The sequence below is a fragment of the Malus sylvestris genome, chromosome 6 (assembly GCF_916048215.2).
Source record: "Malus sylvestris chromosome 6, drMalSylv7.2, whole genome shotgun sequence".
Lineage (NCBI taxonomy): Eukaryota > Viridiplantae > Streptophyta > Magnoliopsida > Rosales > Rosaceae > Malus > Malus sylvestris.
This window is the reverse complement of record NC_062265.1, coordinates 34,188,682-34,310,577: the sequence shown is the minus strand read 5'-3', so window position 1 is coordinate 34,310,577 and position 121,896 is coordinate 34,188,682. Positions and strand designations below refer to the sequence as shown.

At 37.5% G+C, this 121,896-nt stretch overlaps 10 protein-coding genes and 1 long non-coding RNA gene across 19 annotated transcripts in view; 6 read left to right on the top strand and 5 right to left on the bottom strand.

Annotated features, from left to right (window-relative positions):
* Window positions 1-1,320: 1,320 nt before the first annotated feature.
* Window positions 1,321-6,493, bottom strand: LOC126625806 (transcription repressor KAN1-like). Of its 2 annotated transcripts, XM_050294890.1 has the most exons (5): window positions 4,869-6,478; window positions 4,566-4,642; window positions 3,691-3,736; window positions 3,111-3,273; window positions 1,321-1,670 (listed from the first exon to the last, which is right to left on the bottom strand). In XM_050294890.1, the coding sequence occupies exons 1-5, from the start codon at window positions 5,830-5,832 to the stop codon at window positions 1,661-1,663; spliced, it is 1,260 nt and encodes a 419-aa protein (XP_050150847.1). In that variant the 5' UTR covers window positions 5,833-6,478; the 3' UTR covers window positions 1,321-1,660. The 2 variants fall into 2 exon arrangements, with proteins under 2 accessions (XP_050150847.1, XP_050150848.1); XM_050294891.1 differs by lacking the exon at window positions 3,111-3,273 and having other exon boundaries at window positions 4,869-6,493.
* A 13,145-nt stretch (window positions 6,494-19,638) lies between these two features.
* Window positions 19,639-21,460, bottom strand: LOC126625810 (DNA-directed RNA polymerase II subunit 4-like). Of its 2 annotated transcripts, none has more exons than XM_050294896.1 (6): window positions 21,320-21,460; window positions 20,745-20,853; window positions 20,510-20,587; window positions 20,241-20,274; window positions 20,096-20,164; window positions 19,639-19,850 (listed from the first exon to the last, which is right to left on the bottom strand). In XM_050294896.1, exons 1-6 carry the CDS (start codon window positions 21,366-21,368, stop codon window positions 19,773-19,775), a joined length of 417 nt encoding a protein of 138 aa, XP_050150853.1. In that variant the 5' UTR covers window positions 21,369-21,460; the 3' UTR covers window positions 19,639-19,772. The 2 variants fall into 2 exon arrangements, with proteins under 2 accessions (XP_050150853.1, XP_050150854.1); XM_050294897.1 differs by having other exon boundaries at window positions 20,745-20,924; window positions 21,320-21,446.
* Window positions 21,461-23,475: 2,015 nt separating this feature from the next.
* LOC126625808 (purple acid phosphatase 17-like) lies at window positions 23,476-30,211 on the top strand. 3 transcript variants are annotated; one of them, XM_050294893.1, is made up of 3 exons: window positions 23,476-23,806; window positions 23,925-24,081; window positions 24,196-24,877. In XM_050294893.1, the coding sequence occupies exons 1-3, from the start codon at window positions 23,612-23,614 to the stop codon at window positions 24,354-24,356; spliced, it is 513 nt and encodes a 170-aa protein (XP_050150850.1). In that variant the 5' UTR covers window positions 23,476-23,611; the 3' UTR covers window positions 24,357-24,877. The 3 variants fall into 3 exon arrangements, with proteins under 3 accessions (XP_050150850.1, XP_050150851.1, XP_050150852.1); XM_050294894.1 differs by lacking the exon at window positions 24,196-24,877 and adding an exon at window positions 29,787-30,211 and having other exon boundaries at window positions 23,479-23,806; XM_050294895.1 differs by lacking the exon at window positions 24,196-24,877 and adding an exon at window positions 29,782-30,211 and having other exon boundaries at window positions 23,486-23,806.
* Window positions 30,212-30,321: 110 nt separating this feature from the next.
* On the top strand, window positions 30,322-32,708 carry LOC126625807 (purple acid phosphatase 8-like). The gene is made up of 6 exons (XM_050294892.1): window positions 30,322-30,601; window positions 31,142-31,298; window positions 31,509-31,744; window positions 31,979-32,107; window positions 32,223-32,290; window positions 32,368-32,708. Exons 1-6 carry the CDS (start codon window positions 30,410-30,412, stop codon window positions 32,585-32,587), a joined length of 1,002 nt encoding a protein of 333 aa, XP_050150849.1. The 5' UTR covers window positions 30,322-30,409; the 3' UTR covers window positions 32,588-32,708.
* LOC126625805 (UV-B-induced protein At3g17800, chloroplastic-like) lies at window positions 32,701-35,075 on the bottom strand. 2 transcript variants are annotated; one of them, XM_050294889.1, is made up of 3 exons: window positions 34,689-35,075; window positions 34,069-34,373; window positions 32,701-33,737 (listed from the first exon to the last, which is right to left on the bottom strand). In XM_050294889.1, exons 1-3 carry the CDS (start codon window positions 34,830-34,832, stop codon window positions 32,900-32,902), a joined length of 1,287 nt encoding a protein of 428 aa, XP_050150846.1. In that variant the 5' UTR covers window positions 34,833-35,075; the 3' UTR covers window positions 32,701-32,899. The 2 variants fall into 2 exon arrangements, with proteins under 2 accessions (XP_050150846.1, XP_050150845.1); XM_050294888.1 differs by having other exon boundaries at window positions 34,069-34,376; window positions 34,689-35,074.
* Window positions 35,076-50,231: 15,156 nt separating this feature from the next.
* On the bottom strand, window positions 50,232-59,208 carry LOC126626905 (uncharacterized). 3 transcript variants are annotated; one of them, XR_007624811.1, is made up of 4 exons: window positions 58,372-59,208; window positions 58,172-58,318; window positions 57,919-57,998; window positions 50,232-50,496 (listed from the first exon to the last, which is right to left on the bottom strand). It is a non-coding gene; the product is annotated as an uncharacterized LOC126626905 (long non-coding RNA). The 3 variants fall into 3 exon arrangements; XR_007624812.1 differs by having other exon boundaries at window positions 58,212-58,318; XR_007624813.1 differs by having other exon boundaries at window positions 58,252-59,208.
* A 3,365-nt stretch (window positions 59,209-62,573) lies between these two features.
* LOC126626054 (uncharacterized) lies at window positions 62,574-65,336 on the top strand. Its single transcript, XM_050295242.1, has 4 exons — window positions 62,574-62,897; window positions 63,355-63,503; window positions 64,599-64,717; window positions 64,805-65,336. Exons 1-4 carry the CDS (start codon window positions 62,683-62,685, stop codon window positions 64,904-64,906), a joined length of 585 nt encoding a protein of 194 aa, XP_050151199.1. The 5' UTR covers window positions 62,574-62,682; the 3' UTR covers window positions 64,907-65,336.
* Window positions 65,337-65,468: 132 nt separating this feature from the next.
* On the top strand, window positions 65,469-78,171 carry LOC126626053 (extra-large guanine nucleotide-binding protein 3-like). Of its 2 annotated transcripts, none has more exons than XM_050295241.1 (8): window positions 65,469-66,810; window positions 66,898-67,035; window positions 67,377-67,481; window positions 67,600-67,785; window positions 68,638-68,815; window positions 76,356-76,588; window positions 76,909-77,078; window positions 77,166-78,171. In XM_050295241.1, exons 1-8 carry the CDS (start codon window positions 65,764-65,766, stop codon window positions 77,743-77,745), a joined length of 2,637 nt encoding a protein of 878 aa, XP_050151198.1. In that variant the 5' UTR covers window positions 65,469-65,763; the 3' UTR covers window positions 77,746-78,171. The 2 variants fall into 2 exon arrangements, with proteins under 2 accessions (XP_050151198.1, XP_050151197.1); XM_050295240.1 differs by having other exon boundaries at window positions 76,353-76,588.
* Window positions 78,172-81,022: 2,851 nt separating this feature from the next.
* On the top strand, window positions 81,023-82,669 carry LOC126625202 (U-box domain-containing protein 21-like). Its single transcript, XM_050294291.1, has one exon. The coding sequence runs from the start codon at window positions 81,164-81,166 to the stop codon at window positions 82,496-82,498; it is 1,335 nt and encodes a 444-aa protein (XP_050150248.1). The 5' UTR covers window positions 81,023-81,163; the 3' UTR covers window positions 82,499-82,669.
* Window positions 82,670-85,596: 2,927 nt separating this feature from the next.
* Window positions 85,597-87,571, bottom strand: LOC126627313 (uncharacterized). The gene is made up of 4 exons (XM_050296769.1): window positions 87,302-87,571; window positions 86,972-87,054; window positions 86,083-86,138; window positions 85,597-85,942 (listed from the first exon to the last, which is right to left on the bottom strand). Exons 1-4 carry the CDS (start codon window positions 87,471-87,473, stop codon window positions 85,864-85,866), a joined length of 390 nt encoding a protein of 129 aa, XP_050152726.1. The 5' UTR covers window positions 87,474-87,571; the 3' UTR covers window positions 85,597-85,863.
* A 34,087-nt stretch (window positions 87,572-121,658) lies between these two features.
* LOC126625649 (uncharacterized) overlaps window positions 121,659-121,896 on the top strand; it is a 969-nt gene continuing 731 nt past the window's right edge. The window contains exon 1 of the mRNA XM_050294678.1: window positions 121,659-121,896. This exon is cut by the window's right edge and continues 731 nt beyond it. Within this exon, the coding sequence (XP_050150635.1) occupies window positions 121,659-121,896 (238 nt within the window).

Genomic DNA, 121,896 nt, shown 5'->3' with positions numbered 1-121,896 from the left:
TAGTAATAAAGGGGAATTTCAGCAGTTTACTGTAGATTTTTATGTAGTTTGGTGAAATATAGGGTGGAAGAGAGTCAGATGGAAAGGTAAGATTGAAAGCTATAGGGGTGCAAGTTGGAATGAAGTTTTCCACTCCACTGTTAAGTTTTTCATACGAACCCGAAAATTTTCAAATTCGAATAGTTTTGAAAAATTGGAATGAAAATTGGAATGCATTTATGTCTTTTGAAGAATTTTGAATTTCCAATCTGAATTTTTTCAAAATGTTATGAATTTATTGGATAAAAAAATTTCTGATTTTTAATAGTTATTTACGATCAAACGGAGGATAGGGTGCTTGAAGTTATTTATTAAACTTATGTATTTTGTAATTACCTTTTGTATAAGTTATTGTTAGTTTTGGTCATTTTGGACACATTTTTTTCATTGTTTTTGTACATAAAGCCAGCACCCTAAAATGGTGAAGTTTTATATCCATAAAATTCCCATCCTTACTTTCAATCCTTGGAAAAACTCGGAGCAGTTGCTACAGACTTATTTTTCTTTTCTGATTTATACTACAAAATTAATTGGATAATACTTGTGTCCCCCGATTAATGAACCCTTACTGTTCGACATCATAATTGATAAAATTGTTTATTCTCTTTATCATCATCAAAAGACCATATATGCAAAAAAAAATATTTAATTTGGATATCTTTTAGTTATTCATATGCAGAAAATAAATAGACGGTTCATCATGAGGATGATACTTATTACCCAAACCGTTGATTGGTTTAACACGTATTAATAACTAAACGGTCTCTAAATTGAATGAATTTTCAGATATGATTTTTAGATTATGATAAAGTGAATGAATGGTTCCAATTATGTTGTTCGGATTGTAAAGGTTTGATAATCGTTATACATAACCATTTACCAAATAGTAAGAACTAACAATAAATTGCATGTACGAAAAAGTTTGAGAATATTTAAAAACTTGTAAAATATATGTATTCCCAAATTATATTATGAGATTTCTGATATTACTCTGATTTCGAAAATTATGAAAATTCTAATTTGAAAACTGTGATCATATTCGATTCTAAAAATCTTTGGAATAAAAATTAGAAACCTTATTTCCCTTATCCGTCGTCCGAAAGTAACCCAAAAATGTAATGGATCCAGATTGTGGGCTTATTTTTTAATACTCACTAGTTCGATAATGAATCATTAATTATGTGTGTAACTACAAGCTTGTAGGACATAATTAATTTTATGAGCAACTCTAATTAATTACTAGTTTTTAATGTAAGTAGAGACATATATATGATAGCTCGATTACTAAAATCCCTAGCCCATTCAATCAAAAGAAGCAATCTCTCTGCATCCACGTAATTTAAAAGATATGTTTCGTGCAAGACTTGGTAATTAGTAAACCCTAGCTAATTGCAGGTAATTGGTTTCCAGTAGTAATTCTATGTTGAGAAAGCATTTCTGCTCTAAGCACATTTAGATCCCTTGAACTGGCTTGCAGCCAGTGCTCCTCTACTGCAACCATGCTTGCATATATTTCCTTAAAATATAAGTGCCAGCAATTCTTTACATCTTCTGCTGGTTCCAAAATCCTAATCAGCTTCTACGATACGTACTTAAACTTGATGCAAATCACAAGTGAAGATCATATATACCTGCAACATTGGAAAATAGAATAGACCAAGTAAAAGGTGAGGTACATGCAGAAGTAAGATTTATGTAATAATTAATCTGAATAGAAAGGCCAAATAATTATAAATCAAATCAATTCCCTTAAGTATCATGCGGGGAAATTAAAGAATTAATAAACTTCATCTCGCAAGACTTTCAGGTGAACATTCATGAATTGTATACAACAAAAGAGGATTAATCTGCTGGCCTTGATCATTACTTCATCATAATGCATGAAATGAACATCAGAGAAGAAAAATATTGATTAAAAGATAGTGATCATCATACATATGTTGTATTCTCATTCATGATTTGTGGTTTTGGTACCCAGTTATCTATGACATGATATGGTGCAGTAAACAAGCATAACATTGGATTAGTTATATAGATTCATAAGATCTTTTTTATAATATGAAATTACTTGGATATCTTACTACATATCACAGCTGTATAAATTAATGTACTACACCTTAATCTATATCACCTTTTCATGATCAAGTTGGATAATCTATTTGACAATTTATTTTTGTTTCGAATGATAAATTTAGCATATTCTTACTCATCACTTTAAATATGTCACCCCTGAGATAACCCAAGTGACTTTTTGTCAATTTTTTTTTTTATTATGTCTTCGGTCGTACCCAGTGCACAAGGCTCCCGCTTTACGCAGGGTCTGGGAGAGGTGAATGTCGGCTAGCCTTACCCCCATTTATGGAGAGGCTGCTCCCAAGTCTCGAACCCGAGACCTACCGCTCATGGGCGAAGGCACTTGCCATCGCACCAAGTGCGACCTCTTTTTTTTTATTATGTCTTCGTGTATAAAAAAATTAAAAGTAAAGAGTAGCTAAAGGCTATCACGATTAATGTGGCATGAAGGTCAGAGAGAGTGAGTAGGTGATTTCATCGTCAAGAAAGAGAGGCTATCTCTCAAGCATAAAAGGCATGTTTTCATTTTTTTTTTCTAAGTAAAGAGCCTAAATTATAATTGGAAAATCAAATACAAAAAGTTGGAATGTACTATTAGCTGTAAGCTATTGTATTGCATTCTCTTTGATCTTATTCTTTCAGACATGTATATTTAACTTATCATGCTCTCAAGTTTCGAGATTTTAGTTTTGGTAAACATTTGCAAGAAAGATTGGTGATGCAAGAACGACGCCACCGCATAGATTATTAGAAAGAAAACATAAAAAGAAAACAAATGGAAAGCAAAAGCTGTAAAAAGAACTACTTTTTAGTTTCAGAAAAGGAAGGACGCGGATTCTGATTTCTCGAGCAAAAGCAACCCATAACCATGCATTTATAGGAGAAGAAAGACAAAGCAATCACTCGAAAAGTACAACTTTAACCAATGATAATAACACAAAATCAATATATTAATGAAGGGTTATTGATTCATAAAGAGAGAGTTAAATATTAAGCACCTGGAGGAGTTGCCCCACAGATTGTTAAAAGGGCGGTGTTCCATATGATCGTGCTCTAAGTTTAAAGTTGCATTTGAGGCTCCTCTTTGGTTAAGTAAACCATTTGAATTTGAATTATGATGATGGTTCGTTATAGACAAAAGATCTTCATCCCCAGATCCATCTGTTACATATATCAAGCTAACCAGATGTTCATATCAATGTTCATGACACGAGAACAAAAAATGGCCGTAGACGACGTAACTTGTCAATGTTGTTTTCTCTTTTTACATTATATAGGTAATAAAATCAAGTTTAATCTTTCTTTTATTTTTGGTCATATACATTACAAGTTATAACATGCCAAAAATCTAAAGAACAGTAAAAAAAAAAAGATACACTTTTGTTTCATGCATGCTTAGTCTGAATTATGTGTATGAATACAATAGTATTATATATGTGGGGTTGTAGGTAGCTAGTGCAGAGGAATGGTTGTAAGAATTTCAAACTTCAAAAGGGTACGTACGTGGTAGCGAAATATTCATGGGAATAATTAGCAATAATAATTAGGGAAGTACCAGTAAAGAAAAATATGAATTACCTGAGGAAGCTAGAGGTTTGTCAGTGTTCTTAACAGTTCTATACATCTGCAAATCCAAAAAGAAGATATTTAATAAGAGAATGAGATAAATAACTGATTAATATGTAAAATCTCACTCGGTCAAAAAAGCAAAATAAAATAAAATAAAATAAACAAAACAAAATCAAAGGAGATGCTACATAATTCACTTTGTGGGATTTTTTTTGGTTTGTTTAATAACCACGAGGTTGATGTTTGGTGAGGTCAGTAAAAGCTTTGTATTATTGAGAAATGATGGCTTGGCTACTTTCTTCCTTTCTCCATCTCTAAAAGTAGAACTTGTCCTGTGTATATCAGTTATCACAAGAACAGAAACGGACTCAACTATTCATTCATCCATTTATTCATGGATCAGTAATTCATCACAGTATCAGTACTAGTTCTGCTGCATCTGCTGCGTCGTCCCTTGGCTGTCGTGCCACTTGGATGGCCAAAGTCTTCAGTCTCCAGTCTTCCCCCAACACACAAACAAACACATACACACTCAAGACAACCCACAGAAAAAATCGTGCGTAGTGAAAGTCGACAGAAAAAATAAGAGGGAGAGAGAGAGAGAGAGAGAGAGAGAGAGAGAGATTGAGAAAAAAAATATAGGGTTTGAATCCGAAATCCGAATGTGGTCGATATATCAAACATTTCAGAGTGCTAACTTTTTTTAATTTCTTTCAATAAAAACATAACAAAAAAGGTCACTGGTTTAGCCTAGGGGTGAGGTGGGTAGAGTGATGGTTAAGAACTTAAGAGTAGCGTTGGTCCAGGCTTTGAAACTCTCCAATTTAATTGAAGAAATAAAAAACACAACAAAAAATCAGGTGATGAGATGAAGCTAGCTGTACCTGCAAATGGCTCTTAACATGAGCAAGTGTGAGATCCTTGACGTCCATGAGCTCCAACACTGACTTTGGAGTAGCCCCTATATATATAGACAAAAATTACCAAAGAATTCCCCAAAAAAATTATGAAAAAACTAAAAGACTATTCAATTCAAACTAATTAAAGAAGGAAAAAAAAGAAATTAATAATTTGAAACAAGCTAGGGTGAGAAGTGGCGAGATTTTTCCGGCGGCTGGACGGGCAGCTGCCCACACTTTCCCTAATGTGCGTCCGCCCCTGAAGGTGTGAGAGAGAGAGGGACTTACTTTCATGACCACCAAGGAGCTCGACAGCATGAACAAAACGAGCATGAAGAGAAGTAGTCCATCTCATCCTGGGAGCTCTCATGTTCCTCTTATTAATATTTTGCCCTATGAGCTTCGGCGGCGTAAATTTCGATCTCATGGTGAAACCATTCGACGACAAGTCGGCGTTGTAATTTCCACCTCCTCCAACACAGTGATGCTGCTGCAGCTGCTGAGGATAATAAGGATTCAAATTATACGACGGAAAATGGTGTTGTCGTTGACGCTGCTGCTGTTGTTGTTGCACTCCTCCTACTCCTAGGCTTAGACTGTCCATCGTTATCCCGTTAAACCCTCCCAATCCCATTCCCATTCCCCTGCCACTGCAATTCCGAGCAGGTGCTGCCGGTCCGAAGGAATTAGACAGATAAGGCGCCGTTTGGTACACAGGATTAGGGGAAAACGAAGGAGGAAACGAGCAATTAGTACTACTGGTACTGTAAACGGGAATCCCTTTGATGGGTTTGAGTCTCTCAAGCATCGAAATCCCATTACTACTAGTTACACTATTACCACTATTCTTCGCTTCGTCATTGTAACCGTCTCCACCGCCGAAATAGTTCTTCTTCCAGGCGCTTTCGGCCTCTAAGGCCGAGGGATTCGCGAGGGAAAGCTCAGTGTCGGCGCCAGCAGCTGCTGGGGAAGAACTGGTGTAGCTGGCCCTAATACAGCTGTCGCTGTGGGATTTGTTGGATAGGGCGCCGCAGTTGGTGCAATCCTCGTCGGTGTCTCTTCGCCATATGTCGAAGCAGCTGCTGGAGTCGTGATCGGGCGTTACTTGGTCGGTGCAAATGGAGGAGGGAGCACTGTTTGTGTTTGTGTTTGGAGGGCTTATGTGGAGTGAAAGATCAGGAATCGGATTCAAAGCTAAGCAGCTTCTACCGCCTGCAGCTGCTTCTGATGAAAGCCCTTTTTCGCGAAGCATTTTTGAAACCCTTTTATATATATTCCCAGATTCTATCTATGGCTACAAACCCAGCAGTTTTGGGTTCTGAAAACAAAGAGCAAAAAAAGCACACTACTCCTCTCCTGACAGATTTCAGAAACTAAATCACACACTCATAGTAATATACAGATGTGATTGTGAGATGTTGGTTTTTCTCTAATTTCATCCATCTTCTTGCTGCAAAAATAAAATCACTTCACATATATAGAGAGAATATATATAGATATATATAATATAATTTAGTAGAGAAATAGTACTGGTGATTTTTCAGCCTAGGAGGAGTATGGAAGACAAATTAAGAAAGTAAAGCCTTTCAAAAGAAAATTGGAAAAGGGAGAGAGAAAGAAAGAAAGTGAGAGTGTGCTGTAAAGAAAGTAAGAAAGGCTGAATGAAAAAAAAAAGCAAGACTTTTCTCTTGCTCAAGAAACAGACATCCTCATCAGGAGAGAGAGAGAGGTTTGGTATTTTGCTTAATATGTAATAATTAGTAGTAGAAAATAAAAAAAATAAAAAGGAAAATGGGGAAGGGATATTGGGAAGGAGAAAGAAGATGTGGGTCTGAGTTTCTAATGCCTCGAGAGTATATATAGGAAAATGACGCTCCAACAAAGCCTGTCCCTCTCACTCGGCTTTAGTCAATATATAAACTCAGCACGCAAAAATGCAGCAAAGTTGTTTGCACATTTTTTTAAAATTTGTTTCTATAAATCTTTGGTATTTTTATCTTCACCGGAGACGACGGGATAAAAGTTTAGAGGACAGGGTGTGTGTGAGAGAGAGAGAGAGAGAGAGAGAGAGTGACCGACAAACAATCTAGAATTCCTTTTCCCCCACCCTCTTCGCTATAAACCCTCCCTTCCTAGTTCCTGTAGTCCTTTAACTCTTGCATCTCTCTCGGCATTCATAAATTGACACTCAGTGTACGTATACTACACATCTATATGCTTTTTGTTTTTCTTAATGCCATCTAAGTGATCAGTTTTAGTATAAATATCTCAATTAGTTTCCTTTCACCTTATAGTAAGGTATCTTAATTTCCTTCTACCTTTTTCTGGTGCAATGGCAAATGTCTTTGGCTCTCAATATCTAATCCTAAACCCTATCGTGATCAGTTTTGTGTGTAAATTCTCTTCCCTCTACCTCATTATTGTTTAGACTAGCTAGTAAGAAGCAGTGTACTCGTCGAAAGGAGTTGAGGTTTTACCGATAAACTAATTGGCAATACGACCATTTTTTTTATAAACGTATAAAAAATTTGGTAAATTTCCAATGTAAGACATTTCTTCATCCTCACACCCACACCCTTAGATACAAGTTCAAATCCTTATCGTTTTACATTTAAGTTGTTTAATTCGAATATCATTTTGTAAAAAAAAAAAACATCGCTTGTACATATAAAACAAAAGAACTACATATGTATTTGTGCAAACAAATATTTTTCAATGTTTAGAACTTTGAAGTAAAGATGACAAATATGATGTGTTTACACGCATGCTTATCTTAATTAGAGTTCCAAAATCATTCAGTTGGTGGGTTCGTTACTACAACATATGTAGAAAGCTAAATGATGATTAGGCCCCAAATTAAGATCATTACAAAAATCCATGGTTTTAAGGTTATATAAAAAGACAGAAGCTCTTTCGATTGTTTCTCCTTTCGTGGAAGAAAAATTGCATCCAACCAAAAGAGAGCTGCAAAACAGCATAAAACAAGCCCAAAGAGAGCTGCAGAAAGTAACTGAACATGCACAAATTCTGTGGTGTATGGTATATATCCTATCATCATGTGTACATTTATCCACGATCTGACCCTTTCTCAATAATTCCCTTTCATTTCATTTATCACTTTAAAACGTGTTGTGATTTTTGTTAGGCCATCCATGTGATACGTGTCGATGAGATATCACAAGAATTGAAGTTCCAATAATGCTATATAGGGTCATTTTTGTACTAAGAGATAAGTTTTTTATACAAGTATTTGCATCACTTGTCACGTGATTTATTTATTTATTTATTTATATGTTACAATACATGAATAGATAATAGAGTCGATATATTTTAAATTTAAACATGTACTATAATAATAGAAAAGCAAATACATATTTTATAATTAGAACGAAATTATAACATCAGTATGATATTCTGAATTTAGAGAAAATCTTGATAATCTTGATCTCATAGCGTATATTGGCAAATGAATGATGGAACATGGAGAAAATTTTGATAATCTAGATCTCATAGCGTATATTGGCAAATGAATGATGGAACAGGGTGATCGTTGTAATAGTCAAGAAATATTGATTAACTAGGTGGACCCTTTGACCTTAAAATTTTTATTTCGCGGACCCTCTAAAGTGTTGTTTGTTTGCTTTCATATGGTTGTTATCGTAAACCCTAATTCCACATACCTTTGTTAGATTTCTTATATTCCTTTTCATCCTCCAAAATATTCCTTTCTAATCCTCCAACAACTCCGTCTAGCATTTTGCGTGTGATATGTCATCCCCACATGACCTTCAAGCCTTCACCACACCCTACCCTCATTGACTCGTACAAATCTTAATCAATTCCAAAAACCTAGGCCAAATCAACTTATTAACCATATAAAAAAAAAGTAATCAAATCAATTCTCCCTACTAATTCATTTTTCTTTCGGGTAATGCTAGATAAACCAAATTTTTTAAGCTAAATTTGCAAACTAAATGATGTGGTTATTAATAATTGAATTATTAATTAAGTGTCGATTAACGTGCTTGTTTCTTAATGAAGACACATTATTTAGTTTGCAATTTGATTTAAAAAATTTGATCTTCCTAACATTACTTTTTTCTTTTTTCTACTGCTCATCTCTTTAATGCATTCACCAGATGTAGATTTAAACATGTCCTCGACTGCTTGACTAACGAGTTACAAGGCCCTATATATGCCCCTATGTCTTAATTAATTTAACTAATTAATTAATTAGTAATTAAACTAGTTCAGCCGAGGCAAGTGTATTACATTGAAAAGGTGAAAGATTTAATGCATTTAATGCTTCAAAATATTTTAGTTAAATTTACTTATTTCCATAATGCATAAGTAGATTTAAAAATTTGAGTCATGCATCCTTTGTTTCCGATGCAAATTAAGATATAGAGAAATGGTAAAGAAGACTCTTTTAATGTAGGATTTTTATGGACTTTTTGTCACTTTACATGTCAATTTTTGTGTCAATATTATAAAATATTATGCAAAAAAATGAGATGACAGAGAGTCCATAAAAAAGTCTCACTTTAAGAGTCTTGACATTTTATACATAACACCTTAGACCATCTCAAATCCTTGAAGTAAAACCTAAAATTTTTAGCCCAGAAAATTTAGGTTTTAACCCAAAACAACATTTCTGCTCCAACCCTTATAGTCTAAATTTTTTACCCCAAGGTTATTAAAGAATAAATTTAGGCTTTTTTTTAAGTAATTTTTTTTAAAAAATATATGTAAACTATCATAATTTAATTTTATGAACATTTGAACCTAAAAATATTTAGATTCCAATAAATATTGAAAAATCATTAAATTTGGGTGAATTTTGAGTTAAATAATTTCTTTTAATTATTTTAGCTATTGGATTTAAATTTGAGTTGTTAGATCTTTTTTTATATTGTTGGATTTGATCATATTAGGTATCAACCATTGGATTCAATAAAATTATAAATATAAAACAAAAACATTAACTAAATTAAATGTGGACCATTGGATAACCAATGACCCGTTTGAATTTCAGTCGTTGATCATCCAAAAGAGTCGTTGGCTCACTTTTCTTGCCCGACATTTGCTGGACACACCCACGTGGGTGGGGCTACCCTTTGCAACAATGATAAATGCTAGGACGCGTCCTTCATGTGGCGCGAGTGGTTTTGGGCGCTTGTCGTCCAACTCCCTCTCTTCCACTCGCACAAGTGGGCTCCTCCACTAACCAGCCCTCTTTTCTGGCCGGTATTTGGCCCAATTTTAGCTTCTAACTCAAAATCCCAAATTGGCCCAAGGGTTGGAAGGAGATGAGGGGGAATAGATGGTAAATTTTAGGACTTACTCCAAAGGTTGAAGTTGATCTTATAGGTGGAATATAATATGCTTTGTTGCTCAGCCACTCAGTACTCATCGGCATTCTTAAACCACATACTTATCCCCTACTTTGTGCTTACAAGTATGTTTTTCCTTTTCTTATTCCAAATGAGTATTCTCATCCATCGTTTCTAATCATAACATTAAGCAATAGTATTTGGCATTATTCCATTGACATGTAATAATGTAAGCCTTCCATTCGAGACAATTTATTGTCTCACCGAGTTATTTCTCTAATTGTACGACAGATTTTCTTCATCCGTTTACAACCAACAAAATTTTTAACTCAACAATATGAAATTTTAATCGCTCCAGACAGGGGCGGAGCCACCAAGGGACTAGGGTAGTCCCCGGCCTATCCTGACTTCATCTGAGGTGTGAACCTCATGGAAGAAGATGAAGCAAACGACGTCGTTAAGCTGTTTTGATTTTAAATCTTTTCGGCTATCTAATGAAATGATAAATTTGGCAGGGGAGTTTTAAAAGAGATGTGCAATTTTAAATGGAAAAAGCAACCCCACTTCTGGTTCGATTCTCTCACCTAACAGTAATAACCCTATAATTTTCTAAAGCAACCCACCTTCTTTATTTGCAGACCTCTCCCCCTTTTCCTTCTTTTTCTACTTCTTTGTATTTTCTTTAGCCTTCCACAACCTATCTCTTACTTGGTTGTCTGGGTTTTTACATTTTTTTCTTCTTAGTATTGAATTTAAGAGAATTTTTTCAATTTTGTGAGGATTACATAAATTGCATATGTCAACATGTTATGGATTCAACTTTTTACACACACTCATATATATATATATATATATATATATATATATATATATATATATATAAATATTTGTGAAAGGCCCCTCCTCATTCAGAATTCTGGCTTCGCCACTGGCTCCAGAGAAACTAACGGGTTAGATCCATTTTGCATGGAAATTGAAATAACCCGAAGTATGAAATTGATATTATTCCCAACTTATTAATTACCACATGCACAGCCAACAATACCGATATTGTCCCCAACCTGTTAATTACCACCTAAACAATTCGGCCAACAATACTGATGTTGTTCTCAACTTGTTAATTATCACATCACAGTTTGACATGTATGAAGTTTTATCACAATAAATTTCGATATTAGTTAAAGTGGAGTTAATATATTTAAACTCTTTTTTTTCTTTGTCTCTACCTGATATGGGATATTTCAACAAAATAGAATATTTGACAGTTGCTACTACTATAATTCTTAATCTTCTTATTGTTCGGGGATATATAATTCATTACCGTCTGCCCATGCAGTGAGAGGGTAGAGTCAAATTATTCATGCTTACCCAATTTTGTAATTGCAAATTTCTTCTTCTTCTTTATCTGTTCCGCTCAAATCCAACCCTTTTCGTTTTCTCCAATTTTGGTTTTGGCTGGATGACAAAAATTATGAACAATTTCGTTGAATGATATTAAAATTTTACTTCTTTATTCCTATCTATTTGTCCAATCCAATTCCCTCTGCAACATTTAGAGAACTGTAATTGAGTGGGGGACCTGGGGGTGGAGCTGAACTTCTGGAATTGCACTCCATGTTTGCTGCTCTCACTGGCTTGGTGTGCTCCTCAACAATTCTCTCGCAATTGAGTTTCGTTTGGTTGGATTGAAATTTGGGTTTTGCTAAAAAAAAAAAACGAAATTAACTGTTTTAATTTTGTTGATTTTGTAATCTGTGATGTTTAGCAACGTTTTCATTAAGGGAAATTTTATTTAAACTCATTTAACCTCTTTTAACCTCTTTTTACACGTAACTTAAATTTCAAATGTTAATTGTCAATTTTATCCTATTGTATAATTACTATTAAGTACAAAATGAAATTAATAATAAAACTCAAATTTATCAATAAACTCAAACACTATAATTAAACCATACGATCACTCTTTGTTTCCTGTGTTCGTTACGGCTAAAACACTAATAGCTCTCATAGAGAAAAATAATTTTTTTTATTGATGGATGGTGATTTTGAAGTTTTGAATCCTCTAACCAAGGTATGACTCAATTTATGAATTTTTTGTTCGTTTGATTTCAATTTTTTAGAGTGTAGAAGTTACTTTACTGTAATTTTTTTCAACAAATACAACGAAAGCATCCTACCTTCCGGCTAAAACAAACAACAATGAAAGCAGACTTCGTGTGCATATTAACAGGATTTGTCTAATTAAGTTGTCCTTGTGAAATGATTTTCTTGTTGCATATTAATACTTTCTTGTTTGTGGCTGCTCGTTTAGACCCCTTTTGAATATCTGGAACCTGTGCTAAGGGAAGATATACAGAAGGTAATTTTTTCTTCAACTCTATGTTGCTTTTATACTTTATTCCTTTTCCCATACATCTCTAAGTATTGTAAATTCTGCAGATATGGGATGGAGTACCGAAGCCCCAAGCCCATAAAAGTACCCCCTTGAGCGAATTTTTTACCGTGAGATCTCTTATATTCTTCTCTACTCTTTGGTCATGTTTGCTTTGTATAATGTTCTTATTAGTCAAAGCCTTTTGTCTTTGGTACTTCATTTTTTAATATGAAGGTAGAAGTAGTTGCATTGTTCAATTACAAAAAGAAAAGGAGGAGAAGTTTATGGAGGAGGTAATCCCTTTACCATCAGAAGTCAAGTGGCATAGTGGCAACTTCTGAGTTAAAAATTCAATGGGTGTAAAAATAAATTCACATGTTGAATTGGGTTTATGGGGGTATATAAGGTATTAAATTTGGGTTTAAAGAGATATTAATAGTTTAGTTAAAAATCAAATGGGTGAAAAGAGTAAGTTGGGTGTATAAATAAGTTAGATAGGTTTAAATAAAATTTCCCTTTCATTAATCATCAATTATAGTTTCAAGTTCTATTATCCAGCACATTATCAACACACAGTATAAATAATACGGTTATTAGTCCGATATTGTACCAAACGTTCGACTAATTTAATCAATACTATCTGACGACTATTTATCATATCCGACTAAAATAGTCAATATTGTCCGAACTGCCAATCGATGCCTAAGCAGTTACCTAGTTTTAATCTTTCGGTTGTTACATCCTATCAAGTAAACAGTACATGTCTTTAAAAACAAACATGTATGTCGTAACCATGTCGGCAAGCAGTGGATCTAATACTAGATTAACATGATGAGTTTGTACTCTTTCACTTTTTTGGATGGAATAAATGTTTAATATTTTTTTAATAGAGCAAAGTGAATTAAATAGTTAGTTGTTCAGATGAAGGGAATCGGTGAGAATCCAACCCACACAATAATTCATAGACAAGATTGATTTCGCCATTGCAATAAAGGGCATACATTTGCTTTCATATCACCTTTTAGTTGCTTTACAATTGTCAATGCAGATGTAAATTTATGGGTTATTTTTTTTTAATAAAATTATAATAAGATGGTAAATTCCGGGATTTGTTACCCAAATGGTCACATATAATGTTAAACTTATAAACTTTTTCCTCAATGCATCACAATTCACACAATTTTAGGTAAAGAAAAACAAATACGGTTGTAGAGGACTCTGCTTTTTCATATAATAACAAAAATTGACTAATTAAATATCCTTTAACATAACAGAAATCAAGGAGATTTGATTATCGGCATCCATATTTTGCAAATGGAATGATTAGCTAGCTTCTATTTCTACCTGCTGAGTTAATACGCATTCACTTTCCCAAAACCAATATACAGACAATGAACCTTGTATATTAGGCCAACACTAGTGATCAGGTTGGTCACTCAAAACCCAATCCTACAGATTAATTTGTTTTTATAAATTAATTACATGATCATTTGTTCTTCAAAATTAGTAATTAATCTTCAATTATCCCCTATTATTTTCTACCCCTTCATTTTGCTCTTGAGGAAATAAAGAGAAAATCACAGATAAAGAGTGTCACTGTCTAGTTCTTAATTAATATACAGAAAAGGGCATCTCTAGCTAAAAGGATGGCCGGTCGAGGATATCTAAGCACTGAAATGAAGTCTGGTGGGACATTTTACATAATTGATCGACTAGCAATAGATCGCCATTCCATATGCATTGAACAGCTCAAGCTACTCATGTAATTAAACACTTTAATGAAAATCATACTTACAGATTATTTTCAAAGTGTAGATCTTTAATATAAACTTGGAAAACTATACCAACTCACGTGCACCGAATCCCCGTGAGGTCTCTCAAGCAGTACTGATTCGTCTTCAGGTCCTTGTGGCTTATGATTGGTAGCAAGGTACTTCATCTTCAAGTCATTGCTCATGACAATGGCAGCAGCAGGAGGAAAGCCGGTGTTGGAAATTACGTGCTGAGACCTCACTGAATATTGCCCTGCTTCTTACAATCTTACCTTTCTTAGAAGCACCCTCAGCCACCCTTTCTTAGGTAACAGGTCCACCATCTGATGATAATCAGATAGCTAGACATGGACCCTTTCAGCAAAACAACAGGCCGGCCGGATATGTAATTTCAATTTTAATCGAGGGTATGTTCCGACGAGAGACGTTCAAAGTCCTAAGGAATTTTAGACCTTTTCTTTTGGGCAAAAAAAAAAAAAGAAAGACTACCATGGAATACTAAAGCTACTAACAAATACGCTAGACAAATGGCTTTCAAAATGACGCATTTTAAAGACTCATGTAAAAGTCCTCTCAAATGTATTGTATGAAAACATTTTGCAAGTCCCTCATCTATATCAAGGTCGATCATATGTATGTTCAAATTGAAGCATATATGTATATTGTCCGTAACTTTGTATATAAAGCATGATTGTTGCAGAGGATTGTCTTGGATATAATTATTCACTATAGTGACATACATTTTGAAGGAAGAAATGGATGCTGTTAGTATCATATTATATTGGGCCTCGTTACTTGGGCTTCCAGACATTGAGCCCATGATCTATGTAAAAGAGGAGCCCTTAGTCTATAAAAGGGACTCCTCACATCACAATCCTCAAACCTGACATCCCCAAACAGAGGCTCTCATATTCAGAGCAAAGCTCTCTCAAACTCTCTCTTTCTCTAGGGGACTCCCCCTCACACTTGTAATTCATACATACAGTTACAGAGAAATACAATCAACATCAGTGTGGACGTAGCCCAAACATTGGGGTGAACCACGATACATCTTGTGTTCTTTACTTTTTTGCAGATTCACGGTCGGATTTACGTTGTTCTAAAACCCCTCTGGTTTGCGCATCAACAGATGACATCTTCCATATTTTGTCAAGGGTAAAGGTTACTCATGTAGAAAAAAAAAATATCCCTACTAATCCCACAAAATGGTAAGAATTAAAGAGACAACTTTCTTCATGAGTAACGTTCAACTTGAAAAATAAGCATCCACTTCTTCCAGTAAAATGCCTTAACACATGAATAATTCTATCTAAGACAATCTTCTCTGACAAACGAAGGCATCATCAATTATTTTAAAAAAAAAAATTGTGCATATGCTAAGCTCTCTCTACCTCACTTTTCTCTCTCATCCATTAATGTAGGTAGGATTTGATTGAACCGCAGAAATTCTGTGCTCTTTGAGTTTGTTTTATGTGTTCAAATTGATCTTGGTTTATGCAAGTTCACGTTTTCGCTGAAAACTCAAGACATACACAGAAAATACAATCTACAACTACTCCACATCGAATATTTAGTTTCAACACTTTAATTTTAGGCTTCATTAATTTGTTTCTCTTTATCACGCGATATTTTAAATCTTTAATTTATAAGAAGAGTATTTAAATTCAGATAAAAAAGAGAACACAATGCCTAAGTAAAATTTAACTGGAGGCTAGCAATTGTTCTTATATATATATGTATGTATGTATGTATGTAAATGTCCATTGAGATCGATCAGATATTTATTTCTACTAGGAATACTTTTACACAAACTTGTTCAATTATGCAGTACTGTTAAAGTTATTGCGATTGCAGCTCTCCACTCAAAATCCCAGTAGACTATCTTTTCTTTATAAGTGTTTCCTATGGTTATATTTAGAAGTTTAGTAGATGCACGTACACTCAAAAATATTCTTCATATACTATATAACAATGTAGATAAATGTTCTCTTTGGCCACTTAGTGATAAAAATGTCCGGTCACTCACTTATAATTTTATATCAAAAGTTGAGATTAAAACGTTAAAAGATTCACATTCATGTATTTTTCACCCCTAATATCAAATCTAAGCGCAATCAGGGCCAGCTTGAGAATTTGGGGGCCCTAGGCGAGTCTTTGAATTGGGGCCCTAGAGTTATTTGACCTACGACCCTTTATAAATTGATATGTATAATAAAAAAATTCACCAAATACATGAAAAAGTCTGATTTTATATCAAATATCATTAAAAATTAATATCAAAAGAAGAAAGATATACAAAAATAAATTAAATATTACCTAGTATACCAAATTCCAATCATTTTTCTATTATTACAATGTTACTTATTATGTTCAATAAATGAATGAATGGTTGCATAGGGATTACATTTGACTTCTAGGAAAAATACTAAAATGAAGAGGATAATAATTTTCGTATATGTGAAACTATAGTTACATGTGGGTGAGAAAAAAAAATTTGTGCAATTTTATATTATTGCCTATGATTTTATTTTATTTTATATTAATTCAGTATTGTGCTACAAAGGCAAGTCTAAACTGACTCGAGTCAAGTGGGTGGGGTGGATACTGGAGCTAGTGCAAGTAGTGGCCAATTAGTTTATTTATTTACAGGGACTGGAGACTAAAATTTGTAATTTTCGGAAGTAGAAGGGAAAAAGTACGTAGGACGTCAGTATCAAGGAAAACAGTAGTTGAGTTGAGTAAGTGGGTACAGGAAACAAAAGAAAAGAAAAGATGCATGAGAAATGATTTTGCACTCGATTGCTTTATGATTGATGGAGAGGAGAGAGAAACCACGCACAGACACACACTTTATTCAGCAATTCCAACGCCTTTTTGACAACAAAAAAGAAGGGCTACTTATTACGTATATCTTAGCTTGGACTCCAATGAATTATGTCTGTCGTTCCTTATGGTGAAATTATGAAAATTAGGGTTTTCCCTCTGCCCCCTCCCCCTTTGAATTTGTTTGGGATTTGAGTTCTTTTGACTTTTTCTTGTTTCTCTTTCTTTCTTCTGCTTCTTATTATTCATACACAGCCCCCCAGGCAAATATTGAAATCAACCACCGCCTCATTGGGTTGGTGGTCATAAATCAAGAAGAGAGAGAGAGAGAGAGAGAGAGAGAGAGAGAGGAGATTGATAGCAGCATAAACTGGATGTCACTGAGCTTTCACATCGCATGGAATACCGAGAAGAGATGTAGACGTTCCTCTGCATGGCTTTATAACAAGTTATACACACACACACACACACACACACACACACACACATACGGACTTGGGACCTGGCTTTCTCTCTTTCTTGCCTGCCTTCTCCTCCTCCTTCAGTCCTGCAATTTCCCTCAGTTTCTCCAGCTGACACCGTGAAATTAACTCCTTGTATTCTTGTAACTCACATAATAATATTACAATATAGTTAGCCCACCACTTAGGGCTGGTTTAGTATTGTGTACTTTGAAAAAAAGCTATTTATGCTGTGCTGTGAGAATAAGCAGCTGTAAAATAAAGCAGCAGAGTGTTTGGTAAAATTTTTTGTAAAAGTGCTTTTGAAAAAAAGAAGCAGTATTATAATGTTTGGTAAACTTTTATGTAAAACAAATGTGAAAAAGTCGGTTTTTCAAAGCTGAGTTTTGCAGCTTCTTGTTTTTGGCTTTTTTCACCCAAAACTGTGAACAAAAGCTGAAGCTAAATGTTTACCAAACACAAAAACAGCTCCCAGTTTTTTTTGATACCAGTTTTTTTTAGAATCACCTCAGTACCAAATCAGGCCTTAATAACCAAACTACCCTTTAATCTGGTCATGCATAGCATTCTACTTTGATAGTGCAATGTATTATAACATCCACAACGTAAAAATCAAACTTGTTACGGTATTCACAATGTCATGTTACGCCATGAATTATACTTTGTTACTATTGCATTGCTTTAGGGAGTAAACTTTGACATATTTATGACTTGATTTTACCTTTTATTGTAATTCAGATTGAATACGTGAAAGTAAGGAGCTCAAATATGAATAACAATAACGGGTAATTTTTCATGGCATGCACAAATAATATCCTACGCATACTATACCAAGATGTAACAACCAACATTAATAATGTTATAAATAAGGGTAGTGCTATCAACACACTTATTTTTATTTCTTGCACACTCTTTTTAATTTCCAGCTGTCGAATCGAATGAATTGAAGAAAATGATTGAATCAAAATTAACAAAAGTGTGTGAAGCAAAAATGAATGTGCAAATAACACTTTCCATAAACAATACCATTTTTAAGCTCACCATAGTTATGTAACATTGGAAATCTATACCCATTTCTTTAGAAAGTACAGTGGAATTTCCCTTATAAAAGAAAATTAATTAAATTATTGTTAATAATTATCCTCTCTAGTACTACTTCTAATTGTTCTTGGACAGAGTGAACTAAAATTTTCTTTATTATACAACAATAGGCATATATAATATTGTTAAGAGGTGTCAGTCTATCAGGTCAGGTTTGAATTGAGGAGTAACAATCGGGAGAGTGGATGGAACCACCAGGTCCTCCCTTTTCCTTCCACAGGCCATACAGGACGGGACCGATACACCTACACACATAATTACTACATAGACCCATCACATATTCACTTTCACACCCATATTGAATTGCATCGTGTTGTTTATTTATGAAGGTTGCTTCCTTGGGGTCCAGATTCTCTTCGGTTTTCTCTCTCCAAATTCTTTACAAAACTCAATTCTTAGCCGTCCACAAAGATCATGTTGCGTGTAGGGTGAAAAAGAAGAAATTGAAAATTATTCGTGGCCTAACAATTTGCGTGAACGATCAGAATTAGAGTTTCGAAAATGATCTAGAAGGGAAGATCCGGAGAGGGGATCTAAGTCTTTGTTGTACACTCTGATAAGGCATGACTTAAAAGTCATAAATAGTGTAGAGTTGGGTTATATGCTCAACTTGATTATTGCTGCTAAATTTAATTCATGTATATAGTGAAGAATATAAGTATATATGGTTGGACAAGACATTAGATATGCATGTTGAATTCTTCTGCAATATAATTACAAAAAGTTTCTTTCTTGTATTATTAATTAATATCAAGAGACAGGTACTGATTAAAGAAAAAATTCTAAGAAGAATAGGAGTTCTAGATTCCATGAGTGTATGTTAAGCCATTAGAAAATTTTAACATGTTTCGAATAAAAAACAATAAAAAGAAGAAGAAGAAGAAGAAGCATCGATAAGATCAACCCGTAATAAGATAGAGCCTGGAGTGTATAGGTTGAGAAGTTATGGCATACATATGCATATAGGTAGAAAAGGTCTTCATGTGTTCATATGCCAGAACTTCTCGTACAGGCCAAAGTCGGACCAAATTCTAATGGACAAATAAGAATGGACCAGATGCTAAGCCTGCCTAAGACCGAAGGGATAGACAGGTCCATTTAATTAGGTCAGGTGCTTAAACGCTAATTAATGTGTCTTATATCTCGAATGCTCGCCTAACTAACAAAAAATTGTTGACTGGTAGCCTAGGTTAATTATCCAAGTTTGTGCATTTTGAAGAGAGAAATTAACTACTTATTGTGGATCGATTTGAACTTGAAGTAGAAATAAGCATAGTATTCACCAAGAGATGAGAAAATCAAATCACCAAAACAGTGAAGCATAATATTCACTCAAACTTTTTAATCATCATTAGGTCATTCAACAGTCTGTCAATGGCTTCATCGTCGTGCCCACGTCCTTTCGTCTGCAGTTTGATCAGGCAGGAGATTCATCACAATTTAGTTTTTGCAGACATACATACACCAAATTGACATAATAAGAAGTAAAGTAAAGATATACAAAGTTGCCATATTACGCCAAATACTGAAAACTAATTAAAAACCTAAAGATTATCAAACAGGCATGAAGTGGTGCGATGCTGAGATATAAATGTTTGCCTTGTTGTAACCTGAGATATGTAGACATGAATTATGACATTTACAACATTACCTTGAGAGAAGGCACAACTGCCTTGGCTTCCTCCACAGTTTCAGGACAAAGATTTCCAATCACAGCAAGCTGCAGTGTAGAGAATATATGAGGGCTATTATCTAAAACAAAGAGTAGTTTGTTCCTTTGATTATTTGTACATTACCTCGAATTCAGCCAACTGGTATCTACTGAGAACTCTGAATATTTACTTAAGGATTAAACGTGTATAAATGATGTATAGTGAAAAGAAGAATACAATAATTAGATTATGAAGTGCAATTGGATAACCTATATCAATAGTAAGTTACTCCATTATATTGGCATTGCATGCTTGTATTGAACCAACATGAATCCTAAAGATTTCACCAGACCATACATAAACTAATTCATCGGTGTGACGATATCTGAAATTATATCAACAACGAAGGATACTCTCGAACTTGCTTCACAGAGCCCTGATTCGTGAAGCGACTAAAGCGCTTAACATACTGCAGTGATTTCTCCAACACTCTGGCCATGAAAATAACATGTGATCAGTAAGTTAATAAGCCTGGACAAGAAAAAGTTAATAAGCACCTTTTCTATCAACCAGCTAACTATATGTTAACTGATAATCCATAATTTTGTACAAGATTTTGATGTCAAGAGTACTAGAATTAAATCTTACTGGGGAAGTTGGTGCATTGATTCGCCGGACATATGCTTCATCTGATCACATCTATGCTCAAGAAGAATGGCAACCTCACTATTCATTAGACACTTTGCCTTCAAAAAATCTGACAACCCCAACCTCATCGTTACTAATCAATTATTCCCAACGCAAATCAAATCACGACCGGATATTACCCTAAGATTGAATCAAACTAGGTTTACAATTAATTATGGTGGTAAGTTAGAGAAATTGAGTGCTTGAAGATACAAAAAGTTATGCCCTAGCATGCTTTCTTAAAACAACGATAATGATTTCACGGAGTAATGTTCATCTTTACACAAATTCAATTAAAGTGCATAAATCCAAGAAAAAAATATATATATATTCCATATCCTTCGTCTCACATCTTAAATTATTATATCTTTGAATTATGAACGCAAATTATTGTACAATATCACGTTTACAGTGCCATTGGTCTTGTGCCTTTTTGAGTTTTGATACACAAAAGTTTATGCCTAGGTCATGACTGAAAATCGCAATCGCATCCAGTTAAGAAGTTTGAAAGAAATTGATAATAATTTATCAGTTACCGTCTCCAAGTTTGAGTTCTGAAGCGTCTTCATCTTCTGCTCTTAGCATTTTTAAGAGAGCTATCAATCTGACCCCAATTAGATATGCTCTCTTGAACGTAAGCAAATCCCTAATGAGGAATTGAATTCTGGCTTTCTGGCTTTCTGGCTTTCAGCTAATATATAAATGCCCTCAAGTATCCGAACGGACCTCAGGTTTTGGGCCGACTAAAAAAATAATTCGGATTTTGGGTTTTAATGGCTGAAATTTATAAGGCCTACTTTAGGTCAAATATTAGATTTTGGGCCAACCCAAAATACTAACCCTTTGGCTATGACAACTTCACAACCCTAGTTTTGGTTTTAGGTTAATAATCGAATTGTGCATTTTAGGTTATGTCAGTTGATTAGAACAACGTGTCTCTTACATCCAAGTTTGTGCACCTATCTTTCAAATTAAATTGTTTTTTATTTTTATTACAAGCGATATTCTTACTCAAAGCTAAATTAAGGGGAGAGAAAAGGTTTCAACAAAGAATACAATGAGTTGAAGAAGAATACTCTATGAACCAGTTACACATAAATTAGAGTAATTTAAAATATTGTTTAATTGAAAAGAGTTAACGGGATTCTTATTGGGGTCTTTTGATATGGGTTCAATTGGACTAAAAATTGGATTTATTTCAAAAGTAAAAAATCATTAAAAATTGAACATATTTCAAAAGATGGGTTATAAAATTGGACCTCTTTCAAATTTTCTCATTCTTATTTAATGACATAAAGGTATACGCCAAAATTACCAAACCACGTGTTCTTATTTTTTTTTTTCTTTTCAGTTTTCACAATCTTCAAAGTGTGAAAAAACTATAAAAACAAAACGTGATACGTTAATATGAGATTCTTGTTGCTGTGATCGAGGCAATTCATATTGGGTGGGATAAGGCATCATATTTGGTTAAAGACATATTCTATTCATGTCATCCACCTTCTATCAGCTTGTTCCATAGATGTTCCATTGTTTCTCAAAGTTTCTTGGGTGAATTTGTTATGGTATATTGCTCGCTTGTGCTTTTCACGTATTTTTAGTGAAAGAAATTGTTTGGCGGATGAATTTTCTAATTTTGGTGCAATGAATAATAATTTTACGTTGTGGGACTTGATACTTGATTTTGCTGAGACACCTTATAGAAGAGATTACGTTGGGCTTCCATTCTTGCATTCGAGGTCATGAGGAGAAAATTGATGATGAGGAGGTGGGTATTGCTAGCTAAAATATGAGTAGCAGAATTATGAAAATCCAATTTCAAGTGATTCAAGCTCAAGAATTTTTAAAACAGAACATTTCAATTTTGTTAATTGTTTATAGTGTGTTGTGGCCTAATCTCTCCGCTTGTTTCATTTTTCACTAGCCTTTTCTCTTTCGGAAGACGGTGTCTCGCACAAGACTTTAAAAGATATTATAAAAGGAAAAAAACTACATGGCCTTGAACTAAAAATAAAATAAAAGATAAAGAGTCTCTGACTGGTCCCGTCCAATCCAACATACGAAGGTTGAAAGAGACCATTTTGGCTAAATCTTATTTGGAGACGATGGCATCTGCCATGCCATATTACGAGTCGGGAGGCAAAGTGGTTGTTACTTGTTACCGACCTTGGATTTGGATCCTCCGAATATTCTAACGGTTCCAACATATATGCCCGCGCATATTCGCATCTCGTCATCGTGTATGCAAACCCTAACATTTTCTGCCAACCATTTTATAATCCATGAAACTAATACTCCCACCTTCTCCCTGCCAAACCCAATCATATCCAACCAATATTTTATACACAAAGAATCTAAAAAACTTACAAATTTTACTGATTAACTAATATTTACGGGACAAATTACAAGTCCTGATATTGAAAAATGTTTCAAGTTCAAAAGTACAACAGCTAGATAATTGTGTCCACCAACTCACACGTCGATGAGGATATCTGTGGATATACTCAATTCCTCGCATACCTTGTTCTAATTTCTTGGTTATAACTTAAGATTTTTCTCTTATTAGTATTTATCTTGTCGTTGCGTAACAGACTAGCATTTCAAAATTGATTGGTAACTAATCCCAACCCTTTTGCATCATCACCATAATAATTACAATTAAGCATCTCCTACTTAATTATCAACCTTGTTATATATAAAGGCTATCAACCTTGTTATATATAAAGGCAGTGGACCGTGACACTTTGAACAAGGAAGAAGCTTACCTCCAAATAGTCATCAAGTCTATACCTTTTGCCTCGGTTCATATATTTTCTCCAAAGCCATCCATGGCTATTCCTTGTAAAAATTCCAGGACCTCTATGTTTTTCTTGATCCTCAGTTTTGGCCTGTGTCTGGTAATTACATCTGCGGAGCTTCATAGATTCGACCACCCCACCAAACAAGATGGATCACTCAGTTTCTTGGTGGTTGGGGACTGGGGAAGAAGAGGAGATTTCAACCAATCTCAAGTTGCCCTTCAGGTTTCTTCCAAACCTTCTTCTCATTCATATAAAATTCTTCTTATGATTTTGACAGAAGTAACATTTTTGGAGTGCTAGTAACATTTCGCTCTGGCATGCACAACTACTTTTGTTGCAGATGGGAAGGATTGGAGAGAAACTTGACATAGATTTCGTGGTGTCAACGGGAGATAACTTTTACGACAATAGACTCACCAGCGAGCATGACACAGCATTTGAAGAGTCGTTTACCAAAATCTATACAGAAAAGAGCCTGCAAAAGCAGTGGTATAACGGTAAGTTTCTTCTGCGAGGATGTGGAGAGTTGTCTCACCTTCGAAAGTTAATGAAAATGTATATTTTATTTATTATATTTGTTTGGGTTGAAACTTAAACTTTGGGCTTAGAAGGGAGTTGGCCCAAAAAGAGAAGGAAAAGTCCGAAGCTCAGCCCAGACCTAGAAAGCAGAAATGGCATTTCCCGACTAGGTGCAGATCATTTGCACCACTTGCTTACCTACCCAAGGGCCAAGTGGTATAGACCGGCCAAGTGGTATAGACCAGCCAACTAATCAGCCCAAAAGTACTTTATGATGGCAGTACAAGTAAATAGCTGATGAGTCACTATCCTTCAAACTGCATTCGGGCAAGATTATTGCTACAGGAGGCCAAGCCAAGGTGGCTATAAAAGGAGAAAGAGAAGTTAGAATCAAGGACACTCAAACAAACAAACAAAAGCACAAACTCTGCTCAAAGCCAGATTTACCTTCAAAACGAAGCTGTAATCAACCCAAGCCTTCATCTCTTTCGGGACAAACCCTTTGTAATAGCTCTGCTACCCTGTTCAACGCCTGCTGTAGTATCGATTTTCTTTCTACAAACTCACCTCCCAACCCCTTTTCTAAATTTTCAAACCTTCTGTTAACCCACAAAGATAGGAAGTTGCAAGACGATCCGCCTTACCCGACAAGGTTAAACCTTGCCCGACCTTCTTTGTTTTTTGTCTTTTCATTCATTAGCCTAGCAATATGTTGTATACTTCAAGTTGTATCCAAGTTATTTCTAGTAATATGGCTATTAAAAGACTCTCTCAGCGCTTGAATCCGATTTGAATATGTCTTCACAGTTCAAGCCAGATCTAAGTTCTAAGCCCTCGGGCATATAAGATTTGATCACCCTAAAAAGTCCTTGGCCTCAAGGCATAAAAAAGAACCTGATGTGGACTTAACCCATCCACGACAAGCTTTGATAAACAAGAAGTCCCAAGTTACTTGGGGCGCAAGTAATCGACCTGCCACGTAGTTTGATTTCTGTTATATTATGATGACTATATAACGTTCGAGTACGGGATAAATTCTGATGGGAAGCCTCAAGGCCTATTCAAGGCCCCACAAAGGCACCTATTTGGATTCATCCTATTTCTCGGGCAAGAACATTGAGTACAGAAGGGGTTCTTATGGGAAGCCTTAAGGCCTATTCAAGGCCCCACAAAGGCACCTATTTGGATTCATTCTGCTATTTGAGCTTAGGTAATCAGAAGTATAATGGTTATAAGACCCATATAACCAACAAAAGGAACCTTATGTGTTTGAGTACTAAGTTAGTTATTTATGGGAAGCCTCAAGGCCTACACCTAAGGCCCCACAAAGGCACCTGTCAATAACTAACATAGTCTCTCGAATATATATAATTGTAACTCAAACATCCGTTCTACATATGCCATGCTGAAGATGGTAGTGGCACGCCTGAGCAATTCAAAGTTAATCTTGATCTTGAGCCTCAAGGCTTACACCTAAAGCCTCACAAAGGCACATTTCAAAGTTAACTCTGTCCTTCTCTTTCAGCCTTACCCGACAGGCTTTGCCCGACAAGCCCGCCAGTAAAGCAGAAGCCCGACAGAAAGCATCAACCGGCGCCAACCTCTCGGGGAACTGTGTGCTCGTCGGCCAGGAAGCATTCCCCACGGAAATTCCCGCCACGAACATAGTTTTGGCACGCCCGGTGGGATTCTTTGATCAAAGCAATATGTCAAAAGGATCAGAAGATTTCCAAACTGCTTTGTTGCACATACTACAAAGACTGGAGAACGCTTCTGCAGGCTCCAGAAAAGAAGATGACCTGGTTCTAAGACCACCTATCCCTATGTCTTTACCTCATATTGGGGAGAAAGATGATAGGGAGAAGATGGGGCTTAAAACCAATCAATTAGAAGAAGCTGCGATGACGGATAAACATACGGATCCCTTCTCAGAGGCCCCTATAAATATGATCAGTATGGCATGGGCAGAGAAGGGAAAAGAGAAGGTCACAAGAGAAGAAGAAAGAAGACTGGTTGACAAACCCATAAAGGGGGGGGTTAACTTGCTTAAATATCCAAAAGCTGCCATATTCAAAGGAATGGTGCTGTGCAGTAAGTGCCAATGCGAGTGTGAACTCGATATATTGCCCGCGGGAGCCCTCATAGATCATGAATTGATCAGGAGAAATGAAGAACAAAAGAGAAAAGAGGCACAAGAGAAAGCTCGGCGGACTGCAGGAAGGGATACCTCTCGAAGTGTCTTTCAGCGGCTAGGAGACGATTCCCAACCAAAGGCTTTATCAGAAATTTCGTAACCATGAAGTTTCTGAGGAGGCAGAGGATAAAGATGCCAAGAAGCCAAAAGAGACAAGTGTAGGGCATTCTCAGTACGGCCATATGGGAAGAGAGGTCAGGAGGAATGACAGGATAACAAACCCCGTCACAAAAGATAATCCTGCCCGCCTTGGGCGAAAATGGTATGTGGTCAGGAAGAATGGACAGCCTGTTAAACAAATGGGTGCCTCCATGGTCAGAAGGGTTCAGAGGCAACACAAAGCCTACATGAATTCCTTGAAAACACCAGCGACGTCGGAAGCTTCCAAAAATCAAAAGTTAGAGAAAACGTCATCTGGGGGGAGCAGTCAGCTCCACTGGAGAAGTAAGAAGGAGGTGGAAAAGGCTAACAGCAAGATTGAAGGTGAAGGAAATCATGTGCCATAAAGCCTACACCCTGGGAAATATAGAATCTTGAGGAGAGCTCAAGAAGATATAGTTATGGCGCCGACTCCCGGATGGAAGGCAAAGCAGCCTATTTGCTTTGGAACTGTCTCCCCTGAGAAAGAATAACCTTCTCTATCATTAGAGGATCCCTTCGGGGAAGTTCCAAAACAAACACCATGTTCAGGTGTGAATCAGCTAGAGGGGGCACCAGAACCATTGCTTCCACCAGATGCTATGGCGTGGTTGGATGAGTTCATGGACCAGATTGGGAGCAAAAAAGAGGAACTGCCAGAGCCTATCAACTTTCATATAAACATGGCGTATGTGTTATCTGTTATGTTTGTTGCCCAACCTAATCAGCCCGCCACCATGGAAGGAGATTATGTAACAATTGAGCCAATGATGGCTCATGTTAATGTGGAGATAGCAGAAGAAGGAGAGTCGGGGAAGGTTGCATCATCTGAAGCATCCAAAGAGGGTCCTTTAAGGATCTACACAGATGCTATGGTATGCTATGACGTGGTTGAATGAGTTCATGGACCAGATTGGGAGCAAAAAAGAGGAACTGCCAGAGCCTATCAACTTTCATATAAACATGGCGTATGTGTTATCTGCTATGTTTGTTGCCCAACCTAATCAGCCCGCCACCATGGAATGAGATTATGTAACAACTGAGCCAATGATGGCTCATGTTAATGTGGAGATAGCAGAAGAAGGAGAGTCGGGGAAGGTTGCATCATCTGAAGCATCCAAAGAGGGTCCTTTAAGGATCTACACAGACAAAATGGTGTTCAGTCGCCCGAACATTTCACTTGCCAATCATCTAAAGCCCATATATGTAACAGCTCATTTGGAGGGAGTGCTCTTCAAAAGGATTTTGATTGATGGAGGGGCAGCTGTTAATGTATTACCAGCCAAGCAAATGAAAAAGTTGGGGAGAGGCACAGAGAATCTTATTCCTACAGACCTCACAGTTTCTAGTTTCTCGGGCGCTATCACCAAGACTCTTGGGATATTGCCTTTGGAAGTAGATCTGGGGTCTAAACAGATCATGCTGGCGTTCTTTGTGGTGGACTGCACCTCCACCTATGGAGCCTTACTTGGAAGAGATTGGATCCACCAAAGTCTTGCTATACCCTCCACCCTACATCAACAAGTGGCTATGTATCATGAGGCAAGCGCATAAGGGTCAGGCTTTTGGGAGATGGTAGAGGCCGAATCACGGCCATTTCTTCCCACAACCAATATAGCGGAAGCAAGTTTTTACAATCCCAACATAGGAATCTTGAAGTGTTTGGGAGCAGATGAGAACGGCCGCCCTACCAAGGTGACGGCCCAAAAGCTCCTAGAACAAGGGATGCTCCTTACTAGAGAGGAGTGGGGCAGACCTTATATCATCCCAACACACCTACACCATCAATGATAGAACAAAAAAGGGAAGATCAGGTAATGGTAGTCAGATCCCTGATTAAACGACTGTTGGTGTATGGGAACGGAAAAAGACAAGAAAATGAGCTCTTAGACAGAGAAGAGCAGGAATGGCAGGGGGAGCTTCAACCAACCAGGGTGAAAGTAACGAGGAATCTTGTCAAGAAGAATTGGAAAGGGCCATTCAAATGGCCGAGTGTATATATGACCTAGAACACGTTAGTGACTTAGAGAGGTAAGTTTAATTTAGGTAATCCTTTTCAATTTTCATGGTGTTGCTTAAAATTGGAAGGCCTTGTTTGGTACCTTGGATTGGAAAACTCACTAGATTTGGAAGTTAACATTCATTTCTTGCTTCAACACATTGAATCTGGTGGTGATTATCCCATTCGATCCAATCCTAGGCACCAAACGTGAGTCTTGCCGAAAAAGTTTAATTTGTATGTGACGCCATATGATGGTGATGCTGATTGAAACTCGAATGTAAATGCAGCCCGATACAATTTCTAACAAGCGGAGCAGGGTCTAAAGCATGGAGGGGAGATGTTAAGGGGCTGAACAAAGAAGGGCTCAACTTCTTTTATGATGGTCAAGGCTTCATGTCTGTGAAGTTGAATCCCACAGATGCAGAGATTGCATTTTATGATGTTTATGGCAAGGTTTTACATAGACTGAATGCTTCCAAGCAGCTTCACCCCTCCATATAAATCAAGCTTCGTAGCTAGATCCTATGGGGAACGTATTATATATAGATTGTTGTTGCAAGAACAAAAATTGTAGTTGGATTCAATTCCCAAATTGTTCTTATTCTTAAAATGTACCTCGTTCGGCTAAATTGATTCTTATCAAATTGGTCGATTCTTATTTTTAACATGACGATATTCTAAATTACTTTGATGTACGACAAGAAGGATCGAACTGCAGAGCAAGGAGGCAAAGTACACTGCCTTACACACATGCAATTAGTCGATTTCTTTCGATCACCACAATTTTATTGCTCAATATAATATTTTAAACGAACCCAAATTCTAGCTACTTGGCAAATATGTTCTGAGCCGGAAACATTCCCTCATGTATGAAACTAAATAACCTATAATATATAAATAAGAGGTTTCTTGGACAAGAATCAAGATGAGGTAAACCTAAATAAGGACGTTTAGCGTAGCTCTCTTTCAACATATCCTAGGTGATGAGACACTAGAACACAAAATTAAGCCATCATTTCAGTTCTTCCTAGCACCTTGTACAAAATATACTAAGATACCATTTTAATGTTTACCAAGATATATATTGTTGGAGTTTGTACAGCTCGGTATAAGTCATCGGTGTGGATCAACTTCGGCGCTGAAGTTTGTCCCAAATTATTAAGTTGAAAACTATATCAGTGTTGGATCGAATGTAGAGCAAGTTCATATGAATTTGTTGCATGACTTGTATATTATTAAAAGAGTTGTTCTATCATCAAAAGACCTAATGATTTGTAGAAAAACTTACGCAACATGCTTCATTCCTTTCTGTATATATTTGGAATTGAGCTAGCAAGTGATCAGTGCAGGACCATCACTCAATGAAGTAGGATTCTCTCCTCTCTGTCGATCACTCAATTGCCAGAGTACGATCCCAAAACCTGAAAGTGAAAGAGAAAAACAAGATGCAGGAAATTGCTAGGAAATTGGGAAGGAAAGCAACCCTGGGACCTAGACCCATCGATGGGACCCAGCATGATCATATTTTGCACTGCAGATACCAACTGGAATAATTTAAGGGATTTTAATGAAATTTTTTTGATACTATTCATTTTAACGAAAAATTATATTTTTATATTAAAAAGTTAATCTTAATACTATTTATTTTATCATTTATTTTGTCATTATTATTAAAATTTAAGGTTTCCAAACCATTTTCATTAGTTTTCTTTTTAACTTCAAACGGATGAGTCTACGTAGCATTTACTTTCCCTTGTATGTTTATGCCTACATTTTCCTAATTCAAAATCTAATTACATTATTACATGGCCCTCACAACAATAATTCATATTAACTAAAGCACTTTCCCTTTTATATATAATATAATATAATATAATACACTCAACGTTGTACTTTCTTCTAGTTCCAACTTCCAACCACCTCTCTCTCTCTCTCTCTCTCACAGAGACAGAAACATAATATTGGCTACCTGATGTCCATGGCCATGGGGTTACTGTGGGTGGTTGTTTGCATGAATATTGTTCTGTTGAGCTTTGTTTCTGTGTCGACGGCAGAGCTTCAGCGATTTGAACACCCTGTGAAACCTGATGGCTCACTCAGCTTTTTGGCGGTTGGTGACTGGGGTAGAAGGGGTGGTTACAATCAATCTCAAGTTGCTTTTCAGGTTAACTTTGTTAACTATATTTCTTTACTTTGTTGTTCTTTTTATTTTTATTTTTATTTTTATGCGAGTTACGGAGGGGGAACACATTGTTCTCATCAGCTTTGCTACACCAGGATTTGTTTTACTTTGTTTATCATCGACATAGAGTTGGAGACAGTTTGCTTTACTTTCATATATGACATATATTGAAAGTGCTTTTGATTAACTCATAAAGCACATTTAACTTTTTCAATGGAATGTTGCTAAAAATGCTTTTGATGAAAATGATCCTCGTCGGATTTTTTTTTGTGAATCTCGGAATTCCGTAATCATAAATGTTCATCGTATATCGTGCGGTCAGAAATTATTTTAAATTTAATATGAATATTATCTAATGAAAACTGACCATAAGATATACAATAAACGGTCACAATTACAGAATTCCCGGAATCCTCAAGAAAAGGAATTGGCGAAGATCCATTTCCTTCCTAAAAGTAATGAGTGGCTGTTCTTTTCCTCTATGTACAAGTACAATTGCATTTTGTAAATACTTAATTGCAGATGGGGAAGATTGGAGCCAAATTAAACGTAGACTTCGTCATCTCCACGGGTGACAACTTTTACAACAGGGGATTGACCAGCGTCAACGACCCTGCATTTCTAAAGTCGTTTACTGAAATCTACACTGCTCAGAGCCTGCAAAAGCAATGGTATCTTGGTGAGTTCGTTGCTTCGTACATTTTTAAGTCAGCTCAGATTCACCCGTTAAATTCTCGTTGATTCTTCAATGCACATTCAATTGTTAAATTCAGCAATATATGTTATACATGGATGTCCTCTGATTTTCGTAACAATAGTGGCAATTGAATTGGGATGGAGCTCAGCTGACTTTGTTTCTATGTTGGCGGGAAAATCTGGTCGATTTCAGTTCTCGGCAACCATGACTACCGGGGAAACGCTTTGGCCCAGTTGAGTCCGGTCCTTAGGAAGATGGACAGCCGGTGGCTTTGCCTCAGGTCCTTTCTTGTCAACACACAAGTTGCAGATTTCTTCTTCATTGACACCAACCCTTTCGTGGACAAGTACTTTTTGAGGCAAAAGTACTACAAGCATGACTGGAGAGGTGTTCTTCCTAGGAAGGAGTACATCTCCAACCTCCTGAAGGTACTCCTCCCGTTCCCCATCAGCTTGAGAACGAAACAGGGATTTCGCTTGACAGTATCTCAAATCAATCACAAACTGCTCTATGAGAAATTTAAAACTCATGCGGTGTGTTATTGACTTGAGAGTTGAGATACCGCGATAGTGGCATTCCTAATTTTCTCCCATCATGTGGGAATTTACAACAATGGATTTTCCTGCCAGTAAACATAATACATTTGTTTATGTTGGGAACAGGATCTAGATTTTGCATTAAGGAATTCTTCTGCAAAGTGGAAAGTAGTCGTTGGACATCACACAATCAGAAGCATAGGGTCTCATGGAGACACCAAAGAAGTAGTAGACCAAATTCTGCCCATTCTTGAGGTAACTTCTTGTGCTGCTATGCATGAGAGAGAGAGAGAGAGAGAGAGAGAGAGAGAGAGAGAGAGAGAGAGACGTTGAATAACGTGTTTCGATCTCTCGTATGATTTTGATGCAGGCAAACAACGTTGATGCGTACATAAACGGACATGATCACTGCTTGGAACACTTAAGTGACACCAACAGGTAAAGATGAACAAACAGTTTTTACGTTATGTTTATGGATGAACAGAATCTGTTAAAAATCACCAATTTGTGTGCAGCCAAATGCAATTCTTGACCAGCGGTGGTGGGTCGAAGGCATGGAAAGGCGATATCAAAGCGAAACGAAATGGATTCAAGTTCTACTATGACGGGCAAGGCTTCTTATCTGCACAACTTACAGAAACTGATGCGGAATTTGCATTCTATGATATGTTCGGTACAGTTTTGCATCGTCTGAATCTATCCAAGCCTAACAAAATTCTTTACAATTCCATGTAGAAGTGCAACAAAAGAAAGGATGTCTCATAAATGTATTGATCAAATGTTGTTCTTGTAACCCATTGCATCGATGCGAAATAGTTGCCACGCAAATAAATCAAAATTACACAAAGTTTGACAATCCTACAAAGCCTTTTATTACATGAACAAAAGCAAATCTTCAACTGTTTATATACAGCAATTAGCACCAAATAATTGGTATTCTTCACTAAGTTTACAGTCAATTATCCCATTTGAGAAGGGCAGTTATGCCTGCCTCCACATGCACCACCGTGTTTTACTATGGCAGGACCGAACTGAACTTGACATAACTCAGTTTGCAACAAAATGATACCTGGAATCCACATAGCTCTCGACGTCCCAAAGAAAAGAGCCAAAAGTCACAGCTTCCAAAACAAGTCTCCTCAAACCACCAAAGCTAATTTTGATGTGATCATCCTTGGAGGAATCAACAGTCCCCTGAGGTGTGATGACAATATCGGGTCGCCCAAACAATGCCTCGGTGTGCTTTTCAATGATGCTAACGGCCTCCCTCGATCTAATTGTTGCATACCTATGAAGGGTCTCTCCATCAAACGACATCACATAAGTACGCAAACGGGAAGGCTTGATCGCATTACCAAAACCCCCAGAACTAATGCCTCCAGCCCAGGAAGAGACTTCAGGATGCGAAGAAGCCCCTGCTTGCAAAGTATCCTCTCCACCGCCAGGCCTCATGTCCTGCCCCACGGATGTCTGAATATCACTGTCTTCGGGACCCATTGCACTTGGAAGGATCTTCATTGTCTTCTCAAGCTGAAACCTCTGGTCAACCCGTTTGAGGAAGTACCCATACATGACAGAGGCTGCATAAACCTGGCCGACTCTGAGTTTGCTAATCTGAGCTAAGGAGGTCGAGTCACCCAACCGATTTCCTAGGATGAGAGACAGGTGGTTCTGAATCATCTCGTACGCTTCGGGAGAGTGAAGCTGCTCGAGCTTCTCATTTTGACTTGGCCATGAATCAACTTGGCCAGAAGGGTATGAAGCAGTGGGGGTAATGGCAGGTACTAAAGAAACATTAGCGTCCATGAATTTCTGCACCACCAAAGTATACAAAATCTCTTCAAGGGCCTTTCTCCTTTCAGTAGCCTTAACCTCGGCGATCCTCCTGATAATGCAGAAGAAGTTAGTAAAAGACCAATATCTCCCTCCAAAACTGCAATTCTCCATTTAGACACACATAACAAATGATGACAAAAAGGGAAACTTAAAACAACATAAAGAACGAATATTCTTTTTCTTTTCATTCTTTTCGATTATTTTCGTCCCATGTCTTGTCTTCTGGACAATTACACGAAAATTTCAAACTTGCTTCCTTTATTCTGATTTTCATAAGGAAAACAGCATCAAACTTAAGGTTCATTCTGCAGCTTAACTTGATTTAATTGAAAACATCAGTGGCTATTAGCTTAGCACTCAATCTCGAGATCGCAACTAACCTGTACAAAACGATGTCGGTACCAGAAGCAGAAGGCTCTTCCTTCTTTTCCTCAGCATCACGGTCGGTTAGAAGCAGGTCAAGCTGCTGGTCCACTGCACTAGGCACGAGGTGCGGGTGGCTTATCATTATCTGTGAGAGGAACTGCCCAATTGGAGACTCCAGCTTAAGTGGGGCAATTGGAGAATCAGAACCAGCTGAGTCCGGAGACGAAGATGCAGCTGCCGCCCTAACTACCAAGCCTCTCCTGATTCCATATCCCATTCTCCTATGCCCCACCTTCGGTTGACAGATTGAAAACTGATGCTGCTAAACAAGGAATCAGATCAAATATTACTCAAGTACATCTCCATTTTCTATCGTAGATAGAAATATTCCAAAATAATCAGATGAGGCTCAGAAATTGATTTTTGGCATAGACAGTAAATCATATGCTATAAACAACACAATTGAACTGCATCAACTAAAAGCGCTAAAATCCTAATCAAAGATTGAACATTTATGAATTTAACAGAAACCCTAGAATTCTCATCAATTATCAGGGGAACCGATTACTCACAAACCATTCGGGATCATGCAAAATTGAAAAGCAACAGGAAACCTAGAATTCTCATCAATTACCTTGCTTGGCGAGTGAGCTTTGGGACCCAAACGCAGAAATCCGGGGCCATGGGCCGTCAAAATCCCCGACCGACCAATCGAATTGGAAGGCCTGGATGCGGCGATTGATGATTGGAAAACACTCGATGTGGCTGCTGCTTCCATCTTTCAGCTCCCGAACCCAAAACCCTATAATTTAAGATTAGAACTGAGAAATTTCCCACAATACAAATGAAATTCTGATTCTTTTTCGATTTACAATGAAATCCCTAATTGGAAAAATGGGAATCGAATTGAGCAGATTGACTTGTGCAATTCGTACCAAAGAGACAAATTTATAGAGAGAGAGAGAGAGAGAGAGAGAGAGAGAGAGAGAGCGAGAGCGTGTGTTATCTGTGTGTTGCGTAAAGGGGTACGTTGGCGTCTTACGATTCAGAGTTTTTGTGGCCGCAGGTCAAATTTGCCTTCTTTCTATTTTTTGTGATTCTCGTTTATGCTTTTTTCTGTGGAAATAACGGGCAGCCTTGTATTGTATGTCCCATTTCCATTATTTTTTTTCTATATAAATGAGATATTTAAATTACAAGGGTGAAAAAAAAATATATTGATACAAATGATAATGTTTATGCTTTACACTTTATATTGTGAACTAAATTTCTGTAGAGTTGTCTACTTACGATCGTTTTCAAGTTACGTGATTGAAGTATAGTGTCGAATGACTAAATTTGCATATCAAATAATGTGGTCGTTGATGATTGAATTATTATTTAAGTCGTGATTAACGTATTTATTTTCTACCAATAACACATTATTTGATTTGTAAATTTAATTTAAAATTTTAAACTCCTTAACATTACCCCACATACAAAAGATTTCAAAATATAAATAGCGTGATGTGATCTAGGACATCTTTACTCAAGTATTTCTTGGTTATTGTTTGTAGTAAATCAATATATTTTCTTTTTGGTTCTCCCCAAATTTCAGTCATAATAAGTTAATGACTATTTGGTTGGTTCCAGTTAAAATAAAATAAAATTCATATTTCATTGTCATAATAAGTTAATGAGCTATATATTGTGAAGAATGTTGTGGCCTATATTTTACAGAGATGTGCGGCAAAGAGAAGAAGAGAGATTGGAGAATAGACTTGAGGAATTGTGTGTTAATTCTACAGTCCTTGTGCCTTTATTTATAGTAATTAGGAGGAGAGAAACTTGTTTTCTAAGTAATACAAAGTATATTAGGGAAGATCTTCTAGATCCCAAAGGATTCCTACTTTATCTCTACTTAGGATTTACACAATCACATATTGATAAGAACATATGTCATAACACTCCCCCTTGAGTGTGCAAATACTCAAGTAGATGGCGCATCAGATCTTCAGGCAAATGTAGAAGTAGTGGATGAAATCGTCTCGTTTAGTCGGCACAAGTAGCGAATGCGAGTCTCAAAACAAACGGAAGAATGCAGGAGTGGTAAAACTCACAAAACCTTGCTATGGCAAAACCCAAGGTGGGAGAAAAACCCATAGGCTAAGGAGAAAAGTGAGAAGTTGCATTAAGTCAAAACTATACGTCTTCTGGACGCAAGTAGAAGAGCTTACAAGGGTATGATCAGCCCAGGATGGGTGCCTCGTTAAAACCTAGTTAGGTAGCAAAAACCCAGTGGGAAAAATGCTCATAATCGTAGGGAAAAAGAGTACATTAAGATCAAGTGAGTATACTTCTAGATACTCCCCCTGAGTTTGACAAAACTTCGAAATGAAACTACAAGCATCGCAAATGAGAAAGTTACGCATACCAATTCCTTGGACAAGCTTCTGAAATTTAGACTTCAGTAGTGACTCCGTGTAGATGTCAGCAAGGTTATCTGGGATTGGACTGCTTGACTTCAATCTTCTGATGCTCATGCTGATGTAGACACAATATGCTTGGTGTTGACTTGTTGGATGTATCATGATTTGGTCGATACATACAACGTTGTATTCATGGATCGTTGTTGGGACTCAACGATGGATGAAAAACGCAGGGATTTTGAATATGCTCAACAAGAATTCTCAACCATATCTCTCACGTGATGAGACATAGTGAGTCTTGGAACGATTCAAAGGTTTCGCAACAAAAGGTCTATCTAGTTAACCTCCAAGATATTGCGGTGTTCCTTAATGGTAAAGACATAACCATGCGGGAACGTACCTTGTGTGATCAGATAGACGGTCTGATTCAGCGAATCCCACAAGGTAGGCATCATTCCGAAAATCAAGGGGGTGTGATCTATTCTGAGATGTATAGGGAATAAGCCCAAATCCGTAGTACGGAAAAAAATGTCTTTAACACCAAATTTGGTGGCGGAGTGTTAGGCGCAGTGCTGCTTTATGCCAAAAGATTATCAGCACATAAGATGTCTGATCTAGTGCATTTGAGCTAAGTACAACAAACGCCAATGGTACTTAGATATGGCTGCCTCACGTTCCAATATGGAACCTTATGCTTCATACCCTCCGTTAAAGGTCTCATTTGCATCTAGCATACATATGATCGGGATATACTCATACGTAACACCTTCTGGGTCTAGTTTGAGTGGTGGACCAGAATACCATCAAAACTAGCTCGAAACTTCAGGTCGAGGTAATGTCAAGTTCTCCCAAGATCATTCACCTTATAGTCCGACATGCGAGTTAATTTGCTCAACTCTAGCAATTTTGGATTTTATACACGCAAGGGCATATATCCCTAATTGATCAAATATTCACTTAGACGGGTATACCACATCCGCCCAGATAGTTCTGCATCCGTAAAGTGAAGGCTTCTTGGGAATCAAGAGGATGTTCTTGTGGTCTAGAACTATTTGAATCAGTACATGTAAGTCATTTGAAAACTCCATGTAGGTTCATATCACGATCCCAGAGATACTACAACCACGTTTGTAATGCTGCAATCAATCAAATGGCGTATGAGAGAAACATTGCGCCACAAGGCGCCATATTGCACTATTTCATTCATCTCATTCGTCATAGATTAATTCTTTTAGTTGACCAATCAGTTCTACGTTGATATTAATCAACGGAACGCGGTTCGTTATCATCCCTTTTCATTTATGTCGGTACCATATAAATGAAACATCATTTATGATAATCTCATTCCAATTTCATATCTCATCCAAACTAGTATACTGGACCAAGAACTTTAGGTCTCGGGAGTAATCCGGATTTAATCTCATGAGATGAAAAGGTCTGAGACAGCGATCAAGGGGCGGATTCATTCGTGCCACGTTCCTCCTCTTTTGGGGAGGTGAATCCTCGAACCGAGTTATCTACCATGCTTCTGGCATAAGATAGATTGATTGGCTAGTCGCCAATGTACGAGGGTCGACCACAATTGTGGTTTTCCTACTTTCAGGACAAAGGTCTGAAGTACATTTGGTACACATCTTTGCAGGCACATTTGCAGCTGGTATATGTGATCTCGTCACTTTTTCTAGATCAGAGGAAGTGTCTGGTTAAACTCTGACGATCTAGACTGGGATCGATATGAGACATAGTGGGGATGTCCACGATAATTTGCGTCGTTCTTTAGGAATGGTGACATTCTTATCTCCCCCTAACGACGGGAAGACTGGCTCATAAAAGTGACAATCCGCAAAACGAGCGGTAAAGAGATCGCCTGTCAAAGGTTATTTAGTAACAATTATTAGAAGAAGAATCATAATCGACATAGATTTCCATCCTTCCCTGAGGACCCTTTTGTTCTTGTGTACGTAAGGGCGGCGCAAATGGCACATAGACCGCACAACCAAAGACGCGCAGATGCGATATGTCGGGTTCGTATCTGGTAACCAACTGACACGCGCTTTATAAGGTTGGGTCGTGACGGGCCTCAGGCGGACCAACATGGTTGCTTGCAATATTGCATGGCCCCAAGCAGAGGTCGGGAACTGTGGTACGTATGACCAGTCGACCACGCAATCATTTGAAGGCGTTTAATGAATACTTCTGCTGGGTCGTTCTGGGTATGAACATGGGACTGGATGTTCAACTTCAAAAAAACCTAATCGACATGCAATATCCATCGAGATTTAAAGTGTTCGATGTAAATGCCGATGTAAATTCTCCAACTTATCCAATCAAATAAAGTTGATCAGATAATCAGGGTGGTGAGCCCTGAGCTTGTTAATCTGAGCTACCAGTGTGGAGAATGCAACTTGTGGACAACAACCACACGTGTGACAAACGTGTAGAAGCATCAACCAATACTATAGAATATTTAAATGGTCCGTAGGGTGGTTGAATCTATCCACAAATGTCCCATTTGAATCCTTTGTAAAGAGATTGATGGTGCTAAGGTATAATACGTGTCCAGGTATGATTTCTTTACTTCTGGTAAAATGATGCCCAAAACGGCGCATCACGAATCATCCTAGATATCCCAAACGTACATCCATAGCGAAAATTCCTTAGGAATCGCGGGCTTCTGGCCGGCCATATAATGGGGCTGAATGGATGTAATCCATTCGTTAAGCGTTCCATCTTCTCTAGAATATGCATTTAACTATATCCGTAGGAAGTGCAAAAATGGTGATATGCCAAGGAATTTTTACTCCATTTTCTACATTGGTTTCGATATGGTAATAATACTCTCGAATATCCTTAAAGCTCAAAAGGGTGTTCTTCCGGAACGAAGTGAGTATAAGGTTTCCCTTTATGGTAAAGTTAATACCATTGGACAATATAGGGCAGTGTCATGCCCCACAATCAGGTTGGATAAGCCTGAAAGGTTGTCAGGGGATGATTAGGTATGAAGTTAGCATAGAACCAGACAACTAACTTCCCCACAAAACATACCTAAGCATGAGTTAATTGTAGTCACATGTGGTAATCTTCGTTAATTAACTCTTTTACATCCAAACACTAATCTTAAATCCGAGAACAAAATAAATTATTCACAAAATAAACCAAAAAAAAAAAAAAACAATGGGGTTCGGCCAATAGGCCGTCCATGTCAAATTTCGCTCTTCCAAATGTATTAGGTGGAGCAAAATGAGTCTTCACAAATGGACTACGAGAATTGTACCTATTCATGGACGTAACAGTTTCAATCATGTTTTGCTTCAGGCAAAAATTCATCTTTGCATGATTTGAAACAGTCCATAATGGATTTGAAGAGTCATGGAGTCCTCAGCAGGGAGGTACTTCCATTGGATATGCTTCAGGCATAATTCTTTGAATAAGGATCATGGCAGATGCTTATTCACGTCTTGTATCCACATAAAGTAGTTTACTATTCGAAACTTCCAAGTCAGTGAAATCGAACTTGTTACGGTTCGACAATACGCTGAATGGAGGAAACAAGAATGTGAGTGGTGTTTTAGGAAATAAAATTGCCATAAACAACAAATTTAGAACATTCAGGTTCTAAGACATGGTTTGGTTTAAACGGATTTAAGCATGGAGAACTTTGGGTCTCAACATGAGTGTTGCGCATTAAGAAACTTCAGGTTCATATGACACTTTTCCGAAACTTCGGGTTCGGAAGTATGAACTTTTAAGTTCATAATACCTGTAGACAAACACAAATATATATGCAAGCAAATATACAACAAGGATATATAAAGATATAACTTCAGGTTTATAATTATAATTGAATTAATTTATTTGGACTTCGGGCCAAATTAAAATGTGGGTGAAAAAAAAATATAAAACCCATTGGGCCTAAAAATAATTAGGCAGATAAAATGTGGGGCCCAATAGAAAAATTAAGTCCACAGGGTGGCGTAAACAAATGGGTGTCGTGTGACCTAGGCCCAAAATGGGGCTAGGGTGTCTCGGGTGGGACTGCAGGCCCACGGGGACAGTATGGGGTTGGGCTGCTGCGGGCAGCCCCCTTAAATTTTTTTTTTTCACACAAAGGGCTGCATCAAGCACACCCAAAAGAAAAAAAAAATCCCTTTTTTCGGGCTGGGCCACTGCAAGCGAGCCCAGAAACAAACAAATTTTTTTTTCTTATTTTTTCGCACGGGTTGGCCCGTGACATCTCAAAACAGCAGCAGGCCCAAAGGCGCTGATGCAGGCCAAGGGACAAGAGCCCACTAGGGCTCGGGTTTTGGGATCCAAGACACCCCAGCGGCGCTGCGTGTCGGAATCGAACCGGGGGGATGCCGGCGTCGCTTCGAGCGACTGTCCTCGGGGGTTTAAGGCATGGTGAAACATGTGGGTTCAACTGGGAATCGTAGTTGTAGACAGCGACCTTTGGTTTCGACGTCGGGGGATCCGAGAACCATCGGGGTTCAAAGAACCCGGCGGTGTTCATTGAGCTTTCTGAAAAAAAAACCCATCGTCTTCGACGATGGCTATGTCCCAATCACAACTGCAGGTGTGAGTACCCAGTAATAACGGTGAAGCCGTGGCCGACTTCGGGTGGCACCGTGGGTTAGGGTTTGATGCCAAAGGCATCTTTCAGATTGGAGCAAGGGTTTTGCGCCGGTGCTTCGCATCCTATTGTGGGCTCGCGTGAGCCCAGTGATGTCGGGGTCACGGGGAAGAAACCCTAGGTTTCTTGAAAAATTCTAATAGAATTTAATTCAATTATATGCATATGAAATTCAATATATATTTCAATGAATCACATATTTACGTTGATGCATATGCAAATAATAGTTTCAATGCATGTACATATGTACGATTCAATTCATGGCAAATATCAAATTCACATAATTGCAGCAATTTTGGTTATGAGGCATACACAATTTATGTAGAATCTAAAATACGTTAAACGTAAAGTTGGGTCATGTATCATGGTGAATGTTCATGCTATCAGGGCTTCAAAAATATCGAGTTAAAAGCCGTTGTTTTGGAAGAACCTGATTGCGTGATTATATGAATGAACTGGTTTGATGCAGAAAAATTATTTCTTCAATTTCGGCTTTCATCTTCAAGCTTGTATCACGTTCAACATAAGAAGAAAAATAAATTGAATCAATAACAATATATGAATTCAATAAAATCAAGATTTAATCAATTAAAAATAATTGAAACGTAATACTCCCCTGATTCTAGACGATTAAATTCTCTTTAAATTCTTCTAAGCACAACGTGAAGAGCGTGCTGATAACGTGTTGTGGCCTATATTTTACAGAGATGTGCGGCAAAGAGAAGAAGAGAGATTGGAGAATAGACTTGAGGAATTGTGTGTTAATTCCTCAGTCCTTGTGCCTTTATTTATAGTAATTAAGAGGAGAGAAACTTGCTTTCCAAGTAATACAAAGTATATTAGGAAAGATCTTCTAGATCCCAAAGGATTCCTACTTTATCTCTACTTAGGATTTACACAATCACATATTGATAAGAACATATGTCACAACAAAGAAGAGTTTTTCGTCTTACTGAATAAAGTTTGATAATTATTTAAGGAATAATGGATATTAATTTTTAAATCAAATTTGCAGACCAAATGATATATCACCAATAAGAAACAAGCACGTTAATCGACACTTGGTTAATAATCCAAGAGTAATGCTAGAGAGACCGAAATTGTAAATCAATTTTTTTGCAAACCAAATTATGTCTCATCAATAAGAAATAAACACGTTAATCAACGTTTAAGTAATAATCTAATCATCAACAACCACATCATTTAGTTTGCAAATTTGGTTTAAATTTTTTTGTCTCCCTAACATTATCCATTATCCAATAATCTACAACCACATCGTTTGATTTGCAAATTTGGTTTAAAAAATTTGGTCTCATTAGGATTACCCATATTTCAAAGTCAGAAGCTGAAGGTATTTCCTAAATTTCATATTTTAGTTAATATATTTTACATTTTGAGGTGTGAAATTCAAATCCAAGTGTTTAATCAACATTTCGAGATGTGAGATTCAAACTCGAGTATTGTAGCATAGAAGTATAGCAGCAGTCCACATGAAACCACGTAAGTGCACACTCGACCGAATTTTGAACCTTTTTCTGATTGGCCGGAATTTCGCGAGATATTTTCGGTCGGAGCTCCACATGATTACGACTGCGCCGCGACCAAATCCAGAAGTTGTTGGACGACGTAGTATTATTTCTTTCTAGTTCTGGATGTATCCAGAGAAGTATGGGGGATTACCATTTGTTTTTTGGTGGGGCATCGACCTCCATTCGTCCATTGCGCCCCGACAAAAGACATGAACTTGCATGGACTTGGACGTCCTATTATTACAACCACCAATTTTCTAATTTAACCCATAATTTCATTCCTCCAAAATATTTCCATCAAGCGTCCAACTTTCACTGGAGATCTTCTTTTGGCCGGGCACATCTGATGAGTGAAAGAAAAATCTTACCCATACTTTGCACATTGAATATTTTTTTCTTGTTGTGAGTTTGAATAGTTTAAAATATAAATAACAAATGATGAGTTTTATTCTTATGCATGACATGATGTAATTGGTGTTATTAATGTAAGGATAATAATATTTACATATTCGTTTTTACCTCTCACACACTCTTGTTAAATTTTTATCATCAATCTTCTTCAACTGTTTGATTCGACGGCTAAAAATTGAGATGATAATGTGAGAAGTAAAAATAAGCATGTGGATAACATTACCCTTAATGTAATTAAACTTGACATTTATACTCATGTAGTATGAAAATCTATTTTTCTTAGATCTTAAGTATATTCCTCTGAATAAATTGCCAGGGAACTCGTCCCAAACCGAGTCTGAAAGGACTCTTCGCCCACGAAATACTCCTTCATTTGATCATGCTAGTAATTATGGGTCCCACTATCAATTTAAATTATGGAACCCGTAATTAGCATTAACGTTCGAAGTACTATTACATGAAAGGAGAGTTCTTCCACACTCGCTTGGGGCGAGTTCCTTAGCATTTCCCTTTCTTTTGTCGTTGTGAGGGAGATTTTTCAGTGTAATCGGCATACGAGATGGTGCACTACGTGTCATTATACAAATTGTGGGATATGTGTGTTAAAATGTTAATAACTTAAAAAATAAAATTTATTACCACTTACATAAAAACATGTGATTTACCACTCGTCTTCCCGTCACATCTAAAAATTTCTCACGATGAGGTGGCTCACCGACTTGCCAGGTTTGTTCTAAACATCAATCACAATAATTTGAAAGGAGTTTCTTTCTGACATCATTCAGGACGTTCTTCTCCAAAATTCTAAGTTGTTGTCATTTTTCTATCGATTCTCTTTAAAAAAAAATAATGCAAAAGCATGTAACTATTTTGAGATTTTATGACTTACTCGCGCATATGATGCTTGTGTAAACTGTTGGAAACTATTAGTATTAGGTTTACTTTAATATTTGGTTTTTTGGGCTTAACCTGTTAGCTTTAGGGTTTTGGTTTTTTACCTTTTAAGATTAGAGTTAGTTTATTATAAATAACATGTTTGTTATTCAATCGATAATAAGTTAATTACAATGTAACTTCTTCGATTCATGTAGCATTTTTGGCAATACTATCTAAAATTTTATATTCAATTAGTTCGTTGCATACTCTGATATTCAACTTGGTATTAGAGCAAGTTAAATCCTTCGGGAATTAATTTGTTTTGGGGTTGATATCGATTTGTTTGTTTGTTCAGTATCAGTTTTGTATTAGTTAGTTTTTTTTTTTTTTTTTTTTAAAACAAAAGAAAAAAAGTTGAATCTATTTACTTGGGAGGCATACCGCGCAAAACCCAGAACCCAAAATCGTTGCGACTTTTCGCAGTTTGTTATCTGCCAGAACCCAAACCTGTACCGGAGCTGCCGTTTGCACTCATTCACATTTCGTCAAATTTTCTATAGTCACCACGACACTGTCGCACCTAAAACCTCGCACGCCTTCTGTCCTCGATGCCCTGAACCACCACTGTTGTTGAACCGCTGCTGCTCAGACCCGTTCGAATCCTTCATGAGTTCGAGACCACCGCCACACCCGATCGATTCCACTTATACCCAAGATCGGCATCACCATCGCATAACCAGAACTACCCTTGTTGTCGTCGCAACCGCCTCACATCTCTGTTTGAACCATCGCAACCAGACCCTTACATCCACCAGTCTGATCCGCTTGCCTTGACCTGTAACTAGAAGTCCAAAAATTCTCGCCGATCCTACCCGCTGCCATTGACCAAGGTTCTAAAAGGCGCTAGGCGTAGTCAGGCTGCGGGATGAGGCCTAGTGCCTAGGCGACTAGGCGGGCGCCTAGGCGGACTAGGCGTATTTAAGTAAATCTATTATATTTCGTTTAAATAAGTGTCTGCTTATACTTAAGACATATATAATTTCATCACAAACTACAATATAGAATGACATATCTAATGAAGTATTGGAACATAATGAAAACATGAGGACAAACATATAATGTGTGTTCATTTAAGTATGTAACAAGTCTTTTACAATTTATTGAAAAAAATAAAATGCAAAATGAAAGTTACGTATTTTCTGTCTAAGTAAGTCACAATCTAGGTGAGTGCCTATACGGTTTCAAACGGGCTAGGTGAGTGTTTAGGCGGCCACCTTAATAGGTTTAGGCGCAATTTCTTAATCTTCAAAAGCCTAGGCATTAATCGGGGCAATGACTAACTGCCTAACGCCTAGACGGGATCTAAACGGAGATTTTTAGAATAGAACCATTTACTGAACCACGATTGTTGCATTCCATGGTTTGCATGATCGGGGAGAAGACCCCCACCAATAAAAAAAGGGAAAAAAATAGGAAAAAGAAAAATGAAAAGAGAAGGAAAAAAAAAAAGAGGTTTCTTTATGAGATAGGCCCACACGGGCAAGGAGAAAAATTGTTAGTTTTTGAGTTTCTAAGAGGCCCACACAGGCAACGTGGCCTGTTGTTGAAATCTTCCGTTGTTGGTGTTGGTTTGTTTGGGATTTTTTTATAACTGTCACTTGAGTGATTGGACCTGTGACCATTCGAGTGATAGTATTTTGTTTTAGTTTGTTCATGCACTTGGGATATGGAAATCTCTTCCGTTTAGTGACAGAAGCACTTATATGCTTATTCCGCCAGTTTGCCAATCAAGTTCGTCAGTTCGCCTAACAGAGCCAGTCCGCCCAATGGAGCCAGTCTGCATCTACTTGTTTAAAACTCGAACAAGCTAGTATTTTTTTATAGTTATAACCCGCCTGAAACCAACCAAATTTCAACTCGTTCATTGATTGAGTTTAGTTAGACTGATCATTTACTCGTCCATCCCAACCCAACCCAACTCGATTAACCAAATCATATCTAACCAGATTGTAACTTATATCAATTAATTCTCATACTACACCCAAGTTGGCTAAGTCCAAAAGCCAACGCCATTTTCTAATATTTGTTTAAATTACCCTTTATAATTACTTAATCTTTTAGGAAATAAGAGGCTTTAATTAGTCAGCCCATATTTGTAGTCTCTAAATCCTAAAGCTTTATAGTAGATTGTTAATCTCCAAAACCTAATTTTGGTGTGTCTCAAAGCAGTTGCTCAACAACTTTGATTGATTCATGAAATTAAAGTTAACTAGCTTTGATGCCACTTAGCTTAATTTTTTTAGGAATTCTTGGTAACTAAGTTGTTACAGGATTAAGCTCAAAAAAGTTAGGCAACCTGAACCCAACCTAAGTAAACCCGAAACCAATTAAATCCGAGCTCAAATGAACCCGAATGAAACCCAACCCAAACCCAAGCCCGAATTATAAGGGTTGGGTTAGGATTGGATTGGATTGACCTTCCAACCAGCCCAAGTTGCACCCTTAATACCGTCTAATAAAATTTTATATTCAATTAGTTTGTTGCTTAATCTGATATTCAACAACATGTCAAATCCATTCTCAACTATTTGTTTTTCTTTTTGGAAAATTGAAAATATTCATTACCACGACAAAAGCCAAAGATTACATAGAAACCCAAAGAAAGGCTGACAAACAAACACACAGACAAACAAGAACAGAGAATTCTAGAAGACGTTGTCGTTGCTAACCCAGACGTCTAGTTGGAAATATTCTCAACTGGTCGTTAAAGTCAACATATTTCCTAGAAGGATAATGCTAGGGAGACTAAATTTTTTAAACTAAATGATGTGTCACCAATAAGAAACAATCATGTTAATCGACACTTAATTAATAATCCAAATCATCTACAACCACATCATTTAGTTTGCAAATTTGGTTAAAAATTTTAATCTCTCTAGTATTACTCTTCCTAGAAATTGAACTCCATAATATCCAATACATGCTCGAAAATAAATAATAAAAACTTTCAAGATCTAACTTACAAACATCACATGATCATGAGGATAATGGAAGACTAGACAATGTGTAGACATCCAAATCGTCGGAGCGAGGGTTTTTACCGCCGAGGCATAAATCAAAATTTTCGTTAATCATTGTATAGAGGCGACTTTGCAAGTGAAAGAGTCGGCATCGCGTGATTCGGTTGCTGCCGTCGGGAGTTCCAACTCTCTCAACCTTGAATAATGTGCACTTCCAATCGTCTCCATTTTCATTTCGGTCGATAGCCGCGGCTAGGATTGGCCTGTTTTGGTCCACCCTTCTAAAGTAGTTGCCTCTGTAGGAGCATTTGATATGCACATAATTCTGGTCAGCGTAGTCCTTATTGTTTGGCTTCTCGGTGGTGAACTTTATGAACCGGCTGTCAGAATTTTCTTCAGAAAAGCGGAGAATCCCATCAGTGCCGCTTTCTACATCAGATTGGTAGCGCAAATATTTGTTGTTGGTGTTTGCTTTCAGAACAAAGGAGCTTAGTGAATTTTCCTCTGTCACTACGCCGAGGCACGATTCGAACTTTCCTTCAGTAATTGGCCTTACATAGAGCCCGCTTTGCACGTGGACTAATCGGACTTTGTCGTTGTCGTGGTATTCTTTTCCGGAAGGCACAAGCTTGAACAATGTGCACGTCGGTTCGTTTCTGTCTTCAACTGGTTGCTCGGCCGCGGCCAGGATCCATGGCGTTCCTTTCTCCGGCGCCTTTATCAAGTATTTGCGGTTGGAAGAACATTTGATATGCACGTACTCCGGATTGGTGTTTGACATCTCCACCAGGAACCTTGCGTCCTCGCCGTTCTGATCATTTCTGGAGAACTGGAGAATCCCATGAAGATTTTCGATAGGTTCAGGTATGTGCCTCAAGTACAAGCTGCTCTCGTTTGATTTCAGCGCATAAAATTCCATCCTCTAAACTCCAATGATCTCTCTCTCAAATTTTGACGTGATTTTCTAGCTTGCTAATGCTTGCTCCTTAGCTCCAACTTAACCTGGTATATATCATATTTTAGAGCCAGTACAATCCCCCATGCGATGCAACCGTCTATTTCTCTTGCTATTTTTTATTGATAGTTGCGTTTTAACAATTCAACTATTCAATAATTTTTATATATTTAATGACTCATTAAAAGTATGACTTGTTCACCGACATTTCAACTTGTATTATGTTTTTTTTATCAACTAGAATTATGTTAAAATTTCTTAATTTAACTTGTTATTTTTTAGAATATGAATGTTACGTAAAAATAAACTAAAAAAAATCATGCGTGCGCTTTATAAAAAGTTAGCCTCTTCATATTTTTAGTATAAAATGTATACATTGTTCGAAATCTCACGTCAGGAGTTTGACAAAACCGTTTACAACTTATAATTACATAGTACCGTTCATAAATACGCACTCATGCTGGACAAGTAAGTAAATATATAATTAAGTTGGGAATATTATTAGTGTAAGATTGATCGCCAATCCCTGATTCTGCAAAACCTCCATTAGACCAATGTCCAGAAGTTAATGACGTATAAAATTGTGACGTAGCTAACATGCAGTCGATAGTATAAAATTGTGACGTAGCTAACATGCAGTCGATAGCTGAGTCATTGTATAAACTTTCAACATTACAATTGGAAGCTGTCAAGTTTGATTGACTCTGAGGCACATCTAAAAGTATCCTCTTAGCTATTCTCTCACAACATTTCCTCAATTATCTAGCAACTTGCAAATAATTAATCATGTGCAAACACACACACACATATATAAATGTGTACTTTTAATGTCTGGCATGCACTTAGGAATTAATTAAGGAAGAAAGAAAACACTAAGAAAAGACTAATGAGTTCTATAAAAAAAAGACTAATGGGTTCAAGCACAGAACGAAAACATTAAGAAAAGACTATTGAGTTCTAAAAAGAGAGACTAACTGTAAAGGTATTCAATCAATATTTTAAAGTGATTATTTGAAATTCAACGTGTCACATCCCGGTCCGGGGCCTCATCACATTCTGAGCTCGACTCCATCGTAGCACGATATTGTTCGTTTAGAGTCAGTACAAACCCCCATGCGATGCAACCGTCTATTTCTCTTGCTATTTTTTTATTGGTAGTTACGTTTTAACAATTCAATAATTTTTATATTTTAATGACTCATTAAAAGTATGACTTGTTCATTGACATTTCAACTCGTATTATGTTTTTTTATCAACTAGAATTATGTTCAAATTTCTTAATTTAACTCGTTATTTTTGAGAGTATGAATGTTACGTAAAAAATAAATAAAAAAATCATGTGTGTGCTTTATAAAAAGTTAGCCTCTTCATATTTTTAGTATAAAATGCATACATTGTTTGAAATCTCACGTCCGGAGTTTGACAAAACCGTTTACAACTTCTAATTACATAGTACCGTTCATAAATACGCACTCATGCTGGACAAGTAAGTAAATATATAATTAAGTTGGAAATAATATTAGTGTAAAATTGATCACCAATCCCTGATTCTGCAAAACCTCCATTAGACCAATTTCCAGAAGGTTAATGATGTATAAAATTGTGACGTAGCTAACATGCAGTCGATAGCTGAGTCATTGTATAAACTTTCAATATTACAATTGGAAGCTGTCAAGTTTGATTGACTCTGAGGCACATCTAAAAGTATCCTCTTAGCTGTTCTCTCACAACATTTCCTCAATTATCTAGCAACTTGCAAATAATTAATCATGTGCAAACACACACATATATAAATGTGTACTTTTAATGTCTGGCATGCACTTAGGAATTAATTAAGGAAGAAAGAAAACATTAAGAAAAGACTAATGAGTTCTATAAAAAAAAGACTAATGGGTTCAAGCAGAAAGAAAACATTAAGAAAAGACTATTGAGTTCTAAAAAAAAAAAAGACTAACTGTACAGGTATTCAATCAATATTTTATAGTGATTATTTGAAATTCGACGTGTCACATTTCGGCCCCGGGCCCCATCACATCCCAGACTCGACTTCATCGTAGCACGATATTGTCCGCTTTGGGCCCCGACCACGCCCTAACGGTTTTGTTTCTGGGAACTCACACGAAAACTTCTCAGTGGGTCACCTGATAGGTGCATATTTATGCAACTTAGTTATCTTGTTTCTTGTCATTTACTTAGTTTAATTCTAGTTATTTTAGTACTTTAAGCTATTTTCGTGTGTTTGTAGGTTCAAATAACAAAGTTGGCAACAAAGTGCTATTTGGAGCATTTTTGGGCCAAGATTGGATAGTGCAAGCCTGAAGACATGAGGATGGACGTTTTTGAAGATTTGAAGGCTAGAAATCAGCATGTGTGTGTGCAAGTGTGTTGACCTACAACTCCAAACATCCATTCACTACACCCATTACATCCACTCATTACCAAACATCCATCCACTACACCCATTACATCCACTCATTACCAAACACCCATCCACTACACCCATTACATCCACTCATTACCAAACATCTACCCATTACACCCATTACATCCACTCATTACCAAACATCCATCCACTACACCCATTACATTCAGTCATTACCAAACATCCACCCACTACACCCATTACATCCACTCATTACCAAACACTCATCCACTACACCCATTACATCCACTCATTACCAAACATTCATCCACTACACCCATTACATTCACTTATTACCAAACATCCATCCACTACACCCATTACTTCCACTCATTACCACAACATACACCACTACCATCTTAATTAGATGGTGGTCCTCTCCCTAGCCTATAAATACATCCACCATTCACCATAACAAGGAGGAGAAAAAGATCCATCAAAAGACACTACATTCACATCTCACAACTCCATACACTTACACTTTCATTCCTTGGCCGAGATAGGACAATCCACCCATCCACCATTCACCATAACTCACCTATATCCATTCACCACCATAATTTACCACTCATCCATCAAACCACACTTTGTGCCGCAACAAAGAGAAGAATGAGGACCCTTGGACGTGCTTGCCATTCAAGTTGGATTGTTGGAGCGTTTTTAGGTGTTTTCATTCTTTTGTTTTCAATGTCTAAATTTGTTTATTTTTGCTTTGTGAGTATGAGGAAATAAACCCCCCTTAGCTAGGGGGAATTCGAAACCATGTTCATGCTTGCAATATGATTTGATTACCTTCAGTTGTGATTTCATAAGTTGTGAATTCAATTTGTTTAACTGCTTGATTGATAACTTATTCGTGTATGTTTATTACGAGTCACACTTAGTTTGCATGCATGAATATGATGCTAGAGTATAAGGGAGTTTCACCTAATAGTTACAAACTTATATTCACAAGTAGTGGATGTCGCTTATAAACGATCGCGTTAAATAAATTTTTGGCAAGAGTTTCATGCTCATCATAGTAACGAATGCCTCGTCAATACTTATAGTTTTCATAATGCTTAATGATCTTTGATTGTATCTTTATTGTGCTGTTCACGTAAAGAATTTTTGAAGAATACTTGAATTGTTGTATGCGTTTTCCCATCCAATTCAATAACTTAAGAAGAACTTGAAGGTTAATTTAAGCGGACTTAATTAACCTGGGGTGTTGAGTTTCATGATTGATCGAAAGAACAACTGAAAATTGGTTTATGTGCAAGTATGTCATGTGTGGAGAAGAACCTCCTAGCTAGCCTTCCATCCATTCAATTTACTCAAATTTGTGCAGATTTTATTAGTTCTTTAATTTACTTGTTTTGTTTTCAAATTTGTCAAAACCAAAACCCCCTTTACTTTAAAGTGTTTTATTAGTCAAAATCTGTTTTGATTTGTGTTTTTAGGTGTCCCAAAAGTGTGTTAGAGTCCAAATTTGCCCAGTTTGTGTTTTTAGGCAGATTTGAGCGTTTTTAGCTTGTTTTGACTCATTTGAGTTTGTTTTAAGTTCTTTGAGTCTAGTTTAGTGTTTTTAACTTTGTTTATATGTTTTTAAGTCAGTTTAGAGGTTTTAGCAAGCCCTCCTAATCCCCGGTTTAGAACGATCCCTACTTGCATTTATACTACAATTTGACAATAAGAGGGTTTAATTTGTGTGTTAAGTTAATTTTCGCATCAAATTTTTGGCGCCGTTGCCGAGGATTAGCAACTTTGCTAATCCCCCGTTGTTTCTTTTTCATGTTTTTTGTTTTAGTTACTGACTTTGTTTCTGTGTCTTTTATTTTTACTTGTGATATTTGATTTAGTTTTGTTTCCTTGATTTTAGGGACTAGAGAAGTAAGACATGGATTTTGCTACCATTCAAGTTCAATTGGCGAAACTTACTTCTCAATTGTCACAATATGCCGAAAGGACCACAATGCAAAGTGTCCCTACATGTGGTGTGTCCTATGGGCAAGGATATCCAACTCATCAATGTTCTCAATTCACTGCAAATGAAGATGCATGGGGTTATCAAAGCCATAGCCAATCATGGGACAACATGTTTTCCAACGCTTACAATTCGGATTGGAGAGATTATTCAGATTACATGTGTGGAGAACCGCAACAATTCCAACAAGATGGATATTGGCAGCAAGAAGATGAGTTCTATCACTGGCCATATGAACCATCACAACCACCACAACAATCTGCCCAATTCAATTTAGGTACATCTTTAGATAATGATATGTTTAATAAGTTACTCACTTCTTTGAACCAGGATGTAGAAAACCGAAACAAAGAGGTGCAAAATCAAGCCAAGAAGACGAGCGAATTGGAAAAGCAATTTGGGCAGATTATGGAGTTCACGGCACAAATTCAAGAGCAAAGTGAATTCTCCAACTCAACTGTTGAAAATTTAAAGGAAGATTTTGAAATTCATGATGCTATGACTTTGGGAAGTGCTATGGAGGTTGGAGGTGAACCCAAGGCATCCAAACCAAGCCAAAACATGGATGAACAACTGTTGCTTGAAGAAGAGGAGAATAACAAGGCCACGGCAAGGGAAGAACCACCCTTGCCGCAGCCCCATATGCCATCTATGTCGTTCACTACAACCAAGGTAAGCCTAAATTCAATTTGTCCTGACCCCGTTTCACCAAATGTCCTTATTCCTTGCAGGATCATGCAATCCAAGAAAGAAAAGGGTGAGAAAGGCATCTTCGAAACCTTTCCAACGAATCAAGAGCAAAAAGTGGATGGGGAATGTCTAGAATTCATCAAAGAAGATACACTTGAGACGAAAATTCTCAAAGAAGTTGGATTTTATGACACGGGACAAGTCATAACTCTCAAAACACCAAATCTGGACAAGTCCCATATCCCTGCAACCTTTAAAGATGTGGTGTTTGTAATTGAGTTTGTGTTGGAGCAAGCAAGTAAGCCATCTTCTCCAACTTCGATTTTATTATATACTAACTTGCTGATTTTGATGATTCAGGCACCTACACTAGAATTTAAATCATTGCCGGATCACGTCAAGTATCACCTTCCATTCAAGGATCAACTCCATGCCGTAGGCCCTATCCAAGTTTAGAAGGAAGTATCGTCCGGCTGGAAGACGTTAAAACAAGCGCTTCTTGGGAGGCAACCCATGTATTCAAATAAGGAAGATTTTTGAATTGCTCCACAATCATTTTTGCGTTTCTAAAAACCTTCCCTTATCTGTAGTTTTATTTTGCCATGATTGTCATTTTTATTTGTTACTTGTTTAATTGTTTTTGGTGTGGGTTTATTTTTGAAACATTGACAGTTATGCAAGGTATTTTTACATTCATAAAAAAGAAAGGAACATTAAGTAGATAAATACAAGAGGGAGCCTTCACAAAGGCTGCTTAGGAGAAGTCTCAGTAGTCGGCGGAGCCTCAGCAGTCAGCAGAGCCCCAGAAGGAGGAGGCATCGACGGTTGATCATTTGGAGCTTCATTACGCGATATAGCCCCAGAAGACGAAGGCAAATGCTGTTGGAACAAACCCACAAACCTCTGATGATCAAGTAAAATCTGACCATCAGATTCCTGCATCTGGTCAATTTTCCTCTTCATGTTTGTAGCATAGTTATGTGTGAGCCTGTGCAACTGTTTATTCTTATGCTTAAGCCCTCTAATCTCATGCTTGAGACTCATCACTTCAGCCGCCAATGATTCAACTTGACGGGTTCGGGCAAATAGGCGGTGGGCCATATTAGACACGGAACATGTGCACTGCACACTAAGAGCCAGAGAATCCTTAATAGCCAACTCATCAGACCGTTTGGCAAGTAGTCTGTTATCTTTGGGAGTGACAAGGTTCCTGGCCACCACTGCAGCTGTCATATCATTCTTCATCACCGAATCCCCAACGGTAAGGGGACCAGTAGGGGATATGAAGGATGGGCGCATATGTTGTCTGAAGAAGGCGGGATTGCCTCTTCACCAAGGTTCAAATCAAAACGACGGTCGGAGGGGCCATACATTTTCAGAGGTGTTAAAGAAAGAAGAGGTCGGACAAGTCAAGATCGTAGAAGTGCAAGAAGGGAGTTTTTACAGGCAAAAATTCAAGTGTGATTTGAACGTCCTGCGTACTTCTATAAAAATCAGCACGCGATGGGATTTTAGAGATCGAAGAGGCGAGCTCAGAAATCGAAGAGGCCAACTCAAAAATCAAAGAGGCGCTAGCTTTCTTAAAAGCTGGGCTTGCTAAAAAACCACGGCCAATCTTCTTTTCCAGATTTGTCCGCACTTGTCACATGCAACCTCTGCACTCGACGGAATTTCAGAGATTGAAGAGGCAATTCCAGATATCGGAGAGGCATCTGCTTTTCCAGACATGTCAGGATCTGCCACATGCAGAGTAAGCTTTGCGGAAATCACAGGCAGTTTGTCGAAGCGTTTTTCCATACGTGTCAACATCTGTCACATGCAGAGTCAGCTTTGCGGAAATCACGAGCAGTTTGTCGAAGTGCCGATTCCAGATATCGAAGAGGCACTTACTTTTCCAGACGTGTCAACGCCTGTCACATGCAAACTCAGCCTTGCGAAAATTACGGACAATCTGTCGAAGATCTCTTGTGAAGTAGATAGCACGTGAAGTTCACTATTAAATCATCCAACGGTTGCTGACAAAAGTGAAAGAATAGTAATGGTTATTAATTCATATAAATGTCACCCTTCACCCTTCATTGCAAGGCAGACATACATAACCCTTCTTCTTCTCCGATAATGCCTTTCCAACAAACCCTTTCGAGTCACTCAGTGTTCCTTATTTCTTGGGGTACCTTTGCAAACAACTCATCCAAAGCAAAAGTATTTCATATCATGAAGGTTGAAAGCAAGAGTATCTCATATCATGCTTTCTCCCTATCCTTCTCCTTGTCGTTGTTTTCATCTGCGGAACAAGGAGAAAGAGAGCAATCAGCCAGCACTTGGTATCAATCTTTCAATCTGGAATCGACTGCCTGGAACCCCTTCCTGATTGCTTACCTAGCCCTGCTCTCGAGTACTCATCTTCAACATCTTATGTTTCCTCTTCGTTTCCTCTTCGTCTACCACATCTGCCTGGGGAACAGATAAGGGAAGTGAAAATGATACCTCGAAGCATGTGGAGACAATGTGCTAATTCATCCTCAGCTAGGGAAAAGGAGAAAGAAAGCAAGAGGTGGGCACTTGGAAATATTGAAGAAAGAAACAGATTATCACCTCTACCTCGTGCCTGCTTGCCGTGCAGAAGAAACAAGCAGATAAGAATACAGACTACACAATCAAATCAACCCAGCAGAATGAGTATGATTTGAAACCAAGGAACTCTCCTCAGAATTTCGAACCAGTTCGAGATCAAAGCTGTGGAAAGACAACAAGATCATCTATCTCCAAAACCAGATTTGCGTTCTTAAACTCTAATCTGTTTGGTTTTTACTTTTCCATACTTGTAATGTTTATTCGTTGTTTGTTTAATTGTTTGCTTGTGTTTGTGTGAGTTTATGCTTGAAACATTGAGGACAATGTTCGATTTAAGTGTGGGGAGGTAACCAAGTTGTTTTGCATGAAATTCGTGGGAGTTTATCACCCATTACTTCTAGTGTTATTCCTTGCTGTTTTTAAGTGTTTTTATGCTGTTTTGGAGTGTTTTGACATGAAAATCTGAAAATTTCATAAAAATTTGAAAAATTGTTTTGAAAACCCCAAAAAAGTTGTTTTGTGTGTTTGTTTGTATCTTAGGGTATCTTCCAACACAATGATGAGGATTTGGTTTTTAATTACATGACTGTTAAAGAGAGTTATAAACATGGATGAAAATTTGATTTACTCTTTGGTGTATGCTTGGTTGTGGTTATAATTTATGTATTCACGTGCAATCATAAAGGAAAAATCAGTTTTTGTAACATGCTTGAAAGAATGAACTCAAATGAACGCTACAACCTTGTGAGACTTGAGCCTAAACGTTTATTTGGAGAGTTAAGAATCTGTGAATCATTGTTTTCTAAAGTTGTTGCATGATCTCATTATTCTTTGCTTGGTTGCTACTTAGAAGGCGTTTCATCATTTAGTTCCAAATGCTAGAACTTATGCCTATTTCTTTCAAAGCATGCTATTGATTTGCATAACACATATTCAAAGTGAAGTTGTGTAGTGACCACCAAAGCCAAATTGCCGTGCCCCTATTTCATTATGTGTTTAAGTTTAACCCCGTTGAGCCTTGTTAAGCCTATGTTCTTTGTTAACCCACACTATCCTTACCTAGCCTAGTGTTAGGACCATTCATACCTTTGTTCTTGAAGCATAGTAAAGCATGACTTAAAATGAATTCCTTTTGATCAATGTATTGCAGAAAACAAGTGTGGGGGAAGTGGTTCTTGTGTGTGTGTGCCAAAGTCTTTAATAAGGCACGGGTAGAAATGAAAAAGAAAAAAAAAATTCGTGAAGAAAAGAAAGAAAAAAAAAAGAAAAGTGTGAAAAGTATGAAAAAAGAGCTCTAAAGTGTTGTTTGTTAAAAAAGGGGTCCAAAACATTGAATTCGGCCCTAAGTGTTGCATGAATCTTCCCTTTGTATGTAAAAGTTGATTCTGCATTCTAAGGTGAATTCCAAGTGTCTATTTCATTGCTTTGCTTGCGATCACTTTAAGAACGTTTGTTATTCCTATCCTTTCTTTGTTAGCCATTACCTCCAAGCCCTGTTACAACCATTGACTTCAATCTTGAGTGTTATGTGTTTCAATATGTGGAGTTTGGAATTTGTATGAGCATATGGTGTCACTGATTCTCGCATCTAAGTAGTAGCGTTCCATTCATGAGATCATATCTAAACATACTTAATAACTCTAGAAAATTGCTTCATTTGTTATAACATATGTGAGTCCCAGTCTCTAGTGTAAGGTGTGTAGTCAGAAAATGTGTGTGAAAATAGAGAGTATCTTGTAAGGAATTGAGCAAATTCTCTAAGGCATGTTACTACATTCAAAACATTGTTTTAATTGGTTAATTGTGAACTAGTAAGTAGTGATTGTGATTAAGTTTGTGCTCACGTGTGAAGATAACCAAACTCTGTGGGAATGATGATTTTTAACATGTCATGTGCATTGGAAATCCCTGAGGCGAATGTTGGAAGGTTAGGTTGTGTTTTGTTTGTTTTGTTTTGTTTTGTTTCTTTTATTGTGCTCGAGGACTAGCAAAAGCTAAGTGTGGGGGAATTTGATAGGTGCATATTTATGCAACTTAGTTATCTTGTTTCTTGTCATTTACTTAATTTAATTCTAGTTATTTTAGTACTTTAAGCTATTTTCGTGTGTTTGTAGGTTCAAATAACAAAGTTGGCAACAAAGTGCTATTTTGAGCATTTTGGAGCATTTTTGGGCCAAGATTGGATAGTGCAAGCATGGAGACATGAGGATGGACGTTTTTGAAGATTTGAAGGCTAGAAATCAGCATGTGTGTGTGCAAGTGTGTTGCCTACAACTCCAAACATCCATCCACTACACCCATTACATCCACTCATTACCAAATATCCATCCACTACATCCATTACATCCACCATTACCAAACATCTACCCACTACACCCATTACATCCACCCATTACCAAACATCCATCCACTACACCCATTACATCCACCCATTACATCCACTCATTACCAAACATCCACCCACTACACCCATTACATCCACTCATTACCAAACATTCATCCACTACACCCATTACATCCACTCATTACCAAACAACCATCCACTACACCCATTACATCCACTCATTATCAAACATCCACCCACTACACCCATTACATCCACTCATTTCCAAACATCCATCCACTACACCCATTACATCCACTCATTACCAAACATCCATCCACTACACCCATTACATCCACTCATTACCAAACATCCATCCACTACACCCATTACATCCACTCATTACCAAACATCCATCCACTACACCCATTACATCCACTCATTACCAAACATCCACCCACTACACCCATTACATCCACTCATTACCAAACACTCATCCACTACACCCATTACATCCACTCATTACCAAACATCCATCCACTACACCCATTACATTCACTTATTACCAAACATCCATCCACTACACCCATTACTTCCACTCATTACCACAACATACACCACTACCATCTTAATTAGATGGTGGTCCTCTCCCTAGCCTATAAATACATCCACCCTTCACCATAACAAGGAGAAGAAAAAGATCCATCAAAAGACACTACATTCACATCTCACAACTCCATACACTTACACTTTCATTCCTTGGCCGAGATAGGACAATCCACCCATCCACCCTTCACCATAACTCACCTATATTCATCCACCACCATAATTTACCACTCATCCATCAAACCACACTTTGTGCCGCAACAAAGAGAAGAATGAGGACCCTTGGACGTGCTTGCCATTCAAGTTGGATTGTTGGAGCGTTTTTAGATGTTTTCATTCTTTTGTTTTCAATGTCTAAATTTGTTTATTTTTGCTTTGTGTGTATGAGGAACTAAACCCCCCTTAGCTAGGGGGAATTCGAAACCATGTTCATGCTTGCAATATGATTTGATTACCTTCAGTTGTGATTTCATAAGTTGTGAATTCAATTTGTTTAACTGCTTGATTGATAACTTATTCGTGTATGTTTATTAAGAGTGCACACTTAGTTTGCATGCATGAATATGATGCTAGAGTATAAGGGAGTTTCACCTAATAGTTACAAACTTATATTCACAAGTAGTGGATGTCGCTTATAAACGATCGCGTTAAATAAATTCTTGGCAGGAGTTTCATGCTCATCATAGTAACGAATGCCTCGTCAATACTTATAGTTTTCATAATGCTTAATGATCTTTGATTGTATCTTTATTGTACTGTTCACGTAAAGAACTTTTGAAGAATGCTTGAATTGTTGTATGCACTTTCCCATCCAATTCAATAACTTAAGGAAAACTTGAAGGTTAATTTAAGCGGACTTAATTAACATGGGGTGTTGAGTTTCATGATTGATCGAAAGAACAACTGAAAATTGGTTTATGTGCAAGTATGTCATGTATGGAGAAGAACCTCCTAGCTAGCATTCCATCCATTCAATTTACTCAAATTCGTGCAGATTTCATTAGTTCTTTAATTTATTTGTTTTGTTTTCAAATTCGTCAAAACCAAAACCCTCTTTACTTTAAAGTGTTTTATTAGTCAAAATCTGTTTTGATTTGTGTTTTTAGGTGTCCCAAAATTGTGTTAGAGTCCAAATCTGCCCAGTTTGTGTTTTTAGGCAGATTTGAGCGTTTTTAGCTTGTTTTGAGTCATTTGAGTTTGTTTTAAGTTCTTTGAGTCTAGTTTAGTGTTTTTAACTTTGTTTATATGTTTTTAAGTCAGTTTAGAGGTTTTAGCAAGCCCTCATAATCCCCGGTTTAGAACGATCCCTACTTGCATTTATACTACAATTTGACAACAAGAGGGTTTAATTTGTGTGTTAAGTTAATTTTCGCATCATCACCCATCTTGGGATTGCTCTCGCGCGAACTCACTTAACTTCAGAGTTCCGATGGAACCCGAAGCCAATGAGCTCCCAAAAGACCTCGTGCTAGGTAGAGATGAGAATATACATATAAGGCTTACATGATCCACTCCCTTGGGTGATGTGGGATGTTACAATCCACCCCCCTTAGGGGCCTGACGTCCTCATCGGCATACTTCCTGCCAGGGATTGGTTCTGATACCAAATTTTCACATTATGGCCCGAACCCCCACCACATCCCGGGCTCGACTCCACCATAGCACGATATTGTCCGCTTTGAGCCCTGACCACGCCCTCACGGTTTTGTTTCTGGGAACTCACACGAAAATTTCTCAGTGGGTCACCCATCCTGGGATTGCTCTCGCGCAAACTTGCTTAATTTCGGTGTTCCGATGGAACTCGAAGCCAATGAGCTTCTAAAATACCTTGTTCTATGTAGATATGAGAATATACATATAAGGCTTACATGATCCACTCCCTTAGGCGATGTGGGATGTTGCACAATGTGTATTCAATTAGAATTTAAGATAATTTATTAAAATATTTAAAAATGCGGGTCTATTCAATAAAAACTTTAAATAACTTTATAACACTCCACGTGTATTCAATTAATAATTTATTTGAAAGAATTTAAAAAGTTGAGGAATTTGAGAAAATTTGAGAGATTTCATATCATTCACATTCACAAATCTCAACTCCCTTCTGAGATTTCGAGGGAATTGAATCAAAATTTCACATAGAATCTCTACTAATAAATTAAATTCTATCAAAATCCATAGATTTTATAAATCCATTAAAATCTTTCAAAATCTCAATTGAATACACACCCCTAATGATGGACAAGTTGTTTGTCAACTTTACTAAATTAAGAACATTTTAAATGGGTATTCAATTGGGGTTTTGAGAGATTTTAACTCTTTTTACAAATTCAAGGGTATTCAATCAGAATTTTAGTGATTATTTGAAAGTCTAGGTGTATTCAATCATGATTTTAAATGAGTTTTTAACATCCTAGGTCGATTTAATTAGAAACTAATTTTTTAAAATTTTTAAAAATTGGGGAATTCGACAGAATTTAAGAGATTTCGTAATATATTTTAAGCATTCTCAAATTTGATATCTCTCTCCTGGGAATTTGAGGAATCAAAATCTATATATTTATAAATCTATTAAAATCTCTCAAAATTTTAATTCAATATATGCCCCTAAAGTAGTAATATTATTTGTAAGAAAAAAAAATATTTGAACTCATAACTTTTATCTCTATACCCAACATAGTATTTACACCCATATTTAAATTGACTTATTTATCAATATCTTTCTACACCCGTGGTGGGTTCCTAAACCACCGACGCTTGAATTTCCTCGTCTAAACGAGTCACTCCCAAAAGTAAAAAAGAAAAATAAAATGATAACTTGGGATAAACAACTGAAACCCTGCCCACCCCATGACGTATTTTGATCAAGTTTAGGTGCTAGTTGGGCGATGGATTAAGACCTAAAGTTTAGGTGGTTAGATAGGATCTAGGCAAATTAAGCCGATTTAAGTATCATATAAATTAGAGCTTATTTATATTTAAAAAACACATAATTATTTTGGGAGACATAAATTACAAAATAAAATTACATATAAATTATAAAGTATTAAAACATATTGAAAACATAGAAAACAAGCATATAATGAGTGTTCACACTCGAGTACTCAACAAGTTTCTTACATTTTATTGAAAAAATAAATGCAAAATGAAATTTATTTATTTTTTGTAACAGTGTGAGCCGCGACTTAAACGGGTTCCTAGGCGGGTCTAGGATGCATCCTTTCTTATTTTTAAACACCTAAAGATTAATTGGGACGGTTGCCAGACGGGGGATTCTTAGTATTTATCAAATATAGCAAAAATTTAACCTTTAATTTCAAAAATGTCACTTTTTATAAAATCTTTCAAATATATCTAAAATTCCACCTAAATAGATACAAATACCCTCAAATTTAACAATCACATAAATTAAAGGCCTTTTAGCCAAACTGATTCATGACATTTACATAACTCCTTAATCTGGTCCTTAACAATTAATGATAATCAATAGTAGTGTTCTTGAATTTGTCTATCGTGAATCATTTTAGTCTTTCTTTAAATTTGCCCATCGTGATTATTTTAGTTATTTCATGAAAAATCTGTCAATTGCTCTGTTAATGTAATGATATGGCACCACGTGGGTCTCACAAATACAATCATATAACGACATGTGGATTAACTGAAAAACTGTTTTGATATTTAAAACTAAAAATGATATTAGGAAGAAAAAAGGCGTTGAAGGCATGATTGAAATTCTACTGCTCCCACTTGCAGTAACCGCGACTATGCTCAATGTTGGTGGTGAAGGGGGAAAGGGTTGTGGTGGTGGAGTGTAGCAGTGAAGGTGAAGTTGGATTAGAGCTTGAGGCGACAATAGCTAAAAGGCCTTTAATTTATTTAATGGAACTTTAACAAAAAGCTTCCGGTACTGTTCACTTTAATGAAAAACCACATTTTTATATTAAAAAGTCAATTCTAGTACTATTCACTTTACCTTTTATTTTGTTATTTTCATTAAAACTCAAAGTTTTCAAGTCATTTTAATTAATTTTCCTTTTATTTAATTGTTAAATTTGAGGGTATTTGTGTCTATTTAAATAAATTTTGGATATATTTAAAAGTTTTTATAAAAAATGACATTTTTGAAATTAAGAGTAAATTTTGGCTACATTCGATGAATTATTTATAGAACAGTGATTGTGATTTGTGAAAAAGACAGACAGTTAAATTCTGTTGGCCATGAAGTTCCGGCACGCCATGGTGTGTTCGTTGAACCAGAACCGGAGCATGGAGGCTCACTCACTCCTCAAGCGACAAGGCTTCTACGTCGCTTCGTACGGCACCAGAGCCCATGTCAAGCTCCTTGGTCCCTCCCTCAGAGGACCCAACATCTACGACTTTGGCACTCCTTACAAGCAGATGTTCGACGATCTCCGGCGAAAAGACCCCGAACTGTATCCTCCTCTAAACTTGTTCTTCTTTCGATTTTATTCAATTGGGTTTTATGGAATTCTGGGTTTGGGGACTTTGATATTTTAGTGATGAAATAAATTCCTATAAATATTGTAGGAGCAAATTGGTTAACAGAATAGAAAAAGAAGAACTTTGAGACTCTGTGTTGAAATGTGCAACTGGGATTGTAGGCTCAAAGCTTCAACCTTTGGAAATTAAGTGGGCAGTCTGATAGATTTTGTGTGATGAACTTACCCTTGTGGCGTTTATGCGTAAATTCGATATTTGTGGATTCTACGTGTTTATCGAGTAGTTTAGTTGATTACAACTATTGATTGGTAGGTCTGAGTAGCAATGCTCGAGTTTTGTAGGGTGTATGAATTGAAATTTATGCGCGTACTTCGCATTCTGAACTGTGTTTTCTATTTAACCAAAGTGAAACCTTGACGACAATTACAGGTACAAGCGTAATGGTATCTTGCCTATGCTTAAAAGAAACTCGGGAGTCAAACTGGCACCTCAGCGGTGGCAGGACAATGCTGCCGACAGTTCCTTTGATGTGGTGGTAACATTCGAAGAAAAGTTTTTGACATGGCTGTTGAAGGTTGGTTCTAACTCCCATCTCCAAGTTTTGGTTGGTATCTTTTGGATTTCAATAATTAATAGTCACAGTAATTCAAAAATCAATTGATTAAATGCTCTTCTTTGTGTTGGTAATTTTGTTTCTTGGCATTCTCTTTCTATCGAGACGTTGGAATATGAATTGCTGGTAGAGTTGTTTTTAGTTACCTTCATAATATCAGTCTACATGTTATTAGTCTAGCGATGTAGATGAGCTGATCAATTGCCAAGTTAACCTTGAGCTCTTAAGTCATACGCATACGATTCCTCTCAGCTTAACGTAATCACTGGAGATGGTAACGAAAGCAGGGCAATGATTGATATTTTGAAATGGATTATTTTCCAAGGGGGAATTGTAAGAAAGTAAGAAACTTGGAGTCTATAGGTTCCCAGGATTATTGGAAGTTATCATACAACAGAGTTGCTGGTTTTAGAATCTTATGCTTAAATGAATCTCAAGGAAACGTAAGTTTTAAACCTGGATAGAGTTTTTGATAAAAATCTTATCGGATGGTTGAAATTATCTGTTTCTTTAGTTGAGCTTGTGGCAGAATTTGTTTTGAACCGGATTTTGAACTTGTAGGATAGTGTTAAACCAGAGCTGGACAGTTGGGGGGAAAGTTGAAATTTGTTGGCTTGAGACTGCCTGCTTCAAACTTGATGCAAGAAGGCCGTCGGTGTGAGGGACTACTCTTCTTACGATTAAAAGATGACAATTTAATAACTTAATGAGACTGGATTTGATCAGAGTTCTCTACGAATTTGATTTCATTAATCTTTCGCTTGAAAGACCTCACAAAACCAAATCTTTCCATGTTTAGTCTTCTACTTTTGGTAAATAATCTAACTGTTAACGGTTCTTTAATTTAAATTGATCAAAGCTGTTGTTTTAGGAGTTGCTTTTAGGTTAGTTAGAAATGAATCATATGGAACTTTGAACTTGTGTCCCTAAATCTAATGGAAGCTTCAAGAGTTGTGGTACCGTTTGCTTTTGTGTTATCTTTTAGTTTATGAAGTTAATCTGTAACTCGAGGATGCTATCCTTGTTTGCTTGTCTGACCCGTGTGCAACACAATGTATAGATCTCAACAACCGGGACCATGTTCTTAGGAAGTGTGTACTGATAATCAACTTGGAGGTAAAAGATAACCACGAGGAGGCGGCTGTAGGAGCTCGTCTTGCTTTCGATCTTTGCCAGGAGGTCTGTATTTATGGTTGCATCGACTCCCAATAATCTGTAATGCAAAATAGTAATGCTGAAGGGTACATTGTCGTTGAATTTTTCCAGATTGAAGCAGCTGAATCGTGGGAGGAAGCAATTGATGACATTGTGTCCGGTTTTGAGAAGCAGCAACGGCAGAAGTTAATGTATAGCATCTCATTTTATTGAAACTGCACTAAAAGTATGTTAGGGAGATTTCCATCAACGAAGTCCAATTGTTGGTGATAACTTGGATTGATCGTATTCTGGGCCGGAGCCATGAACCTGTGACGAGGCCATGAACCTGTGACGATCTCTCCAAACAAGCGCAGGCGTATCGACATGATGAGAGGACCAAGGCTAGATGATCGTGTCATTCTTTCTTACGTGATTAACCACCAACTGTTCTCCCTTACATTAGCGTCGATAAGAAGGTAGTTATACTAATATGGAGTACAATGATTGAGAAAAAAGAAAATGAAAGACTCGTGCTATTGTGAGAAGTACCGTACGGCTACTAGTGACGTGTCGACCAACTAAAAGAGTAGTAACTCAATGTATAAACTTAGTGTTCGTTTGAATGTGCTTTTAAAATGGCTGAAAACGCTTTTACAGAAAATGTTTTTGAGTTCCAAAAGCATTCGAAGTGTTTTCGGCAAGAAACACCAGTTACGTACTTCTTTCATAAAGTATTTTTAAGTGTTTTTTTCAAAATTTACTGTACTCTCTAGGTCTCTACGCTACCTCGCCGTCTCGTGCCAAGTTTTTCCTGGTGTCAGCTGTCGAGGGATATTATCTGTCAAATTATCTCTCTCTTCAAAAAATGATATTTTATTTGTAAACAACCAAAAACACCAATTTGAAATCTGAAAAATTGTCGTCGTTATCGTTGACATCTCTCTACTCTTCTGTTAGTAACGGAAACGGAATCCCTCCATCCTCCACCGCCCTCCCTCTACCAACTTCCCCCCAACTGCTCTGCACAGCAAAGCAATCACCTTTCGTTTCATTCTCCCGAGCTTTTTTTCTCGGGAACCAAGCACCCCATGGCTTCCGAACCGGAGGACGAGAAGAGCTGGGAGGGCCTCCTCAGAAAGATGCTGCCTGCCGGCGCACCATTGCCCGACGAAGAGCACCTCGATTACTCCATCGCCATCGAGTACGAAGGTCCCCCGCTGCCCTACGACCTCCCTGAGGTTGATCCCGTTAACATCGACTCTCTCAATCTTCACTCTTCTTCCGTGGCCGCCGGTTCGGTTGAAGCCCCGTCTTCGATTCCGGTGGCTTCCCCGGTTGGTCAGAAGGTCTCGCGGTTCAATCGGGCGAGGAACGGCGGCGTTGTGAAGGAGACAAGTAGAACGGTGTCGTTTCCGACTCCGAGGACGCAACCGGAGCTGCGGAACAGCAGGGAAGGATCGGAATTTGAAGGAGCGGAGGAAGGTTTCATCTCTGAGTTGCCGGTTCAAGACTCGAACTTGGAGCAAAAACCGATCGGCGGCGCCACCGGAGGAAAGAGGGCGGCTGTCGTGACTTTCAATGAACCAAGAGATTTGGAGAACGAGGACGACCCCGAAAACGATAACGACGGCGGTAGGTCGTCGTCGCCGCAATCGAGCGCCGCCACCGAACAGGTGGGGTCGCCGGTTGCATGGGCCTCTTCGCCCGGGAGGCGATCGAGTAAGAGAGGAATTTGCAGCAGGTGCGGGAAAGGGAACAGATTGAAGGAGAGAGAATGGTGTTTGGTGTGCGACGCCAAGTACTGCAGTAATTGCCTTCTGAAGGCGATGGGGTCGATGCCGGAGGGGAGGAAATGTGTGAGCTGCATTGGGCAGCCGATAGACGAGTCGAAAAGGTCGAGCTTGGGCAAGTGTTCGAGGATTCTGTCGAGGGTTTGCAGCCCTTTGGAGATTGGGCAGATAATGAGGGCCGAGAAGGAGTGCCCCGCCAATCAGCTCCGGCCGGAGCAGTTGGTTGTGAATGGGAGGCAGCTGAGGGAAGAAGAACTAGCTGAGATTTTGGGATGTGAATTGCCTCCTCAGAAGTTGAAGCCGGGGAGGTATTGGTACGATAAGGATTCTGGTCTTTGGGGAAAGGTGAGGTTTTTTTTGCTAATGGATGAGCATTTTGCAGTAGGGTTTTGTGTGTTTTGTATGTTTATAGTTCTGTGTGTTTGATTTCAGGAAGGTGAGAAGCCGGGTAGGATCATTAGCTCGAAACTCAATGTTGGGGGTAAGCTTAGGTCCGATGCTAGCAATGGGAACACCAAAGTGTTCATGAATGGTCGAGAGATCACAAAGATTGAGCGTAGGATGTTGAAGGTATGCTAATGATTACCTAAAATTCCATAATGAATGTGTCTGTCTGTAGTACACCTTTGTATTCAATACAAGCAAATGCGAAGCTAATTTGGAAATCTAAAACCAAAAACTCTAGTATGAAATAGTGAATCCGTCAACCCGACGGTTAGGATGTGTTTGTATTGAAAGTGAATTCGTACTACAGGATTTTCCCATAATAAATAAGTCTGTAAGATGATCATGTGTTTAGTCGAAAGTCTTCTCACGAAAGTTAACAATAAGATGACGATTCTTGGAATTTTGTGGCGACTACACAAATCATTTGATTACAATACGACAAAGCTTATGATTTTCTATTTCAGCTGGCCAACGTGCAGTGCCCTCCGGATACTCATTTCTGGGTGTATGATGACGGCTCTTATGAGGAGGAAGGTCAAAATAACATTAAAGGGAATATATGGGGAAAGGTTCTTTCGTTACCTTGAATGTTGGTTATTTGTTGTTTGGTGCACGTTTGAAATTGTGTGTGACAGATGATTTTGAGTTGAATTTTTATACAGTTGCAGTTTGGTTTTTGGTAGGCAGGCATCCACTCGTTTCATTTGTTCATTATTCTCATTGCCCGTACCATCTGGTAATCAAAGTGGGGCAAAAGAAGATCCTACGACACCTTCAAGCAGGTCAGTCCCCGAATACTTGGAACAGGGAAGAGTTCAGAAACTTCTGTTATTTGGCTTGGAGGGATCTGGAACTAGCACAATCTTCAAGCAGGTATTAGTCTTTTATTTTCGAGTCCCCTCCTCTTCGGGGTGTCTGCATGGCACATTTCTTTTTGAGATTATGTGTTTTGTAGTTTCTGCTCCAGTCAACCTAGACTTTGGAATAGACTTGCTCTTCATGGTTGCTTGTTGGTTTACAGTTGTCCAACTATCAAGTATTTAAAACTTTCTTCACTAAATGCAAAGATGTTAATAGTTGCGTTTGCCTTCTATTCTTCTTGACTCGTGATATATTTCATCAATTGACATTAAAATGTGTTTCCTTTACCGTGATAATGAACTTACCTTATCTTCCCATATTGTCATTACATAGTTTGCAATCTTTCCTTGAAACCATTGGCTGTTTTTGACTGAACAACCTTAACTAGGAATTTAGAATGTATGGTAAAACCATAGAAGTAGCCAAGATGCTGCATGTTTGAATGCATTGAGATTATTATTAGAATCTGGGGAAGTCCAATTAACTGAATCGTTGATATTTGCAAGTATGGTAAGCTTGGGCATTCACCTTGGAGAGCATTAATTTGTACATCTAACATAGATGTGCTGACGTATAGCTTCGTCGGTCATTGGTTTTGTGTGAACGGTTTAGATTCAAAACCAAGGGAGAACAAGGATATTAAAAAAGGACTGGAGTCCATTTAATGTACTAACTTACCTTTTGTGGATAATCAAACTGCATGATACCTTGAAGACCGGTTAGCGAAAAGCCCCTAGGGCTCAGTGCTTTTGTTTTTGTTGTATATTATTTCATTCACTTTTTTTTGGTATCAGAAGCTTTATTTCTTGGATAGTATAACATCTTAAAAATGCTTATGTTATCCTTCTTTTTCCCATGGAACAGGCTAAGTTATTATATGGGAACAAGTTCACTTCCGAAGAGCTACAAAACATCAGACTCATGATTCAAAGCAATATGTATAAGTATCTAAGTATATTACTTGAGGGCCGAGAACGTTTTGAAGAGGAGGCATTGACAGAGAATAGGATATCTTTGTCAGCTGCTCATGATTCCCCTTCAGGTCTCTATTAATGAACATGGATTTTCTCCTTTTTCTGATTACAAAATTGATAAAGTAGAAGTTTAGCTAGGTGACTGCATGCTATCTTCATGTCCATCTTTTGCTACAAAACTCTAGATCCATGATTCTTGTAGTTGTTTGTAACAAAGTTACATTGCAATATCTACTGACATTTTTGGATACTTGAGATTACTGGATGGATGGTGGTCATGTCAATAGGAATATCTTCTTATAAAGCTTAAATTAGGGACCGGGCCCAAATTGTGAAATATGTTATATCTACTATCTTCATGTTTGTGCAGGGTGATGTTCGTGACATAACACCCACTCTATGGTTTAAGTATCATTGGGATTCTGGGATCCAGCATGTTTTTAAGTTATTGTTGAAGCTTGGACTATGGGGATGTAAGTGACAAATGCTGCGAGACGTCCAAGTGAAGAAGATTCAGGTTGTGGAGCTGCTTCTTTGTTCTCAAACAATGGAGGTGGATACACGGCAATACTTACGAGATATTTCTAGATGATGGCTTTGATGATGTTCTAGAGAAAGAAGGAAGATGAGCTACAGACATTTATCCAGGGATTTTAAAGTTGAGCACAAGGTTTTCATTTTAGAGATTGAAGAGAAGTCTTTTGGCGAAAGGATTCGGGTAACAGAGAGAACGAGAACTAGAGGATATCAGATATCTTTTGATCTGGGTTGTGCAGCGTGGATCATTGAGCAGTTAAAGGCGGTCATCGACACAGGTGGTTTGAACTTCTTCAGAAAATACAAAGGTCACAACTATCAGTTTTGGGTTGAAGGATTTCAGAACAGAAATGGGGAGTTCCTTGTCCTTTCCAAAACCGAAAAGGATGGTTTTGTCAGAAATATCTTCGTTCCAAAAGGTTTTAAAGGTATAGGATGGAGAAATCTGGAGGAGCTGATGTACGAAATACTGCAAGGGGGAAAGAAAACGGGGACTACAATGAGGAAGATGAATCGGGGTGGAACTGAGCCTAGAAGGAATATGTCGGGATCCGGTACTCAAGGTTCTTATAGGGATGCAGTCACTGGAGGAAGGCAGACGACAAAGGAGGAATACAATCGGAGAGCCAGAGAGGAACTTTGGAAAGAATTCACTTGGAATCAGAGGAAAAGCTCTAAAGAATCTTACAGTTGGGGAAGTGTTGTAGTATGTGAGAGAAAGGTGGTGCATCAATCATGGAGGGAGGTGGAAGCATCCCTTCGAAATCTTCTGGGAACGGAAATCAGACTCTCGCCATTTCAATGCAACAAAGCACTGTTTGTTTGCCAGAACGAGGAGGAAGCAAAAAAAATAGCACTACTTGGAGCAATAGGCATGAAGGAGTACCCCGAGGTGAAACTGGCGGGGTGGTGGGAGAGTTTGAACACAAATCAAAGACTGGCGGTCAGTTACGGAGGTTGGGTGGCACTGGAAGGTTTACCACCGCATCTTTGGACCAATAAATTCTTCCAGGATATTGGCGAGGCTTGTGGCGGTCTGGCGGATATCGATCAAGCAACATCTGGATTCGGATTCTTGCTCGAAGCAAAGATAAAACTTAAAACCAACATAACTGGTTTCATCCCTGAGGTAGTAGAAGTGGCTGACGGAGACTTAGTCTTCAGGGTCAGGATCCGGCAACTTTCTCCAGCGATGAGACCCATGACTCCGGCTGAAGATCGGGGTAGACCAGAAGCTTTAGTTGGGTCTCTGAAAAAGGAACAACAATTACAACGGACTTCTGGAATATTTCATCCGGCGACGGCCGAGCTCGGGGAGCCAACCCACGCGACGGGGAAATGTGCCAGCTTTCGAATCGGCGCCATCGACTGCCCAGTCACTACCGGTGGTGACAGAATGCTTGGTCACGACGGGACTGAGACTGCGGACGCGAGTTACGAGATGCCGGCAAACCAACTCTCTGACATTATTGTCTCTGAAAAAGAGTATGGGACGTCACCTCAAACACAGGGCGGGAATGATGGCGGAAGTTCAAGTACAGAGGGGGCACAGATCTCATCAAGCAGGGAGTACTTTAATGGAACAAGCGTGGAGATATGCACTAGAAATGTTGCATATGTTTCTCTGGGTAAAAGCAAAAGGCTGGAATTAGATGGGAAAGAGAGCGCTGGCTCAAGTACAGAGGGGGCACAGATTTCATCAAGAAGGGAGTTTTTTAATGGAACAAGAGTGAAGATATGCATTAGAAATGTTGTAGAGGTTTACGAAGGGAGGGGGCCCAATAAAAACAATTTCATTCCAATTAAACTGGATGGAGTGGTGGGCTCTGATACTCAAAGCCCAAATATTGAAGATAACATGGCGGTCACCGGGCTTTTGGGTGTTAAAAATTTATTCTCAACTTTAAACGGTAAATCGATGGGCTGTAAATCTCATTGGGATGGGTCAGGTCGAGGTCCACTTATTCAAACAATTTACGGGATGAGACATCGGTTTCAATCCGAATTGGAATTTTTGTATAAGTCTCAAACGTCGTCGAATCCTTTGGAGGATCTAAGGTTGCTGACTCTAAGGCACCCCGTTGGAGGATATTTGGCTTTGGGCGATACCCAGCAACCACGGGCAACGGAGTATTATACAGCAGGCAGTCCAAGTAGATCTTCGTCGAGCACATGCTCGAGTTTCCTCGGGAGATTTGGTCAACCTGACAGGGGCAGATTGCGGTTAAAGAGTCTATCCCCACAAGATTTTGGCTCTGGTCAGAACCAACTAGAAGAGCCTATTTCGATGAAAGGCTGGCCTGCTAATCTCACATTCACTGATTCAGATAGTGAATTAGAGGAAGTTCTGGTGAGCGAGGCCGATGAGGACCATGCTGAATCACCGAGCGGGTCGATTGAGAAGAATCCAGCAGATCAATGGTGGAGAAGGATGGAGGCTCTAGGCATGGATTCGGCTCAATTGTTTGGCAGCGACGACGAAGATTTCTCCGCCCAATCTTCTGTTGCTGACGGGGAGACGGAGGCCTACGCACAAGAGGAAAAAGAAACATCTGAAGATTTCGAATTATCCTGTGATGTCCTCCACAACCTATTCAAGGATTTAAATTTGGAAGAAGTGACAACGTTGAAGGAGGCATCTAATCACGAGGAGAAGTCTGATACTAAGGCAACAGGAAGCAACAAGGAAATACTAAAGTACAGAAGAAGGAAAAAACTGGCAGGCCAATTAGCTAACAGTGAGCCACAACATCTAAATTCCAAATTTCTGTCTAAAATGAAGATTTCCTTGTTTCCGTTGAAGAGGTCTCTGTTAAAAGAAGCGAAGAAAGGGAAAGTCAGAAGAGGCAAGAAAGAGGATGGTTTTAAGGGAGACAGTAAACTTCACAGGGGCAATACCAGTTTTAATGAAGATAATTAGCTGGAATGTTAGAGGATTGGGAAGTAGACGGAAGAGGCTAACTTTGAAAAAGCAATTCCAACGGCTACAGCCCGACATCATCATACTACAAGAAACTAAGAAAGCTATGATTGACAGAAGCCTTGTGGCTAGTGTGTGGGGAAGCAGATATAAAGACTGGATTTATGCCCCTGCACAAGGAAGTTCAGGGGGCATAGCTGTAATCTGGAATACAAAACACTTGTCAGTAACCGAATCTTTGATCGGTGTTTTCTCTGCATCAATAAAAATTATGGCTCCCAATGGGATGGAGTGGTGGCTTTCGGGAGTCTATGGTCCATGTAAAAATAGAGACCGAAGGGAGTTTTGGGAAGAATTGGCGGGACTTTATGGCATGTGCGGACCAAGATGGTGTGTAGGAGGAGATTTTAACGTGGTTAGATTCATAAATGAGAAATCAAACGGAGGGAGGTTGACTAAAAGCATGAGGGATTTTAATGATTTCATTAGAGAGACAGAACTCAAGGATCTGGAGCTGCTCAATGCACAATTTACTTGGTCAAACCTCAGAGAAGAACCTGTGTGTCGGAGATTAGACAGATTCTTATGCTCTACAGGCTGCGAAGATATCTTCCCTGAGGCTAGACAAACGGCCTTGGCTAGGGTCATTTCTGATCATTGCCCAGTCCAGCTAGACACCAACAAAGTGAAATGGGGGCCATGCCCTTTCAGATTTGAAAACATGTGGCTTCAAGATCCAGAATTCAGGAATAAATTCAAGGAATGGTGGCAATCGGAACAAGTGGAGGGGTGGGAGGGTTATAAATTTATGATCAAGTTAAAAGCCATGAAAAGAAAGGTGCAAAGCTGGAGTAAGGAGAGCTTCGGCGAAATTGAAAAAGTCTTGAAAGAAGTGGAAGCAAACATAGAGGAGTTGGACAGGAGAGAGGGGTTGGAAGGCTTAGATTTTGAAGCTAGAAGTAAAAGGGAAGAACTCCAAACCATTGTAGGAGACTTGGCTTTTAAAGAAGAAGTGAAATGGAGGCAGAGAAGCAAAGTGGAATGGGCAAAGGAAGGGGATGGTAATACAAAATTCTTCCATCGAGTTGCAAATGGGAGAAGGAAGAGAAACTATATTGAGAGGTTAGAGTCGGTGGGAGGGGGAATAATAGAGGAAGCTAAAGAGATCGAAGAGCATATTGTCAACTTTTTCAAATCCTTATTCAGCAGTAACGACGAGGCATGTTGGGGATTGGAAGGGATAAATTGGGCTCCAATAAGCGCCCTTCAGGCAGTTTGGCTTGAGAGGCCTTTTGAGGAAATAGAAGTTCAAAGAGCAGTTTTCGATTGTGGAAAGGATAAATCACCAGGTCCAGATGGCTTCTCTATGCAAATGTTTCAACATTGCTGGGAGATTTTGAAGAAGGATATAATGAAGATCATGGAGGAATTCTTTGAGAAAGGGATAATAAATGCAGTGACGAACGAGACTTTTATTTGCCTTATCCCGAAGAAATCAGATTCTTTAAAAGTGACGGACTATAGGCCCATAAGTTTAGTAACTGGATTGTATAAAATTATAGCCAAAACACTGGCTTCAAGATTGAAGGAGGTTTTGGATACCACTGTCTCTCCGAATCAGGGGGCGTTCGTCAAAGATAGACAAATTTTGGATGCTGTCCTCATTGCAAATGAAGTGGTAGAAGAGGTGAGGCAGAAAAAAGAGAAGGGATTGGTGCTTAAGATCGACTTTGAAAAAGCGTATGATCATGTGGAATGGAGATTTCTGGAAGAAGTACTACAAAGAAAAGGTTTTGGCAATAGATGGAGGAAATGGATGCAAGGATGTTTAAGCTCTGCAAATTTCTCCGTTTTGATCAATGGAAGGCCAAGGGGAAAATTTCAAGCTTCAAGAGGTTTGAGACAAGGCGATCCACTGTCACCATTTCTTTTCACCTTAGTAGTCGATGTTCTGAGCAGGTTAATGGAGAAGGCACAAGAAACTGATCTCATCAAAGGCTTGTGTATCGGCCAAGAAAAGGTGGAGATATCTCATCTCCAATTTGCCGACGACACCATTTTCTTCTTGACAGAAGACGAGGAAGTTTGGAACAACCTAATCCAAGTGCTTAATTTATTTTGTTCGGTCTCAGGATTGAAAATCAACAAAGCTAAGTGCTTTTTGGCTGGGATAAATTCAGACAATGAGAAACTAAACAGGCTGGCAGTTTCTTGGGGGTGCGAGGTAGGGTGCTGGCCGATAAAGTATTTGGGGCTTCCCCTCGGAGGAAGGCCAAGAGCAATAAAATTTTGGGATCCAGTGGTAGAAACAATGGAAAGAAGACTTCAAAGTTGGAAGAAGGCTTTCCTATCCAGAGGGGGTAAATTAACTCTAATTCAATCAGTCCTGGGAAGCATGCCGATTTACTATATGTCCTTGTTCAAAATTCCATGCGGGGTAAGAGGACGTATAGAAAGATTAATGAAGGGGTTTCTATGGGAAGGCATGGAGGAAGGTAAGAAAACACACTTGGCCAAGTGGGAGTTAGTCACTAAAAACAAAGAGGAAGGAGGTCTAGGGGTGGGGAACTTGAGGAATCAGAACGAAGCATTATTGGCTAAGTGGTTGTGGAGATTCCCAAGGGAGTCACAGTCTCTGTGGCACAAGGTGATAAAAAGTAAGTATGGGCTACAAGCTAATGGATGGGAAGCACTTCCTCATGGGAGGGTTTCAAGTCGAAGCCCATGGAAAGACATTTCGAGTGGTTCTCAACAGTTTCTTAGATGCTGCACGTTTGAGGTGGGCAACGGTGAGAGGGTGAGGTTTTGGGAGGATGGATGGGTAACAGGGGGACCGTTGAAGGAGCAATTCCCCAGACTATTCCTTCTATCGAGGAAGCATAATCAAAACATCTCGAGCTTCGTGGAAGTTTCAGCAAATCCTTTGTGTTGGAACTTTGATTTTAGGAGAAACTTGAATGAGATGGAGATAGTAGAGGTGGCCACATTATTACAGAAATTGGAAGAGGTTCGATTGTCTCCATTAAAGAGGGATATCAGAAGGTGGAACCTGGAAGCTTCAGGTTTGTTCTCATGCAAATCCTATCGTTCATTACGGAGCAACGATGGGAGTGTGCACTATTTTCCACCCTACCCACAGATTTGGAAATCAAAGGTTCCTCCGAAGGTTAAAATACTTGTATGGCTTGCGGCCAATGGGAATCTAAACACATGTGACAGAATTCAAAGGAGAAACCCTCTTATGTGCTTATCACCACATTGGTGTAGCCTGTGCAAAGCCAAGGAGGAGAGTGTAAATCACATATTTCTTCATTGCTCCTACTCGATCCAACTGTGGTGGAAATTGTTTCAGGAGGTTAAAGCAAGTTGGGTCATTCCTAAAGGGTGTTTCGAGCTACTAAGCACAAATTTTAAGGCACTTGGAAAAAGGAAAAAATCCAAAGTTTTGTGGGGTTGCTTGGTATCGGCAATTTTCTGGAATATATGGCTGGAACGTAACAAGAGGATTTTCGAAGACTATACTGGAGTGGGGGCAGAAGAACTTTGGGGGAGAGTAAAATATTGGGCAGCTTTTTGGGCTTCGGTAACTAAAGAGTTTAAGAATGTTTCTCTATCTCAAATACTATGGGATGTGTTAGCTGCAGTTAAGTGAACGAGGTCTAGAAATGGCTGCTGTAGCCAAATCCTAATGGGTTTTTCTTTGTTGTCAGTTAGTGGACTCTTATCCACTTCTGTGTTGTTCTTTATTCTTTTAATAAAATTGTTTCTTCTCAAAAAAAAAAAAAAAAAATGTCAATAGGAATTGTCTGCTTTTATTGATAGAAGGGTCAACCTTTCTCTTAGTCTGTTGATTTGCTGGTGCTGCTGGTCAACTTTGTCTGTCCGAAAGGATATAATACTGCCCTTTTTGTAGTTTTTTTTTACCCAAGGGAATGGAGTAAGTGTTATTGGTTTCATCTTATGTCTAACATAACTTAAACTCATAATTGTCCCGTTGTCATTAATATTGAAAAAATATGTTCTACTGGTTGAAGAGGAAAATGTTTACATCTTGAGAGAGAGATTATTTTGCTTATTTGGTTCTCTGCTTCTAGGCATGAATGAACCTTAGTCAGTGGTTGACTGCGAAATGAATTTGTGTGAAACAGTAGTTGATGAAAGTGAGCAATGCATCTATGCAATCAACCAAAGGTTCAAGCACTTTTCTGACTGGTTACTGGATATCATGGCAACCGGAGACTTGGATGCATTCTTTCCTGCTGCCACACGTGAGTATGCTCCTATTGTGTATGAAGTGTGGAGAGATCCTGCCATCCAGGAAACATACAAAAGGAGGGAGGAATTACACTGTTTTCCTGAAGTTGCCAAATATTTCTTAGATAGGGTTAGTCATTACTCGTTTTGGCCTTTACATCTTTCGGCTCCAAATTGCATGTCTGTCAACACTTTATTTGGATGATCAAATTTGTTAATCACAGAATTGGTAGTATTCCTCTAATGGTATTTTCATATTTAGTTGATTATCTTTCACATTTACTTTGAATTAATATTAGGTATGTTTGGAATAAATGTGGTTTAATTGGTTGATATATACATGGTGACATTTCAAGCAGGCTTGGATTGCATTGCTTTGTCGCTAGCTAAACTGAATTTCCGATCTTCATGTTTTATTCTTATGTACGTTCGTTGTTTCATTTCTAACAGGCTATAGAAATATCAAGTAACGAGTATGAGCCTTCTGAGAAGGACATTTTATATGCTGAGGGTGTTACTCAGAGCAATGGACTTGCCTCTATGGAATTTTCATTTGATGACAGAAGTGCCATGTCTGAGCTATACAATGAAACTTATGAATACCCCCTTGCCTTGACTAAGTAAAATCTTCATCCTTTCATACTCAATCGAGCTTCCTATCTTCTGCTCTTACTTTTTCTTTTGCTCACTGGGTTTCCTTGTCACAGGTATCAACTAATTCGCATCAATTCCAAGGGACTGAGTGAAGGTTTCAAATGGCTCGAAATGTTTGAAGACATGAGGGCAGTGATATTTTGTGTTGCGTTGAGTGACTATGATCAAATGTGGGCCGACGGCAATGGTCTTCTTCATAATAAAATGCTGGCAAGCAGAGATTTGTTTGAGAGTTTGGTACGGCACCCTTGTTTCAGAGACACCGCATTTGTGCTCTTTCTTAACAAATATGATGCCTTTGAAGGCAAGATAAACCAGGTTCCATTGTCTGCCTGCGAGTGGCTAAGGGACTTCAGTCCTGTTAAGCCCCATGGTAATAATCAGTCTATGGCACAGCAAGCATATTATTATGTGGCGGTGAAATTCAAAGAGCTCTATTCATCCATAACTGGCGAAAAGTTGTTTGTGGCACAGACCCGAGCTTGGGAGGGTGCCTCAGTTGACGAGGCATTCAAGTACGTGAGGGAGGTCCTTAAGTGGGATGAAGAAAAGAATGACAATTTCTTTGCAATAAACGGGGACGACTCATTTTACAGCACAGAGATGAGTTCTCCTCCTGTCAGGCAGGAATAGACCAGGCTACTACTTGGCTCTGCAAGTGAGTACCATTCGAAGTGAAAGATTGAAGGCGTGAAATTGTCGCTGCGGAAACACTGAAACAGCTCCAACGGACAAGCGGGGTTCCTTGCTGCCATTTGATTAACTGATGGAAGAACGATTAACGAAGACAGTCGGCTGCATTTCTTTGTTTCTTAGTTCTTTTCCTTCTTCTTTCTCAGGCCGGACTTGTTTTCGACGTTAGGCCGGATTTGTTTTCAACTTAGGTCGGACTTGTTTTCGTCTTAGGCCGGATTTGGTTTCAAGGTTGCTTGACAATCTTGCTGGTTAGGTACAGGACTGAAAATTGATTTGTAACATAAGCTCATTTTCAAAGGAGTGGTTTTCTTTTCTGTACAGCATTTCAAAAGTGAATAAAAAGCAACTTTCTTATGGTTTTTACATTTTTTTTTGGTTAAAATGTCCATTTGCTTCATTCGAATTAACCAGGTTTAATTATTTATTTCTATTTTATGGGGAATGTATAACATACACACGTGACATCACTTTTTTTACACAATTTTCGACACATTTTTTTGTAGATCCACTTCGTAATGAATTTTAGCTATTCGTACCGTTTATCTTTTAAGTTTTCTTTCAAAGATTATGTTTACCAAAGGTTACCCAAGTCTAAAATCATATGACTGTTACATTAAGAGTTTAGGGTTTCTTTGTAGAATCGTATTCGTCCATTTTTTCACTAGAAATGAATATTTTAGGATTTGTCTAATTTTTTGTAAGAATGATTTATGAATTAGACGGTTCAGGTCATTAAAATACATTAAAAAGTTTTAAAACAGGCCCATCCTGAAATTACACTATTATATAGCTATTGGCTGCCTATTTTAATCATAAACAGCTGGTGGCCTATGATTTAGTAGAGTTCCATGTTTCCTAGGAGTAACGAGTTCGAAACTTGTTTGAACCAAACCTTTTTTTGTTGTTGTTGTTTTTTTTTTTTTTTTTTTTTTCAATCGAGCCCTCTGTTTTACCCAATTTTGTTCGGACCTAATGTGTGAATCATTTTTTTTTTTTTTTTATCAAAACTCGTAAAAAATGTCTGTTTATGATATAATTTTCTCAAGACTAAATTTTTCATACAATTTTAAAGCTCCATCACATTTGTTTGATTAAAATTTTCCATACCACTAAAAAGATGCCACATCATGGTCCGGGCCCCATCATATTCCGGGCTAGACTCCACCGTAGCAAGATATTATCCGTTTTGGGCCCCGATCACGTCATCACGTTTTTGTTTCTGGGAACTTATACGAGAATTTTCAAGTGGGTCACCAATTCTGAGAATACTCTCGCCCGAACTCGCTTAATTTTGGAGTTCCGATGAAACCCGAAGCCAATGAGCTCCCAAAATGCATCGTGCTAGGTAGAGATGAGAATATACATATAAGGCTTACAGGATCCACTCCCCTGGGTGATGTGGGATGTCACAATCCACCCCCTTTAAGGACCCGACGTCCTCATTGGCACACATCATGGGAATGCGCTCGCCTGAACTCGCTTAATTTCGGAGTTTCGATGGAACCCGAAGCCCATGAGCTCCCAAAAGGCCTTGTGCTAGGTAGAGATGAGAATATACATATACGGTTTACAGGATCCACTCACTGAGCAGTGTGGGATGTCACAAAAGAACCTTTAATTTTTCTCCAATTAATTGTATTGCTATATTTTGTAATTTCTCATATAACTTAAAGGCGATTGATTCTTAACTCCTCCATATCTACCTTATATATATTTGCCTGTCAAATGATGCAATGGGAGTTTGAAATTGAATGGCCTATGACTCCTTCAAAGTCAAAAACTTCTGTGAAGAAGGCAGCTAAAACCTTAGACTGATACGAGGAACCTAGCTAGCTCGGACTCGTTCTTACATGGTTGAAGACTTGAAGACTTTGTGTTCCTGTACATCCGACTACAAACAAAAAAAAGACCAATATATATAACATAGAAGAAAAAAGACCAATATATATAACATAGAGGAAGACTCGGAGCAAATGAATAAACTAATGACCAATAATTCTTGTTGTACCACATCTATTCCCATAATTATTATTTTCGTTCAAATGAGAGAAACTAACAACATAATATGTTATTTTGTTAGCATCTTCCTTTAATGAAAGTCGTGTTGGGTGAAAAATTTCAGTAGAAAAAGTCTTGTCAGGAGACAAATTTCTATATGGTAACTTGACCAACTATTCTCTCACAAAAGATAAGATTGCGTGCATTGAGAATTGTATTTAATATAGATGGATCGTTCCCTTGTGTGTTAATCATTCATATAGTAAGACTCTTTTGATCAACTTATTTGAGAAGTGATCAAGAAGATACTAATTAATAAATGTCATGTTCGTTATTTAAAAAAAAAAGGGCAGGATAATTACACTAAATTCATTTAAACTGTAAAGAAAAAATAAAAACTCGGCTAAGTTCAGATTCGAACTTAGACTAAATTTAAGTATATTGTTAGCTATTCCTCTCTGTTGTTATCTATTAATTTTACCAATTCCTCCTAAAAAAACGACATGATAATTATACTAAATTCATTTTAACTGTAAAAAAAACTAAAATTTGGCTAAAACTCAGATTCGAACTTGACCAAATTCAAGTAAATTGTTTTTTTTTAGGAAAACTAATGAAAAATACTTGAAAATTTTGAATCTTAACAATAAGGACAAAATTAAGAGTAAAATAAATAGTACCATGATTGACTTTTTAGTGTAAAAATATGGTTTTTCGTTAAAGTGAATAGTATCGGAAGCTTTTCATTAAAGTTCCTTTTTTTTTTAGTACATCAATATTTTTACACTAAGGAGAGGGAGAGTTCGGCTAAGCCATACAGCGGGCAGCCTAATTTGATATTGAATTCGCCGTCTACGAGATTCGAACCTAAGACCTTTAAATTCTAAATGAAGAAAAATACCACCAAACTGTAATCCAGAGTGACTTACTGTTAGCTATTCCTCTTTGTTGTTATCTATTAATTTTACCTCTTCTCCTTTGACGATTTAAGATTTAAAATTCTTTGAAAGCTTCAACGGTCAACATTCAAATCCTACCCCCACATCTGGAATTTCCTTTCTTTGTTGTTATCTAATGCTATTACCAAAAAGAGAGAAAAAGAAAACCTATTCCTCCCCTCACATCTGGAATTTCCTTTCTTTGATTCCCACTTCTCATACTTTGAACGCCGCGTGGGAAAGCCTCGAACTTGTAGTTTGGACAACAAATTTTTAGTATATAAACTTGTAGTTCCACAACCAAAAAATCAAACACCAACAAAAACAAAAGAAACAACTTCTCTACTTTTCTCCTGCTTTTTCGTTCGTGATCTCTTTAACCTATAACTTCTGTTGTGTCAGTGTACTAGCTTGTACCAATGGGTTTAGGCTGGATAAGGAGGAGAACCGGCCACCGCGCCGCGAAAAACCAGCCAGGGGACCTCGACATGGAAGCCCTGATCCCGGACCATTTTCTCTGCCCGATATCGCTTGATTTGATGAAGGATCCGGTCACATTGTCATCCGGAATAACCTACGATAGACAGAGCATCGACACCTGGCTCGAAGGCGGGAACTTTACTTGCCCTGTGACAAATCAGGTGTTGAGAAGCTTTGATCAGATTCCCAACCATAGTCTCAGAAAAATGATTCAAGAATGGTGCACCGAAAACAAGCGCTACGGAATTGAACGTGTTCCAACGCCGCGAGTTCCTGTTATGCCGAACGAGGTCTCCGAGATTCTTTTCAGTTTAGCGGGCTCAGCTCGAAATTTGGATCACCAAGGGTGCTTCGAATGTGTGCGCAGAATCAAGAATTGGGCCGCTGAGAGTGAGCGAAACAAGCGGTGCATATTGGAGAACGGGGCTGCATCTGTACTCTCTGCCGCCTTTGATTCTTTTGCAGGCGATTGCGGAAAGAAAAATGCAATTGTGTGCGAAGAATTACTCTCTGCGTTGAGTTGGATGCTTCCGGCTTTCGATGAAGAATCACACAAATACTTGGGATCGAAGGCATCGTTGCATTGCATGGTTTGGTTTCTCAAGGAAACCGATGATCTTTCGGTCAAGCAAAACTCCCTTCTAGCATTGAAACAGCTTCTTTCTTGCGATGATCACACTAAACATGCTGAAGCGTTGGCGGAGATTGGTGGGGTGAATGACATTCTTTTCAAGCTCATCAGAGAGAAAATTTCGCCCGCGATTACCAAGGCTTCTCTGATGGTAGTTTTCTACTTGATTTCATCATCTTCTTCCGCCGGTGAGAAGATCAAGTTATCATTTTTGGAGATGGGATTGGTTTCTGTGTTGCTGGAAATGCTTGTGGACTCGGAAAGGGGCGTAAGCGAGAGGGCATTGGCGGTTATCGACAGTCTTTGTGATTGCGATGAAGGGAGGGAAAAGGCGTACGCTGATGCGCTAACTATACCAGTTTTAGTGAAGAAAATTTTGAGGATATCTGAAATGGCGACTGAGCATTCGATTTCAGCGATTTGGAAGCTGTGTAAATGTGCAAGCAGGCAAGAAGAAAGAGTGCTGGTTGAGGCCCTTCAAGTCGGTACATTTCAGAAGCTCTTGTTGGTTTTACAGGTTCGTTGCGGGGACGATCACACGAAGGAGAAGACGAACGAGCTTCTGAAGCTCTTGAATCCTTACAGAGCTGGATTGGAATGCATTGAGTCTGTAGATTTCAAGAGTATTAGAAGGTCGTTTTGATGATCTTTTTCAGGAGAAAACATACATATTCTTTGTGTTAATTAATTCTTAATTTTGGTTTCATCAAATGATGAGCTCTTGAAATGGTAAACATTAATTAATTTGTTTTCCAGTTTGTTGATGCAATTCTGCAAGTTGAATTGGGAAGTAAAGGAGAGTTTCAATCTATTATTTTTACATGTTACAGTATTAAATCAATGATTATTTGGAACTCGTTTGAGACTTTCTATAACACTTTGCTCATTAGCGCTTTTGGGAGAAGTACTTTTATAATAAACACGTAGAGCTTCTTTGAGAGTGTTTTTAAAATGATTTAAAACATTTTTGTTAACAATATTTTTGGAATCAATTCTTAGTAAAATGTCCAGTGAATCCTGGAAAAATACTTGGTTTGGTATTGCTGTGCTTTGAAAAAAAGTTGCTGTGAGAATAAGCGGCTGTGCTGTGAGAATAAGCGGCTGTGAAATAAATCAGCAGAGCGTTTGGTAAACTTTTTTGTAAAAGTGCTTTTGGAAAGAAAAGCAGTCTGATAGTGGGTCTTTTCATTAAAGGAGCACTGTAGCTCCGTGTGCTTTGAAAAAAAGCCAGTTTTCCAAAGCTGCAAATAGCAGCTTCAGCTTTTTCCTTTGATTTCAGCTTATTCTCACAGCAGCTTCCAAAATAAGCCCTTTTTTTTTCAGTTTACCAAACACCTAAAACCCTCACAGCTTTTTTTCATAAGTGCTTTTTTTTAAGCACCTCACTCCCAAACTAGGTCTTAATTGCTTTATGCAGGAAGAACGCACTTTAGGTGTTTTTGGAACACAAAAACATCTTCTCTATAATCGGTTTCAGTCATTTTAAAAGTAGTTCCAAACAAATCCTTATACCTTGACATATTCAAGTGCTTATGAGAAAAATATACCTCCACAAAAGTGCTTTTACGACCTAGAAATACTCATTAAGTCTTGGATCAAAGCGTTTTTTGAAAGCACTTTAATTTGTCAAAAAGTACTTATTAATAATTTTGAAAGCGGTTCATAACATGTGTTTTGATTAAGATGTCACACCAGCTGGTCATGGTTATATCAATTTAAGTTTCCTTTGCAGAAAAAATATCAAAACACATCTTTTTTTGTGTGTCAAATTGTTGGTGCCGACTGATGGACTCATTTTTATGCACCCGTTTAAACTAAACCAAAACTTGTTTGTATAATAAGGACATATTTTCATGGACTTGGATTGTATGCCCTCCCATTTAGGTGCCTTTTCCGTGCCCTCCTGTTTTGTGTGGTCACGGTTAAGTCACGTCAATATTTTATATTATTTTTTTATAAAAATAATAAAACAAAAAGAAATAATAATATAAAATGTTGACGTGTCTTAACCGTGACCACAAAAACAGGAGAGCACGAGGGCACAGAAATTGGAGGGCAGACAATCCAAGTCCTATTTTCATACCTACCAAAAGAAAAAAAGATGGGAACACTTTGTACGATGTGAGTTGGGAACGACAAAGATGTCAATTTGCTGCACATTTAGAACGCGCCTTCCTTTTCAATCTTTTCAACTTTTTAGCTTGTTAGTGTTTTAGCCCTTCCTCTCCTCCGAGTGGGATTATGCATAGGACACAGTCCGGCCGACTCGAGGCAGCACATTCTTAAAGACACGACGGGTTGAAAAAATATCGTAAAAATATCATTTTCTCAGTTAATATGTCAAATATTTAAAAATTAAAACAATTGCCAAAGAAAACATTATCAAGCGGCATGCATGTCAGCAGTCAAGATGAATCGTCACGAGATAGTCTAGTGGTTAGGAACGAATTTAAATTCGTATTTTACGTGGTATGTTCTGTTTTCGATTCATGACGCTTGTGAATCATACGATGGTGGTCAAGGACAAACTGAAATGCATCTGTGAGTTTTTTCGACCCTTGAAAATGTGGACTTTCATGACGAAACCATTAGCTGTCCTCTTTTTTATAAAAAAAAATTAAAAAATCATGACATGTAAAAAAATGATTGTTAGGTTTTCTCAAGATATTTTGCAAACTTGATAAGAAAAATATTATAAGTCATCGTGAAGCTTATGTTGTGGCAAAAATGATACGAAAATAGCTTTTGTGATGGTTTCTACAAAAATTCTTCTAGTATTATTTTCGTTCTCCAATTGGTTGATTTTGGTCCTCCTTGACCTCTTTGTATGCAATGGTTTATTTGTTTGGACCGCATTCAGTAGATGACTTTCTAAACCTCTCACATTTATCATGAAGGAAATGTTATTCTTGACAATTTTGCTAACATGAGTTTGTCTTCTCCAACTTTAGTATGAGATTATTCCCCTTCGCCGGCGGCTCGTGCTACGTTGTTTTCGGATTATGTTGGCTTGCCTAGCTTCCACTGTTCAAATTAATGTGCATTTCGGCATACATGTTTGTCTCATGTTTTTTTTTCCTAACCTTGTGGTGTGGTTCGACTTATTTTACAGGTTTAGACCTTTTAGGTTGGGCTTTAGAGGGGTTAGGTTTCATGATGTCCCCTTTTTTTTCTTTGTATCTTTTTTGTTTTCGTTTCTGGAGGGGTAAGATTTATGTTCCCCTTCTTTTTCATGCATTTTTCTCTTTTTTTTCTTGTTTTATGAGATGTAAGATTTATGTCTCTCTGACTAAATGTAACTTTTTTTTCGTTATAATAAAATTTTCCTCGTACTGCCGAAGTTTAATTAAAAAAATTATAAATCAAATCTTAATCGTTGAACTAATCAAAATTAAAACAATCATAAATCAAACCAAAACTTCATCATTCAAGAGTGAAAAGAAGTTTCAAGGGCAATTGTGATGAAACGAAAGCGTGCGTTTGATGGGTCAATGCAAACGGTATGTGAAAACCAAGTCGGTCCACGCCGCAATTCATTCCAGAACCTCATGAGAACAATTCAACTGAATTATTTGAATTCCGTTGGCATGAAGTGTAAACGAAACTTGCAGCAAAACATACGCCAATGAAACAAAGACCAAAAAGCATCTGATTGTGATTGCTCCATCAACGAAATTCAAATGTCTAATTGACCTAGACAGGATACCGCCTGTTCGTATTGCCCCCATCACGCGCACCATCTTTTGATCCTCATCGAATCGATGGAGATTGAAATTTCATATACTCAACAGCGATCAACGCCGTAGTTTTCATATATAGTAGAAAACAATGTGTACTTCAGCAACACGAACAATGTACCAACAACAACATACTAGACGACTACAAATTACGCACACAAATTCAAGACATTACAGTATTACCAAAAGTAGCATCCGTTTCTCATTTATGATGAAAAAGTATTAACTCCGTTGTTTCCGCTCCCAAAGAAGAGCCTATATCGGAGAAAACCTATTCGTCCTTGTACCTCTTCTCCACTTCCTCCAAGTTCTGAATGTCCTTGTAATATTTACAGATGCGAAATAGACACCTGCGCCCAAAATTTGTAGATTGCTATCAAATGACATGAAATATATCAAAGGCCTTAAGTTTATCTTCTTCTTCATTTTTTCTTTTCTTTTAAGAATTAAAAGCAAAAAGACGGGGGCATTTGATATCTGGCCAACGTACCAGTAAAGCAGACATGCTGAAGCACAAAGAATTACATTCCTTTGAGCCTTGTACAGCTGCATGACATATTGTTCGCAACAAAGGAAATGAGTCAAAAACAATTGAATATAACAAAGAATCCCCAAATTTGCATATTCTAAACCTAAAAAGAAAGACGATGAACTTGGCCAAAAAACCTTTGTATCTTTGACACCTAGAAATCCAGAACAATGGTGAGCTTTGTTTTAGCAGTGGCATTAAAATGAAAAATTTTCAAACACCGTTTGCATTGACATGTCTATTCTCGATCTGCCTAAGACATCCCAAAGCTGAATGTGCAACAACTTGCAACAGAAGAACTGGACCACATATAAAAATTTCACGAGATGTACAGCTCAAATGTAGAGATATCTCCTACTAGAATATTTCAACAAGCATAACCCCTTCCTTCACCCCTCATCCACAAGTGCCTACGAAGCTCCAACAAAGAAAGTCCAACAAATGATAAAGAAGCAGGAGTCAAGATAACATCCTAAACAAAAGCCGAAACAATCTAACAATCTAATACCCTATATACATATGTGTGTGTATTACTGAACACAAGTTTGGGAGGACTAATTTAAGACGCAGTTATGCATTATTGAGCATTATGATTGAGTAAATATAATCACGAACTGTGATGAACCCAAAGGCCCCTAAATTAATAATACGTTAATCTATAATAAAGCTGCTAAGCAGCATTCGTTAACGGGGAGATCAAAACGTAATTTTCTTTTTGTCATATGATTTCTACTTCATTAAGTTAATTTAGGCGGCTGATCATGATCCGAAGGTGTCATCTCATCAATTTGATTAAATATTGCAACTTTAAAAGCAATGAAACCAGAGAGAGTGAGTAGTGGGAACTGACGGATTTCTCATAGCGGTCACGCTCAGAGGCGGTGCAAGTATCAGAGGTGCAGGCCAAGCGGTGCTCATTCTTCCAATATATATCTACACACAATCGATCAAAAGGAACACAGAAATAGCATAGTCAAAGATCAATTGCAAACCCATTGCAACCAAAATCAAAGAAAAAAGAAGATCAATTGGGAAATCCAATGTTATGCAATGCCCTAAGAACGAGAAATTCGAAACCCCATTTCGATTGAAAGGCCAGATCGCAGAAATGATTATAATTAGGGCAATATAAGTGTGATTAGAAACGGAAATGGGAACGAAATCGAGAAAAGAAACGAACCGAGGAGCTGAAATCCGGCGAAGGGGACGATGAAGAGGGCGGGTTGGAGGATTAGAGAGACCAGCGACACGAATCGATTCTTCAACAGCTTGGGCGCCGGAATGGTTAGCAGGAAGGCCAACGCCGCCTCTGCCGCCACTACGTACGTCAGTATCATCCACTGCAACGCCATCTTCGGCTCCAATTTCTCTGCTTTCTGCTTACTTCGCTATTACTTGCTCTACTTCTTCTTCCTCTGATTTTGCAGCTCCCTCTCTCTCTGGTGTGGTTTGCTTTGTGGCGGATCGGATCGGTTGAGTTGGCCCAAAATTAACACCATTTGAGCCACATCCATTAACCAACTATATGGTCCACTTAAAGCCCAATCTATATATCCAACTATAAATGGCCCCTAGGCCCAAATTAGTCACCCAGTGATAATGAAAACGATACTTTAACGATAACTTTATTTAGACACATAAAAATAACTCATTTGCAACGCACTCTCTATTAGATGTGTATGTTGCCAACTTATCACTGTATTGTGTGAAATTCACTTGCAAGTTTCTCTAGATAGAAATAACGTGCAAAGAGCTCAAAATATTTACAATGAGCCATCTTATCAAGTACTTGGGGGGATTGTCATCATTTGCGAGCCATAATGCACACAAGTCAACTGCAGAGCAGTTTCGAGACTCCTTACCTAGTTTTCTTGACTCTTTCTGTACGTATTGTTGAGTAGGCATTTCGTCAAACAGTTGTAGGCACAAACGAGTCTCGTCCTTGTCCGGAGCATTCTTGGAGGTCCTTCACAAACGTGTTCCACAGGCTTCTGTACGTCTTGAAACCACATTAGTTAGATGTTGATCCGCTCATGGTCACTTATATTAGAAAGTGCGTGAACAAATGTATCTATGTTGGCCCTAAATAGTAAATTAGTAATGTATTATTTCTTCTGTCTCTGTGGAGAAGTCTAGATATGACTTTAATTAATATAGTTTCAAGGACATTGTATTTCTTTTGTCTTATGGAGATTATGTTCCATTTCTTCGTTGTTTATATATCTCAAGTATAAAAATTATGTTTGTAGATCATGTATATACCTCAACGTGAGATGAATAACATATTTGTCAGATTACCGTCACAACTGAGAAGCTTTCTCGACCATCAGGAACTCTCTCAATCAAGTATAAAAATTAGTTCGAGAATGATCAAAGTACTGTCACAACTGAGAAGTTCTAGTTATAATTAAAAATAATTTCGAGAAGACCATAGAATCAGTCATTACAGCCTAATTAACAAGCCAGATGAGATCATTCAAATCGCACCTGTCCTTTGATAGAACACTCTCTCCTATTCTATCTGTATACCAAACATGCATTTGTTTTATCTGCGTACGTGGCATTGTCCCTGCAATGCGGTCAGTTGTTCAACCGGATCTGGCGTTAGTCGAATGACTTGAGCTAATTAAACAACTCGCCGTTGAAAGCTTGGATATAATACACATAAAGATATACCTCATCAACTTTTGATTAGTTATTTTTTAGAAGGAAAGAAACTGAGAGAAAAATAAATTAAAGACCAAAAGAAGCTATTACACTTGCATAAATCAAAATAATTTTTGCATGGATATAAACTTTCAAAGTTTCACTGCAGGATCTACCTTTCAAACAATTCTAGAAGGGAAAGCATATCTTCTTGTTTCGAGTCCTTAGTCTCTCATTTTTTATTTTTTATTTTTGTGAATGCTACACAAAATATATATTAGTAATCTCAGTCATACAACGATGGATAGGGTACATGTGAAAACTCAAATTCTCGTTGAATTAATTTGAGGTAGCAGAAGGCTTCAATACAGACGATGATAGCTAGATAACCATTACAAGTCTCAATCCTCACGCGGGAATAGCTGGGGATCTTATCTTCTATTAATCAAACAGTAGGAACTAAGTGAAATTATGTATTTCGTTATTTTGCGGAAAGAGAAAACATTAGTTAAAGACTAAGAACAGCTACTACCCTCATTAAAATAAAAAAAAATAAAAATAAAGACTTTATATACGAAACCATTTTTGTGGACACATGATGCGGATAGAGAAAAAGAGAGGCTAAGTACATTTTACACTCTTAAGGTTTGGTGTATTTTTTTTTTAATTAGATGAGATTTTAATTTTCTCAAATTTCACTTTAAAGTTTTCAAATTGTATCAATTTACACTGGACAGCCACTTTCGAGCTGTTTTCCGGCCAAACCACGGTTAGTTAGCCATCTCAAAAGGTACCATTCTCTTCGTCTCGTCGAGAAGTATGATTTTCGTTTTTAAATCACTTGATTTCATTGAGTATTGAAGAAGTTATGAACGTTTAAAGTTTATCCAGTTTCCGGCGAATTTTCCAGTTTTCTCTTGGACCAATCAACTTTGAGGCTATTTTCTGACCATCTCCGGCAACCATTGGGCTTCTAAATAGGTATAATCTTATTCTACACTTTCCTATCTTCATTTTGATATATTATGGGTCGAATTTGGTTAAAAAACGATTGAGTTACGAAGCTTTGAAAATTGTCCAAACTTCCGGCCAAGAGCTCCGGAACATTTAACGGAGTTTTTAACAGAATGACCAAAATGATGGATGGTGGACAATCTCAGAGACCATTTTGATTGATTTGAAATGTTAGGGACCAAAGTGATGATTTATGCAAATCTCATGGACTATTTTGGCTATTTACCCATATTAATTAAACTGCTCCCCTCAAGGGGATATAGAGAATTGATATTATCAAAGAGCTATAAATCATTGTCTTTATATATTGCTCCTTCCTACATTTCTTCGAAATTACAATTAGCGGATATATTTGTGAAAGAGTAATGCTAGGAATACTAAATTTATAGACAAAATTTGCAAACTAAATGATGTGTCACCAATAGGAAATGAGTTTATCAAAGTTTAAGTAATAATTTAATCACAAACTTCTATATTATTTCGTTTACAAAATTTAGTCTACAAATTTAGTATCTCTAGCATTACTCTTCACGAAAACTTTAGTAATTTAGTAATATTAATTTATAACATTCACTATTCAACTTGAGGGGATTATAGAGAGTTGATATGATCATGATCTAAAATATCCATAATATCCCGATATTTCCATTGAAATTTCCGTGTTTTTGGACTATCGATATTTTTTTGGACTACCGATATTTCCGATATCATCGATATTTTAGACCTTGCTAAGTCACTCATGTATCTTATCATGCAATGTATAAAGTGTAATATATTGTACTAATTCATTATATATAAATGATTATGGTGTGTTTAAACTTCTTTCATTAATTATTACATATTTTCTACACTCACAGTGTTTGCCAGCTCGCTATATAATCAACTTAAATCAGTTATATCTATCATGCAATGCATTTCTTTCCAATTTTTTGTGATAAACTAATAGATAATTGGCTAAATAAACATCCTGCAAAGTTTCAATAAAAATTTCCAAGTTTTTCTTACAATTTCTGTGGTTTTATTCAATTTTTATTGATATCAATAATATCCCGAAATTTCCATCGAAATTTCCGTGTTTTTGGACTACCGATATTTCTGATATCATCGATATTTTATACCTTGGATATGATCAAATCATTTTATTCTTTTTTTTTTTACAAATAATAGCGTTTGTTAAATAATTAATTGTTAAGGAAAATCTGTGGGGATTGAAGTCGCACTAAGATGCATAAGCATTATTTTTTTTTATCAGTGCAGTGAAGCGCGGTTAAGATATGATAAAATCATATCATCATAGCATATTCTATTATTTTTGTATATTTACCAAAAATAGAAGTCAACCCCATTGATTGAATAGTGCATAAGATGATCAAGCAGAGGAAAATCATGATAAGGTGATAACCTCAGGAAATTCATGCATCAAGTCCTAAAGCACAGGCCCACAAGAAAACTACAACAAATTGAGAATTCGAATAAAGTTTTGATACAAGTTAAACGGGATTCTGTTGGTTGATCTGATGGCATTGTTTACATGATAAGTTGATAACCACAATTTGCTATTTGGTTTTTATGTGTTGATGATTATGTAGTTGAGTTTATTTGAGTATTTAACTGGCAAATTGGATGAAAGGAGTGCTCGCAGCAGTACAGCTGCCATCTCGTATAAAAAATGTGCCAATGGAACTGGAAGAGTTTTGAATCATACGTTGTACTCGCAAAGGTTTATTTCTTTGCTCGATCAATCGTGAGAGCTATAGATCTACATCCTGAGTCGGACTGAGAGAATGGTATACATAAAGCTTGTGGAAGGAAGAGTTATTTGATTAGTCAGGGCCTCTTACGATTTCTGGTTGATAAAATAGATCCACCATCACTGATTCACTATGATTCATAGAAACACAAATAATCAAGAAAAGAAAAGAAAATCAGATAAACCAGTTTTTGATCCCTATGCTTTACTTTCTTGGGCTTTTTTATTTTAGTATATTTCCAATTATATTGGAAGGTTTTGAAGATTGAACCTAGCATATATAACGCCCATTATATATGCTATTCGTACCCACCCACCCTTACCATTATTGTTTTGTACCATACTTGACCAATCCTGAAACTACTGAGCACCGATCAACGTTATACCGTCAAGGACCTAGAAGAGTTTCCCTCCAACCAGGAGGCCAATCACAGCACGACACGTGCCGACATCAGAAGCCAATCATAGCGCAACACGTGTCAATATCAGAAGTCAATCACAACACGACACGTGTCAATATCAGAATGAAACTAGAAACTCTCTTCTATAAATAGAGATCATTCTCTCACAATATTTCCTAATGTCATTTGTACTAAATCATTCACTAGTACTCACTAAAGGAGAGCTTGAACCTATGTAATTGGGTAAACCCTTCACAATTAATGAGAACTCATCTACTCCGTGGACGTAGCCAATCTGAGTGAACCACGTACATCTTGTGTTTGCTTTCCTGTCCTTATCCATTTACTTACTTATCCACACTAGTGACCGGAGCAATCTAGCGAAGGTCACAAACTTAACATTTTCTGTTGTACCAAGGTCCTCGCTGATTTTGTGCATCAACATTTAGCACCGTTTATGGAAACAACGCTTATTCCCACTCTCTTCAGCTTTGCCAAGCTGGTTTCCACCATTCGTACACTCTCTTTTAACTAAACATTCCTCTCCAACATGGGGAGCGAAGGAAGCCATAACACACAGAATGACACCCCTCGTGCACCTAGTGCGAAGCAACAAAAGAAGGAAGGAAATAAGGTTTCTCTTCAAGCTAAAGTCGATGAGCTAGAAGCTCAGAACAACAAGATAACAATGAAGAATGAGGTCCTCCAGGAGCAGTATGAGAAGCTCTTTAAGGCACTCCACGAAACTAGGCGTACTCAAACAAACGAGCTCATTGCCCCTGTGGACATCAACCATTATCTGGGTGCCCCCCAACACGAAGGGTCACCTCTCTTCGACATGGGTATCCCTGATGATGAACGAGCTAATCATCAAAACATTGATCAACATGAGACTTCTCTCAACCCAGATGCTTCGACCCAAAGTAGAAGAAGTGGAAGAAGACACCTCATTGCAGAAGGGTTGGAAGGATCGAAAGCCATTTATCGTGACGGCCGAGACTTCCTAAAGCAACGTCGAGAAAATCCCCTCCACATATGCTCGAAGATCAATGACCCAAGGGTTTCTGAAAGACTCGGTCCCCTCCCACGACCCAGGCCAGCTGCCAATCTAGGGAATGAACAACATATCCCAGAGGAACATAAAGGTACGGGGGACTCTGAGGTATTCCGACAGACTCGCCCTAGAAGTCAGTACGGTGAGTCCAAAAAAAAAAAACCACATGCCCTTACTCAAACTTTCCTACTTCCAAGAGGCGATAAAGACTTACGAAAGAAAATTCCAGTGGTACATGACTCCATTCAGGACCCCCTTGTTCTACAGCTCATTGAGGAAGTAAACAAGTTGAAGGCCAAACGTCAGGCCGAGATACTTGACTGGAACCAACCCAGGCCTAGCCCTCTCACAAGAAGGATCCTCGACACCCCTTTCAAACGAAGACAAAACAAAAGCTTGGTTTACAACTCTATATTGGAAGGGAGGACCCAATTGAACACCTTAACCTCTTTGAGTCCACCATGGCATTTTGGATGCACACCGACGAAGAGCGATGCCTTATCTTCCCCTCTACCCTCTTTGGCGGAGCTTTAAACTGGTATTGCCGTCTTCCACCTGAGACAGTAGACTCATTTGAGGAATTGAGGAAATTGTTTGTCTCTCAACATATCTTCCAGACCGATCACTTGCATTCTGCAGATGACTTGTACACTATTCGCCAGAAGCCGGACGAGTCACTACGAGAGTATGCCGGTAGCTTCAGCCATGAGTATTCTCGCTGCGTTGAGGCAGATGACAAGACAGCCTTCAAGGCCTTCACGGCAGGCCTACGTGATTGTTTCTTCAAGTACATGATCAATGCCAACACTTGGAAGACTTACTCTGAAGTGATGGCACAAGCTTACAACCACGCCTCCGCCGAAGTAAGGACATACCAAGGGAACCCCCATATGGTTAACCTTTATCAACAAATGGGAAGTGGAAGTCAAGTTCTACCAAGTGAGGAGATATTGGTCATTCAGACACCTATTGCATCATCTCCTGCCTCATTTAGCTACTTGTTAAGTCACCAAACGTATCTGTATCTTGGTAAGATGAATGATTTTTACTCTCAGTAAGCCCATTACAACAAGAGGGATAAAAGTTCGTATCAAGACAACCAGGGGTGAACGTACCGTTGACTATTATGACTATGGGGCCAAGCCTCACTCTTTCAAATTGGAGGACTAGGTACTGAAGGAAATGCTATTAATAGAAGGTATACATATTACAAATGTTTTGACTCTCAACCGCTTGAGATCTTTTGTCACACAAGCCATTATGCAAATATTTAAAAAAGAGAGAATTCAGACAACTTCTCTGAGTCTTTTGCGTTCCTAGCACTGGAACACTTGGTCTACGCTGACCTACCCTTATACTCTAACTCAGAGCTTCAACATGCGTACTTTGACACAAAGTATATGATACTAAGTGTTACAACCAACATGGTTCATATATCAAAAGCATGGATCCCTTCATGCATAGCAAAACATTCATAAGTATCACTCATATCAATCAACATAAACATTATACATTCCAACACATTCATATATAAACATCATACATTCCAACACATTTATACATAAACATCATACATTCCAACACATTCATACATAAACATCATACATTCCAACACATTTATACATAAACATCATACATTCTAACACATTCATACATAAACCAACTGTGCTTCGAAACGGTTCAACATACTTTGTTTCTTCGACACGTTACAATGTGCCTCGACACCTTGCCCTTATTCTCACCAACCAGGTGATGAAATGTGAAGAAGGAACTCATCTTCATGCCACCAACCAGGTGATGAAATGTACAACCCGTACTCTTCTTCATGCCACCAACCAGGTGATGAAATGTATAACCCGTACTTTAATATCATTTGGCAACTTGCCACTCATGCCACCAACCAGGTGAAGAAGGAACTCATCTTCGTGCCACCAACCAGGTGATGAAATGTACAACCCGTACTCTCCTTCATGCCACCAATCAGGTGATAAAATGTACAACCCGTACTCTAATATCATTTGGCAACTTGCCACTCATGCCACCAACTAGGTGAAAAAGGAACTCATCTTCATGCCACAAACCAGGTGATGAAATGTACAATCCGTACTTTCCTTCATGCCACTAACCAGGTAATGAAATGTACAACCAGTACTCTAATATCATTTGGCAACTTGCTACTCATGCCACCAACCAGGTGAAGAAGGAACTCATTTTCATGCTACCAACCAGGTGATGAAATGTAATACCCGTACTCTCCTTCATGCCGCCAATCAGGTGATGAAATGTACAACCCGTACTCTAATATCATTTGGCAACTTGTCATTCATGCTACTAACCAGGTGAAAAAGGAACTCATCCTCGTGCCACCAATCAGGTGATGAAATGTGATGAAAGGTGATGAATGAACTCACCTTTGTACCACCAACTAAGTGATGAAAGCAACTTACCATTCATTCCACCTACCAGAAGACAAGTGGTACAACTTGTACATGTGAACTCCTAAGATTCATAAATAATAAAAAAACCCTCAAGCTTGACAACTCAACTAGGGGAACACTTATGCCCAACAAGAGTTATAGTCACCAACAACAACTTCAGTGCATGGCATACGAAGATCAAGCTATTCAGCTCTCTTGCATCTGCTTCAAACATCTCCCCTCTGTAACAATGCAAACACTACAACTCGTAGAAAGCTTCACACTCTTGATCAGGACAGTGTGAAGCAAAACCAATTTATGGTGCCAACAAGAGCTTCATCAAAAGTGTTCAACCACAATTCTCAAAAGCTTCACACACTCTTGATCAAGACAGTGTGAAGCAAAACCAATTTATAGTGCCAACAAGAGCTTTATCAATGGAGGGCAACCACAATTCTAAAAAACTTCACACATTCTTGATCAAGACAGTGTGAAGCAAAACCAATTTATGGTGCCAACAAGAGCTTCATCAATGGAGGGCAACCACAATTCTCAAAAGCTTCACACACTCTTGATCAAGACAGTGTGAAGCAAAACCAATTTATGGTGCCAACAAAGGCTTCATCAAAGGAGTTCAACCACAATTCTCAAAAGCTTCACACATTCTTAATCAAGACAGTGTGAAGCAAAACCAATTTATGGTGCCAACAAGAGCTTCATCAATGGAGGGTAACCACAATTCTCAAAAGCTTCACACACTCTTGATCAAGACAGTGTGAAGCAAAACCAATTTATGGTGCCAACAAAAACTTCATCAATGGAAGACAACTACAATTTTCAAACCTTCAAGGCAAATTCAAGACTGTTCGAAGCAAATTCAATTTATATGGTTCATCCAAACCTTCGACTGCTACAAGGTGTGTCTTGCATCATAATCTCTTGCTCAACAGTGTGGAAGCAAAATTTGTATATATTGTCTCTCCCACATTTTCAAATTTCTAGTTTCCCAAAAAAAAAAAAAGGAAATTCAACAAAGCTTCATCAATGGAGGACAACTACAAATTCTTAAAAGCTTCACACTATCTTGATCAAGATAGTGTGAAGCAAAGTCAATTCGTGGTACCCAACAAAGCTTCACCAATAAAAGCTTCATCAATGGAGGACAACTATAAATTCTCAAAAGCTTCACACTATCTTGATCAAGATAGTGTGAAGCAAAATCAATTCATGGTACCCAACAAAAGCTTCAACTCCAAAACTTCACCTACAAAGCTTCAACTCCAAAGCTTTAACTCCAAAGCTTTACCTACAAAAGCTTCACCCACAATAGTTTCACCTACAAAAGCTTCACCCATAAAAGCTACACCCACCACAAAAGCTTCACCTACAAAAACTTCACCCACAATAGCTTCACCTACAAAAGCTACTTCACCCACAATAGCTTCACCTACAAAAGCTTCACCCATAAAAGTTTCACTAACAAAAGTTTCACCCACCACAAAAACTTCACTCACCACAAAAGCTTCACCTACAAAAGCTTCACCCATAAAAGCTTCACCAACAAAAACTTCACCAACACAAGCTTCCCCCACCACAAAAGCTTCACCTATAAAAGCTTCCCCCACCACAAAAGTTTCACCAACAAAAGCTTCACCCACTACAAAAGCTTCACCCACAAAAGCTTCACCTACAAAAACTTCACCTACAAAGCTTCAACACAAAAGCTTCACCTACAAAAGCTTCACACTATCTTGATCAAGATAGTGTGAAGCAAAATCAATTCATGGTACCCAACAAAACTTCAACATCAAAGCTTCACATATAAAGCTTAAAAATATATATATATTTTTTCAAAAATTCAGAAATTCGAAAATTCGAAAATTCGAAAATTCCAAAATTCAAAAATTGAAAAAAAAATTAAAAAAAAATTGCCTAGACCTCATGTTCTTTTGGCCTAACAACTTTCATAACAAATATATATGAAGGAGGAGTTTTGGGCTACCACTTAGAAAGGAAAATGGTGAAGTTTTGTTACTTTGGAAACTTGGCTACTAGCAAGACACCTCATTCATTAACTCCCTCGACCGGAGACTTGGGAGACTCCTACCATATGCTACTGCACCTTGATACTCGGAAGTCTCACAACCACTCAGTGACTTGGATTTTTTCAAGTCTCCAACAGAGAAGTTTTCATCTCTCAGGAAATTAAGGGAGCACTACCTCAACCTACATGTTTCACTCACAAAGCTTCAACATACAAGATTCAACAAAAGGAAAAATTCAAAGAACTTATTGAAGAATGTCTTGGTGTATTTAACACAATACGTTAAAATAAAGCAAAGTTTGTTTATTGATATCTTCGATAAGTTACAAATATGTACATATACATGAATCAAAATAAACAAACAAGAGGGAGCCTTCACAAAGGTTACTCAGGATAAGTCTCAGCAATCGGTAGAGCCCCAGAAAGAGGAGGCACCAGAGGGTGATTATTTGGAGCCTCAGTACTAGGTAGAACCCCAAAAGAATGAGGCACCGAAGGTTGATCATTTGGAGCTTCATTACGCGGTACAGCCCCAGAAGACGAAGGCAATAAATGCATTTGGAACAAACCCACAAACCTCTGATGATCAAGTAAAATCTGACCATTAGATTCTTGCAGCTGGTCGAGCTTCCTTTTCATGTTTGTAGCATAGTCATGTACAAGCCTGTGCAACTGTTTATTCTCATGCTTGAGCCCTTTGATATCCTGTTTGAGACTTATCACTTCAATGCCAATGATTCAACTTGACGGGTTCGAGCAAATAGGCGTTGGGCCATATTAGACATAGAACCTGCACACTGAACACTGAGAGCCAAAGAATCCTTAACAGCCAACTCATCAGACCGTTTGGAAAGTAGTCTGTTATCTTTGGGAGTGAGAAGGTTCCTGGCCACCACCGCAGCAGTCATATCATTCTTCATCATAGAGTCTCCAACGGTAAGAGGACCAGTAGGGGATAAGAAGGATGGGTGCCATATGTTGTCTTGAGAAGGCATGGCTGCCTCTTCACTAAAGTTCAAGTCAAAACGACAGTCGGATGGGCTAGACATTCTCAGAAATGATGAAGGAGAAATGAGGTACAATAAATCTCTGAAGTAAGGGAAAAATTTCTACAAGAAATAACTCTCTAAATGTACTTCTTGCACACAATTGGTGCCCTTATAAAAGAAAGGGCAACAGGGCCGTTGGTTCAAAAATCGAAGAGGCACCACTCTCCGGATTCCGAAGAGACACCACTTTCCACATGCAACATCAACTCCTCGGGTACCACAGATAACTTTGTCAAATATCTATGAGAAAATTTAGACACATAAATTTTGAAGGTCCAGCTACCTTACTATTACCCACAAGGGTAAAGGAACAACACCACTGCTTGATAATTAGAAAGTCCCAATGTGTGTCAAACTCCGTGCTCTGTGGCAAGGCAGACTGGCAAAAATGCCCAACCTTTACTCACATTCGAGAAAACACTCCCAACAAGATTGCTTGCTCAAAAATCGAAGAAGCACCGCCCTCCGAATCTCAAGAGCTAGACTCCCAACAGGATTACTTTCTTAAAAATCGAAGAGACACTGCTCTCCGAATCTTAAGAGTCAAACTCCCAACATGGTTGTTTTCTCAAAAATCGAAGATGCACTATTCTTTGAATCTCGAGAGCTAGATCTCCGACAGGATTGCTTGTTCGAAAACCGAAGAGGCGCAGTTCTCTGAACTTCGAGAGCCAGATTTCCTTGGATAAAGCTTGTCTGCAATCTTCACACGCAACATCAGCTTTCCAAATACCACAAACCACTTTTTCAAAGTGCTCTGACAAAATTAAAACACGTGAAACTTACAGCTCCCACTACATTGCTATGACCAAGAAGGGTAAAGGAATAACACTACTACTTGTTGTTAGGGAGACTCTTATATATGTCGACCTCCATCCTTCACAGCCAGGCAGACCTGCAAATAAAAAAAAATGCTCAACTTTTCTTCACATCCGAAATGGCACTCTCAGCAGAGTCTCTCGAAATACTCAGCTTCTTTTCCTCGCGATAATACCTCTGCAAACAAGCCACACAAGAGCAAGAGTATCTCATATCATCAGAGTTAAAAGCAAGAGTATCCCATATCATGTTTTTTACTTGTCTTTTCCTTTGGCCTTGTTCTTACCTGCAATACAAGGAAAAAGAGAGCAATCAGTCAGCACTTGGAATCAAGCTTCCAATCAAGAACTGATTGCCTAGAACCCCTTGCCTGATTACTTACCTGACATTGCTCTCGAGTACTCATCTTCAACATCTTATGCTTCCAGATAAGATACCACATCTGCCTGAGAAACAGATAGGGCAAGTGAGAAGGATACAAGGAAGCATGTGGAGACAAGCGTAACAGAACACATGCCGATACATCCACTACTTTGTCAACATCAAAAGTATCCCATATCATCAGGGTCAAACGTACTTTAGATTTGATGAGTTTGTTTTGACCCTCAAATTCTTGAGTCGGCCTTATACTCTAGAGAAAACCAGAATACCCTCCAGCCCAGTTCAAGAATAAGCATGTGGAAAGTTACTTCTTCAAAAGCAAAAGTATCTCATATCATCTCTTCTCCATTTGCTTTTCCTTATCCTTGTTGTTGTTTACGACACAAGGAGAAGGAGAACAATCAACCGGAAGCCGAAGTCGAACCTCCGATCTAGGTTACTTGCTTGGAAGTCTGATTGCTTACCTTGTCTGTTACCTCATTCGGCAAATCTCCTAGCTCGGCGACTTAGGAGACTCCTACTATAGGGTTTGTATCGCACTTGACCAAGCCCAAAACTACAAGTAAGCTTCAAGTGAAATTGATACATTACCTTGTGCATCTTCATCGGTTAAAGATACCACCCCTGGATGAAGGAAAAGTACTTTCAGAGAAGATGCCACATCTACATATGAGATAGATAAGGCAAGTGAAAATGATACAACACTTTGGTATTTAGAAGTTTCGTGATTACTCAATAGCTTGGATCTTGCAAGTCTCCAACCGAGGTGCTTCCTTCACTCGGGAACTTAGGGGAGCACTAATTGTACCATACTTGACCAATCCCGAAACTACTGAGCACCGGTCAACGTTATACCGTCAAGGACCCAGAAGAGTTTCCCTCCAACTAGAAGGCCAATCACAGCGCGACACGTATCGACATCAGAAGCCAATCATAGTGCAACACGTGTTAACATCAGAAGCCAATCACAACACGACACATGTCAATGTCAGAATGAAACTAGAAACTCTCTTCTATAAATCGAGATCATTCTTTCACAATATTTCCTAATGTCATTTGTACTAAATCATTTACTAGTACTCACTAAAGGAGAGCTTAAACCTATGTACTTGGGTAAACCTTTCATAATTAATGAGAACTCCTCTACTCCGTGGACGTAGCCAATCTGGGTGAACCACGTACATCTTGTGTTTGCTTCCCTGTCCCTATCCATTTACTTACTTATCCGCACTAGTGACCAGAACAATTTAGCGAAGGTCACAAATTTAACACTTTCTGTTGTACTAAAGTTATCGCTGATTTTGTGCATCAACAATTATAATTCGAGTAAAATAGTACGCCATGTCGTTGTATCCAAGTAAACAAAAAAAATTTCTAATTAAAAATGCCCAGAATTCATTTCAAATAAATCATAAATGATAGAAACAAAATTGAACGCTTAAAAATCAAGTCTTTGAGTTCACCATGTAACAAATTTCATTCCTCATCATAGCTATAAGTGGCTGCATATGTAGGTAAACCACTCCAATTAAAAATGCCCATAATGCGTTTGAAATAAATCACAAATGATAGAAACTAAATCCAAAGCTTTGAACATCGAGTCTTTGAGTTCACCATGTCACAAATTTCATTCCTCATCATAGCTATAAGCCACTTGCTTAAAGAAATTTATTACAAAATGCTCCACAACTATCCATGTTCTTTATGAAAGTTGACATTCTATTGCTCATTTAGTTGTTTACAATATAAACTATTCCGATAGACCAGGCTACAATGGAACAGAATAGTTTGGAATATAAACCAACCAATTAGATCAAGCTATTTTACCAAATCTCGCGTCACTCCTATGAGGTCAGCCATGTTCATATTAACCAAAAATATTACCACGTGCATATAGAACTATTAAATATAGACAAAGAATGTGAAGGAAATGGGACACAAGACAAAGTAAACGGTCTCAAGCTGTGTAGAGTTGGTTGCATCGCACGAAAGGTGTGGGCTTATAAATAGGATAGCTGGTTTGGAGCAAGGAGAAGGCAAAGAATAACACAAGAGAGAATTAAGAGAGGAGAGAGATATATCATCCCAGTTAGTTAAGATGGCAGAACTTCCGAGCTTCTTTGCGTTGAAATCAAACCACAGCAAAAAATGCTTGCGCATCATAAATCAAAACATCGGGAAATATCAAGGGGTTGTCCAGTTCTCGGGAGATGATGTTAACAGCTCGCACGCAAGGTTCGAAGTGGAGAGAGCCGACGGTAATGGAGAACTTGTGCATATTAAATGCACTACCAACGGCAAATACTTGAGAAGAGGAGACGAACGGGAGTGGTGGATTGTGGCTGCCGGTGATGAACCAGAGGAAGATCAAAGCCATTGGACCTGCACTTTGTTCGAGCCTCAGGTTGTCAATAAAGACAACAAAGCAGTCATCCGTTTACTCCACGTGCAACTCGGGCGTTATATAAGGTTGTACACTGCAAACCAGGGCGCCGCATTCCTCAGCCGAACAGTACTCCCCTCGGGCGTGGGGCATTTTGTAGAGGAAGCCGCTGCAAACAACTTCCATCTATGCCTCTACGCAGACGAGATAGCCCCCAAACCCGAAAACCGTTTGGTTGAGTACACAGTCATCGACTTGAATCCACTGGCACTACCTAGCCCTTTTGTGCTGAAATCAAACAGCTGCGACAAATACTTGAGCTACATACTTGATGAAGAAAGCCAAAATCATGAGATTGTTCAATTCTCCGGAGAGGATCCTAAGAGGGAGCAGTCAATCTTCCAAGTAGAGCAGGCAAACAGTAAAGACCATAAAGAGAATCATTACGTGCACATCAAATGCTTGTACAACAACAAGTATTTGAGAAGGATGGACGTAGACAAGCAATTGATCATGGCAGTGGCTGACCGACGAGACGAAAGCACAAAAAGTTGGGGTTGCACATTGTTCAAGCCTGAGCGTGTTGGAAAGGCCAGCAAAAACCACAACAACGTGCTCTGCCGATTGCGCCACGTGCAAAGCGGCCTCTACACAAGGCCTTTCGTTGAGAATAGATTTGAATTACGCCTCAGCGACGAAAGGCCTGACTCCCATGGAGTGGATGTCTACACAGCCATCCATGGCCTTCCATGATCATGATTTATCATTATCATTTGATGTTTGTGGGTAACGTATCTGGAAACCCTCACGAGACTTCACTCGTCCCATTAGGGTCACCTATGGGTTTAAAAGACTTATATATGCATGCGTCGTGTTCCTTGTGAAAGTGATAATAGCACTTATCACTAGTTTTATTGTTGTTTCTTGTTTTTAATTTAACTTTAATTGGACTGTATTAAAGCAATAAACACAAATCCTATGTGTGTGGAAAGGTATTTGTGTGCTATTGTCTTTTTTTTTTTTTTAATTTTTATCCAATCAAGTTGTGTCATCTATCATTTTAATTAATAAAAGAATTGATGTATTATTCAAACATTCCTTTTTATATCACATGTTTGACAACGTTATTTCTTTTATAATTCACTATAAATTCATAAGCTATTTTGTAAAGTACTACGAACATGTAATCACTTGAACTTTCATCTCATACCATCAAATTCACTAAAATACTAAAGAAAAGGCTATGATATTTTTGTATGATATATGGTAAATAATAAAATTAATTAAAATAATAGACCTAATTCTCAAAACAAGTATAGTTTTTTGAAGTGTAAATAAACACTTATTTATATGATATATAGTAAACTTACTTAAACCCCCGAGTTTGTCTAAACCCTTGCCTAAGCCCTGTTTAGGCGCATAGGCGCTATATAGGCCTCAGTCATTTGCCCGACTAGCTCCTAGTATACCTTAATTAGGACCACCCAATATTACAATCTTGACTTGTTGTACAATGAAATAGTCTATTTCTACATCAAATATCATTAAAAATTAATATCAAAAGAAGAAAGATATATGAACACTACTTAAATATTACACACCTCGTGTTTTTATACACAAATTAATGTACTAATTAAGTTTACATAATATAATTTTTCAACCTAATCTTTTTTCAATTGATAAAATAATTAATCCATTCACTCTTTCTTGTGAAGTATATAGTTGATTGAAGATAAGTTTTGATCAACTTTAATTTTGAATTTTTTTTTCTGCAAAAGCAACTAAACTGGTATGGTTAACAAAGTTCTATAATCAACCCATGCATTCGGAAAACAAACATCCATTTGCGTCAGATATTTCAACACTTTCCATTTGCTAGATTTATTTCATTAAGTAAAGTTTCTCTCAAGAATATTCTTGGCTCTAGAAATAAGTTTTTCCCATGAATATCAAAATGCTCACCAAGTGACCGAGAGAGAAGAGTGATAGTTTTTGTGAAAACGAAGAGAGAAAGCGATTGGGGCTATATCGAAAAAGGTTTGGCATTTTGATATTTAAATGTTAATTAGATTTGAAAGAGTAAAACTGCAGTTACATATGGATGAGAACAAGAAAAAACAATAAAATTCTTTTTGTGAAAAATTATATTATTGCCTATGATTTTATTTTTTCATATTTTTATTGAATTTAATTTGTAAATATATATATATATATATTTAATAAAAATATCAAGGCCCCTTCGGAGTGATGACCCTAGGCGGACTCCTACTTCGATCGGCCACCCTTAGGGCCGGCTTTGATTCTTGAATCCGCCATTGCTCATCATTATAAGTGACTTCTTTAAAGAATTTCTTACAAAATACTCCACATCTATCCATGTTCTCTATGAAAGTTGACAATTGCTCGTTTTGTTGTTTGGAAAATAAACTATTCTGACAGACCAGGCTACTACTGGAACATAATCGTTTGGAAAATATGTAAACGAACCAAATAGATCAAGCTATTTTACCAAAGATGAGTGATATCCACACACCCCTTTTTACTTCTCACACACCCCTTGTTAATTTTTATCCATTGATCTTCTCCTAATCATCTAATCCCACAATCGTAAATTGAAAGGGTGTGTAAGAAGTAAAAAGAAGGTGTGTTGATATAAATTGCTTTTAAAAACTGCTTTCATAAGCTGAGTTGAGCCTTTAATGAATATTTTTTAGTTATTGTAATATCCTCATTAATTTTTTAATGACATTATTTGTCATCCTACACATTTTATATCTCTCGTAAAACAAAATTGACCGTCACCACATACAACTACAAACACCTAACTCCAGCTCAAAGCAATTAAAATGGTTAACTGCCCAAAAGAAAAAAAAGTTACAAGTTTCTAATGCAAAGCCTTCCTATAAACAAGGCTACAACTGGAACACAATAATGTTGAAGAGGCAATGCACAATAGTTGGCAAGTAATGAAAGTGATAGTATTTAAATTTTGTTGGGAGGGGAAGAAAAACTTAAAATGTTTGAAAATAACGGTAGCCAAGGATAAGAAAAATGAACTCACCATCACCTACCCTCCAGCGAAGTCCAAAGCGTCTTCCATTATAACGATTAAAAAGTTCGAGCCTTAAAATTTGAAAATATAGCCATTTTAAAAAGCACTTATTGAAATATAACCTTATATTAACACCCCACAAATTGTTGAATAAACCCTACATACTTAATACACCCCACATTTACTTTTTCAATTAAAAATTATCTTTATACACCCCACATACCCCTCCATAATAACCTCACACCCCACATTCTCAAAACACACATTATATTTCTACATACACCCCAATTTCTTCAAATTTTCTAATACTTATTTTTAATTTTGATGGATTGAATCTAGATACCCTTCTATTCTCAGGCTAATTACTTCTATGATTGACTTGTTTTTTCTTTCCAGCTTGAGAGAATATTATCATTAACCGATTTGGACGCTAACACTTATCTTAAATTTTTTTATCTTTGTGCAGATTGGCAAATCTTATGTCACTTCCAAACTCAAGAATTATCCAAACTCAAGATCTTATGTAACTTTTCTATAACAAAAGAAATAAAAAATAAAAAAGAATTATCGAAAGTTTCAAGTTATTGGCATTGCAATTCACAGAGCTGGTTCAAAGGCATAAGTTCTGAAGTTTTTCAACATAGTAAATGCCGGGATGTGATAAAATGTGTGGTTGGAGAGAAAATAATTTCTTGCAGTCATAGTGATCAATAACATTGGTATATTCATAGACATTTTGTTAGGGTTTTCTCAATCAATGTTTTTGTAGTTTTATTAGTTAGGATATTGTTCAACAATGGAGGGTGGGAGGGTTTTGATAATTGAAGAAGATAAATAATATGCTAAAAGTGATGTGGGTGTATTTGGAAATTTTTTTATTTTTTTAAACTTAATAAGGTTGAAATTGTCATTGCATAGTAGAATAAATAAGTAATTTAATATTGAATTTTTTGTGGGGTGCATTCAATAATATGTGGGGTGCTAATAAAAAAACCTTTTTTTTAATTCTTATAAAACTAACCAAAATTGATGTTCAGAAGACTTAATTACCCTTGGATTAAAACTCTCTTCCTCCCAACATTTTTATTTTTTTACTGTCAGCCTCATCCCATTGTTGAACCACCAGACATTACTCTGTTATCTCCACTTCATTCAATAATTAAAATGGAGATGAGGGGTTTGGAGAGGAGAAACACCAATTTTCTATGACTAACATCAAAATTAACTAACAAAAAAAGAAGAGAATAAAAGCTAAGAACTAGCTAATCAGTTAATGAGTGATGTGATTAATACCAAGTAGTGAAGATCGAAACAAAAGCAATTAGGTTTACTGCTAAAATCGAGGCCATAGCAAGGCAACGATGCAGGTTTGGTTGAAGGTGTTCTTCTGCCTGGTAAAGGGGGGAACTGAAAGCTCTAATTTTTCCAAGAATCCAGTCCATGACTTGACGAAGAAGAATCCGAGCATCCCGGCGGCGACGTTGAAGGAGGAGTTATCCCGACCCTCTGATGGTGATCCGGTCCTTCCATTCTGAGACTCAGTCGTCGTCCTCGGACTCGACGTCCTTGATTTTGTCGTCGGAATCGCGAAGCAACGACTCTGAAATCTCCACGGATGCTGCTGATAATTCAGTCCCATGACTGCGAGAGATAATCAGACGTTGCTGAAGAGAATATTTTAGTTCTAGGGCAATTTAGTCTTTTGAATACCAATTTTGGTTAGTTATGTAAGAGTTAAAAAGTAGGTTATATTTCAATACATGGTATCTCAAATGGTTATATTTTTAAATACCCCCAACAATATTGTGCTTTTTTTTTGGGCATACGCAAAGGCAATAGAAGATTAAGTGCATTTTTGTTCACCATCCTCAAGTGGTGGTAATGTTTACCATCATATTTATCACTATTAGATGAGTTTTAATTTTGAGATTTGTGCCTATCCATTATACAAATCTCAAAATTTAAACTTATCTAACGATAATAAATAAGTTGGTGAGTATACAACATAGTTTATAATTGTGAACAAAAATTAGGCGAGTACGACCACACACCAAGACCAAGTCATTTGATCACTACAACAACCTGAGCTATTAATTATAATCCTTCCGCACTTAACGAATCCAATTCCCAAATAACAGGTTTTCTAAGTAAATTTAAAACAAAATCAGTGTTAGTGTATATGAATCAATATCTTCCATGAAGGAGTCTTGGTGATTTGGATATGGAAGATGCAATACACAGCATATATTCCATCAATATTTCTCATGGACCAAATGAATTCACATGTTACCAAAGTTTTAATTTCTAACAAAGACCTCACGCTTATAGCCATATGTTTTATTGTGCTTTATGAAAGTTGACAATTGGTCAATTAATAGCACTTCCTAAAAGAGATTAAATTGAAGGCAAAGGCATACCCAATCTGTCGAATTGTTTGTGTAACTAGCTATATATGGTATAGATGAGTCATGTTTCAAATACAAAACCTTCCTACGAAAAGGCCACAGATGGAACATAATATGTCGAAGAAGCAAAATACACAGCAGTTGGCAGGTAATAAAAGTTAGTATTTAAAGTATTTTTTATTATGGAGGGCTAGTACCATAGTGAAAGTTAAGCACCTTTGTGGCCCCATCCTTACGCACATATGAGCTTCCCGGCGAACAGGATCCGGTCCAGATCTCTCCCATCAAAGGTCTAAAATCAAGTGATTTGGGTTGTTGAAATTTGATCCAACAGTTACAAACAAGAGATCCTTCTAGAAGTTTTAATACTGATAACCATTTAATCATATTTCAATTGTTTAGATCACTTAATCCTGAGCCTTTGATGTGAGAGATTCGGACCAGATCCTCTTCCCTCCCCGGTCACCCCTTCTCCTAAACCTTTAAGGAGGGCTAGCGCAATAGTGGAAATTAAGCACCCTTAGCCCTCCTCACACAATTTCGAGGCTCCCCAGGGCCTCACCCCATTCCCTCTCTCCCCTCAGAACTCCACCTAATTATTGAAAAAAAGAGTCTTCTTTTATTATTATCGTATTTAAAGTCTATAATGAAATGGTTTTTAGTAATAATACCATCCTTATATTTTTGTGAAAAAAGAAGCCTTGTTTTATATGCTATAAAAAGTCATTCTACTTAATATTAAGTAAATAGTGTACAAGGAATCTTATAATTTTTAATTCTAATAAAATTTGAATTGCCAATAAGGACTTTTTACAACCATCACAGGGTGGCCAAGAAATTTTAGACCTGTGTTTCATACGATATAGCTCGAGTTCAATTTAAAAAACAAAAACAAAGACCTTCTACAATGTGGTTTCACATACGTTACAAAAATTTGAATTCTATAACAAGTCTTCAAATTCACATTGTTAAGTCTTTTTCTATAATCTTAACCATAAACACATGCTACCCAAAATTCCTAATAAACGATCCCATACCTACATCAATTTGCTTGTTGAAAGTTTACAGTTGCTTTAATTGTACTTACGTCCTCTATATCTATTTTTCATGGAGACGACGAGAATTCGTTACAAAATTTTAAGTGTAATATTAGGAAGATTAAAATTTTAAATTAAATTTTGTAAACCAAATAATGTGGATGTTGATGATTGGATTATTAGTTAAATGTTGATTAACGTGCTTATTACCTATTGATGTCACATCTTGTGATTGGCAAATTTGGTTTGAAAATTTAATCTCGCTAACATTATCCAAACTTTAATATCACACTTATAGCCATATGCTTTTACACCTCATTTTAACTACAAACTCACATCCTACAAACAAATTTTTTAACAAACGACTCCACACCTATCGCTATGTGGTTTATGAAAGTTGACAATTGCTCATTTTACCCGCAATTAGAAGATATTGAAGAAAAAGAAACACCAGTCAGTGCATTCGAACATGTAATTATAATTCTTTACATATGGGATACAAGTTTGAAAGTCTTAATTTATATGTTATAAAAAGTCTTTATTTCTCTTATATGAATTTTCGCTTTTTTTTTTAATTATATAATGAGAATTATATTCACAGAATTAGCAGAAGAGGTTAAAAAAAGATACAAATTAACAAATCAATTAGACAGCTATTTTAACAAATCTTGCGTCACACCAATGAGATCATCCATGTTCACATGGATATGAAAGAGATAGGAAACTGAGATTGAGGTAATAACCATAGTAGTTGGTTAGTTGGTTATACAGTTGTAACTGTTGGTTAGACAGTTGTAAGGTTGTTAAGTAGTATTGGGTTGTTAGAAAGATAAAGAATATGAGAAGGGTAGTATTGTACTTTTGTAATGGTTAGTTTTCTCTACATAAACGAAATGTGTAAGGCATTTGGAGGGATCTTTTCATCTTCCAAAACATATATTGAAAAGTTCATCATTCTCTGTAGCTTCTTTCTTCTTCCAGTTTTTACAAGCTATTTCTTTCTTCCTCTTTGTTAATATGGTATCATCGCCGGTGTGCGTTAGTCACCGATTGTGATCCTGGTGTGCTCCGCTGCTGTTCGTCGCTTCATTGGGGGTTCGGTTTGGTGGATGTTCGTTGCTTCATTGGTGTGCGATTGGAGCAAGATTGGTTTTCTTTTCGATTTCGGTTCAGGTGGTTTCTGGTTCTTTCGTTTTTTCAGTTTAAGCAGAGTAATGATTTGATAGAGTTGGGTTCTTTTGTTGATTTGTATATGTTGATTTGCTGCGATAATTAGAACGCATTGTTTTTGCTGGAAGTGTCATTCTTTCATGCATTCAAGAAGGTGTCATTCCTTCTAAGTCAAGAAGTTGTGAGTTCAAGAAAGTGTTAGTCTTTCTTCTCAGAGTGTCAGTCTCTGTGCATAATCTCAATTGGTAATTAGTTGTTGTTGCTTGAAGATAATCATGGGTAGTCCAAATTTTAAAGTCAATGGAATCTTGGGTATGCTTACTATCAAACTAAGAGATGATAATTTTGCCAAATGGGCATTTCAATTTCAGTCTGTTTTGAGGGGGTATAAGTTGTTTGGTCATTTCGATGGCACAACGGTGTGTCCATCAAAGTATGTGGTTAATCCAGAGGCTGGGGTTACAAAGGAGATTACTGAGGCGTTTATGGATTGGGAGTCTACAGATATGGCGTTGCTTAGTTTACTTCTTGCCACTTTAACTGATGATGCGATGGAGTATGTTCTTGGTTGTAGGACTGCTCATGAGGCGTGGGTCAATTTGGTTGATAGATATGCATCTGTTTCTAAGTCTCGGGTCAACCATCTCAAAACTGAGTTACATACCATTCAAAAAGGATCTGATACAATTGATAAGTATCTCTTGAAGTTGAAAGGTATTAGGGATCAACTCACTGCTGCAGGTGAATCTGTATCTGACAATGATGTCATAATTGCTGGGCTTGCTGGGTTGCCAAAGGAATATGGGACTATTCGTACAGTCATTTTGGCCAGAGAGTCATCTATTTCTTTAAAAGAATTTCGAGCACAATTATTGGGGGCAGAAAGGGAGATTGAAGGAGAGATTAATGCTTTGTCTCAGAATTTGTCTGCGTTATATGTTCAAGGTTCGGGTTTAAGCACTGGTTCAAGTTCTGCTTCATCTTCAAATTCTCAGGCTCATAATCATATTCCTGCCAGTACTGCGGGAACAATTACTGCGGTGCCATATGGTTCTACTTCTCAGGGTCCTCAAACTGCAGGACATCAGTCTTTGCCTTTACCACCATTTCAATACCCTGTTTATCCTGTTCCTTCACACTATCCAGCAGGTTATCTTTCACCATCACAATCTCTTATGTATCCTGGTGAGTCGTATGGATATGGTTTTATTGGTCATCCTAGTGATCCACATAATCATGCTGCACAGCTTAATGTAGGAGCTCAATTTGGGCCTCGAGTATCACATGGGGGTCAATACAGAGGCAATAATTACAGGAATAATAACACTTTCAGGGGACGAGGATATGGTTCCAGCAACTCACGGCCAAATGGTAATAATTCTTGGTCTGGGAGTACTTCTACAAGGACAAATGCTGTGATAGAGTGTCAGATTTGTAACAAAAGGGGGCATACTGCAGCCAACTGTTATCAGAGGAACATCAATTCTTCTCCTTCAAACTATGTTGTTGAATGCCAAATCTGTGGCAAGAGAGGACATTCAGCACTTGATTGTTATCAACGAAGCAATTATTCATATCAAGGGCAGCTTCCACCCTCATCATTGTCTGCAATGCAGGCTCAACAAACAACACCATTTGTTCCTCAAGATGCCTGGATTGTTGATTCAGGTGCATCTCATCATATGACAGCGGATGTTAATTCCTTGACTCATGTCACACCTTTTGAGGGTTCTGACAAAATCACCATTGGCAATGGTACTGATCTATCGATCCAAAATATTGGGTCAACTACTTTACAAACTAACAATCACTCTCTTATTCTCAACAAAGTATTACATGTTCCACATATTGCGCGTAGTCTTTTATCTGTGAAACAACTCTGTGCTGACAATAAGAGCTGGTTTATATGTGATGAATCTGAATTCTTTGTGCAGGACAAGAAGACAAGGGAAATAGTGTATCAAGGAAAGAGTAAGCCTGAAGAATTGTTCCAGATTCCGGTTGTGCAAAGGCAGAGAGGAGTACAGTCGATTACAAGTAGTCCAGTTGCTTATGTGGGTAAAGCTATCAAATGTGATACATGGCATCAGAGATTAGGGCATCCTACTCCTGAAATCATGAGTTGTATGTTACAAAAGTCGAATATTGTGGCTGATAGAGATAGTAAGTCTAGTGTTTGTGTGTCTTGTATTCAAGGGAAAATGTCTAGAACTCCATTTCCACTTAGATCAGTTACTTGTACTTCTCCATTTGAAAAAATACACTCCGATGTTTGGGCTGTGAAGTCCTTAGAAGGTTATAGGTACTATGTAACTCTAATTGATGAATATACCAGATACGTGTGGATTTTTCCGATGAGTAATAAATCAGATGTATTTCAAATCTTTGTGCGATTTTATCATTTTGTCTTTACTCAATTTGGGGTGCACATCAAAGGGTTGCAAACAGATGGTGGGGGAGAGTATGTTAGTAAAGCTTTTACTGATTTTCTAGCTAGCAAGGGTATAAGTTCATTCATTTCTTGTCCATACACTCCACAACAGAATGGAGTGGCAGAAAGGAAACATCGCCATATAGTTGAAACAGCAATCACACTTCTCAATGCTGCTGGTTTATCTTCTGAGTTTTGGTATTTTGCATGTGCACACTCTGTCTTCTTGATTAACAGAATGCCATGTAAGATTCTTGCTTTGTCCTCGCCTTATCAAATGCTATATAGGAAAATCCCTGATGTACACTCACTCAAGATTTTTGGTTCAGCTGTGTTTCCTTGGTTAAGACCATATGCAGCAAATAAATTGCAAGCCAGATCTGCTATGTGTATATTTTTGGGCTATTCTATGGGGTATAAAGGAGTTATCTGTTTTAATATGCAAACTCGGAAGTGTGTTATATCTCGACATGTTGTGTTTGATGAATCATGCTTTCCTGGGAAATTACCTAAGGCAGTTCAGTCAAGTGGGGTACAAAGTCATGACTCACAGAGATGTACACCAGTGATTATACCGGTTCCTTTATATCACAGAGAGCATGTCAATAGTCCAATGCATGAGTCTCAGGTGCTTGCACAAGCTTCTAGGTCAGCTGAGGTCAATATACATCGACATCAGTCTCCATCTATCTCTCACAATGATACTGCAGTTGTCTCGAATTCTCAGTCCATTGAATCAACATCAACACCAGGCTTTACTCTTTCCTCTCACAATGATACACTTCCCTTGCTTCCTGTCATTGATCCTGCACAGTTACAGGTAGTTCTACCTTTTGATGCTTCCTCTTCATCTAATGCATCAGATAATGTTCCGATACGTTCTCATGGGATGCAGACTAGGTTACAATCAGGTGCAATCACAAGACAAAGTTATTCTAACTATCTGGCCTTCCTACCTGAGCTGTCTTCCTTACAACTACTGGATGGTAGTTCTGATAATCAATGTTTCAATCCATGTCATGCTGGTTTCTCATTTCTGGCTCATGTCTCTGATCATGAAGAACAAAAAAAACTTTCAAAGGTGCTGCCAGTAAGAAAGAATGGCAGATTGCTATGCAGGAGGAATTTGATGCTCTCAAAGCTCAGGGAACTTGGATTTTAGTTCCACCTCCATCACATCGAATGATAGTTGGTAGTAAGTGGGTTTATAAGATCAAGAAGAATCCAGATGGGTCTATTTCCAGATTCAAAGCCCGATTGGTTGCCCAGGGCTTTACACAAGAACATGGTCTTGACTACTCTGAAACTTTTAGTCCTGTTGTTAGACATACTACAGTCCGGATTATACTTGCACTTGCTGCTCAGTTTGGTTGGTCTTTGCGCCAATTGGACGTCAAAAATGCCTTTTTACATGGTGAGTTAGAAGAAGAGGTTTATATGCAGCAACCCCAAGGTTTTGTTGATCAGGAGAATCCAACTCATGTTTGCAAATTAGTGAAATCCCTCTATGGTTTAAAACAGGCTCCTAGGGCTTGGAATTCTAAGTTTACAAGCTATCTTCCAGCCCTTGGGTTTACACCTTCTCTTTCTGATTCAAGTCTATTTGTCAAGACTGATAATGAAGATATTATTTTGTTGCTGTTGTATGTGGATGATATCATCCTTACTGGTTCCAATTCCATAAAGGTACAAGGCATAATCAACAACTTGGCAGCAGTGTTTGATCTTAAAGATATGGGGCGTTTGAGCTATTTCTTGGGTTTGCATATTCATTACAATGATGATGGGTCTCTGTTTATTAGCCAATCCAAGTATGCCGCAAATTTGTTGAAAAAGGCAGGCATGGAGTCTTGTAAGCCCACATCTACTCCTTTCAAGCCACACACACAGATTCTTGCTAGTGAAGGTACATTATTACCTGATCCAAGTCAATATCGAAGTATTGTTGGTGCCCTTCAGTATTTGACTTTCACAAGGCCTGATCTTGCTTATTCAGTGAATATGGTGTGTCAATTTATGACAGCACCAACTGATGCCCATTTTCATCTGGTCAAAAGGATCCTCCGCTATATTCAGGGAACCATTAGCTATGGTTTGTGCTATACTAAAAGTGACAATTTCCACATCAATGCCTATTCAGACTCTGATTGGGCTGCTGACATTACTACTCGACGATCCCTGTCAGGTTTTGTGGTCTATATTGGCTCTAATCCTGTTTCATGGCAATCCAAGAAGCAATCCACTGTATCCCGAAGTTCTACTGAAGCTGAGTACAAAGCTTTGGCACATTGCACAGCTGATGTGTCATGGATTCGATCTGTGTTCAAAGATATTCATCAGTTTCTTCCTCGGCCTCCTGCTCTTCACTGTGATAATCTGTTAGCTCTTGCCTTAAGTTCTAATCCGGTATTTCATTCTAAAATCAAACACCTTGATACAGATTATCATTTTGTTAGAGAAAAGGTACAAAAAGGTGACATCAGTGTTCATTATATTCCAACCGACGATCAGGTTGCTGATGTATTCACCAAGGGATTACATAGACCTGTTTTCTTGAAGCATTGCCGGTTCCTTGGTTTGGGATTGTCACCGATTGTTCAGCAAACTAAGCTTGGTTGCTCCATGCTTAGTTTGAGGGGGGAGTAATAACCATAGTAGTTGGTTAGTTGGTTATACAGTTGTAACTGTTGGTTAGACAGTTGTAAGGTTGTTAAGTAGTATTGGGTTGTTAGAAAGATAAAGAATATGAGAAGGGTAGTATTGTACTTTTGTAATGGTTAGTTTTCTCTACATAAACGAAATGTGTAAGGCATTTGGAGGGATCTTTTCATCTTCCAAAACATATATTGAAAAGTTCATCATTCTCTGTAGCTTCTTTCTTCTTCCAGTTTTTACAAGCTATTTCTTTCTTCCTCTTTGTTAATATGAGGAAATAAATATTAATCAAAGACCATAACATATATATATATTACAAGTCCCCATTTAATTATACTCCCATCCTTTAGATGTAGCTCTCATGAAACCAAGTCAATTACATGTTACAAAACTTTTAATTGCTAACAAAAGACTCCACGCCTATAGCCATACGCTGTCATTTTACAAAAAAATTTAGTCAAAGACTCCACATATGTAGCCATGTCCTTTGTGAAAGACTACAATATAATTAGTTAAAATATTTTCATGTAAATTTTAAGGCTATGAATAGGTACTCTAATAAGAAGGAAGACATTTAGATTTTCTTCTTCTAATCACTAATTTGTTTTTCTCTGTTCTCTCGTATTCTCTATCTATATTTTATTTTCAACAAAAGTCTTTCTTTTTTTAATTGAACTATTATTAGGAGCAGAGTTAAGAGTTCAAAATTATTATAATAATTTGAGGGAGAGTTTGAAAATATTAAAATAAAACGTCTTTATTATATTAGTTTTAGCTTTTTATTTAGAATGAGTGTTATATTCACAAGTGAATTTTGAAGCCTAACACTTGGACAATAATGACATCAGCCATCTTGTTCATATAATATTGTGCGATACAAGTTTGAAAGTCTTATGATCTTGCGTCACACCAATGAGATCACCCATGTTCATATCTATAAAGAGATGGGATACCGATCGAGGAAATTATTATTATTATTGTTCATATAATATTGTGCGATACAAGTTTGAAAGTCTTATGATCTTGCGTCACACCAATGAGATCACCCATGTTCATATCTATAAAGAGATGGGATACCGATCGAGGAAATTATTATTATTATTGTTGTTATTTTTATTATTAGTATATGCCTACATATTGTGTGTATGAATATATTTATATTTTTTTAAATGAAAAGGAGAAGGCGAAATAGAAACGTGGTAGGTAATGAGAGTGGGAGATTTTGTTTTTTTTTTTTAATATTAGATATGTTTATACCATACTTAGGGTCTCCGTATTTAGATCTCGTATAAATACTCGGATGACTCAAATGTAATTATGTAATAAAGGAATGGGCAAATATGTAATAAGTGAGGAGCCCTTATTCTATAAAAGGACCCATCACCCTCACAATTGGAGAGAGCCTCACTCTCACCCTCGGAGGCCATTTCTTAAGCCTCCTCATCCCCCCACCCTCTCATATTCATAGAATAGCCTCACTCTCATTACAGAGGCTCCCTCTCTCCCTCTCAGAGAAATACAATAATCAGTGTGGACGTAGCCCAAACATTGGGGTGAACCACGATACATCTTGTGTTCTTTACTTTCTTGCAGATTCACGGTCGGATTTACGTTGTTCTAAGACCTCCGGTTTTGTGCATCAACAAGATATATATTTGCTTCACATGTATGTGAGATTTCAATAAAAAAAACTAAATAGTATTTTCACCTTCTTTTGGTTGATAAAAGGGGTTCTATTAAGGAGAAATTAGGTTCACATCCCTCTTTTTTCAACTCCATTGATTAAAACCTTATTCATTTTCAATTTTTGATCAAGGTCCCTTGGTTTTAATAAAAGAAAAACTAATGAAAAGGGCTTGAAAACTTTGAGTTTTAACGATAAGGATAAAATAAAGGGTAAAGTGAATAGTACCATGATTGACTTTTTAGTGTTAAAATGTGGTTTTTCGTTAAAGTGAACAGTACCAAGAACTTTTCATTGAAGTTCCCTTTAATTTGCAGCCCTTTTTTTAAATTGTACCAATTTTCTTTTCAGTTATAGTTTGTACCCATACAGTAATTTCTTTTTTTTTTTGTCCATATTTTTCAAACTTTTATTTTTACACATTTTTTTTAACATTTTTTTTGTACCAATAATTTATTGCTAATGTACCCATTTGTCTTTAAAAATGCTCCACTTTGTTATATGTAAAATATACCAATTTTGTTTTTGTAAGTACCATTTGTTATGTAAAATGTACCCATTTTTTAATGTAAGATGTATTTATATTTTTACTCTAAAATGTACCCATTGTTTTGTATATATGTTAGGGCCCAAAATATTAGTTTGGGCCGAGTATGGAGTTATTCTCGGCCCAGAAGGCCTTACGACAGGGTTCTCAGGGATCGGTTAGGTCGTGGGCTTCCAAATCCGGGTCGGTTATGCCATGCCACAAGACGAGTCGAATCCTGGTGCAATGAGGAGTCTCGGCAAGATCAATAACCCGGAAGTGAATCCGACTCCGACGAATAACATCACTGTGACCGAATCCGACGACGGCGATTCGTGAACTTTGTAAGAATAGTAACCTTGTCTTCAGGTTCGAGAGCCCAAGAGGCCGAGACATGTTCCTTTCTCGGCCGCAATCGTAAGACGCAGAAGTCAGCCGCGCACCCAACGTAACATCAACAAATTTACTCCTCGGCCGAGCTCAGCCGACGAGTTAGCACGTCCCGCATTCACCGAAGGACGTAGTTAGCTTATAGATTACTCGGTCTGCACGCCACGTAGGCTTGGTAGTTTTTAGGGTCAACAATATAATATGTACCAATTTTTTCATCTAAAACGTACCACCTTTTTTGTATAAAATGTATCAACTTTTTGTATGTAAATTGTATAGCATCAAAATTACCAATTTTTTTTATGTAAAATGTCATTAATATAAGTAATAACAAATAATGGGTTTTATTTAAATATAATATATCTTAATGATACATCATGTCATTAAGATAAATTATACTTTTTTATATAAGTATAATTTATTTTTTAATATTTTCAACCCATCAAATCATGGATTTTATTTAAAATCTCATTAATAAAAGTAACTACAAATATCAAATTTAATTTAAATTATAATAACTTACATAGAATATTGTATTAATTTCAGGGACCCCAATCAAAAACTAAAAATTAACAAGGTTTCAATTAAAGAACGTTGATAAATAGGGACCGCATCCAAAGTCACTCTTCTATTAATAGGTAGTTTAGATTATTATTATTATTACCAACAATTTTCTTTGATTACGGCAGGTAACAAAGTCCCCAGTCCTATAGTTATGTGTTTTCATATGACACATTCTACGTTCGATTCTTGGTGGTCGTAAATCATATGATGGTGGTTAGATGGATGCTGATATTCTTTTGTGAGTCTTTTTGGCCCTTTAAAGAGTGGACTGTTGTGGCGAATCCACCAGTTGATCCCTTTAAAAAAAAAAAAAAAAGATAGTCATGTGTTTCCATCATGCACCATAACAATGGATTAAAAATCGCCGGTCAAGGTATTTCTATAAAGACTATCACGAAATTTCAATAATTTTATTTTAATGTTGATGAATCGGTTTAATATCTTTAAAATTTTGGAGATTTTAATGGAAATATCGTTTGAACTTCGATAGAATTTCGAAACTATTTTGGTGGAATTTCGATTCCTATTGTAGAAGAAACCAGAAAAAAAGTAGGGTTTTACAAATTTTTCCAATCTCATATCCTAACACTATGTTTGGATGAGAAAATTTAAAATTACTGAGGAATTTTAAAATGACGGAACTTGAAATGACAAAATTTTATTTTCTATAATTTGTAAATTTCTTGTTTGGTTAAAATCTAAAAAAACAATGAAATTTAAATACGAAATTTGATATTTTTAAACTTTCACCCATAAAAATTTGGAAATGACCCGTATTTATATGAAATTTAAACTTGGGAATTAGATGTCCCAAATTACAAGTTTTCTTCATACGGAAATTTTAAATTTTCTATGTTTATGAATTCAATTAAGAGAATTGGTACGTGTCAATTTATAAATTTCTACTTTTGTCAAAATTCGAAATTTATTTTTCTCATCCAAACATAGTGTAAAGAAACTTTGTGTTCAGAATTCCATCCCAAAAATAAGATTGAAGAATTTGATGACCTTCTTGAACTTCTGATTCTCGAGCTCGGTCTGAAATTCCGAATCAATTACTTACACTTATTTTCAATCCTAAAAAGTAAAAAGTATGAATCCTCAAGTGTTTTTGTTGTAGAATTTTGCTTTTAGGTTCTTCTTGAAAACTTCATTTTAAGAGTATATTAATACTTTTATTTTAACTTTTGGTTATAATTATCATAAATTAAAATAGTGATTATAATTCTATATAAAGTCTAAATTTGAATACGTTTCTAAATTTCTCAGTACACTTAATGGATATCTATACGAAGGCTTTCGGAGTTTAGGAATAATAATTAATGACATTCACTATTCAACTTCAGGGCACCATAGAGAATTGATATATGAGAATAATTTTTTTTATATAAAGATAATAACATTTGTGGGTCACTTCGTAATGGTTTAGTGGTATTACTTCACTTGTAAGGTTTTAAAAGACGCTAGACGCTAGTCGGGCGGCTGACTGGGGCCTAGCGCCTAGACGGCTAGGCGGATTTAAGTAAATCTATTGTATTTTGTGTAATAAGTGTTTGTTTATACTTAAAATATATATGTAATTTCATCATAAACTAGAAAATAGAATGACATATATATTATGAAGTATTGGAACATAATGAAAACACGGGGAGCAAACATATAATGTGTGTTTATTTAAGTGTTCAATAAGTCTCTTACAATTTATTGGAAACAATAAAATGCAAAATGAAAGTTATCTATTTTCTATCAAAGATAGTGCAATCTAGACAGGTGTCTAGGCGGGCTAGGCGGTCTAGGCGGGTGCCTTAGTAGGTCTAGGTGCCCTTTCTTAATTTTCAAATGCCTAGGCATTAATCGGGGCGGTGGCTAGCCGCCTAGCACCTATACGGGATTTTTAGAACAATGTTTGTGGATGCAAATTTTCTCCTCCTCGATCTTGGACGATTTTGCACCTACAAAACAACTAGCACCTTAGGTTAAGGCCAAACGCCTCACGCGCCCACGATGAATGGGGGGGCTTTGGCCGAAGAACCTCCGATGCCAAAGTTAGAATTTTAGAGAGAAATAGTGTTTAGAGTATTTTGGATTTTTGCCAAAGTGTTGGAATTGGCTTTTTTGGTGAGAATGAGAGTATATTTATAGGGATAGGAGGTGGCTAGGGTTTTTTGGGTTTAATTTAGGTTTAATTAGGAGTTACAAAATTGATTATTTGTATAAATGGGGTAATAAAATGGAGAAAAGTGAAAAAGGTTAGGAAAAGGGAGGTGGCCGACCTCTTAGTAGTTTTAGGTGTGAATGGGTGTTTTAATTGATAATTAAGGGATTGATTAGGTAATTAATCCCTTAATTAATCAATTTTTAGGGAATATGAAAGGAAAATATCATTTAGCTAATTGATTAGCTAAATAATGGAATGCAAAATATATAGAATAAATTAGGTTTTAGGAATTACCTTATAGAAAGGATTTGATGAAATAGACTTTAAATTGTTACCTATTTTGGGCACTTTTGACTTGGTTTAGGGATGATTGCCCGCTGCTCGCGCGTAGGAATCCCAGTATGCCTCAGGGGTATTTTTGTCCTCTTTTACCCAAGAATCCACGTGTCGCCTTGCGATTATTTTTGGCTCCACAATGTTCATTATAAGTAAGAGGTTTTAGGTTCAATTTTTGCCAAATGCTATTTTGAAACATATTATTGCTAATTCATTATGAGACTTAACTCACCTCTCCCTAGTGTAACTAATATCATTTGTTAAAAATAAAAATATTTGTGAATTAAATAATTAGTTGAACCACGTAGAAACCATGGAGAGAGAGTCTGGTTTGAAAGCGAGTACGTGTAGCATTCATCTAGAAAGAGGGAAAAGAAGTCCTAAAAAAAATGACCAAAAAAAAAAAAAAAAAGAAGAGAAGTTCTAACAAAAATTTAAAGACCAACTTCTCAGAGCTATTAAGTGCTTCAACTCCTACGAATTCAATCAAGGATAATGTAAAATTACAGATAATACATATCTAAACTACGGATTAATAAAATCTTTTTTATCAATCAAAATAAGGTGAAAAGACTAATTAATATTCTATCAAAATAAAAAAATTAAGGGTAGTAACGTAATTTTACAAATTAAAGCCTTTTTATTTTTTATTTAAGCATCACTTATAGATGATTTTAACATCTATAATTTAAAAAAATTAAAAATTAAAAAAATTAAATCTCTCTTCCTCTCTTCCCACTACCACGTTCTCTCTCACGCTCTTTCTCTCTCCTTCAATTTTAAGAACAAAAATAAAGCATTTCACACACCCATGTGTGGACGTATGCTAGTTGGCTATAAAAAGACAAAAAAAAAAAACACTTATATATAAGCCCGGACAAACATGATCATGACCGTAAAGAGGATAGCGGCTTATAAATAGTTTATTGTATGCTATAAACAATATGATTGTAAAATAATATATTAATGGAGTCATTAGTGTGGACATCATGTGAGCATAGAAAAAAAAAACTTATATGCTAAACTATCATCTAACTCGTGAATAATAAAAAATAGGATAGCTACAGTCGTAGCAATTTTCTTATATAAATAGGATATAGGCGGTTCGGAGAAGAGCATGTGAGAGAATTACAAGAAAGAGCACAGAGAGAGAGATCATATCCCAATTAACATGGCAGCATTACTACCAAGGTCTTTTGCTCTGAAATCAAACAACAACCAAAAATACTTGCGCTACATACATCAAAGTTACGAGAATCTTCATGGGATTCTCCAATTCTCCGAAGTGGATGACAAGAGCCCGAACGCAAAGTTCCAAATGGAGCCTGCGTACGGCGGTTACGAAGGACTCGTGCATATCAAATGCTGTTACAATAACAAATACTTGAGAAGGCCAAACGAGCACCAGC

Excerpts from the sequence above, each read along its gene's own strand:
- LOC126625808 (XM_050294893.1), top strand. The coding sequence starts at position 23,612 with ATGGCTATTCCTTGTAAAAATTCCAGGACCTCTATGTTTTTCTTGATC. Across the intron at positions 23,807-23,924 it reads AATCTCAAGTTGCCCTTCAG|ATGGGAAGGATTGGAGAGAA; the intron begins GTTTCTTCCAAA and ends CTTTTGTTGCAG. Across the intron at positions 24,082-24,195 it reads GCAAAAGCAGTGGTATAACG|GGAGTTGGCCCAAAAAGAGA; the intron begins GTAAGTTTCTTC and ends TGGGCTTAGAAG.
- LOC126625202 (XM_050294291.1), top strand. The coding sequence starts at position 81,164 with ATGGGTTTAGGCTGGATAAGGAGGAGAACCGGCCACCGCGCCGCGAAA.
- LOC126625806 (XM_050294890.1), bottom strand. The coding sequence starts at position 5,832 with ATGCTTCGCGAAAAAGGGCTTTCATCAGAAGCAGCTGCAGGCGGTAGA. Across the intron at positions 4,643-4,868 it reads GCTCCTTGGTGGTCATGAAA|GGGCTACTCCAAAGTCAGTG; the intron begins GTAAGTCCCTCT and ends CTATATATATAG. Across the intron at positions 3,737-4,565 it reads ATGTTAAGAGCCATTTGCAG|ATGTATAGAACTGTTAAGAA; the intron begins GTACAGCTAGCT and ends TTGGATTTGCAG.
- LOC126625810 (XM_050294896.1), bottom strand. The coding sequence starts at position 21,368 with ATGCTAAGAGCAGAAGATGAAGACGCTTCAGAACTCAAACTTGGAGAC. Across the intron at positions 20,588-20,744 it reads TCAATGCACCAACTTCCCCA|AGTGTTGGAGAAATCACTGC; the intron begins GTAAGATTTAAT and ends TTTCATGGCCAG. Across the intron at positions 20,275-20,509 it reads TCTGTGAAGCAAGTTCGAGA|AGTTCTCAGTAGATACCAGT; the intron begins GTATCCTTCGTT and ends GTAAATATTCAG.
- LOC126625807 (XM_050294892.1), top strand. The coding sequence starts at position 30,410 with ATGTCCATGGCCATGGGGTTACTGTGGGTGGTTGTTTGCATGAATATT. Across the intron at positions 30,602-31,141 it reads AATCTCAAGTTGCTTTTCAG|ATGGGGAAGATTGGAGCCAA; the intron begins GTTAACTTTGTT and ends ACTTAATTGCAG. Across the intron at positions 32,108-32,222 it reads AAATTCTGCCCATTCTTGAG|GCAAACAACGTTGATGCGTA; the intron begins GTAACTTCTTGT and ends ATTTTGATGCAG.
- LOC126626054 (XM_050295242.1), top strand. The coding sequence starts at position 62,683 with ATGAAGTTCCGGCACGCCATGGTGTGTTCGTTGAACCAGAACCGGAGC. Across the intron at positions 62,898-63,354 it reads CGGCGAAAAGACCCCGAACT|GTACAAGCGTAATGGTATCT; the intron begins GTATCCTCCTCT and ends CGACAATTACAG. Across the intron at positions 63,504-64,598 it reads GACATGGCTGTTGAAGGTTG|ATCTCAACAACCGGGACCAT; the intron begins GTTCTAACTCCC and ends CACAATGTATAG.
- LOC126627313 (XM_050296769.1), bottom strand. The coding sequence starts at position 87,473 with ATGGCGTTGCAGTGGATGATACTGACGTACGTAGTGGCGGCAGAGGCG. Across the intron at positions 87,055-87,301 it reads CGCCGGATTTCAGCTCCTCG|ATATATATTGGAAGAATGAG; the intron begins GTTCGTTTCTTT and ends GATTGTGTGTAG. Across the intron at positions 85,943-86,082 it reads TCAGCATGTCTGCTTTACTG|GTGTCTATTTCGCATCTGTA; the intron begins GTACGTTGGCCA and ends TTTTGGGCGCAG.
- LOC126625805 (XM_050294888.1), bottom strand. The coding sequence starts at position 34,832 with ATGGAAGCAGCAGCCACATCGAGTGTTTTCCAATCATCAATCGCCGCA. Across the intron at positions 34,377-34,688 it reads AAGCTCACTCGCCAAGCAAG|CAGCATCAGTTTTCAATCTG; the intron begins GTAATTGATGAG and ends TTCCTTGTTTAG. Across the intron at positions 33,738-34,068 it reads ACCGACATCGTTTTGTACAG|GAGGATCGCCGAGGTTAAGG; the intron begins GTTAGTTGCGAT and ends CTGCATTATCAG.
- LOC126626053 (XM_050295240.1), top strand. The coding sequence starts at position 65,764 with ATGGCTTCCGAACCGGAGGACGAGAAGAGCTGGGAGGGCCTCCTCAGA. Across the intron at positions 67,482-67,599 it reads AAGGGAATATATGGGGAAAG|GCATCCACTCGTTTCATTTG; the intron begins GTTCTTTCGTTA and ends TTTGGTAGGCAG. Across the intron at positions 77,079-77,165 it reads TACCCCCTTGCCTTGACTAA|GTATCAACTAATTCGCATCA; the intron begins GTAAAATCTTCA and ends TCCTTGTCACAG.